The sequence below is a fragment of the Lygodium microphyllum genome, chromosome 21 (assembly GCF_053477565.2).
Source record: "Lygodium microphyllum isolate KBCC chromosome 21, Lygodium_microphyllum_v1.1.10, whole genome shotgun sequence".
NCBI lineage: Eukaryota > Viridiplantae > Streptophyta > Polypodiopsida > Schizaeales > Lygodiaceae > Lygodium > Lygodium microphyllum.
In genome coordinates this window covers 52,801,295-52,945,473 of record NC_141155.1, presented here as the reverse complement: position 1 = coordinate 52,945,473, position 144,179 = coordinate 52,801,295, and the positions used below count along the sequence as shown (strand labels likewise).

Genomic DNA, 144,179 nt, shown 5'->3' with positions numbered 1-144,179 from the left:
CAGCGCAGCACGTAACCTTGGTTAAAATTCATGAAAGGGCTATTTTTCGCACCCCACATGGCTGTTTTTTTTAATATCATAAAATGGTTGTGCACAATTGTCATACACCTTGCATCAAGCATGCCATGTGATATCTCTTGGAATGCATTGCACTTGTTTGATAAACTTTGACCAACGTTGAGAGGACAGGAAACCTAAGCTGTAGGTTAGACGGGTGCTTCCGTTGGAGAAAGTTTTGTGAGGCAAATCAAAATCTCATGGAATGCTGAATTATGAAAGAGTGGAGTTTGTGCGAATGTTATAAGTGTTAGCGATGCATCTTAGGGCTAATCCCCGAGGTGTAGGAGAGTCTCAATGGAGCCGCGGCAATCAGCCCTGAGAGGTGCGTCCCTATGTGTGTATTACGAGGCATTATGCCTATATGTTATGGGATCTCCCTCTGAGGAGATGGGAAGATGAATGTTGGACTACATATTGGATACAAACAAAAAATCATCATAAGCATTTAGTGCAAAGTGAGTTTTAGACGCTCCTGGCCTGCGAGGCCATGTGGTGGGGTTGTATGTCGTATACATGAGGTCCGGCTAGTGCCATAGCCAGTGTCAGCCCATTTTAGGTCCCATTAGTGGTGCATCTACCAAGAGCCGCCAACAAGTGGTGGTTCTCGAATCTAGGGCTTTTAGGGACCAAATAGTTGGTTTATGTCCTCTAACAAGGATCGTCAAGCTAAAATACAAAAAGCAGAACGTGCTAAGAGGGCTAGACAACAGTTGGAGATTGTAAGACGCTATTCTCATCAAAGGAGCAGCCCGTTACGCATAAGTGGCAGTGGTTCTAGTAACCTAGGTGTTACGAGTAGCTCTTTGAGTGCAAGTGGAAGTCTTGGTACTTCCCTATTTGCAGTTAATCAACCCACAACAAGTGGGGGTGTAGTGTTGCCTACACAAACTCCTGTTGTCAATTCGGTTGTAGCCATGGCACAACCTATCGCAATTCTAGTGGGTACACTAGATTTACCGGCATTAGGAGCACCGTTGCCCATTTTCCATGGGTTAGCAGAAGAAGATGGAGAACTCCACATTAAGGAGTTTCAAACGCTCATGTTCAACTGTCGAATCCAAGATGAAGGACACCTAATGATGTTCTTCAACATGAAGTTATAAGGAAGAGCGGCAGTGTGGTATCACGGTCTAGAAGCCGGAACCATAACTACCAGTGCCAAATTCTTTACGGCTTTCCATAGGGAGTTTTCCCTAGAAGGGTGGACAATATTGATTGTGTGTGTTAAATGTAACACGCCAAGAGCCAAATGAGAATGTCCAGGCATATGCCAAGAAACTAAAGCAAGTTCTTCGCAAACTTAACGCTTATATCCCCATCCCAACGGCTGGATAATTGTAATATTTTCTACATGGATTGGATTTTAATATCCAGGTGCAGTTGAGTAGTGTTGCTTTGGGCAATATTGACACTGCCATTACCCAAGCAGGAGTAGAGTCACGTTTGCAAGCAGCTTATGCAGCAATGATAAATTGGAATGGTAATAATTTGGCCTTGACCAATGGGAATCAAGGGGACCCCATGTTAAATACGAGTGGCAGAGGGAGTATCATGTCGAATTTGCCTATGTTATTAGCTCCTCCTAGCATGACTATGCCTATGGCTAGTCAAGAGGCCTCGCTAAATAGTGGTGGAAACCAATGAATGAATCCTAATGTTGTCCCAATTGGTCAGCGGCCAGTTCCTAATCAAGTGGTTAGGCCCATGGGGCGACAGACTGATGATCGTGGCTATGAGTCGAGTGCTTCTAATGTCCTTGGTGAAGATAAGGACATGATGAAGCACTACACCGATATGATTTCTGAATAGTATCGACAAATAGTTGTGGATATCACTTTTCTTAAGAAGCAACATAATTTAATAGGGAACCGACGAGTAGGAGTCATTGCCAGCATGGTATTTATCAAGTTGCTTTGTAACTATTGGTATTTTTGTTTGGCTCCTAGAATTTGGGGTGACTCCCAAACTTGGCTAGCAATGATGCCACCAAGGTTTCCCCACTTTGCTTAGCGCCGCTGGTATTGTCCAGCAATCTTTTTGTGAGTAGCTCACTTACTATAAGGTCAGCTTCCAAGGTTCTCTCCCTATCAGCATTACCTCCCATTCTGTTCCTACTCAAGATGGCTAGGATCCTATGAACCTCATTGAGCTCTCTCCCCTAATGCAACCTCTAGGCCCTTTGCTCTTGGCTATAACTTGCAATGTGTTGCAATGCTATCCTTGCATGTCTTCTTTCTTCCTCAAGATTGGCTATGACATTGGCTATTGGTCTCCCATGGTGTGTTATCCTCATCTATTGGTCGTATTGTGTGACAAGTTGTTGGATATGATCAAGGTGCTCAACCATGTTAAGGTAAAGGTCAAGGTCTAGATTGTTCTCATTTGAGCTGGTGCCTACCATAGTAGTTGCCTGCTGATCCACTATTGTTTCTCTATGAGCTCACCTAAGATAGCTAGAGATGTATCCCTAATCTTGGCAAGCCTTTTCTTCTCTCAGCAATGTGATGGTTCAATCCCCTCTATGCCTTTGTCCCTTGTTTTCTGGGTCTCTCTTGTCCAATTCTTGGGGTTGTACTCCTATTGGTGGGTTCTTTTTTAGCTTAATCCCCTTTAGTGTGTTCCTGAGTATTAACCCAACAATTTACAAATGTGCAACACTTATACACCAATAGTGCCTCTCAATGTACACTATGTAAATTTAGGTTTTCCAGCTTTCACACATGCTTAAATGCCTACATTGTTGAGTGTGACCTTTGACGGAGTCAACTACATCAAGTAGTTTCATGTTCTTGATGATTTTGGAAGGGGTTTTGATTACTCCTAATGGTTGAAGTTGAGTTCTCTCTGGGTCATGACAGATGTTCTATTGGGTGTCTAATCGAGTGATCAATTTGCATCTCTACTCAAAAAGTGGCCAATAGTCAACGGATCTTTCAATCCCCCATGGATTGCTAGGTTAAGGTTGCCCCCTTTTTTTTTTAAGTGTAAGAAATCCTATGGTTTCAATTATGGGTTGAGACTTCAACTTGGTTTTGGTCACTTGGGGATTGGCCCTGCAAGCCCCTAAAGGTCAAAAAATCAATCAAAATAGGGTTCTTGACAATTGGTCCGAGTCCTAGACTTGACCATCCCAGTTGTGGGTTCAGCTGTCTAAGTGGAATTCTTAAAGGATTTGGCCATCTAAGTGGTCAAAATCGGACTCTCGGATGAGGGGTGCCCATCCAAGCATTCGAGCGGCCGTGGTCAAGTTCGTCCGAGTCAAATGTCCAAGTGGATCGCTTAAGTGGCTCGAACGTCCAAACCAAGGTCACAACTCGGCCATTTGAGGCCTGCAATCATCGTTGTCTCTAAAGCGGCATGGACAGCTTCTCCACCATAGTCCCTCACCCTCACACACACTCCCTCACACTCCTCTGTTAAGCACAAGCACAAACAAGAGAAATAAGAAGAAGAAAAAGAAGAAGAAAAGGGCTATTTTTGGCCACACATAAGGATGAGCTTCTTCATTCACTTTTTGCCTTTTTATATATGCTCTACTCCTCCTTGGGTACTCGTCTCTTTTTTACATGACCGACCATTTTAGCCTAGGTTCTCTTTCCTTATTTCTTCATATTTCCATGGTTCCTTCACCCATCCCATCTACATTTTCAAATTTCACAGGAAAAAGCTTGGTGCTCTTTTACAAAATGAATTACAATGTGCCCAGTGCTTTCCTTGCTAGAATATTTGATGAACTTATTATTGTGTGATTCCTCTTACGTTTGAGGCTTTTCTTGCATTTTTTCTTTGCTTACTTTTCTCTTTCATTTTCTCGCTTTGGGGCTATCTTCCATTTTTTATTTTTGGGGCTTTTCCATCTTGAACTTCTGTAGGTGGTGTAATAGATAACAAGCTAGCAATAGAACTCTCCTTTGACAGTCTTGCGGTGCTCTTTAAAGAAGTCCCAATGGCAAATCAAGGTCCCCTTCCTAGTTAGATCCATCCTAGAAATATTGATTTTTGGTAGGCCAATGAATATAGTCATGTTGTCAATCTTTAAGGGAGAATACAATAAAGACCATGATCTTCATATAACAGAGTTCATGGTATCGTATGTAGCCAACAATGCCAGAAGCCCCAAGTATTGGTTGGTGATATTCCCTTCCACTTTCAAAGGCACGATGTTTCAATGGTACGAGAGACAAGCAACAGGAACTTTTGGCACATGGGATGACTTGAAGGTGACCTTCCTCACTAAATGTAGGCATGAAGGTTTTGAAGAGCAGATGCAAGAGGAGTATATAAACTTAAGTCATAGTCCTCTAGAGAACGGACGGAAGCATATGTCTTTAGAATGGAATCTGTACAGAAGGATGGACCAACCATCACTTGAATGAAGGCATCCAGAAGGGAGTTTTTCTTAGAGACCTACAACCAGAAGTTAGTAAGTTTGTGGAGCTGAGAAAAGTAGTTAGCCTACAAGCTGCAGTGGAAGGTGCAAGACTATATAATGAAGTTGAAGTAAGGCTATCAATGACCTCAGGAGAAGAGGAGTCCTACCTCCTCTAATGCCAAGAATGGTATACCCGCCAAATGCAATCCAAGGGGTTGTTTCCTACCCCTATCCTAAGATGCAAACAATGCCATAGTATAGTGCACTAAATCCACAGTGGCTGTACACATTAGTACCTCAAATGATGGTTCAACCACAATAATAGTGGCCTCAAACAGTTTCCCCAATAGCAACTCAACTACAACTGTGGAACCCTACCAACTAGAACTAATAACCACCAGTCTCAATAAAAGCTCTGAATTAGAATCAAAATAGAGAACCCTCTGGATATCAACCCAACCAATCTATGCAGTGATTACAGAGACTTCGCAAAATCCTACTGTGAGTACTCTAGGAGGAGAAAATTTTGAAGAACTATTTGTCCAATTTAGTTGCAAGCATACAGAACAAGTTGATGGATGTGATTACAGAACAACTGCAAACACTAAAGGTGAATATCGGCAACATATCCAATCCTTTAGGAGGTGGAAGAGATGTGATGCAATCGAATAAATGGTGCAAAAAGTGCCATCAAGCACAACATTTAGCCACTGAGTGTACCCGAAAACTAACTATCCTTGGAACGGATCCATGGTGGATGTGCCACATCGAGCAACCATCATTTTTTCCTCTTGGCATACAGGGCTCTCTATTTGGGCAAGGCATTCAGTCTCCCTACTTTGAGTTCAAGTTGACATCACTTGTAGGAGTTGAGACTTATGTGGAGAGGTGTGGGATTGTGACCCGTATTGCCCCTGTGGTGCCGTGGTCTAAGATGGTCGAAAGTAGATCCTTGTGAGCCCCTGAATTCTTCTGTGGCGCGATCCAACAACTCCAAGTGCCAAGTTACCCAAGTGTGAGTTAGACAAATGCATTATATGTGCTAGGTGAGCGAGTTGCAATACAAGAGGGATATCAAGGCAGCATGATGGCTTGTGATGCAACACGATGTGATGGGTGCATGTTGTGACACGATGGCATTTTCTTGGCATATCTTGCAAGTTGGCTTCTGGTACATATTTAAGATGTGACGTGGTGTTGCATGCTTGCATACCATGTTACTTTGCATGGATTTTTATGCCACAAACCCACAGGACCAAGGTGACATCATGACACTTGGTATCACGACACCAACTCAATGCAACACAAAATGCGACACCAAACTCACACAATGCTCACAAGTTTGCAAAATGGCCTATCTTGAGGGGAAAAGCTAATATTTATATCACAAAGCATGTACAAGGTAAGCCCAGAGGCACAGCAAGAGATCATGTCACAGGTGGTGGTGGAGCTATCAATATGCTACCAACTCAACTCAACATTGTGGGATGAGGGAGGCCCTTGGAATCCAACACAGGGCACTCACTTGACCCCTCCAGGCTCTAGACGAGCACTAGACTCATTGCGCGACATTGCACTTTCACCATACAAAAGATATTTGCTCTCTGAAAAGAAGATACATGAAAGAAGAAAGAAAGATGAGGAAGCAAGATTCAACTTTTTGGAATCCAAGATGACTACCCATGATATAGGATCAAAGCCTAGAGAGTTCGACCCTAATTTTGGCCCAATGAGGTTTCCCGCTCAAAGTTACAAAGGACAACAGTCTGGCTGTGTGACCAAAGATAAAAATTGGAGTGTTATAGATGTGGAGAAAAGGGACATATCTTACCAAAGTTTCCAAATCCTAGAAGGTCCATGGATTACAAACCCTTATATAGTGGATGCAAAGGACAAGGCCACACTGGAAAAAAGACTATCCCAGTCCACCAACTCCTATGAAAGCCAACACCAATGATAATACTCAACAAAAGACCCAAGTGTCAAGAATCGCATGGTGGGGGGACTTGCTTGAGATGCTATGCCAAATACACACTTTATACACAAGAGGAAGCTCACTCAAGAACACAAAAAGAGAGATGGAGGCCAAAATATTTTCTTGCTAGTTTCTTCTTCTTTTTCCACACACTATACAATGTACACAAAGTATAGATAAGATACAACATAAATGAAAGTGGCCTACTAAGTCAAATAGTGCATAACAAACTACACTAATCGACGCGAGCTATGTCTTTGCCAGCTGTAGGTAGGTGTAACAAACTAAATATAATAAGTGATAAGTCAGTGGCCATGTGAGTATCATAATGACCACCAACGTGCTAAGTGTAGATGTGCGGATCCATCTAGCCAGGCGGTCCTTTATCAATGTCCTCACGTGTTGAGCTTGCCATCTCAACACTCCCCCTCAAGCTCAACTCTATCCCTGCAACTCCAAGTAAGCTTCAGAACTTCCAAAGCTTCTCTGCATCCAATGCCTTTGTGAAAATGTTTGCTATCTGATCCTGTATACTAACATATACCAAGTCAATCTCTCCTGCAACTAACTTCTCTCTCATAAAGTGGTAGTGCACCTCAATGTATTTTGTCCTAGCATGGAACACTGGATTCCTAGCTAACTGTATGGTGCTCATGTTGTCACAATGGATGGCAACTACACCATCTCCTTGCACATCCAAATCACCTAATAACTTGCAACCATACCACCTCACATGCCGCCATAGCAACACCTCTATATTCAGCCTCTGTACTACTCGATAAAACAATTGTAGGGTTGCTTTTTGCTGCTCTATGTAACTGCTGCACTACCAAGAGAAAACATGAATCCACTTGTAGATCTTCTATCAGACATGCTACTAGCCCAACCTGCATCTGTGTATCCAAAGACCTGTACATCCTTACTTTGTAAAGTGGACTTCACATACCTCAATATACGTCTAACTACATCCAAATAACGTTTTCTAGGCATATGCATAAACTGACTAACAAGGCCAACAACATAGCTTAAGTTTGGCCTTACGATAGTCATGTAAATCAAACTCCCTACTATCATCTTGAATATAGTAGGGTATTCTATCTCATCCCCAACGTCAGCACTTAACTTCACATTTTGCTCCAATGGTTTTGAAAGAGGCTTGCATGGTGTCATACCATACTTGGATAACATATCCAAGCCATATTGCCTTTGTGATAGCCATATACCATCATCACATCTGATCATCTCAATACCAAGAAAGTATCTTAGCTCACCCAAATCTTTCATCTCAAACTTCTTCTTCAAGAAGTCCTTAACTTCAGCAATCCCATTGTCATAGTCACTTGTAATAATCAAGTCATCCACATAAATGACTATGATAACCAAACTTACATCTCCCTTTCTCACATAAAGTGAGTGATCAGCATCCAAAATACAAAATCCAATATTGACAAGATACTCTCCAATCTTGTTAGAACATGCTCTAGGTTCTTACTTTAGCCCATAGAGTATCTTCTTTAACCTGCACACATATGTGGGATGCTCTAAATCCCCATAACCTGCTAGCTCCTTCATATACACTTCTTCTTGCAATTCACCATGCATGAAGGAATTCTTAACATCCATTTGTTGCATACTCCAACCTTTGGATGCTGCCAAGGCAATCATGCACCTAACAGTTGCCATCCTAGCAATTGGACTAAATGTATCTTCATAATCTATGCCATATATTTGAGCATAGCCTTTTGCAACCAGCCTAGCCTTATACCTGCTAATGGAACCATCTGCATTATGCTGGACTTTGTAAACCCACTTACAGCCAATAGCTTTCTTACCCTTAGGCAAGGGTACCAAATCCCAAGTCTTATTGGCTTCTAATGCATCCATCTCCTCATCCATTGATGCATCCCAATGAGTATAACCAATAGTATCCTCAAAACAATTGGGTTCAACATCCTCAACTACCTTCACCATATAAGCATAATGGTGAGTTGCATAACCTTCAAAACCAAATCTTTTAACAGGGTATTTGACCCTGCTAGACCTGCGTACCACTGGATCACTCAATGGAGCCTTTACATTACTATGAGCTCTCTACACACCTGGTGTCCTGACTAAAGGAATACCAAACTCATTATCCAAACTCTTTGAACCACTAGAATCTCCATCAAATCCCAACTAGTGGATACTTCATTACCATCCAGCACTTTCTTTTTTCCTTTATCTTTGCTTGCAACACTTATAGATCCACTTGAAGATGTGGGACTACTCCTTAGTCTCCCAGACCAAGGGCTTACTGTAGGTGTAGTACCAAATGATGTTTCTAGTCCATAAGACTCTGTGATTCTTGCTTTTCTTTCTGCACATAGTTATCATAATCATTATCATCATCTAATACATCACCAGTAGGTGCATACCAACTTCCCATCTCATCAAAGATAACATCCCTGCTTACTTTGAACTCACCTGTGATAGGGTTATAATAGTGATACCCTTATGCTCTAAAGAGTATCCAATAAAAATGCATTTTTTTGCATTTGGATCAAGGTTCTTATGTAGCTCATCTGGCACATGAATATATGCAACACAACCAAATACATTCAAGTGCGATACATCGGGCTTCTTGCTATAGTAAAGCATTCTTGAGGAGTCATCCCATGAACTGCAGCTGTGGGAGTTCTATTCATAATATAGACAGTAGTATAGATAGCTTCAGACAAAAAATATTTGGACATATTTTTTTCATCCATTAATGCCCGTGTGACTTCTGCAATATGCCTATTTTTTCTTTCTGCAATCCCATTTTGCTATGGGGTATACCTAAGTAAATTGCCTCTTTATCCCATGAGTCCTTAAGAAGCCACTAAACTCATTAGAGAGGTACTCTCCCCCTCCATCTGATCTCAAGCACTTCACTTTGAAGCTTGTTTCTATTTCAACAACTGCCTTGAAATATTTAAAGTGTTCAAATACATCACTCTTTTCCTTCATGAAGTATACCCATAGCTTCCTTGAACAGTCATCAATAAATATGACAATATTTGCTGCCACCAAGAGATATATTCTGTGTAGGCCCCCAAACATTTGTATGTACTATATCAAGTATATTTTTTCTCACTTCGCTATCATGTGAGAAGGGTTGTCTTGCTCGCTTACTAAACTAGCATGCTTCATAGACTTTATGCAATTTTGCAACTCTAAAAGAAGGCAACCCTATAACCAATCCTCTAGACTGCATTAATTTCAACCTTTGCACATTTGCATGTCCAATATGTTTATGTCATATTTCAATATCTGCAACTACTCCTTTTCCTTTAACATACATGGTAGTATCCATTGCAAGAATTCCAATATCTAAAGTGAACATGCGGCCAACTCTACTTCCTTTTGTGACCAACCTACACTTATCATTAAAATCTTCTACAAAATAACCTTTTGCTTTGAACCTACAAACCTTGCTCTACCATTTGGCCACAACAAATACTAGATTCTTTGTGATTGATGGCACATATAATACATCTGTCAGACTCTTTGTCAGGCCATCATACAAGGACAAGGGAACCTTTCCAATGTGTGAAATTGGGTGGCATGAATCATCACCCATCTGCATATAACCTGGATTTTGTAAGTCCTACATTTCTCCAAACCATTCAACATGACTAGTCATATGATTAGATGCACTTGAATCGACATACCATGCATCATCATGTATCCCTTTTCAAGTAACTGCATTCATCATATGCTGCATAACAAAAAAACACTCATTTTTGTCTTCATTCTATCATGAAGACAATGCATAATTTCCTTGTTGTAATTTACCACTGCGAATATCATCCTTGTTAGCATAACAATTGACTGCAATGTGACCTATTTTTCCACAATAATGGAAAATAATAGCAAAATTTTGAGAACTTCTGTTTTGTCATCCACCTCTTCCTCTAGAGCTCCCCCTATCTCTAAAGTTTCATCGGTCTCCTGAAACCTACAGTTCACCAAATTGTTGATTGAACCTATTTTGCTAGTTATCGCCAATGTCCATACCACGACCTCTCGAAGAGGATCTACCACGATCCCTTCCTGAACTTGAGTAAAATACTTGGACTTATTCACCATTTCTTTTCGATGAGTCACCCTGCATATTGATCTCTTCGATAATCATGAGAGAGATTAGCTCATAAAAATCTAAAAATGGCTTCCGCATATATATTGAAGTAACAAATGATTTCCTTGCCTTCTCATTATTAAGGCCACTCAAAGTGGATGAAACCAAATCATCATCATCAGGCATTGCATCAATTGCTGCTAAAGCATCTGCAACGCTTCTCACCTTCAAAACGTACTCATTAACAGACATTTTTTCTTTCTTCAGGGTATTCAACTCTTGCTTGAGTTGAATCTTTCGTGCCTTTGTATTTACTAAAAATATGTTCTCAAAAATTGTCCAAGCTGTATGTGAAGTTTATGCATTCTTGATATGTCCCAACATCGTATTATCAATTATTGTAGATAACCAATACATCACCTTTTTATCTTTTGCATTCCATTCTTTCCATGCTTTTAACTCATCTGCAATCAAAGGGATGCCCAACTTTGGCTCCTTTTCTTCACGTGAAACAAACTCATAAATGCCCTTTTCAATGAGGAAGTTCGTTACACAAAACTTCCATGAAGGATAGTTGTTCTTGTCGAGCTTCTCAATAATGGGATTTCCACTATTCTCTACCATTATCACACAAAAGGATACAACACAGCAAGCCAGTCTTCTCTGTAGCCTTTCACAACAAGTGTACAACAATACACCAAGCAACCTTTTTCATTAATTGCTCAATAATACATGTAATCTGTAACATATTTGCATATAAACCTTATATTTTCTTCTTGGCAAACACCTCAAAAATTATAGATTCAAAATTTGTAACCTGTGCACCCACGTTCCGTCAATACAACCGAAATCACAGTGTACCCTGGAACTGTTATCCACAACCTTGCGGCTCTAAAACGGGGCCTGAAACAGCCTCAGATGCCCAAAAGAACTGCATGCATGCCCTAAAGGGCTAATTTGCAAAAATATATAGTGCTTTGCTCGCACACCAAATCTCACAGCAATCTGAGATTTTCACTCTACCCTGCTTCTTGTGCCTCTATCTAAGAGAGAGAGTGGAAGAATGGAAGAGCTTCTTACCCGTTGCTTGTTTGCCTAACCTTGCTTTTTGTCCTTCACTTCAACCTTCAAAATCATCCTCTCTTAGTGGCACGGCTCTAGTACCATGTCAAGAATTACGTGGTGGGGAGCTTGCTTGAGCTGCTGCGCCAAACACACACTGTATACACAAGAGGAAGTTCACTCAAGAACACAAGAAGAGAGATGGAGGTCAAAACGTTTTCTTGCTGATTTTTTATTCTTCTTCCACACACTATATAATGTACACAAAGTATAGATAAGATACAACATAAAGAAAAGTGGTCTACTAAGTCAAACAGTGCATAACAGACTACACTAATCGACTGGCACTGTGTCTCTACCAGCTGTTAGATAGGTATAACAAACTAAATATAATAAGTGATAATTCAATTGCCATGTGAATATCATAATGACCACCAACGTGCTAAGTATAGACATGCGGACCCATCTAGCCAGGTGGTCCATCATCAATGTCCACACGTATTGAGCTTGCTATCTCAACACCAAGAATCCACCACCAACTTGGTGGAAGTGAAAGTTACCACAATAATACATGCCAAGAATAGAGAATCCAAAATTCCAAAAGATAATATTTCCTCTCCCAAAAAGATGAAGTTCAATCTTTCAAAAGAGAGAGAACAATACAAAACAAAATAGTATAGTACAGAGCCATCCAATACCATAGAAGAATACAAAGACAGTTATAGAAGCAGGACTCGAGATCGAAGAGATAGAGGAGACAGAAGTACCCCTAATGATAGAAGAAGTGCAGATATTGCCACTTCTACTCCAGTTAGTTGGAGAAGCCCATGGATCCCATCAAAGAGTATGACTTAGTAAAACACCTAGATACCTTCAAACCAAACCTAACAATGAATCACATCATATGCAAAACCTCCATAAGAAATGGATTAAGCAGAATAAGCCCTCATTTATTAGTGACTCTTATTGCCCTACTTTAACCTTCTCAAGAAAGGACCATGATGATACACCTTGCCAACAAACACCAGTCTTGTAGCCCAAACAGACTTAGAAGATTCCTATTATGTGACATTCCTAGAGGCATCCTCTAAAGTCTATTCCTCGATTCAATATATAATTAACGTTTTTATAAAATATGGAATAGCTATGATACCATTTCAGTATCCCAAACAGCCAGCCGAGTTTCGATGGAAAGAAGAAGTCACTTCTAGTAGCAGAGCATCAAATGAGGAGGCCACTTCCTTGAAGGAGTTGGATCTATACCTAGAAGTAGTTATTGGACCTTTAGGCTTCATTCGTAAAGTGGAAGGTGAAAAGAAATTAACTTTTGAGGATATAGATGGCACTGAACATTACTTGAAGGTGGGTACTAGTCTTCCAGAAGAGGAGCTATCGATCCTACATGATCTACTAAAGGAAAACTTAGATGTGTTTACATGGTCATGTAAATATTTAAAGGGGATTGATCCCACCGTGTGTCAACATCACATCGACCTAGAGCCTAATGCCAAGCCAGCGAAGCAAAGGCAGAGACGCATGATTCCAAATTACTTAGTCCTAGTGAAATCCAAATTGTTGAAGCTCCTTGAAGCTAAGTTTATCTATCCAGTGGCGGCCAATAGTCAATGGGTTTCACCCATTATTATAGTACCCACAAAGAATGGAAATCTTCAAATATGTGTGGACTTCTGAAAGTAGAATTCCAAGACAAAGAAGGATCATTTTCCTATTTCTTTCACAGACCAACTATTAGACATAGTGGCGAGACATGAGCTCTATTCCTTTTACTGGATGGATTCAATGGATATAACCAAGTCCAGATAGCAGAAGAAGATCAATTCAAAACAACTTCATAATGGAATGGGAAACCTATGCTTATAGAGTGATGTGATTTAGGCTTTGTAGTATTAACACGCCTGCTAGCTTTTAAAGAGTGATGATGGCTGCATTCCAAAATCACCTACATGATTTCATTGAGGTATACATGGATGATTTTTGTGTTTACAACCTAATTCGAGAGTATTGGGAACACTTGGAGTAGTGCTTTGATCGATGCCTGAAGTATGGGATCTCCCTAAACCTTGACAAGTGTGACTTCAGAGTCTCTTCAAGAGTTCTTCTAGGCCACATTGTCTCTGCACAAGGAATAGCAATAGACCCTACAAAGATTGAGAAGATTGTGGCTCTACCAACACTAACTAAACTCAAATAGTTGAGAGGATTCCTTGGCCATATGGGCTATCACAAGAAGTTCATTGCACATTTTGCAAAAAAGACAGCCTCCTTGCTTAAGCTCGTGAGAAAAGATGCAAAGTTCACTTGGACCACTGATTGTGAAGAAGCCTTCAATGCTCTGAAGTACTGTTTGATTGAAGCACTAATCCTGCAACCCCTTGATTGGATAAATGAATTCTATGTGCACACTAATGCATCTGTAGAAGGGTTAGGTGCAGTCTTATGTCAAAAAGGCTCCTTGAAGCTAAATCAACCTATCTACTATGTAAGTTGTAAGGCAATTCGTTCAGAATAAAACTACATAGTGACAGAGTTAGAATGCCTCGCAATGGTGTTTGCATTGGAGAAATTTTAACACTACCTGCTATTGATGCACTTCAAATTTTATGTGGGCCATGAGACACTATCCTTCTTGATGAATAAAGCAAATGTGAAAGACTAAATGATGGCTCCTTCTATTCCAAGAGTTTGACTTTGAAGTGGTTACTAAGTCCAGTTGCTCCCATCATGTGTTGGATGATCATCTATCATGGATCCCTCAAAGCAACAAAGAGGAGCAGGATAATCTGGACCTCCTTGATGCTTTCTTATTTTTGGTTGAAACTATGATCCCATGGAATGCAAACATTGCCAACCTCTTGGCCACACAACAATACCCACTGGCATCTCTAGGAGAGAGAAGAAAAAGCTTATGCTGGAATCTACCCCTTACACTTTGCTAGGTAGAGCTTTGTACAAGAAAGGCAAAGATGAAGTGCTGCAGAGATGTGTTGTGGGATATGAGATCGGGATAGTGCTAAAAGCATGCCATGATGAGCTATATGGTGGACACTTTGTAGGAGAAGCAATAGCCAAAAAGGCCCTGCTCACAAGTTATTGGTTGCCTACACTGCATAAAGATACCTATGACTACTGCAAATATTGTGATGCTTGTCAGTGGTGGTAGTGGTGGATGGGAAAGCCTACTAAATCCAGTGTTATGCCATTACAGCCCATCCTTACCCTAAAGCCATCCAAGAAGTGGGGCATCAATTTCATGGGCCCAATCGACCCACCGCAACCATTCATTGCTAAGTTTCAGATGGAGACTAAGGTTTTGGACAATGGATCTTCCTATGCACAAATCCGAAGCAAGGATGCAAAGAGAGCTATCCAGTTCATGACAATTTGTGTCAATCATCAGTGAAATAAGGATTCTTTGAGAGATTCCCCTCTTCTAGCAAGAGAGCTAAATTTTTGTTAGGTACCACTGTCTTGCAAGACAATGGTAGTACAAGACAGGGAAAGCTCTTGCCTCTTGGTAGCGGTAGTTTTTCCTCAGAAGTTTATGGTGTGTCTACTGAAAGTACTTTTTGTTTTTAGCATATTACGAACATGCCTAGAGCTGCCAGGTAGTACTTGAAGAGAAAATAAAAAGAATTGAATCTTATAGGTGTATAGGATGAAGACAAAGTAGATGGTCTCTATGACGGGTTGTCATACTCAGATACTATGGAGGATCTTTTAGCATTACTAAAAATTGAAAATCAAGAGTTGTCATATCTCTTAGAGATGTCTTATAGGTCCATTCTCTGGCGATGTATTGCAAAGTTGCTGATTTTATGCTACAAGAAAATTTGGGTGCTGAGAATTCTCAGCAAAAAGTGTTATTTGCTAAAATATTTCAGCAAAAAGATTTATAGGGTGTTGTTTATACACAGCAAAATTGTGTTTACCAGGGTATTTATAGCAAGGGCTGAAATTTGGAGGTTGTAGCAAAGAAGCCAGAGTACAGACAAAATATAAGACAATTGATAAGAAGGTCAGACCAGTTGTTTGTAGGACCGCTACCTTTGGATAGTGATGAGATGATTAATAGAGCAGCTATGCAGCCTCCTTTACGAGATCTTGCATGTATTGGACATAGGTTTTCAGCCAAGACACTGAAAGAGATGAAGATTGGGACTGAAGTTTTTTTACTTCCAACATATGTGAAATATTTTGAGGAGATGTTGAGCAGACATGGGAGATCCTTTACTTTTTTCTCACATGAGATAGGATGTGTTGATCCTAGGGTTGTGACGCCTATGGTTATTTTTACCATTCCGCATGTTCCTTGGAATCTACGGCCTATTCCTGTGCCTAGGGCTCACTTGCATAAATTGGTGAAGCTTTTAAATGAGCGGATTAGGATGGGGATTCTAGAACCATATTTAGCTCTGTATTCTAATAGATGGTTCACAGTTCCCAAGAAGAATGGGACACTCAGATTCATACAGGACTTATAGGTGGTGAACATGGTCACTATATGGAATGTTGGTGTAGGACCTATTGTGGATGAGTTCCCAGATGCTTTTGCTGGACATGCTATCTATTCACTTGGCGATCTTTATTTTGGCTATGACATGTTTCAGATTGCCCTTTGAGAGCAGAGATTTGACCACGATAAAGACACCTTTAGGCCTTATCTGATGTGTACACTTCCGTAGGGAGCTACTATTTCAGTTTCCCATATGATGAATGAGATGAACAAGGTCTTATGGGATTTTATTCTAGAGCTTACCATGCTTTTCATTGATGATCTGCTTATCAAGGGTTGCTTGGAGAAGAGAAGGATGAGACTTTAGATGATCATGGATGCAAGTACTTTGTGGCCATATATATTAGAGATGTTGAGAGGATTCTTTGTAGGCTAGAGGAAGTGAATTTGACTTAGTCAGGATTGAAGTCTATTTTAGGTGTCATGGAGGTTTTGATTAATGGACATATGTGTAGTTATTATGGCAAGAGGCCTTCCCTTGTGAAGGTTGATGCCATAGAGAAGATTGCAGAGACTTGCTCTTCTAATTCGGAGGTTCGCATGTATTTTATCTTATTTGGATTTCTCATTTCACTCATATTGCAGATGATCTCTACCAGCTCTTGAGGAAAGGGCATCATTTTTCTTGGGACATGAGATACACTAGAGCTATGCAAAAGCTGAATAAATTGTTGAGAGCGGCTTCAACTCTTCGAAAAGTAGATTATGAGTGTGGGATACCAATTGTACTCACCGTTGATACTTGTTAACTCTCAAACTAATAAGGCAAAAAATATAGAAAATCTAAAGTGGAAGACAAAGCCAAGGAAAAAGCGGAATGGAGAACAAAGGCATACCAAGAAAATTTGGGAAACACAAGAAGTGTGAAAAGTTCTAAATGAGAGACAACACAAGTATCCACAAATTAAGAGGGAGCTCTTGGGAGTTGTCACAACTCTCAAGAATGATAAAGAGTACTTCATTGGTACTGCTGTAGTGGTCAAGAAGATTGATTGCTTGCCTCTTCTACGTATGATCACAAGTTGTTCTACTCCAGATATTGCCATACTTAGGTGGATTAGATACATAAAATCCATGAATCCTAAGTTTAGGCAGGTAAAGACAACCCAATAGTTAACCGATATGCTTTCACGTGCGAGGTATGATGATATGGATTTTTCTTAAATTGATGATGTTGATGATGGGGCTGATCTTTCAGCCATGCATGCTGATCATACTTTCATGTATTTACTTTGGAGAGCTTTGATGAGTCTTTGTATACATGAGAGTATTTGCATATTGGCCATTATTTGAGTACCATGTCTAGACAGGATGGATGGACTGATGTTATGATTTCTTCTGTGGACTGCTTTGGAAGCATCCACGAAAGCGAGAAGGGTAGCCATTGAGAATTGTATATGACAGAGCTTCACAAGTGCAAATCATGAGGGAGTTTCATGAAAGTCTTTGGGCAAGACATAGAGTTGTTTGGACGACTTTTGAGAAGATAAGAGAGTGCTGCTTGTGGAGAGACATGTATAGAGATATCTCATAGTTTGTTGAGACATGCATTGATTGTCAGTTGTTTTCTTTAGTGAGGCATAGAGATGAGCTTCACCCTACTTAGCCGCTATGTATTCATTACAAGTGGGTTCTTGATTTGATTATTATGCCTATTGGATTGTGGCAAATGCATTACATTGTTTTGGCACGAGAGGATCTCATGAATCACGTGGAAGGAAGAGCATTGAGGACGATGACTACTTCAGTGGTCTGTAAGTTTCTGCTGGAGGATGTTATTTGCAGGTATGGTTGCATTGGGAAAATTACAATAGATAGAGGTGAGTTGGATGATCATGAGGCTAGAGACTTTTTCTCTCACCTTGGCATTGAACTTGCTTTGACTTCAGTATATAATCTAGAAGGCAACATGAAGAGCCAAAGAGGCCATTTGTTGATTGTGAAAGCCTTGGCCAAATCATGCAGTGGATGGGTTAGGGAGTGGCCTAGATTGTTGCCTTATGCCTCATGGGTTAATCGCACTACCCACAGTGTGACTACAGGTTATATGCCAGCTGAGTTGATGTATGGACGCAAACCAATCATGCCTACAGAGACTTGCACACTCATTTGGAGTGCTTTACCATGGCAACAGGATGAGATGACTAGAGAGGATCTTTTGGCTCTTTGTATTCATCAATTGTGGAGAGGAGATATGAGGATATTGAGAGAGCTGTCCAGAAGCTCAAAGAGGACAGAATTTATAGCAAAGACTAATTTGATAATAGAGCAGACACAGATTGAGACCTAGAGAGATTAAGGAGGGATCTAGACAACCAGTACAGTGCTATCTGCAAGGTTTCGAGACGATGGTTTGGGCCTTATTTGGTGCAACATGTCCATGACAATGCTACATATTCCTTAGCAGATCTTGATGGTACAACCTTGTAGATTCCGATTGCAAGAAAGAGAGTCAAACTGTTCAAGAGGAGAGATGATACAGCCTATGCAATTGAGGTGTTGGATGATGAGTTTTATAATGGACTTGAGACAAGAGATGATGTAGATGAGGATATGGATATTGCAGATGATTTTGCAGAAGATGAGAAGATCACGTTTGACTGTCGAGCGCTTGGCGGTGATGAGAATATGTAGTTGTGGCCCATTCGGAGGATGTGCAAGTTTGGAGGGGACAGATGTCGTGACGTTGTGCATCCACTACTGCGAACCTGAGGGCGAAGTTTTTCGCCACGAATTTGAACTCATTAGTCAGCATCATTAGGAATTTATTTTTTGTTGTGTGTGTCTTTTTGTTTATCGTTTAGTTTGAGCTGTGAATGGGATGTGTTTTAGAGAACAATACTATTACTGAATCGTCTTAGATTCTGAGAATCACAAACAAAGTTTCGAGATAGATTATGTGATTATTATTATAAGGCCTACATGAATTGGTTAGTGGCAGTGTGTTGGAAGTTTGGTATGCTTCGTCAAAGTTGACATTTGATGTCATTGGGAGAACACAACTATGAGGAGAATATTATCTACAATGATATGAAAATTAGTGATTGTTTTTGCTACCCAAATGTGTATTTTCTTTGAGTCGTATGGAAACGACATGCAAGGTTCAAGCGTTTGGATGGCCTTACATCGAATGCAATATTCTCTGTGGACGATGATGTTGAGGTTCCTTGTGATACCTTGACATTTTCTTTCAATGTATGGACAAGTGCTTTTAACGTTGGTGATAATGAGGATGGTTGGAGACATAATAGGATGGCCTTTATGGATGGTATGAAAGTTTTTATCATGTGAGGCAGAGATTTGAGGAGAGAGGCATTCATTTGGATGTGTTTACAAATCTTCTAAATTGGACATGGTGGCATATTCCACTGGAGGATGGCGGCCTACTCAACATTCAAAAACATGACAAATATGATGGCATAATAATCAAAAATCTTTGTTTAAAAAATTTTTAAAAGCCTTAAGCTTTTATAGGAAAAAGCTACAGGATTTTTGGGTAACCAGGTGCTAAAGGAGGAGAGGGGAGAGACTGATCATGAGGGGGATTATTCTTGGCTTGCTTGTTTGTTCATGAGGGGCTATTATTACATGGGGGGATGGCATGAGTGCTCCAAGGGGGGAAGGGCCCCTATTGAGCCAGACCTCTCTTTCCAACGCTATCAAGGGCAGTCTCCTCCTGACCTTCGGGAAGATTGACATGGGCTCCTCTCTCACATCCTTGCAAGTGAAATATGTAAACACTGTCACCAAATTGAAATATCACTGCCGAGAATGAAGGAGAAGAGGAGGTGGGAAGAAGCTTTGATCACAAGGCATCAACTCTAATGACTACAAGGAGGAGGATTGACTCTTGCCATGAGAGGAAGTGGCCAGAGATGATACTCAATATCAACGGGACTATTATCTAACAAACCTACAGGGTGGTGTGCCAAAGCTAGTAGTTTGGCTACATAAGTATTGGCATGATTATCAGAATTGTTACATATCTATGTCACTGTAGGAGAAATCACCATCAACATCAAATTTCACCGTGCAAATTAAAGCTAAGGTAATTAGAGCTTGAATAGCGCTTGAAGGATAACTTATCGCTCATTCTATCTTCAGTTTATGTCTATCGATGGGAGTCGCCTTAGCTTAGAGATTATGAAGAGAGAGAACTCTTAAGTTGCCATCACTCTCAGTGCTTGTCACGCATCTTTCGGAAGCATCAAGAAGAAGCATCTATGATTTCAAAAGATTAAGGTGGTCATTCGTGTTTCTCATCAACCTCTAAATCAATTAGACCTAAATTCATCATGCTGACTATGAAGCTTCTCGCGAGAGGTTACAAAATAAAAATAACTATGATCTTAAGGGAGAGTAAGAAGCCCTTTTAATATTGAACTAAATATGGTTGTCCTTCAATGTATGTTCTCCCATCTCCCATTGAGATTTCAATCTTCTATTCCTTCTCATTGAGCCTCGAAGAGCTGTCAAGTGTCATGATGAAAGCTAAGCATCCCCTTTTGGATTCCATGTACGAGTCTTGAGTTAAATAAGGAGCCTTACCCTCTCTATAAAGACCTCATAAGACTAGTAGTGGAGAGCATGACAATCTAATCTTTGTATCCATATGTTTTCCCTCTTATTATTCTAGTTATCTCTAGGTCTTTCTACCCATATACAAAGGACAGATTTTATGATGAATGTAAAACTATGGCTGTGCAAACTCAATCACATGCAAAGGAATTGTATCTCAAGGTTTTAAGCTATTCTATTTGGAAGTTATAAGTCAGAGAAGCTAGAGATAAGGAGGAGGATATGTAGGTATTGGACAAAGGCAAGAGCATTGGATAGGAAAACAAGGATGTTCAAACCCCTGAGAGCAGTGTTCCCCACTTTGCCTTACCTTGACCACATATGTATTCGATTAAGTGTGAAACCTAACCCATCTTCTTACTCCATGTGAGTTGAGTTCTCTTCATCATATTTTGCTCCCATCTTCCAAAGCGTCCATGTGGTGAGCGACTTTTATGAACTCCCGCGCTTATTCTAAGTGACAAGGGCTCGATCGTTATTTATTTTTGCATATTTGTGGGTTTATTTTTACACGCTTTTTATATTACTTCCATGTGCACCTGCTCTTTTCTCGTCAAAATGGCATCCTACTTAGATAACCTCAAGTTGCTGGTCCCATCAGACATTTTTTATTTTCCCTTCTCCACATTTCGGTCTATCGAATTTTTGTTATAAATTTTTAATTGTATTTTCTTACAAATTTTTTATATTTTTCCATGTGAACACCATTTTCTTACATCATAATCACATTTTGACTTGACCGCCCTGTCAATCACCATTCCCCTGACATTATTCCTTTTTGTTGCCCCTTGTTTCGTCTAATGGATTGTCTCAAATACATTTTTGTGCTGATTTTTTTGTATGTTTTTCCATTTTTTCACGTGAACACCCCCATTTTTCCTTAGATTCATATATTGACTTCATGACCATGCCTGTCTTCTCAAACCCAAACATTTTTCCTTCTCGCTACATTCCATTCCGACTGCCCAATTTTTTGTTATTAATTTTTTATTATTTCGAATCTATTTTTTCTTATTTTTCCATGTGAACATATCCTATTATTGTGGGAACTGTGTTTTGACTTGATAGGACTGTAAGACACCTTTGCTCAAATATTTTTCCCTCTTTTTACACTTCATTTCGACCAACGTATTTTAATTTTTAATTGTGTTTTTGTATGCATTTTTTATTATTTTTCCATGAGAACACCCGGTTTTGCCTTGTGATACATACTATTGAGCCAAACGCACCAACAGTCAAGACTTTGGACGGACTTCTATTGTTTTAGAAGCTATTACTCACTTCGGCAACAATCTTTCACCTTGTCTCTCCACACTCCGCTCTAACTATCCAACCATCCTCCTCTCCAACCCAAGAAAGCAAGAACACTTCGAGTTGTAGTGAACTCACCTAACTTACCTTTCGAAGACTCAAAGATGGTTCCACGACCATGATCAACGCAATCCAATGCCGTTGCTCCTTCACATCTACCACCGAGTACACCAACGAGTCGAACAACTAGTAGAGATAACGAGAAAAGCAAGACAATGTTGAAGAGCTTCACCTTCCCTCAGTCCCTCGCTTAACACACCTCTCACTAGTAGAGATAAGGAGAAAAGTAAGACAATGTTGAAGAGCTTCACCTTCCCTCAGTCCCTCGCTTAACACACCTCTCACTCTCTCCCTCTTAGTCACTCTCAACACAATGGAAGCAAGAATAGAATGGAAAGATAGAATAGAATGCTTGAGTAGTCACATTAATAGAGCTTCTGCAGCATAGATGTACCAAAAGGGTGAATACAACTAAGACCTCCCACCCTTATATAGACCAAGAATTAGGGTTAGGGGTGTTTGCATTTTGCACTTAGGATTTGTGCCCCTTTTGTGTTTTGCATTTAGGGTTTGCACCCTCTCTTGGGCGTCCTACCCACTTAGTGGGCTCTAGGCTGGTCAATCCTTGAAGCGTGCTTCAACCTTAGCCTAAATAGACCAAGCTTATGGTAATCTAATCACAAATCCATGAGCGCAACCCATACAACACTTGCGCATGCGCCAATACAACTATGGGAGATAAATACAATATGCACGGGAGTGAGCCAGGCTCTCAAAGTATTACAACCATGATAATGTGGTGATGTCCATAATCCAAAATAGTAGCCAACACTTGCGCTTTCTGTAGCCTTCTCAAAATACCGTTTTTATCACATGCCAATACGTCCACCTTGTTGTGTCCATCCCAAACATATTTCTCTCTCCTGTCCGATCCCATCAGAACATATTTTTTTTCCCCATACCACGTTCGTGCGCAGAATAGGGGGGAGCTGTGTTTCTTTGCTTTTCTTTCTTCGAAATTCCACCCATTTAAAACTTAATGATTCAAAAAATTTAAAAAAAGAAAAAAATCAATTTAAAATTCTACCCCCCCAAACCATTCCCTCTTGCCCCCTCACCTCTCTCCTCTCTCTTCTTTCTTTCTCTCTTTCTTCTCTCTCCTTCCCCCTTCTTTCTTTCTTTCTTTCTTCTCTCTCCTTCCCCCTTACCTCTCTCTCCCCGCCATCCATGCTCTCCCTCCCTTCTTCTTTCTTTTTCCCCTCTTACCCTTCTTCTCTTCTCCCTCTCCTCTTTCACCACACCGCCGGCCGCCTCCTCCCCAATCACCAAGCCACCTCGCCTTAGTCCTCCCCTCCATGCCACCTATCGCTCCACGTGGACGACTAACGTCATGCCCACCACAAAGCTTGCCACCCTCACACATGGCATGGTTGCGTGCTTGAGCTTTCATGAATCCATGTAGGTGTGCATCATCTTGACATGCATTGGTAGGTACTTGCACACGTGGAGGCTCACGTGGCACTATTGGCTGTAGTCTAGGTTGTGATCCGGGGGCGTCGCCTCCTCGATAGCGGTGTGCAGGCTCCAAATGTACATGTGGTGGTAGTGGTGGTTTACCACAACGGGGTTGGTCTACACCTCGTCATCAAAGGGCAACGGAAGCACCCCCTCCCGGCCCATTTGACCCTACCCCCTACCCCTTTGGCCCCCTGCCACCCCTCCCATTTGCCCCTCCCTCCCCACCCCGCCCATTGGACCCACCCTCACCCTCCTTAGACACATTTCCTTTCACCCCCTCCTATGCACAACCTACCCCCTCCCTAGAGACCGTTCATTTGCGAATCTTGACGAGAACTTTCTAGTGTGTTTTATTCTTCGTGGTTGTTCGTGTGACGCGCCTTCATGTATGCATGCCACCTACACCCCATTTCCGTGCAAGGACGCATGTGTAGTCTTCTCCATGAGGTGGACTTATTGTTGTTCCCATGCAACCTACCCAATATCCACCTTTTTTTGTTTATTTATTATTATTCCAAACAAAACAAAAACAAAATTAAAAACCCAAAATACATAAAAAATTATTTTAAAAATCAAATGAAATACTTAAAATTAATAAAAATCACAAAAAATTAAAAAAATTCTACAAATTTGGGATAGGAAAATCCAAGTTGAAATTTATATTAAGTTGTTTTGAAAAATCTAATCAAAATTGGTAAATATATGAAAACTTGAAAAAAAATCTCAAAAAATAATATTAAAAAACCATAAAATTTCTTAAAATTTTCAAAGCAATCCCCTACATTATTTTCACACATTTTGTTAGTGTTTAGACATTTAAAATTACATATTCCTTATACCGACAAAACATAATTAAATAAAAACAAACCCAAACACAAACACAATACTAAAATTAATTACAAAAAAACCCAATAAAACACAACTCAACTCACATAAAATGTATATTTACAAACAAAACAAAAGAAAAACCACACCCTAAAAATCACAAATGAGAAAAAAAGAGAAAAAACATAAACACACACTCTCAAAAGAGGAAAAAAAATGACCAAATCTAACAAACAAAATCAAACACTCCTATTGTTTTTTATGTATGTATGGGTATTAGCCATCGTTTTTTTTAATTATTGTCCGTAGGAGGTCGACTCACTCCTAATCGACCTATTATCCTCGTATACGGATTTTTTAGACATTAGATTTGTGTTGTTTCTTTTTCCACCGTACCATCAAACCTTGCGGGTGTCCCACACATAGCTAGGTTCAATTTCTTTTCCCTCCTTCACATGCACCATAACACATATAGTAATGGTATATAAAATTGACCCGGCCATTACACCCACAAAACTAATAGAATGCATTTCATAAATTTTAAATTAAAATAAACCAATTATTAAGTTGTAAAAGGAACCCCTGCCGTTGCACGCGTACCTTACACAATCACCCACATAATTTTGTAAATTAAAAATAACCCCTGATGTTCATAATACATGTCCACACATAGTATAGACACCTTTAAATTGTAAATAAAAATGAAACTCCCACCATCACTCATGTATGTGCTTTGTGACAAACATCATCTAATTTGTAACAAGAAAGTATATTTGTAGAGACCATCATCGAGTCGAGTCTAGTCTATGTGGGTTTTGGGTTGCAAACTATAACTCATTGTGCATTAAGGGCATAATTTAACAATAAATATTTGCTAATACTATTTGTTAAAAGGAATCCGTGTAGTTTTCACCCATCCATATCCCTGCACTATAGGTTGACGAACTATGCTTACAGAGATAGGACTTATTTGTCATACATTGGTCTTATCAGTCCTTATCTGTTTTGGGTATTAATTAGTGGTTTTGTTATGAGTTCATTTTGATTTGTTTGGTCTATCCAAGTGTGATATACTCCAAAAACCACCATAACATGCCTAGGCACCATAACACAGCATAACACGGCGTACCTCGCCCCTTGGGACTCAACATGGCACCATAACACGACATATCACCATAACGCAACATGGTTTCCCAACATAGCACGGCACGGTTTCTCAACTCAGTACGGCGCCTCAGCGCGACACGGCACGATAACGCGACACAGTTCCACAGTCCACCATGACATCTCCCCCAACGGGCAAGGAGCTTTTCCTCAAGGCACTTGAAAGTTTCTAGTGCTTACGCAAGGGCTCATGCATGAAACCCTTCACTATGGGCCAACACCCCACTTACCTCTCGCCCCATGAAAAAGACTACCCATCCCCCTCACTCTCACTGTTTGCACTCACCATCCCCACTCACCTATTCCTGGGGGAAGCCCCGAGCTACTTAACCATGCCCAAACGACACGCACTATGGCCCCACGCTGCGACACACCCAAGGAGAGCCAAGCCTCGAGTAGGGTACCTCCCCTATACACAACAATGCACACTACAAGATACAGGTCTCATACCGACGTTCAAAGCAACACAAATGTTCATTTAAAGAATTTCCCTCGTCTCGCTAAAAGTGTCGATATAAGCGTCTCTATAAAACAGTTGCTATATGCGTCACTATTTTTCTCTCTTTTGCAACGCAAATAGCAATGCATATAGTGACGGTTTGTGATGTATATTGCGATGCGAATAGCGACACGTGTAGAGAAATTAGCAAGACAGTTACAGAAAAAAAATGTGTGACACCATGCGTTGTATAATATTCTACAAATGAATTATATGTTGGTTATGCAATGGTCGTCAAGATGAGCGCAAAATATACTTGAACCCACAAGATTGATACATAGAATAAGCACAAGACCACTAACGAAAACTCATGGAATTATTGCAAGATACAAAGGATAATAAGTACATCTAAGGAATAGTACATGGAATATGCGTGTCCAGATCACAAGACTAAAAAAGAAGATGGTATACGCTCTAAGAATCCAAGCGTGAGCTACAGATCCTTGCCATCAAAAAACTCGTCTCGATAAAATGAACTACACATCAGTTTACCATACATAATGTATTTTTAAAAAAATAGTAGCTACTGATAAGAAAGATGATTTACTTGCTGGGCCACCACGTGCGTACAGTGTATCGATCAATGTAGTGAGACCATGTCTCTCTGCATATCTAGTTTCCAAGCCATAGGATCGCAGATTATGATGGAGTGTTGCAAAGAAAACAAAATACAACTGTTAGAAACACGATTATTAGTAAAAGTGATATTGCAAATAAGAAATCGAGAAAAACAAAAGAAAAACTTACAAAATCCACCAGATAAGTCCTGTGGCCGCCACTCCCAAGATGATACACGACCCCTGCCTCCAATCGTGCCCTTGTTACCTCTCACTGTTGTTGCCAACATCCTGGAGAATTTGTAGCCTCCTCCCTAAGTCTCCGCCAATCATTTATATCTAGCCACTTGGGATTTGAGGCGTCACTCGAGTGTCTTGCATGCGCTCGATCGTCTATGTAACATGTATGCACGCATACACTCCATCATCCACCCAATGGAAAACCTCTCTACCGCGGTGGGTACCAAAAACTTCTCGTACAAGGATGCCACTATATAGTCCTTGCTCCCCTCGGGTATATTATTCCAATGGTCCAATATGTTGTGCCGAAAAACTTGTTGGCACAACTCTCTCATGTGAGACATCACCCTCCTCCCCTCATCATTCATAATCACATCACTTGTCCTGTCATCTACGAGGTATCCATACCTCTCTAGGATACGTCTAAGGCGTATCCTCTCCCACTTACGACCGCGCTCCTGAGCATAACCAAGAGGCCCTTATACATCTAGTGTATCCATGGGGGTAGTATCTCTCAGAGTAGCATCCACAGAGGTACCACATGTGAATGGCTACAGAGTCACTTGAGTAGATATTTCCACAAGTGTCACAAATCCTAGAGGTGACACACCTCCACCAAAATGACAAGACGGAGACATTGCATCGGTGCCTCCATAATACCCACCTGAGCCACCCTCTTTGGAACGTATGTACGAGAGTGAGAGAGTAGTACCCCTATCTAGAGCCAACCATGGGCTCACAGCATCCACATCTCCGTAGCACCCCCTAGAACCACTCAGTCCGGTCCAGAGCGTCGACCTCCTCTACTAGAAACCGAAGCATCAGAGCGTGCCGAAGTAGATCTCATGGAACGGCTCGATGGTGTCCGAGATAGCTCCTGGTCTACCATATCTCTAAATCGGGCCATCTGATTTGGAGACATATGTGTGAATATCTCCTACAACTCCTCGTTACTCATCCCTCTAGACTCATCCTCCTCTCCAAATATCATCAAAATGTAACTTGCACAGACAAAATGATATTAGCATAATCAATATAAAGATTTAAGTAAAGCACGGTAATATAACTCTAAAAAAATTTATGCTACTTAAAATGCATATTCTAAAGAACCATTAAAAGCCATTCATCAATGAATTGAGTAGGCGGATGTAGCAAGTATGACCTAGCCTATGGTCCTATATCAATCTTCTAGCACAACTCTACATACACTGGAAGGTCTATAAATAGATCACCATAGAAGGAGTCAACTTTATTCTCAAAAAATTCCTAGCCTCTTGTCTTTCCGTCATCATTACCCGAATCTACCTCCTCTACACGGTCCAAGTCCTCTTTGACCTCCACCCTCTACAATATCGATCCCTCCACCTGCATACTCTCCTCATCTACGCTAGGAACATTGCTTTCATTATACACTCTCGCACTCTGAGGGGCTAACGGCACAACATACTACCATCAAGGTTGTCGAGGGTTTGGATAGAAAATTACCTATTTAAAATCACATATAAAAGTGATTCAACATTTGTGATTTTTTGTGTCGTGAAAAAATTTAAAAAAATAGTTCATGCAGCTATTCACAATAGGCCATCAAGGCAAACGTGTCACGCCGATCCGTCCTTTTTTCAAAATCTCTTTTTAGAAATCCAAGTAGACCTCGTCGAATGGTTGTCCCAGCTCCTTCCAATACCACTTTGAGCCACTGTACATCGAATATGATCATGGAGAAGCTATGGTAATCCATTGAGATAAGACTTTGCAAGTTTCCAATATACTCAATCTTATCTATAACGGTATTTGGATCTGTGGCTCGCCGTCCGCTCTCTTACTCGAACTTTACCATGACACCACAATTCATTGTGGAGCGCATTTTGTCGATGCACTCAATGTGGAAATGTCGCCCGCGTGACCATGTCGCACTATAAATTTTGTATTGTACATTGAAACTGTTAGATTAGTTGTCACATATAGAATCTAGATACGATAGCTTATAAAACATGCAGTCACCTTCGGACTACATCCCCTCAAGAATTCCCACTCCTTAGTAGGGACCTCCATCTCTTCACAAGAAGCTATGATCAAAGCTCCATGTAACCATCGAAATTTCGATCACGCTTCTTCCCAATCTTTCTTAGTGTGCTCGTATCTAGCGAGTCATATCTCTATGGATGCATGATGCAACATACAAAAACGATTCACTTTCTCCTTCATTGCAGTATCCATCTTTTTTTCTACCGCATTTCCAACCACCACATCTCCGGTCAGTCTATCATCGTTCTTCAACGAGACCATAGCATACTGTTGTCTGAATCCATCGTTGGTAGCCACTGTGAAATATACACTAATATCTTTGACACCAACCAACTTTTAGCCATGCTACCTTTTGGCTGAGCTCGTTGTCGCACAAAGTATTTTCATGGTTTTCATAAAGCACTCCAAGAATAACATCCGTCACGCATGGCGTATCCCGTAATCTCCACTTCATCTACAAGATGCACCAAGAGATGGATTTGTATCATGAGTATGCTGGTGGGCAGGTGCTTCTCAAAGAGACAAATCATTTCCACCGCTCCTTACCTTGCGGATTTAATAGAGAATGTCTTGACCTCCTTCTATGAGATCCATTGCACTAAATTCAACAACCTATAAATCGCCCTGGTATTTCTGGAGTGAGGTATCCCCCGCAATCGCGATCGATAATACAAACTACCACAAATAACGAAACATTACGAACACCGACTGGACACTAAATAGCAAAATACACATGCTACTTACAATCGAGGTCAGTACAACCCTGACATATCTTATGCCAATCATGGGATTTTAGCCCTAACAATTGACTGTCTTTAGAAAAAGTAAATCTAAGACAACGCATCATATTCGTCAAGGTGTGAATAGACCTGATAATTTGCTTCACAATGCACTTTTCTTTAGTGGACAAAGCCCAAGGAGCACGAGGTAGTTGCAAGCGACCATCAGTACTTGACTGTGGCCAAAGCATCTCCATCTTACCTACCTCCTTCAAATCCATTCGCCCCTACATTGTCTCTCTTTCTTCCTATGATGTGGTCCTATAATAAGCTGTCCACATTCTTAAAAATATGCATGGGATCCAACAAGTGGTTGATCTATAAGTGGGTCCAATACAATAACTTGTAGAAAACCGAGAATCAACGTATTTCGTTTGGATGTGACTCCATATGAACCATTTTCAACTCGTACCAGCTCTTTGGGCATTCATTCGTGCTAGAGGTCGCCCCCCCAAAAAAAGCCACCCCCAACCCCTCTATGGCTTTATAACTTTATGCATATTACGATATGCTCACAAGTAGCCCCATGATAAGTGTCCCTTTTGGTATCCTTAGGCACCTTACATTAGCATAGAGTTGGTTACGAATGATACTTTATGCACTCTTCTCCCAAATGGCTTCAACTTAGACAACTTCAATTCCTCGTGTGGAAAGATCTTTACATCACAGGGGCAAAAATGGTTAGACACGACACAACTCACTTGAAAGGAGCTAACATCATGTGGAATAGGATATCAACTAGTGAGGTGGTTATTTCCACTTACATGCACCACTTCAAGGCATGGGTAACGTCTTGAGATGGACTAATAGGTAGCTATCTCATACATTTGATCATTCAAGGTAGGACTAGACCTCATCAGCTTGTAGTGGCTAGATTACTCTGTTTTTGCAACAAACATCCGTCTCCAAAAGAAGGGGTTTGGTGTGAAACTATAGCCTTTAGTTGACAATGCATTTGCCCATGGCAAGGAAAGTGAACGGTCATGCTCCTTGTTGCCCTTGACTCGCTTTACACCGAAATATATACAAAGCAAGGTAGACATGTGAAGCTTGGTAGATACATGCATGAAGCATGGCGACAAGCCTCTAATGCTGCAGTAGAACAGATTGGAGCTCCTTTCTTGGCAGGAAATTAAAGTAGCTTATAATTTTTTAATTATATAATTTAAAGCAAAACTCCAGTCTTGTGGGCTTCTCGTTTGAAGACCACCTTCATATTTCTTTGTTGTAAAATTTGTTGCTCTTTTACAGTGCATGAGGCATGCACATTATTTCTAGAAATTTTCCCATAAATAAAAGCTAATATGTTCCTTCATCACAAGGTGCAGCTGGGTTACTGCTGACCACTGAAAGAGATTTGCAGTCAATTGAGCACATACATGTACAGATATGCATGCACATAGCAGAGACAAAGTACAGTTGTAGCTAACATGTCGCATCCAGTTGCCTCTTAGGTGAAGCTTCTTCCACCCATGGAATGGTAATGCAGGCTTCACCAATTCTTTTCAGCAATGGAAACTTTTCCTGTAAAACAACACTTATCTCAGTTAAAATCAAGAATTGATCCACTTTGACAAAAATACATTCATCAGCAGATGATTATCAAAATGGATGGTCTTGCATTTAAATTAAAGAATAGAAAGCAAACTGGCCTGAAACAACACACCATTTCTAATTTAGATATTTTCATTAATGATTCATCTCAAGGAGATTCTTTCTGTTTATTGGAAGTTTGTGGGGTCAACTTCAATTGAAAGATATCCCTTTATATTACTTAGCATCTTATTGCGAAAGAGCCCTCACTCATCTCCACTATAGTCTTCTTTTTGCCCCATCGCAAGCGTGTTTCACTGGAAACTGTCCTATGATATTTAATCTTTTAGTCAAGGTATACAATTTGCTATGGTAAGAGGCATGGTACCAGAAGATTCATTCTTTACCTGGTTGGCCTTGCATATCCAACTTAGAGCACCCTTTACATCCAGCATGATGCACACAATTTTGTATATTAACAAACACTTTGTTCTTCACTATGGCAAAGTGGTAAAAAATTAGCAGCAATTTAAAAGGTGAGCTATGCAGACATTTACAGTCACTAATATTGGCTATATACACTATTATATTGGTATTCAGCTTCTACAATTGAAAGGGCATAATCATAAGAACAGAGGTTTTATCCCTCCTCACATGCAAAAGCCTTAGCTTCTTTGCAGATGCTGGATTTGGATTTAATGTCTCATTCTAATCAAGGAAGGCAATGGTGTGCTTCCTTTACATCTCTAATACATAGCCAGATAATGTATGCATTGTACAGTATCCCTACTGAGGAGATGCATAGACCAGACTCCATACATTGGTAAAGCAATGCCTTTAATTACTTGAAAGGCTGAGGTGTTGGGTATGAAGTCCCTTTGATCTCCATGTGTACAAACTCGTATGGGTGTGAACACACCCTTGTTTGTACCCTAACACATAAATACATTTTATTCTTTGTGTACCATCACTAGCTGGTACACTCATCTGGATTCTCTCACTCTCACTCTCAACAATGCTTCTACTCCATTTCTGTCTCGCACTTCATTGCGCACTCATCCCAACAAACTGGTATCAGAGCTGCGGCAAGAGTGTGTGCACTTCCCAAGGATAGTGCGAGGCGGTTCAGCGTGCGTTCACAAAGGAGTCAGGTCATTCACCTTTCAGCCAGTTGATGGGCAGCAGGTGTTCGTCTTGACCACACGACTAGTCAAGTTGGTCAATTGCATCTTTTCAGGCCAGCGTGGGCAGCGGGTCAGCTGACGATAGGTCATCTTTGACTTGGACACGTCAGGCGTGAGTAGTTGACAGTGTGAGCAGCCAACGGCGTGATTAAGCAATGACCTGGCGGAGACCATGCAAATGCGGGCAGGTCAACAGCAGCACATTTGTCATTTTTTTCGTCAGTTTTTTTTTTAAATTCCTGCAGTCTATTCCCCTTCTCACTAACGGGGGCTCGCATGCATAAGCACATCTCTCAGATTTGTGAATATTTATGCCCAAAAATTTGAGAGTTTTCCTAGATTTGATGCTATTCATGAATAACAGTGACATTGGACCCGGAAATTGCAGAAATTGTGCACATTGGTCTTGAAAATTTTGGCGCTTTTCATGTATTAGTGAAATTTTGCTCAACTAAGCCGAATTTACTGACATTTGCTAAATTTACTTGTTTTATGCTCTCAAGAACGTATATTTATGCAATTGGGGCAGATTGGTCAATGAAATTCTGAGGCTTTTGCGGAAATTTGTAAATTTTGGCAAAATTGATGTGTGAAATGCACATTGGGGACATTGCTGAAGCAATCTTGGTGCTGTAAGCAATGAAATTCGAGTTTATTACTCGCAATTGTACATAGAGTTTGCCATTGATGGACAGCCTATCCATCAGTAGGAAATCCCTAGAAAATCTGATTTTCAACTTATCACCATTACACAACTCAAGGAGGAGTACAAGAAGCGCTCAGAGATTTTTGTTTTACAGCTAAATGAAGAGGTAGAAGATCACCCCAAGAATTTAGTAGAGCATCCAACTTTAATCCTCTTCACCCACTTTAACTTGCATGTATCTTCCATAAGAAGATCTAGACAATTTACGATTTATATATAATGCACATTCACATTGCAAGATAATAGATTTAGAAACATTACCTGGCGGCACATGAAATTTTGAGATGCTATAATCTTGCCGATAACATTTGATTAAGATATTAATCAAATGTACAAGATATATAATGCACATTAAACAAATTTTACAAGATATTAATCAAATCACATTGTAAATTTACAAGATATTAATCAAATCACATGGTAAATTTTACAAGATATTAATCAATTTACAATTTATATAAAATGCACATTCACATTGCTAGATAATAGATTTAGAAACATTACCTGGCACATGAAATTTTGAGATGCTATAATCTTGCCGATAACATTTGATTAAGATATTAATCAAATAAACAAGGTTGGCCACTAATATCAATTGTGACATTAGAGACTAGACATTAATTAATTAATTAATAAAAACATTACTTGGCACATGAAATTTTGAGATGCTATAATCTTGCCGATAACATTCGATTAAGATATTAAACAAATATACAAGGTTGGCCACTAATATCAATTGTGACATTATAGATGAGGCATTAATTAATTAATTAATACCGATCTAAGGATCAATAATTGCTCACAGATACTTGAAAGACAAATTGGCCTAGCTAATTTGATTATTGGCTAGTAAAATTAAATTCTTGAGCACTAGAATAATTATTGAATTAATTTTGAAAATTGATTTTTTGAAAAAAAAAATCTAATAAGTTGGATAATGCTGAAAAATGAGATTAGAAGGCTGCTACTTAGCAAAACTTACCCATGCAAGTGAAAAAAACGTTTTTAGGGGTTGATGGAGTCTATTCCAGCCATTGTGAGAGAGGAGGCTGCTAGAGAGTAAGGAGAGTTTGTTGATGTGATTTGCAACCACCAGGGATTAGTCCTACAACAAGTGGAAGCAATTTGGAGCCCTCTAGGTGATAGCAGCCCAAGGTCCTTTTGGTACAAACGACAACATATAAGAGGGGGCAACTGTCTTTTTGGTTGTCCTAAGCTGTAGGTGACAACTTCCATAGTTTTTCGAGCAAGGCAACAACAGGTTTTCAGTGTTTCTTGCAATGAAACTCTAAAATTTCCGACCACTACTCCTATATCGAAGTTAGGGGCTCTCATCACCCGCATGTTATGCTTTCGGAAGAACCATGCTGCATAGATCGTTCTTTCACCATAGCTACCATTTCCTACCACAGGGGAGGAGAATCATTGTATATGTGGAAAGGTCCCATGGGTCATAATTTGGCCTTCCGTGGACGATAATAAACTACTCTACTTTCATCTCCCACCATCTCTCAAGTTATCTCAATATTTTTAGTTTGAGCCATTAGAGAAGAGATTTCTATCAATCTCTACTATAAACCCTAATTTACAGCAAAAATTAGGGTTTAACAACTACCTCGAGATATGTGCTCATAGTTGAGGGCCTAGGACTTAAATTCCAGCGAATGAAATCAAGGAATTTCAAAGAGGTTCAAGAGGCCAACTAGCCAATATCAGATTTGGAGCTGAATTTATCATCAAGGAGCAGGGTGAAGGACAATCCCTAAGCAAACCAAGGGGCAAATTGGTTTAGAGACTTACTGGTTAATTTTGACAGCAAGAGGCATTTGGATTAGTGAAGGAGATCAAAGGGTCTCAATTGTAGTCCTTCCATTTGCAATATAAGATAAAGAAATATTGTAAGGGGTGCCGATTTTGGGACCAACAAGGTGTCCAAATGCCCAAGATTAAAGTGGTAAGTGCACATTTTCAATATGTGTGAATTTTATGCTTGTCATTAGTATTTAATCAGGTTATTTATCACCCTATCTGAGAAGGGCTGGTTTCATGATTGCATCACCGTGATACCACTCAATCCCTTGATTTGGTGGGCCCAAGATATCTGATTAAAGGTCAAAAGCTTGGCTATAGTGCTAAAATCGTATTCAGCTGAGCATGATAGATGTCTTCAAATAGTGAGATGGGACAACATATGGGAAAATGTATTTTGATATGGCTGGTAGTATGTAAATTCCCATGCACAGTCAAATTTCAATGGTCCAAAGTATGCAAACAAGAATGTTTCCTAATGCATGCAATGCTCCTAGCATGTCGGATACACATGAGGGGGCTAGGCAACTAGATGCAATGTTGCATATTAGTTAAGTTGGAATTGCAGCAATTTGAAAGTATAAAGCATTGCAATGCTTAAGGGGAAGAAAGACTTATAACCTAGTGGAGGTTTCGAGGCAAGTAAAGTTAGAGATAAAGTTTCTATATGCTTCTTGGTGAAACTTCAACAGTGTTTCATCAATAGATGCAAAATGGATGGAAGAGGATGACTTGGCAAACCATCCTTAGTTGTTGCAGTTTTACCTACATGCCGTTCAATTAGAGTTGATTTAGGCTTAGTCAAGTTTAACAGAGTAAGGATCAGGACCATTGCCTAATGCTCAAGGGAGAGATAGCACTTCCACTCCACCAGTTGTGGATAGCTCTTATATGTAGTGGATCTCGGATGTATTCAACATATATCCAAGGTACTGGGCTGACAGTATGTCTGCCATGAGGTCACTACTCAGTGTACTAGTCATTGTGAGATGTATGCAAATGAGTATGAGTTTCATCCTAGCACTAAAACTATACATTTGTATCAATTTATGATCAGCTTGGCATGAGTTTTTGCCTCGGTTTAAGAAAAAAAGTTGATCAGTTCCAGCTCTATTTTTTATCAGTTTGAGAACCATTTATGGTCACTTTTGAGATCAGTTTTGCATTAGTTTTTGCATAAGTTACATTCATCAATTTTTGCAATCAGTTTGTGATCAGTTTGGGGTCACATTTGCAACTCGTGTACGACCTAAGAAGAGTTCCCTATCATTGGGAGAATTTAAAAAACTGAGTCCAAGGTATTACGAACCCTACAAGATCCGCAAATGCCTAGGGTCCAATGCCTACAAACTCCAACTCCCTAAGAACGTAAAAGTTCACAATGTATTTCATGTTAGTCTACTAAAGAAATATATATCCAATCCTAGCCATGTACTCAATGATCAACAAGTTGTAATACCAAGCCAAGGAGTCCTTGAGCTCTGGCCAGATAGAATCCTAGACATTTGAGAAAAGAGATTGAGGAGTAGAATCCTCAAGGAGTACCTCATCCAGTGGAAGGACCTTCCAGAAGAAGATGCCACATGGATTGAGGAGAGTACTCTCAACCAACAATACCCCCAATTCCTTTCGAGATGAGGACATCTCAATTCCTTAAGGGGGGAAGGATGTAATATTTCCCTCCCTTCCGTTTTATGACCCCCCTCTTAATTAATGAAAAAAAAATTATATAAAAAAGAAAAGAATAAACGCCCCCCACCCCCACCCCACTTTACTCACGCTGCCAGCTGGCGCATGGAGGGAAGGCTGAGGGTATGCAGCACTTGAGGGAAAATGTGCATATGCTTAATTCCAAGAACCGCAAACTAAGTTGTGGCTATTTGATACATTGATCACCCTAGCATTGTTATATGGATCCCTAATATGGAGTCCAAGTCTTTGCAAAAAGACCTAGAAGAGTATTGACGATGATTGCTCGCATGATATGAAGCAAACCATCGGTGCCCCATTAGATTATTAGAGCAAATATTGAAGAAACGTCTATGATCACTGAAGCAATATATATGATCACAAAGGCATTATTTCAATCAATGACTTGCTTGTAGAGGATATGGGAGCTCCCAAGATATAGATATCCACGATTGGCATTGACTTCCTCCAAAAAATTAGTGGAGAGTGGAGAGAGACAATGTTGGTATGCGGAGATGCAGTCATGGTTTAGGATACAAGGATTACAAATGGAAGCACTTCCACCGTTACAATATAGTTTGGATTGTCCATACTTAGATCTAACTCATACTGAGCTGAATTGAGTTATGAAGTCATAAATTGTAGATCATACATGGGTATATCCCCCAAAGCCTGTTGGCACGGAGATGGCACAGTACATACCGGTGTCATTTCTTACACATTTCGACAAAGGGATTCGTTGTCAAACCAACATATATGGATGTCCACCTCCCTCATGTGCCTAGGCCTTATTGGAGCTCCAGGCACACAAAGGGAAACTTCTACGAAATAGGACAGACAAAGATATGCCAGTTCCAAAAACAATCAGCTTTGCTATGAGTTAAAAAATTTTCTGAAAGAGTTGTCATCATATTCTTTCCAAGTAAGGTGCCTTCAGCCATTGATTTTCACATATGACTGATCAGTAACCTCAAAACTCTTCAAAAAGTGCATTATGTGGCAAAGTTTTTTAATGGACTATAATAGAGGTTGTATCTTCCCTAATACTAATGTCTTTTGCCTTAGCCAGATAAAAGTTTTAGTTTTGATCCAAGAGGGGAAAAGTTCAAACCATGTCTATATTGAATCGAGATGTGTTGCCAAGCTGAGGAATCAGAACCACATCTGCCTGCAAAGTTTTAGGTTTCAGTAACCAATTTGAGTGTTGTTTCACATTGTTTGGACCACTGCAAAGTGACAAAATAATAACATACCAGGGTAAATTCATCTCCAACACAGTACTTTCCAGCATGGTCTTGTAACAAAGCCTCCAGAGCTAAATGAATGGAAATTTCATCATTTGATCAGTCAAAACCTAAAGGATGCCAGCAGTATATAATGTACAAAATGTAACCTCTAGAGTGTCTGAACGCAATATAAAAGAGCTAAGCTTGAAATATGTGCTACCCTAACTTGCTAATGAAAGCACAACTCAGTTCTTGTCCAGCATCTAGCATCCAAGCCTGTTTCAAGGCCAACTATACAATCTAGTGCACAAAGCTGTAAGTATAGAACACATTAAAATGTTTGCAATCTTCTGATAACAAAATTTTACCATGTACTTTTTGAGCATCTAAAATGTTGCAAATCATTACAACCAGCAAAGACTAAAACTCAGCCAATATCTAAGCAAGCACAACTTTCATAACTAGACCTAGATCTGAGGTTATGATCAGCCTGGCATCGGAGGCTTGTGATAAATCTCAATACTGCAGAAAGTCAAACAACAAACTTCAAATTGTTTAAATCGACTTCAGCTAAGCATTTCAATCATTTCTAAATACTGAATTATTAGCAACACTTGAGGAGAGGATGGCTGATTTTTCTATAGAACCTTAGAGCTCAATAGGATTATGTTCCCATAGATAGATAGTAGAATTTGTCTATAAACCAACTTGGTTTGGTGTCTATGAATCTTCAAAAGGTTGAGTCTCGACCATCTCTAGTCAAGGAATGTCATAACCTAAGACAGGGAACCTATCCGAGGAGGGTTCTCCAAAGAGTACAATGGAACATGGAAGTGGGTTGCAGACATCCCTTTCAGAGAGATGGTGAGATTGAAGTATGCTCCCTTTTTTGTTTTCGCAGGCAGTTGGCTTGGCTATGGCAAGTTCCCGATTGCTCACTCTCAATGGAGAGAGCCAAACAAAAAACTAAGGTATTGCTTCTCAGACTGGCCAAGGGCATAGAAGGTATGAAGAGGGACCCTCAAGATGGCCTTTCCTGGTAGAATTAGAGACTGTGATAGTGGTGTCTGGGATAGTAGCTTTGGTCCTTGGACATTTGGGATGTGTGCACATGCAGTTGGCCATGGTCTTGGAACACTTGGTGACCAGGTGTGAACATGCCTTAGGAAAGGGCAATTATGGGATTCTATAAATGGGATACATGGCTGATTTGTGCACTTTATCATAGCAACTCTGCCCACACCCATACTAGTGTGGATTGGTAGTATGGGTTGCTAATCCTTGTGGGGGAAGCTTGGTCAGTTTGCTGCTAGCTCCCAAGCTGGAGGGTGAACCCAGATAGATCTATGGTTAGGAGGTGAGCACAACTGATTGAAGCTTATTGCCCCCAACCCCCGTTGTGAGCTGACTGCCAGCCTTCCACCTACGGCCCTCTGCCTCCCTTCACCACCTGACCTACACCATCATCATCATGCACCTTCGCCACCCCTGCAGCCTCACTGGCCCCTACATCCTCACAGTACCTACTTCACTGATCCCTCCCCACACACTACCAAGCCTGTCCTACTTGGCCCGCATTGCCTCCAACCTGCCTTGTCCACGCTGCCCTTCCTGGTCTGCTGGTTTTCCCACCATCTTACGACCTACATTGGCCTGTTTCCTCCTGCCCCCAGTCAACACCTCACTCCGATTTGGCTCACCACTCACTCCCCCCTCCCCCCCCCCCTTTTCCACTCTTGGTGGAATAACATGGCTAATTAACAGCTGCTTCCTTCCTCTGTAGCAGCATTTCCTTCAGACGTTTAGCAGCACAATCGACTCATCTTTGGAGAAAACATACAATGGAAACCTCTAGTCCAACATTGGCACACTCCAAGTCTCCATGGGTGCTCTTCACTCACATGCCTTGCGAGTTGTCTTCTCCAATGAAAAGCTTCAAACTTTTTGCGCCACTTAGAAGGAACTGGGGGAGACTCTGATCTTTGGACAGGTTGTGACAGCATACCTTCAACATTGGCCTCCATACATCTTGAGCATCGACACTTCATGGATAGCAAAGGTAGTGTTCAATGGGTCAATGCATTTTTTTGGTGCAACTCAAGTCAATGGATGCAAAGCAAGAACTTATTGCCAGTGCTATCATTGTACCTGCTAAGGGAATCATTTACACATTTTTGTGGTATAGCAGGTTCACAATTTCAAACTTTGGGCAACCCCATTGCCTCCCCAGGCATCCCATCACATGTCCCTTCCCCAATCTTGAGGTCAAGGACTGCCAGCTAGTGGACTTGCAGCAGCTCTTTGGCACAATGCTTCACACCTGGTTTGTTGATGCAATCACGGATGCAAAGGTACCAAAGTTACCAGGGCAGTAGAAGATATAAAGAAAATCCTCAAAGTCTTCGAGGTAGGCGTAGGAAGGCATCATTCCAGTCAGCAAGACATAGTCACAAGAAAGCTTGGGCAGTGCCTTACGTGCATGCTTTTGACCACCAGGCAATGCCTTACATGAGAGTCATGTTTCGAGGAGTTTCCACTTCCATTGGAGGTGGGTGGAATGGTAGGGCACATCTATTAGTCCCCACCCGATGGGCGAATTACTCCTCCCTCTAGTTCACACTCTAGCAAATGGTAAAAAGCTTAGGTGGAGGAGGTCATACAAGACCAAGTGTTTGAGCATGTTTCACAATGGTTAGGAGGGTCATGGCTAGAGTTATTCTCAAAGCAGTGGCCCCACTACAAGATGGACATTAACAAGTATACCAGTGCAAAGTTTCCACACCTCGGCATCCTCATTTGCACCACATCGCAGAGGCACCTACCTATGGATGTAATCAAGAGGCATCTAGCCCTCTTAGCAACTCAGGGATCAATCATTGCCTCCCTTCTATGCCCATGGGCCACCATGGGGTTGTGGAGCTCACCCCCTAAGCTAGTCACCAAGAACAATTTTGCACCCTTCTATTCATCTTTCATTCATAACCAGCATTCATTTCTCATCTTCTTCTTCGTTATTCATTTGTGTTCTTGTACGAGTTCATTGTGTAAGTCATGTTCAAAAACCCTTGGTGTTTTCTCTACAAAAACTTGTGCATCCTTTGTTAGAAGTATAGCATGAGAACTCTATGTAAGCAAGGGTGCATGAGGGAAGGTGATGTATGAATGGACTAGAGGACAAGGAAAACCCTAACCCTAGCCCATCCAGTGGCTATATAAACAACCCTAAGGGCCACTCTCATAGTAGAAGAGAGAGTTAACCAATTATACTTCATACGCAACTGAATAAGCAAGATCTTCTTGTACTTTGTGAGATCTCTTCTCCCTCTTGTGCACACTCTTCCATGCTGCAACTCTAATATTCCAACATGGTATCAGAGCCATCTCTGATCCATTAAGCTTCCCCTAATCCTATCTCAATTGAGTGCACAAGAAAGTTTCATTATTCATCTCATAGCTAGATATGGAACAGCAGTTAGTGGAGGACCTGGTGAGGCCAAAGGAGGGCGTTTCAGCTCATTGTCTCTTCTGGAGACTTCTTTCTCATCTCAAAGCACAGCATCCTATCATGAAAAACCCTGACATTGGCCAAGCAGGAGCTCGGCACTGTCGAAATTGCAGATCTGGTGCAATCTGGCACAGCGCTTCAATTCATGGCTGCTCACAACCTGTAGAAGGTGCAATCGTGGTGGCCACCATAGGGCTTTGGTAGCCCCCCAAGTGGGCTAGTCCCCCCTCCCTAAAAGTCTTTGCTAAAATTCCTTCTCTGCTGGGCACTGTGGGCCAAACCCTAACTGTTACCCTATCTGGCAGCCATAGCCAAAAAATGTTGAACCTTGATTTCTTCAGTTTTCTTCTTACTTAAGTCATTAACAGTGTTTCTAATCACTAATTGAGCAAGATTCAAGTCCATTGCAGATCTGGAGGCTCAAAACTCAAAGCTTCTTGCCCCAAAGGTGACTCTCAAGCCCGTCATTCAATCGGACTCCAACACAAGCATTTCACCAAGCTTGGATATTAGTGTTTTTAAACACTACTGATCAATTTATTTATCATTTCTTGCTGGTTACTCTTAGCAATTTGCAGGTTCTTAGACATTAAGCATATTCACTAAGCGTTTAACTATCATCATCTATCTCTTAACCATTGTAAGGCTATGAGATGGGATATGGCAGCTCTTAGCTGAAAGCACATAGTAGACAGTAGAGAGCAAAGACACAACACAATTCCCAATGCTATTTTCAAGTGTGTGATGAAAGTACAAAGTACAGCCCTTAGACCTTGGGGTTGTTAATGTGCATTCACACCCGAAAGGTGTAAAACGAAATGCTTCAAATTTGTCACAAGAAAGAGCTTTGGTGAAGATATCTACCACATTGTTGGCGGTAGAACAATAGACAAGGCTCATATCTCCTGCATGTAGCCTCTCTTTGACAAAGTGATAGTGGATCTCTCTGTGTTTTATGCGTGCGTGAAACACTGGGTTCTGTGCCACTACAATGGCACTCTGACTGTTAGTAGACAAAGGAGTAGGCTCCATGACAAATACATCAAGATCAGCCAATGAGCATCTCAACAATATACATTCAATTGTGGTAGTAAAAGCTACCTTATATTCAACTTCACAAGATGATGTGGCAACAATGGATTATTTCTTACTAAGCCAAGAGATGCAAGATGAGCCAAGAAAGAAACAATTTCCACTTGTAGAGTGACGTGAATCAAAATCACCAGCCCAATCAGAATCACTATAAGCATGTAATTGCAATGGTCCTCCCTTGGCATAACGCAATCCAAGAGTCCTAGTACCTCGCAAGTAACGAAAGATACACTTCATAGCTTGCCAATGTGACATGCGTAGGCTGTGCATATATCTACTCAAGGCTGAAACTGCAAACTGAATACCTGGTCTTATATTGCATAAGTAAATGAGATATCCAACTACTAGAGCATATGTATAAATGTCAAACAAATCACTGTCATCATACAGAGACAGCTTGAGTCCAATATCGATTGGTATGCTAACTGGCTTGTAATCTTGAAAGTCAAATCTCTCAAGAAGTTTACCAATATATCTGGACTCCAATACATCTAGCATCATGAATAAACTGAATGCCCAAATAGTAATGCAAAGGTCCCAAATTTGACATTTCAAAAGTTTGCTGCAAATTTTTCTTGAATGCTGAAATCTAATCAACATGTGTCCATGTGGGCAAAAGATCATCTACATAGAGACAAATGACCAACAAGGATCCCCCCTCTTTGCATACGTAAAGAGTAGACTCTGATGGACTGTTAATGAACCCTTGGCTGAGTAAAAAGGCATCAATTTTTGCATACCAAGCTTATGGAGCTTGCTTTAAACCATACAAAACCTTTTTCAGCTTGCATACCAAGTGTTCGGATCCCTCAACCGCAAAACCAATGGGCTATTGTACATACACTTCTTCTTGAAGTTCCCTATGTAAAAATGCAATTTTAATATCAAGATGATGTACAATCCAACCATAATGGACAACCATACACCAAATGGTGGCCATACGGGATGTAGGTGCAAATGTCTGCTCGTAATCAATGCGCTTCTTTTACGCATAGCCTTTTGCCACAAGCCTCGCTTTATACTTATCAATGGATCCATCTACTTTTCTTTTCAGCTTATAGAACCATTTTGTGCCAATGGCTTTCTTTCTAACAGGCAATGTCACTAAATCCCATGTTTGATTCTTTATGACAGAATCAAATTCAGCTTGCATTGCTACCATCCAATGCACACTCTGTTGTGCATCCTCAAAACAATCACGCTCCTCATCATCAAGTGTGTATGCTACCATAAGAAACTCCATTGTGTTAGCATGATCATGTAGAAGTACTTGCCTCTAGTACAACCAGCAATAGGAGCATCCAAATGACTATCTTTTATAGTCTACAAGTACCATCTAGGCATTTGTCTAGCTTCCTGATTATGTAAGTGCTCCTAATGAACCTCAAATTCAGTGTCTAGCTGAATATTCAGATCAGCCATAGGCTGAATTTCTGCATTGCTTAATGGAGCTACTAGTTGAACATTTTGTTCATTTACTGAAACTCCAGCTGTATCACCAAAAGAAATGGGCAACAGCCCTTCAAACGCATCATTTGTAGCATGATATGTGTCAAAACCAGCAAGGGATAATTTTGATTTTTCATCAAAAATCACATTCCTACCAAAAAAACTTTGTTGGAAACAAGCTCATACAATCTGTATCCTTTACTCTCACTGCTCTACCTTACAAAAATGCATTTGACAGCCTTGTCCAACTTCTTTCTTAGTACTTTGAGAATATGAGTATATACAAGACACCCAAAAGTATGAAAGTGGCCAACTGAAGGTTTCCGGCTGTTCCAAGCCTCAAAAGGCATGACAATTTTCAATGCCTTGGTAGGGCACATGTTCAAAACATGACAAGCACACATAACTGCTTCCATCCAAAAGCCATTTGGCAAATTCTTAGCTTTCAGCATACATTTGGCCATCTCCATGAATGACCAATTCTTCCTTTCTGCAACCCCATTCTGTTGTGGAGTATATGTAGTAGTATACTAATGGGCAATGCCTTTCTGCTTCAAAAAATTACTCACCAAAGAAGACATGTATTCCACCCTCAATCCAAATGGAGTCTTAATCCTGCAACCAGATTGATTTTCAGGAAGTGCAACAAAAGCCAAAAAAGTATCATACATCTCTGACACAATGAGTATACCCAACAAAAACGAGTAAAGTCATCAATCAAGGTAACAAAATAATAACATCCACCCAATGACTTTGTCTGCATAGATCCACATACATCCAAATGCACAATCTGTAATCTGGTTGTTGCATTAAAAGCAACATCACAAGGAAAAGAGGATCGATGCATTTTTCCCAGAATAGAAAATAGTTACTACCATCCAATCTAACCTCTTTGGATACATATGTGAATACATCATTCTTTCCTTGATTAGCCATGGTAAATGTCACTGTTTCAAAGAACACAAAAGCAAGAACCAAAGCTGGAACAACCTAGAAATTTGCAAATTTGCAAATTTCCAGAAATTACAGCATGCACCAGGCTGTTATTAGAAAATATGTATCACACTTGATCACAACTGTCCAATGGACACCCTGTCCAGTGCACGAATAGTGCTCAGCAGCACAACCAATGCAAAAGCCCGATAATTTTGCTGTCCAAAATGTACAATTTCAGTCTATTTCAGACTGAACCTGCAGTACATCTGCCAATGTTCTCTAAATAGCCAAAAGCCCCAAATTTTCTGACCCATATGCCAAAATCTGCAAGTTCTGTATGCCCAAAAGCACGTACAACAGTATGAATGTACTACCCAAGCAAAAGTTCCTCTTTGTGATTCAAATTTTTGAGTTAAAAAATGAATAGATGTCTATTTTACCTTTAGTGCTAACTGCCTAGTGCTGATGGTAACCTCATTAGTGAGAATGAGCTAGAGAATATCTCATAATCTACCCCGGACAAGTACTCTTTAAGCTCTCTTGATGAGTACTTCAATGCAAATGACATTGATGATGATGATGATGGTAATCTCATCAATGAGGAGGAGCTCAAGGGTCTCTCACCATCCATCTCCAAGAAGTCATCTTCAAACTCTCTTAATGAGCACTCTCATGCGGCCTATGGATGACATTGATGATACTAGTGATAGTAATAGCTCATCCTAGGCCCCTCTCTCCAGCCCAATGGCAAGTTCATATAATTCTTTTGATTTGTATGAGTCAAAACTCCTATATGTTGTCCCCTCTATTATGTAGGATCTAGAAGTAAGTTTCTTTGGAGACCGGAACTAGTATTAGTATGTCAATACAAACAAAGGAGGGTCTAAATGCAAAGAATGCATACAAATACACAGGCTACTTTGCCTTTTGTTTTCTTTGGGCATGTCATTTGGTGCTGCTCATTCACAATCCCTCCTGCGTCCCCCCCCCATCACATTTGCATTTAGGTTCTCTTCCTCGTGCTCTTAGCAAAATAGGATTGGACTCCACCCTTACATCTCCCTCTTGAGGCCGTATCCCATCTCTCTTTAGCACATCAAGTTTAGGATCTTCCGTTTCTAGTTTGGGTTCCTCTCTCTGCCAAGTCAAGTTACATGGCTCTTTTCTAATGATGGCTTTCCTTAAGACTTCAGCACTTACCCTCATGTGAATGCCACTATATCCTAGTGCTCTATTGCCAAAAACGCCACTCATGCACCATGCACCTCCCATCTACCTACAAGTGAGCAGCCTTGTCTATACTAATGAGGCTGTGTTGGGTATCCCCATAACGCCCTTTGGACCTCTACCTTTGGTCACTTAGACCCAGGGACTTTCATCCTATGCTTTTAGTGCGCCTATCCCCCTTCCTTCAGCTACTCATGCAGTGACCATGCATATGCTTAGGCAACCCATTTATACTATTGGATCCACTATGCATACTTCACCAATGCATGACGGGCATTATGAAAGAAATCTCCAAGTGTACCCCTTATCCCATCCCCACCCTCCCTATCATTCACTCAACACTAGGATAACTGCAAAATATTTCATCCCTGAAATTTTGCATTTTCAAGTGAAATGTTTCATCCATACCCATGCCATGGGTGAAACGCGAAGTGAAACGGTTGAATAACATACTTGGAATTCATGTATGTGGATGCTTTACATATATTCAAGAATCAAAATTGGTATCATAATAACCAAACTTAACTGATGTAACATATTAACATTAGATATGTTGTAAGATAGATAAATCTGTGCTCAACGTCTAACACATGCAACATGTATTTGTTGAAAGCCTAAAAATCATAGTGTTTTCTCCAAAAAGGAATTTCTAAAAGTCACAAAAGTGTTTTCATTGAAAGTTTCAAGGTCACATAATGTTTCCACTTGAAAACATGTTTTTAGTTCACTAAAATAGGCAAGTGTTCCACTAGCGATTCATCCTAGCAATCGAATGTTTCACTACAAAACCATGTTTTACATTTCACATAGGCGTGTTTCCCAATTACTTTGCTCGGCCCACACTATGTTTGCTATGGCCAATAACACCTATAGTGATGAGACTCATTTCAATGGGTAAAATTTCACAACTTGGTCTAATCTTATATAACAAGTGCTTGAATCCAAAGGTCTCTGGGACCCAATCATTGGTCTAGAGGCTGTGCTTGATCCTTGACTTGCCAACACTAAGCTTGTCCCATGAATGGAAGGCTTGTAATGCCACAACGACTGTCGAGTTAGTGCACAGGTTATTACCTAAGTTTCGCTCCAAATTACAGCACTTTACCCTAGCACCTATTCATTGGAGCCATCTTATCAACTACTACATAGTAGTGAAAGATTGAACCTGGCACACCAATCATGATCATGAGCTCGAAGATTTCTCCATTAAGGGGATGATCTGAAAGCTAAGTTGGCTGGATGTAGGCACTTACTCACCAAGTTCACCACTATTGGCTTACCTAGGTCAAATGATGATTAGGTCACACTCTTCTAAAAATAAGCTGCCACTCATTTATTCCCATTTTATACAGCAAGTTATTTCATTGCCCCAGTTTTCGACAGAATGTTACCTACTGCATTATGCTCGACTGCATGATCAAGTCCATGTGAAGACCTGCACTTCCCTGGTGTTACCTTATGAGGGGCTTTGGCTTCCACTACTACAAAGGGGGAATCCAGAGCTGGCAAGAACTCTCGAGAGCTCAAGGAAAGTCCTTACAAAGGTGACTCTCCTTCGTACAAAATAGAAAATATCAGACCAGGATGGCAGAAAAAGAAAAGATATTGCACTCAATACTAGTGCTCAGGCCATGTCAACAAGGATTGTCATTCCAAGGCCTAGGGTAATCCTCCTAGAACTTCTCCCCATCACCATCAAACTCCACCACACCCATGGCCCATGGGCAGTACTCTCCTTGTGCAGCCAAGAGGGAGCCCTGTTTCAACTCCTGCTATTCCCTCCTGCTACTCCTAGTGCCCCGTGACCCATTGGCAACATCTCGATAATGTGTCTCATGGAAAACCCCTCAGTCAGCAATTTTTACTACCCGTAGATTCACAAAAGGTGGAAAGGATACAACTTGTCTATCTCAAGTTGTTTGAGGATACTGCAACTTGATAATAGTGAAAACAACATTGCTGTGTAGATAGTATAAAACTCCACAGTACTGTCCCACAAGTCAAATGTGTAGACACCTGTCAGCTCATCCCTTGATGGAGGCTGCATACATTGAAGGTGAAATATAAACTAAGACAAAACTGGTTAAGTGATATTTTCAGCTTTCAATTGGGTGTATAAAAGTTTACATGCGCAAAACGTGCTCATCTGCACATGGAAAAATATAAGTAAGACCAGAATTAGTATAAGGCTTAGAAGAGTCGTTCACTTCATAGCTGTTCTTACCTTCGAAGCCTGTTTCAATATAATATTGAGCCCATTGGACTGTTTCCTCAGCCCCCAATTTCTCTTCTACTCTTTTCTGGGAAAAGGATAACTTGATGATTATGAGCTGTTTGAAACCAGAAAATTTTTTCAGTTTCCCTTTAGAATGTAAAGCTACGTACCAAAACCGAACGATTCTGTAAAGGTTGTATTGATGCTGCAACATGATTGACAACCTGGTACAATGCATAGTAACAGTTTGTTTAAGATCCCCCTCCCTCCGCCCCATCTGACATTTTGATCTGAATGGCACTCTTTTGTTATAATTTTGTTGCTGCTTCAAACTAACACAATAAATGTGGAACTTTTCATACATACAGCCAACTAGTCTGTCAAAGTGGTATTGAATCATAGAACATAAACATACTGGCGTCATAGGAAACTTCTTAGATATTGGGAATACAGCTTAATGGAACATAAAGAACTTGGCATCAGAGGAAATTACAATTGCTCTTGTGGCCAAGGCGTGGGGTTTTGATGTGGAGCTATAAGACCATACAGGACACTAAATTGCATGAGCTAGGTTGCGTGTGTAAGACAATTTGTTTTGAATACAGTAATTATGCAGGGTGGTGAGGCAATTTCAGGATACAAACAAAAATCAAAGATCCTTAAATGAAGTACTTCAAGAACATCTAGCCATCTGTAAGGTAATGTCAAGAAGAGGTTATGTTTGCTTAGATATTATGGGTGTAGGAGAGAGAAGATAGAGGTTGTCTGCATGTCGTATTTCAGAGTCTACATGACAGAATTAGGAATCATCATTTGCCTGCATTACCTGCAGCATGTCAAAAACTGTTCATCTCACAAACACAAAGACTCAAAGAGAGAGAGGCAAAACCCAAACCCTACACATAAAACGCAAAAGGCAAAACTTGAACACAAAGACAAAACACAAAGAGAAGAAACTCTGAAGTGAATGATTGTTGTAAATGAATGTAAGGGTGTACAAAATGCCCAAGGGCAAAGCAATGAAGTGTCAAAAAGTGACGTCAACCGGAGAAGGATCCCAAGTGCTATGACCACCACTCAGAGTGTAGAGTGCAGGAAACACCAAATGCTGATCACCAAAGTGTCGGAACATAGGTGACTGCAGAGGACGATCCCTACTGATGAGGGCAGCAGCAGAAGGCTGCAAACGCAGCACTAGAAGGGCCACCTGGAGGAAGAACACAACCAATTGTCGTTTGCACGCAGGAGGGCCAAACGCAGGGTACAGAAGGTCGCTTGGCTATTGAAATTGCGTTCAATACCTGTAACATCACTAGCCCATAAGGGGACTTCGAGATCTCCCTCTATCCACAGTATCCATCGTCCTTGTACGCAATCTTGAATACCTCTGGAGGGATGCCGTCTATGCCTGCGGCTTTATGCCGTTTAAGTTTCCCGAGCACATGTCGGACTTCGTACCACGCAATAGGAACGTCTAGGTCCTTAATGTGGGGCCTTAGACGCAAGCCTGTATCCATATGCTTCCAGTGGTCGGCATTGTTACTTGTTCCTAGGGGGTCATCGTACACCTTAGAGTAGTGGCTCTCCCATAGCTTCATGAGTTCAGGGGTTCCGCTTGCAGTGTTCCAGTTGAGTCTTTGAGGGGCTGAGCTTTTTGCCCACCACGATTTTTGACTCCCGCAATGCCTTTCTGGAGCTTCCACCATTTATAAGCCAACCTGGCTCGCTGTAACCCTTTCCCTTTGGCAATTGCACGAGAAAAGCTCTGGTTCTCGCTATAACGACGGGCTTGTTCTGCTTGTTTCCAAATCTTGGCATACTCTTCAAACGTCTCAAGGTGAGACTTGAGTCGCTTCCAAGCCTTCCTTTTCAGGTTGATAGCACGGCATGCATTGGGATTGAGTCTATAACGATTCCTGGGTGGTGGTGGGGGTCTCACTGACATGATTCTATTCTCTTGTGCAATGGCCTTCATTGTGTCAATGAAGGCCCTCGTCAATCAACCTAGGAGTGGACCCTCTCCCTCTACTTCCTCATTGAGGTCGATTAATGCTGCCCATCTATTGCTAGATAGGAACGCATTCGCCGCTGCATCTACCCTGCTCGCGTCAATGCAGGGCACACATGGAATAATGGGGTTCGAGACTTGCCATATCATCCACCGCCTGCATCCTGTAGGTGATAGGCCAGTGGTCGGATATGTCAGTTTCTCTAAAGGCATGAGCTACTGAGATTCTAGCAATCACGGCGTCATTCCCGACGTAGAAGTCAAGATCCGACTTTCCATGCCCCATCTTGGAATGGTATGTAAGCTCCAAGCCAGCGATGCACAATACAAAGAATTCGGGGTAGTGTGCCTCCAAATACCGACTTAATATCCTTTGCTTACAGTTCTAATCACCCCCGACTATGATTGGGATGCCTTTCCGATGTAGGCTCCTCATCTTCTGGCACACGTCCTTTAGGACTTCTCATTGCACACAACTGCTTCTGAGGAATATACACATTCCCATGGATCCATGGCCCTTGCTCCCTGCACCGCAAGGGAAAAATTGCACTAGTAGGCAGTTGGGAGTCGCCTAGCATAGCTCAAATGCTCAGTAACCCCGTGAGATTATGGTGACTAATCCTCTCTCACCAGGCTTATTTGAACCCATGCGCTGGAATGAGTCGTATCCATATAACCGTAGTGGCCATCCGCCTTGGAAAATTCGTGTCTCTTGTAGTCCAATCACACGTCAATGTTCTTTCTAAGCCAGCATATCCAGTTCACCTCGCTTGGAGCGAAGTGAGTTAATATTCAAACTTGCAAAGATAGGTCTCTTATCAAGGCCTTGGCTTGTTTGTGATGGGGCCGCACCATTGTGTTATCTAAAAGGTACCAATAGGCAAGTGTGCCACCGATAAAACATACGTTCTTCCTTAATACGAGTCAAAATGCTCAAGGCCACTTCACAAGAGTCGACTGTGACATCGAAACACACGAACCGATTTCGCAAGCACCTAATCCAATCGCACCTCTTAACATCCCGATAAAGATCTGATCGGAGCATACGTCTCAAGGTGCCTCACATAGACTGTTCTATGAGGCTTCTAACCCCCCATATCACAATTTTCGGATACATACATAGCCTCGTCAACCATAACGCTAGGGCCATGTCTCTGTCCCTCCCTGTAAGGATAGGGTGGTCTCATCACGAGGCATCGAGGGTCCCACCATGGCAAAGGCAATTGTATCGCCATTACTGACACCGGTTGTTCTCTGCCCTCTTGTTTGGGCACCGAGGTTCTAGGTCGCGGCCGAGGCATTATTGGCCGTTCTGATACAGGGTCCCTCCCCGTTCCTCTGACTCCCATTGTATCGAGTCACTTGGGAGTTCCTGACCCACGACGATAGAGGCATAAGTCACCATTCTTCTATTCCCACAATAGTACCCTTGATTGCAGGACAATACACCTGTCTCATATGGCAATGGGATGTAAGTGGGACCCAATGGGTCCTCATTCACTCCATTCCGATAGGTCGTTTGGGCCACGACGTTACTTGGGTACTCAAGACTACCATTCCGATCCTAGTATGCCTAGGGATTCGGGTTTCACCCTCTCCATCACCCCAGTTTAGAGTCCCGACTGACATGACTACTACAAGGGGACTAGGAACACTATCGTTCGGGGGGGACACTGTGTCAAGCAATCCCGCCCCTAGGCCATTTGCCTTCCCCGGCTCCAGGTTTTCTCTTTTTAGTTTTCGGACAGGTGAGTAGGCTATGTCCATTGAATGCATACCGCCCTCTCGACCTCGACCCCAAGTCAAGCCATAGCATCTCCGATTTCAACAAAGCCATGCCCAAGACCTTGAACTCGTTACGAGAACCACCACCCAATGTGGAATAATTCCTAATCACATGATTAACTAAATGTTGCACATATGAGATACAACTGGGGTTAAAGTAAATTTATGAGCCTGAGACCCAAAAAAATCACAGGATGTCAAAGGCAAACATCTTTAGAGGCTGGAGAGAGGCATTTTTATAAATATAGCTTGCAAGAGAGAGGGAGGAGAGGTTGTTAGTCTGATCTGCAGCCATTGGAAGACCTTCTGAGGCAATCAGGGGCAAAAGAAGACCAATCAATAGCAGGAGACAGAATCTACAAGCTATTGAGGCAGGCAACAGTAGTAAATGACTGATTTTCTTCAATTATTTGCATCTACATGCTGTTCTGGCAGGGCAGCAGCTGCACTTGACTGATTTTTAGTCATTCTTCGCGACAAAACTCTGAATTCTCCCTCTCTACAGCTTTCCCTCTTATCTCCCACCCATTTCACAGCCTTGCTCCAAAGATCTCAGCATTTGGACCCTTGGAGGCTGAGAAATTGCAAATTTCTCCGCTATAACCCTAATTTACATCAAAAATTAGGGTTTAGTAATAGCCTTGGGAAGCGTGCCAAAAATTGGAAGCTCAAAGACTTGGATTCAACAAGGCTCAACAAGGCTGAAGGTGAATTTCAGCTGAATTCAAGTGGAGGACTAGCCAGCCATTGAATTTGGGGCATTTCCATCATCTATGAAGTGGGTGAAGGCCAATTGAGTGCCCGAATCAAGGGGCAAAATAGATTGAAGACTTGTTGGTCACTTTGGACGGTAAGGGGAGTTGAAATACCGAAAGGCATTGGGAGAATCCCATTGCAAATCAACTTTTTCTTCAATAAAGCTAAAGAAATACTGAAAGAGGCAGCAATTTGGAGCCAATCGGGTGTGCAATGTCCAAGATCAATAGGTAAATTTGTATTTTCAAATTTGCATTTATTGTTTCCTGTTGTAATTAAGTTGTAACCAGGGATTTACCACCCTATCCGAGGAGGAAGGCTGGTTTCAACCCACCCCACTCGTGCATCCAAATTTGTACAGACACACTAGCAAAGTTCAGGTCTAGGCGGTGAGCAAGCAACACTCCTTTGTAGCTGCTAGAGGGTTGAGGTCAAGTCCTCTCCTGCACTTGAGCCTCGCAACTCCATGGGACCGTGTGTGCTCAATTCCATTTGCCTCTATATCCCCATTTACCACCGAAATGGACTTGTGCATAGGCAGTTTGGGTCGCCCCTTGTCGCAACCCGGTCGCCTAGGGCTACTGCTGTGATGCACCTTGAGATCTCTCGGCTTCAATCCACTCCTTCGGGATTAGCCTTGGTTTCCCTGAGATCCATCCTATTTGTCACTTGTGGTGGTTTTAGGGGCCTTGACATCAACCCTCTTCCTGAGGGTTAGCCTTGGTTTCCCGAGGTCCCTTGGGTTGCCATCATCCTTCGTGTTACTCAAAAGATTATATGTCTTTGTGTCACTTCCTTCACCTTTCAACTTGACTAGGCCCAATGGAAGCGCCTACGCTTCATCCACCCGTCTCTGCCTTATCACTCTTGAGGTCGGGAAGCGACCCTAAGGGCATCTGTGTTTGTCCTACATTGGTTGCTACATGATGGCTACGTCCCACTCTTTGAGTATCATAATCTCCTCCAAGGAGACCCAACAGAGTCATTGTGGTGTGCCACTACAGGATGTGGGCTTTTGCACGGTTGCATCTTGTTGTCCTGCCTACGACATATTTAACGGGTCCTCCCATCCGGCCATGGCTATTCTACCCTTCATGCTTCGAGGCTGCACTCCCGCGTCCCTCCCTTTTGACCGTTCACTGTATACGTTTCATCCGAATTGTGACAAGTTGCACATACTTTCCCTCAACAAGTAACATTGATATGATGGGAGCCGTGCTAGTCTCCCACTTGGCTTATCTCCATTTTCTTGTGTGTATCATTGAGAAGGTGAGAGTCGTACAATCACTTGGGCCACCCAAATTTGTTACACAACTCCTTCACTTGGCATATCTCATCACCTCTTGGCCTTTTGGTTTCCATGACGAAATGCCCCCGTAGAGGCCTTCCAAGTCACTTAGGCTTGTCTTCGAGGTGGACTTATGTCCCACTACTGGTTGTTCGAAAGTCTTAACATCTCCGGTATCAACTCTTTAAGCCCTCAACGGTCCATTCAACCCATTGTGGTGTTTGCAGTTAGCCCAAGTTTCCCTTGGAGATGGACAAAATCTTGCCAACTTTCGCATTTTGAGTGAAATATGCATGATGTTCACAATACACCCCTCTGCGGCAAATCTGTCAACATGACATAATCAAGAACATAATTCGCACCAGAAACAAACCTATCTGGCTACTTGGTATTTCAGGTCGACCTATGGACCCAATGATCAATGTTTGCTGGCTATTCAACCTGCAAATCTGCATTAACAGCTTGTTGTTCCAAAGGTTCAGCATGTTGTACTGCCTATTCCGACTATTCCAAAGGCACATTTTCATGCTGAAACTATGGTATATCATGGCAACTTCTTGTTGATCAATTTCAGCATCACTCCCTGCATTTATAGGGTCATTTACTGCAGATATTGTTGCTATATAGAAGGCACTCTTTCCTGTCCTACAAGTATTTCTTCTCAAAACACAACCCTTTTCACTTCTTCTGCCTCTTTGGGCTGTTTATGCATCCGATCTTCCCGCAAGATTACATCATTGCTGTGTACAATTTTCCTTCTTTCGGGATCCCATAACTTATACCCCATTTCTCCCTCGTCACCATATCTTAGAAAAATAACATTTACAAGATTTTGGCTCCAATTTGTTGCATTGTTCTTTGCGTATGTGCACAAATGCCTGGCAGCCAAACTCTCTTCAAGTGTGTATATGAAGGTGAAACACTCTCAAGTGTGTATATGAAGGTGGCTTGCCCAACCACACTTCTTGAGAAACTATCCTCTCCCAAATACATGTTTGGTGACCGATTTATCAAGTGTACAGCTGTCATAACAGCCTCTGCCCAAAATCTATGAGGTAATGCAACATGACATAGCATGGTATGGACCTTCTCGTAAATAATCCTATTCATATGCTCTGCAACACCATTTTGGGGTGGATTATAAGGGGCAATCAGCTCCCTTTTTATCCCTTTGTTGTCACAAATATTCTAAAAAGCTTTAGACATATTCCCCACCATTGTTAGAGCGAAGACACTTTAATGTCTTGCTGGTTATATTTTCAACTAGTGTCACAAATTTTTTTAACTTATCCAAGGCCTCATCTTTATGACGGATCGGATAAACCCGTACTTTGAATGTGGCATCATCAACAAAGGTGATAAAATATTTCTTCCCTCCTAGAGACAACCCTAGCATTGTTGAGCTAAAACATGCTTTTCAACTGATTAGCATTCTTAAACAGCCCCAAAACACACTTAATTAAATGAAAAACCCTAAAAAGGGGAACGGTCTGAGAGAGTTTCAATGGTTCCCCAAAAACCCTAATTCTTTGGGGCACCCTTCAACAACTATAAATAGACAGGCTGCCTCCATTCAACCTCATTCCAGTCTGTGCAGGTTTCACACCCTTGAGTGCACATTTCAGCCATCATTCCACATACACATGGCTGTCCAGCCCCACAAACTGCTCCTACACCTTCTGCTGTTGTGTTTGCTCCTCCAATGTGTAGGCGACACCTAGCAGCCCATCTCTGTCATCAGACGACCTTCAGCTGCTGCGTTTGGACCTACTCTACACCTGGTGACAACTAGCGACTGCATCCACGGCCTGTGTTTGGTGTCAGCTTCCCAGGCAACAGCTTCCTCCATTAGGCGACAACTCCTCCACACCAGGCGACAGCTGTCAGCCCTCTTCGTCATCTGTCCAGCTTGCGTTTGGTGCTCCAGGTCCTCTTGACACCTACGTTTGCTGCATCCTCTCCATCATACACTCCGACTAGTGGTCACAGACTTGGGATCCGTCTCCAGTGGACGTCACTCTCCGACACACTACTCTGCCCTTAAGTATCTGTACACTCTTACATTCATTTGCAGTAGTCATTCACTTTAGAGTTGTGTTTTTTTCTCCCTTCTTCTATTTGTGTTTGAGTTTTGAGTTTTTGCGTTTAGGGTTTGAGTTTTGAGTTTTGTGTTTAGGGTTTGAATTTTGCTTTCTGTGTCTGTGTCTCTCTCTTTGTGTTTCTATCGTGGTCGTACACTCTATTTCCTCAGTGCAAACCCTAGCGGTTTTCTTCACAGGCATCTCGCATACATCCTAATGTACCAACTCAAAGGGTGAAATTTAAGTGAAAGAGACTTTTTTTGTGATGATTGAGCATGCTTGCCATAAATACAATGATCACAATGATCAAAATCAACATACCTCAAACATGGCAAATAACCCAAACGAGAAAAGGCTTTCATTCCAATTTGACTCATGTGTCCCAACTAGCTATGCCACAAAGACACACTTGGCTGCTCAGTTATGGTGACAAGATGGTCGCGCACACTAGATAGATGTAATCAATACAAAGTATCACTTTTAGAGCCTCTAGCAACAATTCTAGAGCCCTTACATATTTTCCATTTGTTATCCCCAAAAGTGATGTAATAGCCTTCATCATCTAGCTGCCTTGTGCTTATCAAGCTCTTCTTGAGCTAGGAAACATGCCTCACATTATGTAAAATGAAGACTGAACAATGCTAAAATGGCAACTGCACACACCAAACGCCTGTAATGTCACATGCATAATTGTCCCCAAGTGGACAACACCATGTCTACCACCACTCACAATGTAGTGTTACATGGAATGAAGCACCTGAATCAAGAATCTGGGTGTACATGTCATCATCAAAACCTGCAATCAATGGCTAAGCACTAAAAGAAGAGGCAAAGAGAACATCGTTGCCATTGTCACTCTCATGACTGGCTACATTGACTTCCTCTATCTTCACACTATTCTTCTTTGCCTGTTGGTTGTCCCTTTTCTCATCTTTGTTATCATCAATGTTTTTGCCTTTGTCCTTTTCTTTCTTCCACTTAAAAGCAATCCCGCTTGAAATGCCATTTTTTGCCATGATGACGGCACTCCACATTTTTCCCACGAGACTTGCCGCGTGCTTTGTTGACAGAATTCCCCTTCTGTTGGAATCTACCTCTAGTATGCAACACATTGGAAGACTTATTTGCTGATATATTTTGCCTATCGAGCTCTTCTATGAGTAAAGAGCTCTCCACATTTGAATATAACAACATAGCATTTGAGTTACTCATTGCTGTCCTAAAAGTGTTCCAACTTTCAGGCAAGGTGCAGAGCAAAAATGTTGCCTTGAACTCCTCATCAATGTGAAATTCTAAGGCAATCAACTGGCTGAAAATAGAGTTAAACTCATTCAAATGTATAGACATGGCTATACCTTCCTTTATATGAAGGTCCATCAATCTTTTAAACCAATAAACCTTGTTGGCTGCACTTTTCTGAGCAGGTAACTCCTCAAGTCTTTGCCACATATCATAGGGAGATTTCAGTTTCTCAATATTGCAAAGCAAAGTGTCTAACACTGAAAGCTCTATAGTGGAGCCAGCAAGCTCATCTAAATCATCCAACTCCTCTTGATCCATGGTTGCTGGTTTTACTCCTTTTGTTTTGATGGGCTTCACTTGTTTCTTCTGCACCAAGACATTATAGCATTGCTTCTGCCATATAGCAAAGCTGTGTGCACCTTCAAGCTTCTTAATGTGCAAAAGATTGCTGCTATCACTGCTATCAGCCTTGATTTACAGCTCAAAGGTGACTCAAAGGTCAACAAATGTGAGCCCAAATGTCACACAAATGACCAAGGTACAAAGAAGTACCAACCACCGATGTAAATTCGAGTACTTGCAGAAATTTCAAGTCTGCAAATTAATTTTCAGAGGTACAAAATGTGTATTACAGCAGACCACAAGCAATTGCAGCCGTATCATGGGCTAAAACATTAGTTACATGAGAAAGCCCCAAATTTTAGCTGCCATTTCTGCTCCAAATGCATCTATGGGCACCAACTAGACTCTCACGGTCAAAAGCCCGAAAATTTCTCTACTCAAACTACTCAAATGACATCAAACATGCTCCCAAATGGATTGCACAAGCCAATTTTGCCAAACTTTCACAAATTTTGCAAAAACCCCAAATTTGTCCGGGGTCTTATGTGCTCATTTTGTTTAGAAACTGCATTGCAAGTACATACCAATGTTGAGAATAAAGGCTCACCGTGCCTTTTACTGTGTTCAGGTGTGAACACACCCTTACACTTCTTGTACTTTATATATATTATCAAAACCTAAAAAGTGGTACACTAGTCTTTGTACCGAACATCAAGTGTGTCATGCTCACTCTCCTCTCTACTGCTCTCTACTCTCTCTGTGTGTGTTATCCATCGCATTGACTCTCAGCTCAGTAAAATCTCCATCAAACTGGTATCAAAGCTCAAGGAGTGCAACCTTCTCGAAGCTAGACAGGCTAGTTAAGCAACCTCAAGTGAGAGGTGTCGGCATCAGTAGTCAACGTTCAACAGGAGCAAGTGAGAGTCAACATTCGACTACCTGACAGAGACAGTCGGACCAACAGGTGTAGTGAACAGGGGACCAATAGGCGTAGCGAGCAGGGGACCAAGGGGCGGCAGCTTTGTCAATGCCTACTAGCTGCAAGCAATCGGCGACAGGTCGATGCAAGTCACGTGGGACCTGCACGCGACCAGGACCAAGCGGCGGACAAGACGGGCTCAACAGGCGCTTCGACGAGACAAGTGGTGACCAGTTCGAAAGGTCACCCGTGACCAAACAGGCCACGGTCACTATTCAACAATCAATGCTGTCTTTTTTTTTTTCAAATTTGCTCCCCTACCACAACTGGGTGTTCATGAACACATGCACAGTATGCAAGTTTGACTTGAAAAATTGGGGCTTTTCCTGGATTTGGGGACCTTTATACAGAACTGGACAATCTGACTCAGAAATTGCAAAATCGGTGTACATTTGCCCGAGAAATTTTGGGGCTTTTCACATTTTAGTGAATTTTTTTCAATTTCACTTAAATTTATACGCACTAGACATGAGAAAATTGGGGATTTTGAAAAAATTCATCAATTTGTGAAAAAATTGTACGTTGATGCAATCTGAACCGATTACCCTCTAAACTTTTGGGCCTTTTAATCAAAATTATCAAATTTGTGCCTAAGAATGCCTTGAGAAGCTGAACTCAACATATGCAATGTGGCAAAGGCTTGAAGAATTGTATGCTCAAAAAAGTGTAACCAACAAGGTTTATTGGCGGAAAAAACTGATGGACTTTCGCATGAAAGAAAGTATAGCCATGTCTGTACATTTGAATGAGTTTAACTCAATTTTCAGTCACTTGATTGCTTTGGATTTCCATATTGATGAAGAGTTCAAAGCTACTTATGCACTTTGCCTAAAAGTTGGGATACTTTCCGGATAGCTTTGAGTAATTTGAATGCTCAGCTGTTATACTCTGATGTGGAGAGTTCTTTGCCGATGGAAGAACTCAATAGGCAGAATAACTCAACAAACAAGTATTCTAATGCATTACACACTAGAGATAGATTTCAGCACGAGCAATTCTGAAAACACAGCACGCAACAAATCTCGTGGAAAAAATGTGGAGTGCCATCATTGTGGCAAAAAAGGGCACTACAAACGGGATTGCTTTCAATTGAAAAAAGAGAAGGGCAAAAACAAAAGCACTGAAGCCAATAGGTTGAAAACAAGGACAACTAGCCTGCCAAAAAGAGCAATGTGAAAATAGAGGTTAATGTAGTCACTCATGATAATGACAGTGGTAGTGATGTACTTCTAGCTTCTTCTGAGAGTGCACATGCATTGATTGCAGATTCTGAGAATGATATATACACTTGGATACTTGATTCCAGTGCATCCTTACATGTAACACCACATTATGAGTGGTTCTTTGACTACAATGGTAGTGTACATGGTATTGTCCACTTAGGGGATAACTATGCATGTAAAATTGCAGGCATTGGCAGTGTGAAACTACAATTTCAATATGGCTCCGTGTTTGTTTTGCATAATGTGAGACATGTACCTCAGCTCAAGAAGAGCTTGATAAGCACAAGGCAACTAGATGATAAAGGCTATCACACCACCTTTGGGGATAGCAAATGGAAAATCTGTAAGGGTTCTCGCATTGTTGCCAAGGGGTCCAAAAGTGATACATTGTATCCTTTGCATGTATCTAGTATGTGTGACCATGTAGTCGCCATAACTAAGCAGCCAAGTGTTTCTTTGTGGCATAGCCAGTTGGGACACATGAGTTAATTTGGAATGAAAGTGCTCTCTCGTTTGGGTTATGTACCATCTTTGAGGTATGCTGATTTTGAACAGTGCGATCATTGTATTTATGGTAAACATGCTCGAACATCACACAAAAAATCTCTCTAAAGTCTTCACTCTTAGAGTTGGTACATTCAGATGTATGCCAAATGCCAAGATTATCTTTAGGGGAAAAGAAGTATTTCATTACCTATGTTGATAATGCCACACGCAAAGTCTGGGTTTATCCAATCCGTAGGAAATACGAGGCCTTGGATAAATTTAAAAAAATCCTAGCACTTGCTGAAAATCAGACCAGCAAAGACATTAAAATGCCTTCGCTCTAACAATGGTGGGGAATATGTATCCAAAGTCTTTCAAGACTTTTGTGACAACAAAGGAATTAAAAGGGAGCTTACTACCCCTCATAATCCGCCCAAAAATGGTATTGTAGAGCATATGAACATGACCATTCAAGACAAGGTCCGTACAATGCTGCCACATGCTGCTTTACCCCATGGATTTTGGGCAAAGGCTGTTATGACAGCCATACACTTGATTAATCAATCACCAAATAGGTCTTCTGTGGGGCGGGAGTCCCTCAAGAAGAGTGGTCGGGCAAGCCACCTTCGTATGCTCACTTGAGAGTGTTGATTTACAAGGCATTTGTGCACATTCGCTAGGAAGAACGCAGAAAACTTGAGTCAAAGTCGTGTAAATGTATTTTCCTAGGATATGGTGATGAAGGTGAGAGGGGATATCGATTATGGGATCCCGAGAAAAGAAGAAAAGTAGTACGGAGCAATGATGTCATCTTCCAGGAAGATCGCATGCACAAACAACCCGAAAGAACAGAGGAGGTCAGAAGGGTTGTATTCCAGGAGGATGTATAAACAGGACAGCAAAGAATGCCCGTTAGATAGCAACAAATATCTACTGTAAATGTCCTTGAAAATGCAAGGAATGATGCTGAAAATGATTCAGCAAGAACATGTGCCTTTGGATCAACCATAACCAACTGTACAGCATCTTGAACCTGCAAAACAGCAAGCTGTTAATGCAGATTTGCCAACTGAACAGTCAGTAAATCTTGACCACTGGGTCTGTAGGTCAACCAGAGTGCAAAAACAGCCAAATAGATTTGTTCCTAGTGTAAACTATGTGGCTGATTATGTCATGTTAACACATTGTGGTGAACCGTCATACTTCCAGGAAGCAATGGATAGACAGGATAGTAAGAAATGGCAAAAAGCAATGCTATCAGAGATGGAATCCCTTATGAAGAATGGCACTTGGGATTTAGTACATTTGCCAAAAGGACAAAAAGTGCTACCCTGCAAATGGTTTTACAAAATGAAAGTCACTTATGGTCCTTTGCCAAACTACAAGGCACGCTTGGTTGCTAAAGGGTACAAGCAAGAACATGGAATTGATTTTGATGAAATCTTTTCTATTGTAGTCAAAATGACTACTTTGCGAACCATCTTGGGATTGGTTGCATCTGAAGACATGGAACTCATATAGATGGATGTAAAAACCGCCTTCTTACATGGTGATCTGCATGAGGAGATCTATATGCAGCAGCTTGACAGTTTTGTTGCAAAGGGAAAAGAGCACATGGTATGTAAAATACACAAGAGTTTGTATGGGCTGAAACAGACACCACGAGAATGGTATCACAAATTTGATACATTCATGCAATCTCAAGGATTTCATTGTTCTCAAGTTGATCACTGATTATACACCAAGAAGGGAGCAGATGGCAGCCTTATTCCCTTGGTTTTGTATGTGGATGACATGCTAATTGCAAGCAAGGATGTTCATGCCTTCGACTCCTTGAAGCAAAGTTTACACAATAGCTTTGATATGAAAGATCTTGATGAGGCGAATCACATTCTTGGCATGTGTATACTTAGAGACAGATCAAAGGGTCTTCTTTATCTGTCAGAGCAGGAGTATGTCACGAAAGTTCTACAGCGTTTCAATATGGAGAGAGGGAAAGCCATTAGTGTACCATTGCCTCCATATGTGAAACTTAGTACAGATGACAGCCCTACTTCAGATGATGAAAAGGCTAAAATGGCCAAAATACCCTACGCTTCAACTATTATTTGGTAGCTTGATGTATGCTATGGTTGCTACACATCCTGACATTGCATTTGCGGTGGGAGTAGCTAGTAGATACATGGCATATCTTGGCAAAAAGCATTGGGAAGTAGTGAAGGGTATCATGAGATACCCTAAGGGCACAAGAAATTTGTGTATTTGTTTTGGTAAGCAGAAGTCATCTGTTGTCCGTTTCACGAATGCAGACTATGCTAGCCATCCTGACTGCAGGAAGTCTACTTCAGGATATGTGTTCATGTTCATAGGGGGAGCAGTCTCTTGGATATCTAGGCTGCAAAAGTGCCTTGCATTGTCTACTACAGAGGTAGAATATGTGGCTGCCACGGAGGCATGCAAAGAGGCTTTATGGCTTTCACGTTTAATGAGAGAGCTTGGTATTACATAGGTTCCTATCCTCCACTGTGATAGTCATAGTGCTATCATGCTAGCACGGAACCCTGTCTTTCACGCAAAGACAAAGCATATACAAGTGAAGTATCGCTTTATCAAGGATATACTTCACAGCAAGGGCATTGAGCTTGTCAAGGTACATATAGATGATAACTTTATAGACCTTTTCATGAAGGGTCTCCCAGCCGAGCCGTTTGACCATTGCCGCCACATGATGGGGGTTGGATAGTATATGTATATTTCAGCTTTGTACATACATAGACTTAGCTGATTCCTTTTTGGCTGTACCCATAAGGATCAACCTGAAATCTGGATTCCTAAAGTACTAAGGTTACCTATCAATTTATTTAGTATTGATCTTCAAGCATCTACTTGGTGCTAGATCACTCGAACCAAAGTTGACTTATATCACACTTGATTCAAGGAGAGTGGAAAACCAAGGGGAATATCATGTTATTTCCAGTCTCTGAGATTTGTTGAGTTGTGCTTGTGTACATATGAAGGCCCGCAAATTTCAAGCAAAGGATAAGCCATTGATGAAAAAACAATGATTTTCTTTTTTTTTTAAAGGAAGGGTGTGACGGGCGACAGCTAATTGCCCATCCCTGACAAATCCTACGCCCGCATTGATATGCCCTACGACGACCTATCCCACACTGGCTTGTCCATTGACGACCTGTACCGAGCTAGCCTGCCTGTCAACAACATGCTGCACTATTGTAAAGAAAAATACCCTAACACAGAAACATAAACAAAAACCATACGACAAAGCACAGACTGATTAAAAAAACATAGTTAGGGTTAGGGTTAGAGTAACTCAGAGACAATGAACACAGTGAATAAATGAAATGATATGACTACTAATAATACGATGCTCATGCAACAAACACACTATGCAGTGAATGAATACTGAACCTCGAACTCCTATATCTCTAGGATCAGGGCAGGGGTAATGAGCTGGAGAGTGTGTCGTACTCCGAACAGATCCCAAATCGCAGCAAGGCAGCCTCCAGATGTCACTAGGAACACAGATCTTGCCTTTTCGTTTAAGAAACCCATTCTCAATTGAAAAGTTCTTAAATGAACTTGCTTTATCAGAAATAACAGTAGGTAATGAAACAGAAGTATCTGGTCCATCCCTAATCAAAGAGTCTCATTCTATGGCCTGATAAATTTTTGCCATATAAGAGTCTTCTAACTATACTTCCTTTATCTCTTGAAGCAATGAGATTTCTAAAATTGTAAAGCTCATTTGATACATTATACGAGATAATGCATCAACAACAACATTATCCTTACCCTTCTTGTATAGAATTTCTATATGAAATTCTTGAATCATTTCATCCCATCGAGCTTGGCGCCCTCGAAGATCTAGTTGACTATGAAAATACTTAAGTGTATGGTGATCTGTATAAACTTTAAAATCTGCACCATATAAATAGTGCCACCAAACTTTAAGGCAATGAACAATAGCATAAAGCTCTTGTTCATGAACTAGCCAATTCTGTTGGCTTGGGGAAAGCTTCTTGCTTTCAAAAGCTACAGGCCTGCCTTCTTGGCTAAGGACTGCACCTATCACGATGCTACTTGCATCTGTTTCTAAAACAAATGGTTTCTCGGATCAACTATCTTGAGAACAGGGGCAGTAGAAACTGCTTGTTTCATAGCCTCAAAACTTTCTTGTTGCACGGATGTCCACACATAGGGCACCATATCTTGCAATAAATCTGTCATAGGAGCAACTATATACGAGTATGCGTATATAAATCTCCTATAGAATCCTGACAATCCCAAAAAGGAACGAAGAGCTGTTTCATTTTGGGGTGTCGGCCAGCTAAGTATCACAACAACCTTCTTGGGGTCCATCTTGATCCCATCGGCAGATACAATATGACCTAAATACTCTATCTCTGCTAAACATAGAATCGTCTTGTCTGGGTTAGCATAGAGTTTTGCTTCCCGCAAAGTTTTAAAAATTGTCACCAAACGTGACTCATGTTTATGGATACTCTTACTATACACAAGCACATCGTCAATAAAATCTACAACGAACTTGCCCATGTATGGTCTTAGTAAATCATTCATTAACATCATAAAAGTAGCACGAGCATTTGTTAAACCGAAAGGCATAATCAAATACTCATATTGACCAAATCTTGTTCTAAAAGCAGTTTTAGAAATATCTTCATCTCTTGCTCTAATCTGGTGATAACCACTTTTTAAATCAATCTTACTAAAGATAGAAGCACCACCTAGAGCATCCAAGAGATCGTCAATACGAGGCATAGGATATATATGCTTAACAGTTATTTTATTTAAAGCCCTGTAGTCTACACACATTCGAAAAGAACCATCTTTCTTTTTTACAAGTAAAATAGGGGCTGCAAAGGGTGAAAAGCTAGGTCTAATCAATCCTTTGCTTAAGCACTCATCCACCACCTTACGAACTTCATTCTCCTCCTATAGACTCATCCTGAACGGGGGTCTAGCAACTGGATTAGCTCCTAGGACGAGCTCAATCCTATGTTCCATGTTCCTACGAGAAGATAAACCAAGAGGTAGATCAGATTTAAATACATCAGAAAATTGGGCTCTTATTTTACTTGATAAGGCTAAAGGGATACTTGTGGAACTTTCACCTTTGTCCGTGTCATCCTTTGACACACATTTAGAAATATTTAAAATATAACAAAAGTAAAGAGACTTACAATCAATCTTGAGCGCCTTGGTCATCGAGAGAATCTTCGCTTCTTGGAGATCTGGTTCTCTGCAAATCAACAATTGTCGGCCCTCGTGCTCAAATTGATAAATATGAGAAGAGAAGTCAATGATAGGTCTCTTCTTTGCATGCCACTCCTTGCTTAACACGAGATCGAATTTTGCAAGCCGTGTAATTTCAAAATCCAATCTGTCCTCATAGGACTGGATCTGTACAAGGAGGTCAACAACTCGCTGATCCCATGTCTCTGTACCCATCTCGTCAGCTAGCTCTACCGAATAACTATATTCTGAAGGGGTAGTCTTGAGCTTCAGCTTCTTGACGAGATTAGAGCTAATAACATTATGTGAAGAGCTCGTATCAAATAAAATACGCACAGGGCATCCTACCACTATGCCTTTCATTACAATGAGCTCAGTGTCAGCAAACTGGTACCCCTTTTGTGCCTCAGGCGATAACACTGCATTTGGCACAGTTGGTACTTTCTTTGTTACTGTGACGGCTAGGATCCGTTCATGATAACCAGAGTCATGTGGAGGTGACTCATCTAGGTCATCTCTCGCCTTATCCACATCTTGCATTGGATTAAGCACCATTTGAGCACTGACTCTTGCCTTCTTGGGACAAGCCTTAAATTTATGCTTCCCCAAGCATCCGTAACAGAGTCCTTCTCTCATTGCTTTCTCCCTTTGCTGTGGAGTGAGCATGGATTTATTGTAGGCTCTCTTAGCCATAGCAGATACCTTCCTCTTGGTACCTGTCATAGTCTTGATCATATGCACTTCTCTAGTGTCCTTCGCATGAGGAGCACTAGGTGCAACTGCAAGAGTAAAGACAGGGCGTGCACCTCTAGTCCAAGGAAATCTCTGGGCCTTCCCATCTTCAAGGACTAATGCAAGCTCCACTGTCTCATTCAAGGTTTTACATCTCTCCTTCCTGACAAGTGGCCTTAAGGTTTCTTTTAAGCCCATGACAAAATTATGCACTTGCAAAAAGTCAGGAATATGTTCAGGGACCTTTAATAGTATCTCTCTATACTTGTCCGCGTATTCCTGGACAGAGTAGCTCTTCTGAGCTATGAAGAACCACGCATCTAGAGCCCTTGTCTGCTCATCTAGAGGGACAAAATTATTATAAAACAATGTCTTAAATGCAATCCAAGTAGAGGCTCTGCATGATCCTGTTCAATTTTCCGCCACCAATAGTGAGCGGCATCCATGAGATTATATGTAGCTTGCTGTATCTTTAAAGCATCCTCATGAATATGGCATAACTTAAAACACTGCTCCCATTTAGAGAACCACTGTTCCACCGCATCTGCAGTCCTTTGTGCTACAGTGCCATTGAACTTAGGTGGCTTAAGGTCTTTGAGCTGCCACTTAGCTTGTGGCAACGAAGGAATGACTACGGAGGAGTCATGTACAACTTATGTGTCAAGCATACATGCATCAAGTAAACTCTCATCTAAAGGTCTCTTGCCTTTATCCAAAGCATTTCGAGTTAGAATTTGCATTTGTTCAAGCAAAACTTGCATAGTGCCTTCCAAACTAGAAAGACGATTACGCACATCATTAGATGAAGAGGGCAACTCGTCATCATGCATAAGAGGTTCTTCCTCTACATCAATGTCATTCAAAGGCATATTTTCAGTGCCTGACATGATTGATTAATTGATGTTTTTTTTTTTAAAGATTGATAATTCAAACCAACAAAAGCAAGGCAAGCATAAATACAATGTACTTTCAGAAAACTGCTATGTTTCCGCACAAGTACTATCCACAAAAAGCATACATGTCAAAAGCAAACCTCTTTGTACATTTCGAACAAAAGTGCAAAGCTGAATAAGTCACCAAATCCTCTTTGAAACCATGCATAAACATCCAAATGCACAAAATCCACACTCTCAAGCATACATAGACGCACTCAAAGTAGTGAATTTTAAGCCCCAAAAGGTAGAGATAATGCGTATCTAGCACCACGAAGGCAATTTGAAATGTCCTCGCCAATCAAAACCAGAAGTCAAATATGCTGAAATTCGATACACATCGATGCAAGAAAACCACATGAACTGACAGCACTTGAATCGGAGTCCGTTGGAGCCCAAAAATCCCAATTTTTGCCTACCTCAAGAGGTCACTTTGGCTCGAAATTTCGGAAGTGCTCCCAAGCTCAATTGGCAATGATAATACTCCAAAAGCTTGTCTTCAAATCATTCTCGAAGTTCGTGAAATCGGTTTGCAATTTGGATGTCATACCAAGAAGTTATAGATCTCAGAGAATGTGCTCAGAAAGAGGAGGAAAACACCCTTTTTTTTCTACAAGGGGATGGAAGGCTCACAAGCTTGGTAAAAACGGGATTCTATCCCACATGCAGAGTGCCACAAGGAATTTATTAAGGATAAAAGGTGAAAGGGAGATACTCATTCTTTCAAGTAAAAGAGAGAGAGCTCTCTTGTGTGATGAAGTGTGCCTTGGCCTTGGAGGTGCTACAAGCGTGATTTTGGGCTGCCGCTGGGCCTTGTGGTAGGTGCCGCCAAAAAGAGGCGTTGCGCTGTCTTCTGTGGCGTGTTGCAGAGATGCCTTCACACTGCCCACTCCTGTGCGCTCTCGCAACTGCCGCACGATCTCACCTGTGTGTCGTAACAAAAAAAAACCCAAATCTCTTTTTTTTTGGAAACCCGCGTGCTCTGATACCAAATGTGAGAGAGAAGAAGATTTCTTGTGTGTCTTACTCACCTCCCAACCAAATATACCCTCTTCCCTGTCAGACATAATAACCTTCGACCGGGCAAGTAGCCCAAGACGGCCATTAATTAGTGTGTCCTAGACAAGGGCAAGAAGTGCCAAGGTTCGAAGGTTATTATGACTGACAGACTACTGCAAAATGAAGAAAAACCAGTCGAAAAACTACCAAAAACAACAAAAACGGCATGTACAAACAATCACCCAAGCACGGTTAGAGGCACAAAATGAAAAACACAGGCAAATGGAGCATTCAATGCAACAAACTGACGAGTGCTGAAAGCATAGACAAGTGTTGAAATAAATTGTTGAAGACAAGACAAAAAGAAAAGAAAACAGAAAAACACTACAAAGGAAGAGAACTCAGAGATATGCAAGGAAAATGGAATCCATATACCAAGCACGAGAATGACACGTACAATAGTGAGTCACTAGCTACGTTGACACCAACACTGACTCCTCTTTCTAACAAGAAGACCACCTAAAGAATGATGATAACTGAATGAGGAGAAGAAGCCATAGACTAAATAGGACAAAAATATAGGAGCAATAAATGCTGGTTGGCCAGCATTAATGCTGAATGATTGGCACCAATAAATGTCAATCTGCATGGAAAATGCCCGCAAAAAAACACATGAAATACAGACTAAAATGCCTAGCTCATCTGGCATGCACCGACTCACACATGAGCTGGCAAATACTCTGCTAACAAGGTCTTACACCTCAAACACCTTAGCATCACACTCAAGGACAGGTTGCTCATGTCGCTCCTCCTTCTCCCCCTCCTACAGAGGATTAGAGGAAATGGGAATCCAAGGAAGCTCAAACACTTTCTTTGATAGCATTGTCAGTGAAAAGGGCTATCATTCCATATATTCGGCCTTACAAGACGTCAAAATCAGCATGGGACATACTTGACCGTATATTGCTGCCTGTAATGAGGCCAGGATCTTCTATCTTCGCAGAGAGTTAGCAAATGTAAACATGGATGAGGGTGATAGCATGGCGAATCACCTTACTCATATATAGGATTTGCGTGAGCAACTGCCCAATTTTAATGAGACTAATCAGAATGTTGAATCGGTGAACGTCACCCTTAGCTCTCTTCCAAAGTCATATATTCGTTTTCACACCTCTTTCATGTTGTCATGGGGCCCCGGCGGCGGCGCAGGGGGGGGGGGGCCGGGGGCGGCCGGTTGTGGTGGTTAGGGGGTTAGCCCCTTACTTTTGTGGAGTTGGAAGGCCTCTTATTGCAAGAGGAGCACGCTCAATCAAATGTTGCATTGCATTCAAGTGATGTGGCTATGCTTTCCAAGTTTAAAGACAAGGGTAAAGCTATGCAAAATGCATAAAATCAGCAAAAGGGTGATGTTGAACAGCCATCAAAAAAGGCTATCCAAGACTCAGAATAAGCCTAAAAAGATGGAAAAATGCCATTATTGCAAGAAGCCTAGTCACTACATTGATGAGTGTCAAAAGAGATTCGCCAAGGAGAAGAAGAAAGACTCCCATTTGGTTGTTCAAGAGGCATCAACAAGCAAATCAGCACATGGTGATGCTTCAGCCAACTTGGTAGAGGAGGATTATGCATTTCTCACATGCAATTATGATTCTTTTATAGCTGATTCAGCATTTAATACTACTAAAATGTAGCAAACATGGTATTTTGACCGGTGCTTCAAAGCACATCACTTCGAAGAAGTGCTAGTTTATTTCTTTGTATTCAAGCCCTACTGGAAAGCATGTCACATGTGCGAACAGCAGCAGTACTAATGTTTCATGACAGTCACTATTACTAATGCAGATGGTTCAGACTTCATGCTTCAGGATGTATTGTTTGTGCCTGGCATTACAAAGAACTTATTGTCTATTTCTACCTTCAATAAGTTTGGCTTTTAGGTCATCTTCAAGAATATTAAATGTATTGTCAAAGATAGAGATGAGGAAGTGCTTATTTACTTCTTTGCATTCAGCCCTTGCTAGGAAGCATGTCACATGTGCGAACAACAGTAGTTATGATGTTTATGGCATTGGGACAATCACTATTACTACTACAGATGGTTCAAACTTCATGCTTCTAGATGTCTTGTTTGCACCTAGCATTACAAAAAACTTGTTGTCTATTTTTGCCTTCAATAAGTATGGCTTTCAGGTCATCTGACAAATGTATGGTCGGAGATAGAGAGATGGACTATGCACTCAAGCTGTCAAGCACCCTGTACAAGGATTTATTCTTGTTAGACACTTATAACCGACTGTCTCATGATGCTTTGGAAGTCACTATTTTACGCCCGGTATGTAGAATGTAGAGATTTGGTATGCCATTATGGACATATGATCATTGGGAGTTTGATTGCCCTTCAAAGGTGTCATATGGTAGATGCGTTGCCTCCAATGGAGACTCCACCTCCTCATACATGCGAGGGATGTATTTTGGGCAAGATGCACAAGTTTGCCTTCAAAAAGGATAGTGTTTTGTGTGCTGTCCAAATAATACAGCTTATCCACTCTGATGTTTGTGGTTCCATGAGGACACATGCACTTGTGGTAATCTTTACTTTGTTACATTTATTGATGACTACTCAATGTATGCATGGGTGTATGGGCTAAAGGCTAAATTTGATGTATTCATGTATTTTAAACATCATGTGGCAAAGCTTGAGGCTGAAACTGGTTTAAAAGTGCAGATACTTCGCACAGATAGAGGGGGGGAGTACATGTCTCGTGCATTTGAGACATTTGTTGGATCGTGGCATTATGCATCAAGCCACTGTTAGAATGACCCCTTAGCAAAATGGAGTTGCTGAAAGAAAGAATCACACTCTCACGGAAATGACTCATTGTATGTTAAAAAGCAAGGGGCTGCATCATAAATTTTGGTTGGACGGGCTTCAGTGTGTCAATCATGTGTTGAATCGCGCACCCACAAAGGCTTTGAAGATGATTACACCATTTGAAGCTTGTCATGGTGAAAAACCCAAGGTTTACTGCGTTTGGGTATTTGGTTGCATACCCCATATGCTCCCGAATAACAAGGTGTTGATGAGGGTCATGCAATGGAGGCAGCAGTTCAATATGAAAGGAGTGCTGTAAATGCAACAAAAACAGTCCCGAGATGGTTGTTACAAACTCTCCAAGAGAGTGAAATGGATATCACATTACCTCAGCGCACTAGAAGGGTCACCAAGCATGCATCACATGTAGCAAGGGGAACACATTTGGTTGATATAACAGAAGTAGATGATTGTGATGAGCATGTGATTATAAGCTCACTGTTGAATGATGATGAACCTACTTCCTTAGACAAAGCTCAGCAAGATGTACATTGGATGCAGGCCATGCAAGAGGAGTTAGACTCCATTGCCACTAACTCTACATGGTATCTTGTGGATTTACCACCTGGTAAGAAGGCTATTGGCACAAAATGGGTTTTTAAACTCAAACGCAAGGCTGATAACACTATTCATAGGTACAAAGCACGATTGGTAGCAAAAGGCTATGCACAGAAGAATGGCATAGATTATGAGAAAACCTTTGCTACTACATCTCGTATGAGTATGGTGAGATGTGTGTTGTGCTAAGAAATGCACTTAGCCACTTAAACAGCCCCAAAACATGCTTATTTTAGGCTTATTTTAGCCAAAACCCTAAAACGGGGAGTGGATCGAGAAAGTTAAGTGGGAGAGGATCTAGAACCCTAATTTTCTATAAATTGGCAACCAGCCCTCCACTCTTTTACAAATCTCGTTTTTGCAGGTTTCAGGTGTTACCAACTTGCTGCCCACACCCCGATCACAGAGGACATCTCAGCCCTTGCTGTCCATCACTGTTCCCTACAGTCTGGCGCCTATTTCCAGCCCTCCACACGTTGATTACTGTTGTTTTTGCCTAGCGACTGACTGCTGTTCATCTGCACTGTTGTCGTACAGCCTGCCACGCCAGCAAACTACTGCATTTGCAAGCTCCAGCTACCGCCCTGACAGTTTTCCCTCTCCTGTCTACAGTCGCTGCAGCCTTTCTCTCTCCTGCAAGCTGTCCTGCCTGTGTTTTCAGTCTTTCTCTCTCCTACAGGCTCCGTTTTTAGTCTTTCTCTCTCCTGTAGGCTGTCTTGCCTACGTTTTTAGTCTTTCTCTCTCCTGCAGGCTCCGTTTTTAGTCTTTCTCTCTCTTCACTGCTGTCTCATCAAATCCAGCTTCTCACTGCTGCGTTTGCTGGTGTTCGACATCCGGAGGCTGCCTTGCTGCGATTCGGAATCCGTTCGGAGTACGACACACTCTCCAGCTCATTACCCCTGCCCTAATCCTAGAGATACAGGAGTTCGAGGTTCAGTATTAATTCACTGCATAGTGTGTTTGCTGCATGAGCAGCGTATTATTAGTAATCATATCATTTCATTTATTCACTGTGTTCATTGTCTCTGAGTTACTCTAACCCTAAACCTAACTGTGTTCTTTTTATCAATTTGTGCTTTGTCGTACGGTTTCTGTTTATGTTTCTGTGTTAGGGTATTTTTCTTTACAATGTGTGATTGCTATGGTTACAAATTATGGATAGAAAGTACATCAGTTGAACATTAAGACAGCACTCTTGAATAAGGTGCATGAGGATGTTTATGTATCATAACCTCCACGATTTGTGGTTAAAGAGAAAGAGCACATGGTATGCAAGCTACATAAGGCTCTTTATGGTCTCAAACAAACTCCTCGTGCATGTACTCTAAAATTAATACTTATTTAGCCAGCAAAGGATTCAACTGACAGTATGTGGATAAGATGTTACATAGGTTTAATATGCAAGATTGCAAACCTATGTGAACTCCTATGGAGCCAGGCTGCTTAAAGCTGTCTATGCATGATGGCAAAGAGATGTCTAATGTTGCAATTTATAGCCAAGTTATTGGCTATCTTGTTTATCTTTGCAACACACACCTTGGCATTCAGTATGCAGTATCTTAGGTGAGCAAGTATATGCACAATCCACGGACTGTACATTGACAAGCTATCAAGCGAATCTTCATATATTTGCAAGATATTCAATCACATACATTATTATTTCCTAGGGGGAAAGACTTGTATCTACAGGCTTACAGTGATTCAGATTGGACTGGTGATGTAGATACTAGAAAGTCTACTAGTGGACACTGTTTCTTTTTGGGTCATTTATGCATTTCATGGCTAAGCAAGAAATAGCCTACAGTGGCTACCTTGTCTTGTGAGTCTGAATACACGACAGCCTTCACTACAACAGTGGAATGTGTATGGCTATGTAGATTGTTGGTTGATCTACAAATTTCTTGGAGGGTCCTACACCCATTCTTTCTGACAGCCATAGTGCTATAGCAATGGGGCACAGAATCTGTGTTTCATGCTCGCACAGGAGAATGTTTCTGAGAATCTGTGTTTCTAAGAGAGATGCTATATAGGAGAGATCAATTTGATGTATGTTTCTACACAGGAGAATGTTGTACTTCTACCACATTGGCACTGCAAGGGGGTATTATAATTCGCTAATTCTATGGGCAATGCCCAATGTTTTAGTCACTTGGTTTGTCATATGAACACAACTATATTGATAAGTTGTGTCACCACTTCTAGAGTTAGTTCTAGACTTAAATTAACTCTAGTAGAGTTAGAGATAGGTTTAACTAACTTAAGACCTATTGTACTTTCATTCTGTCATTCTAGCACTTGCATCTTTTGAGCATGGAACTGCTGCCTACTCTTGCTAGTCTTGTGTTCACACACACACACACACACACACACACACATACACACACACACACTCTCTCTCTCTCTCTCTCTCTCTCTCTCTCTCTCTCTCTCTCTCTCCATTTCCAATAACATCTACAGCCTACATTTTCAGTCCAACAACTATTCCTGGCTTGCCATCTCATCATTGTTACTGTATTTTGCTATTTATATCAGTCACATGAACGTTTCCATATTGCTGCCTACTGTTGAAGCGATTCCAGTCCTCTTCAGCACTCATCTAGACTCTCCAAATCTGTGTTTGCTGCTACTATACACATTCGGAGGCTACGTGCTATGCTTTGGTATACGTACAAAGTACGACGCACTCTCTAGGTCATATCACTTGCCTTGGTCCTCCAAGACACGAGGTTTCGAGGTTCAATATTTCAAAAATAAAATGTGGCTGATTATATTACTCAAAAAACTGATTACAATGGAGTGCTCATGCTCAACAGACTAGCTAGAGCTGATGAAAGTCACAAGTACATCATGTATACAAGCCTCTCAAGGCGGTCTGGGGGGGATGGGGGCAAGAAGCCATCGAGAGGGGGTGTATCGCCATATGGGGCTGCTTGCCTACATCATGAAAAACAGGTCTTGGCCACCCCAAGTGCCCATGAAATGACATCAAAGCTCCTGACAAGCCCTGGATTTGCCCTACACCTAATCCCATTGGCCGCGGAGGAAGTGGATGATGCTTGGCGACCGCTGTGGTTGGCCATAGCCACTCTCCCGAGTCCCACTCCAGCTCATCAAGCGGCCTGCCCTCCCAGATCCAGAGGCACCACTCCCTGAGCTCCTCCCAGAAGACAAAAGGGCCCAAGCGCCATTTCTTCCCCTGAAGGCCAATTACCCAGATTCTCCTCCATGAGAGGACAGCTAACCCTTTATCCTACTACCCTCTGTCAAGGGCCAGACGCCCCCCCTCCTGTACGGTGAAGAGGGTCCCAGGTAGAGCGCCGCCCACTCTACCTGCCACCTGTAGGGGGATACCTACTGGTGAAAACCTAGCGGCCCATACCTCCCCGGGCTCTATCGGCTCTCGTCTCGGGGGAGCAAGCCACTCCTGAGGTATTGCTGCGTCTATCTCCCTTCTCCTCACCTCCACTCTTCTCTGGCAGCCTGATACTTGCTGCAACACCTCCTCATCCACCATCATGTACATCTTCCGGCATATCCTAATGGTATGAGCCGAGACGGCCTCCCAGGCAGCCCATTGGATGTGGGGGCGCTCGCCAAGCTGTGCTCCTTCCCAATCTTTGACCTGGGGGTTCCAGATTATCATCTGACGATCTATCTCCTTCTTGCAACCTAGGGGGCTCTGGATTAGGGCCTTGAGCAAGCCCTGACACACGCGGATCAAGCTGCACAGGAAAGGTGATCTGCGAGGGGTGATCTAGGCTGACGTGAAGATCCATCGCAGGGACGGCCTCCACTCACCGCCAAGCCTCGGTCTACAGTCTTAAAGACCCTCCTGCAATAGGAGCTTCCATATCTGCTCTCCTAGTGTGAGGCCGCGGACAACTAGCTTGCCCAAGAGGACCATACTCTGATACTCTGGATCTATGATCCCCAGGTCTCCCTCTGACCGATGCCGTATGATGGTCGCCCACGCCACCTTGGCCCTAGAATCCCTGGAACCGTCTGACCCAGACCAAAGGAAATTCCGCACTAGGCGGCGAAGCTGCACTACACAGGATGAGGAGAAGCACCAATACGAGGCAATGTACCAGGCCATCGCTAGGAGGACCTGGTTAACCACCAGGGCTCGGTCTGCTAGTGAGAGGCGAGCCGTACTCCAGTAGGTCAGCTTCCCCTAAATAGAATCAAGGACTGGGAGAAACTGTTGGACAAAAGTGATGTCGAGTCCCACCTAGAACCCTAGGTAATGGACGGTCTATCCTTTGCTCACCCATCTAAATCCCAGGAGGAGGCCCCACTCCGTGCTAGAGTGCGGTCTGTGAGGAAACCAACCGACTTTTGCCAATTGATTTTCGCTCCCGCTGTAGAACAGAACACCTCAAGAGCCATCCTCACTCTCTCCAGTATCAACTCATCATCCTCTATGTAGAGTGTTGTATCATCTGCATACTCTGAGTCTACCAACTCAGTCTCTTCTCTCACGGGATGTCGAAGGCCGTGTAATCTGCTCACATGTGACCTGAGGAAATGAGACATTGCCGCTGCAAAGAGTAGAAACAGGTACGGGTCCAGGCTGCAAACCTACCAAACCAATCTCTCCAATCAAAACTCCACCCCTCGCCTACCACCTATGAAAACCCTGCTGGTGGCTGATCTATAAAGTGCAGAGACCCCGCGAATCCAAGCCTAGGGAAAACCCAACCTCACCATGGTGCCCTCTAGGAAATCCCAATCCACCCTGTCATAAGCTTTCTTGAAATCCAAGAGTAGTACGGCCAGTCTCTGCCCATTGTGCTATGCCCACTCTGTCGCCTCAAAGAAGGTGAATACATTGTGTAGGATACTCTTATCCTGGACAAAGCCTATCTGTGTGTCATGGATGATATCTGAAAGCACGGGGCGTAGTCGCCTACCAATCATTTTTGCCACTACCTTATAGGCCACTGACAATAAGATGATCGGTCTTCACTGGGAAAGCTCGAACCGGTCTCCCCCTTTGGGGAGAAGACTGATAAGGCCTGTCGAAAGACTCCCTGGCATCTCTCCTGAAGTGAAACTCTCCTGGAAGGCCATCAGTAGAGGGTCCTTCACCACCTCCCAGTAGGTGCTGAAGAATACCTTCGAGAGGCCATCCTCTAACGGGCATTTTTGCCGGTCCTGTGTATGGAAAGCCTCCTCTGTTAAGCCTTCAAGCTCGATCTACTATCTTTGGTATGACCATACCAGACACTTGAGTTGTCCAGCTGTACTACATGATGCGGACATTAAATAAGTTGGTGGTTAGGACTTAGTTGTTTGGTGTGAATGGTCCTAGACCTTAAGTTGTAACTATTCTCTTTAGTGATGTGTGGAATGGAAGAATAGAAGAAATGTATGAGAGCTCATTGCTCTACACTGTTGAGTCCAACCCTCTCTGTCTCTGTTTTAGACTTCTAACATGGTATCAGAGCACCCATGACTGGGCTCTGTTGAGAATAGCATTATGGAAGAAGACCTGGAGATTGAAGGAAAAAGACCTGCTGTGTAGAAGGACTGACTGTCATTGTTTCTGCAGAGGTATGTATTGAATACATCTTCATTATACTTGAAGGAGAGTGTGTCAGGACCTATTTGGAGCTTTGAGGAGGGTTGGTTGAGCACCTAGAAAAAGACCTTGGTCATCATTATGAAGAGAAGCTGTTGCTGAAGACATTCTAACAGACTGCGTGTTTGCGCCTGATTGCCTGATGGTCTGCCTTGGCTGCTCATGGACATGATAAGAATCATCTATGCCATTTGTAGCTTGTACACATGCTTGAGAAGACATCTTGATAGTCTGCATGGCAATGGTTAAGTTGGAGCTGAGATAAGAGCTGAAACAGCCAGCTACAGATCTGAAATTCAGACCAGGCCTGCCACAAACAGGGAATACACAGCAAATATACTTCTCTGACATGAGCTTGGGAGCTCTCTGACATGCCTGGAAGGACTTGATATAGCATACATATGCTCAGGAAGACATATGTATTGAATGTCATGCTTGGAAGATGTACTTTCTTGATGAAATCACTCAGATTTGTGAGCTCTTGACAGGCTGAAAACGGTCATTCATAGTTTACAGGAAGCACTTATCTATCTTGGAAGATTGCACGTTTTTTGTCGGCCTTCATGACATGTATGACATGGGATATGTTTGCTAAATTGGTTGTGGATTGGTATGAGCATTGGATGCTCTTGGAAACTGAAATTTGGATCAGAAAACAAATACTTTGACACTCTATTGGTTGGTCATGAACAGTGAATGCATTGTTTTATATTGCTCCTGAAGACAGGACACTCATCGGTGTTGACAGGTTCATGTATTGGTTCCCATGTATGGTGGCATATGTCTGTGACATTTTGAAGAGTTTGGTGGACTAAAATACACTGTCATTGACTATCTTTGCTTGGCTGAAATTTACAGCAAGTGTACCTTGCTCTTGTACTTGCAGTACATGATGTATACAGTGTCAGACTGACATGTCTGGGAACTCATATGCAGAGATAGATATCTGAACTACTGCAAGTGATATGGGACATGTATGACATGTATACTCAATGTTTTTGGCCTTAAAATTACAGCTGGTTACTCACAGTTTGCAGTTTTCAAACCATGTATGTATTTACCCTGGCAGTGAGGTTGCAAGAGTTTAAGCTGAAGCAACTACATAGCATATGTATTGATTGTTATACCTACAAGTTAGACCACTTGTTTGTGGACTGTTTTGAGCTGTCATTGGGCTGAAATACCCTGGTTTTTTTACTGCAATTAATTGCAGAAAACTGTCATAAACAGTTGAGGATTGAACTTGGTCAATCATACTTGTTGGCTTGCAGGAAGTTAGGCAGTGACTAAATATTGTCTGGTACAATATGGCTAATGCAGAGAGGACTGACAGCATAACCCAGATAGTGGGGGAAAAGCTTGACAGTAACAATTATGCCATATGGAAGTTCCGCATGGAGAACTTCTTAATAGGGAAAGGCTATTGGGAGTTGGTGACTAGAGCGGAAGCTGAACCTGAGCTCTCAGATCGACCTACGGCTGATCAAAGATGATTACACCGAGCTTGGACAGAAAGAGCTCGTAGAGTCTTGCACTGGCTCTCTTTATGTATCTCAGGTACCATGGTAATGCAAATAATGAACTGTAGCTCTCCTAAGAATGCATGGGACATTTTGGTCAAGTACTAGCAATGAATCTGCTGTAATTCCACTGTCAAAGCACAAATCGGCTCAAAATACATCACTAATGTGAAAAGCCCCAAATTTTCTGCAATAAATCTGCCCCAATTGCATTAATACATGTTCCCGAGAGCATAAAACGGGCAAATTCAGTAAAATTTCATAAAATTTTGCAAAAGCCCCAAATTTTCCGAGTCCAAGTGTGTACGAATGTCAACCAATCTGACTTAGCTGAGCAAAATTTCACCAATACAGCAAAAGGCCCAAATTTTATGGGTCCAATGTTGAGAAACTTTACTCAAACGAGCAAAATTTCACCAAATTTGGCGAAATCCCCAATTTATACGCGCACAATGTCTGCAATTTTGACGCAGATGTCTGTATTATGCATGAACAGCACTAAATCTGGAAAAGCCCCAAATTTTCTGGCTCAAATCTGCACAACTGTGAGAATTGTGCTTGCGCGTGCGAACCGGAGCCTGTTTTAATGTGACAAGTCACAAAAATTGCAAAAAATGACTGTCGTGACCTGTCGACTGATCACGCTGATCAGAAACGAACTGCCGCCTGTCCACGCTGACCACGTCAGCTGTCGCCTGACCACGCCGACCTGTTTCTGACCTGGCGACTGTCTGTCCAGCTGTCGCCTGAGTAAAACGTGACCTGAACACTGTCGCCTAACTGTCCTGAATAGAAACGTGACCAGGAAAGTTGACGACCTGACCTGTGCTGACCTGGAATGGCTGCGCCTGACCTGGCTGGTTACAGACTCTCACGAGCGAAGCGCTGGCGATGTCTCGCACAGGCTCCGGGAAGCGCGCACACCTTAGCCGAAGCTCTGATACCAGTTTGAAGGAAAGCGAAAATGCCTAAGTGGTGTGCGCAGCGAGAATGGAGTGTGTTCAGCAGTAGAGAGTGCAGAGAGAGTAGAGACTTGAGTTGGGTGTGTACCAGTGTGGCACACACAAAGAATGAAAGAATGTATTTATGTTTTAGGGTACAGTACATTTACACCCGCAAGAGTGCGGTCACATGTACAAGTAAAATATATATACGGGAAGTGTAGCGAAGGGCCTTTACACCCAACAATAGGCGTGTATGGCTCATCACCTCCTATGGGAGGAGGGGAGGTGGGTCTGGGGGGGGCCACCTGAACCGGGGGCGGATCAGTGGGCGGGACAAAGAGGGGCGGCTAGAGTCCCTGGAAGGGGGGGGGGGAGGGGTGGATGCGTGGGCCCGAGTCAGTGCAGGGGGCTTGGGAGATGGGAGGGTGGATGTGGGGGCTGTGGGATCTCAGAGAGGTAGTCTATGGCAAGGGTGGTGGATGTGGGGGGCTACGGTCCTGCCGGGTGGGATAGACAGGGGGGGGTTGCGGAGTGCTCTGCCAAGGTGGGCGTCGCTCGCCCTCCTGCTCCCTGCTGTCAAGGCTCCGTCTGAGGAGCTAGTTGCAGCCCCCCCTGCCGTCTCTCTCTCTATCGTCTCTGGACCCATGTGAAGCCGTCAGTATCCACCTGTGGGCCTGTCAACGGAGCCGCCTTGGCTCCAAAGTGCGTACAGTAGTCTGTTGCCTGATGCCCAAAGTCATGGCAGCACAGGCACTGCCAAGGTTGCCCGATCACAGTGACCTGCTGCCTAAAGGAGTAACTTCCTGCCTCTATCTCCATGAACTTAGGTATGCTCTTTGTGTCTTTCACGGCCACTCGTACCTTGGGGACTCCTACAGCTGTCACTACATCCGCAAAGGAGGCAGGAAGAACTGTGCCGAAGAGCCGACCGAAGTCCTCCACTAACTGGCGGTACTCTACCGCCAGTCCGAGGAAAAGTAAAGTGACTAGGCATTTGAGAAATCTGTTGTGGAGCTCAAATGACTCCACTGTGAAGCCGCTATACCAAGGAACCATGTGAATGACCCCCTTCGTGGAGACATAGGGCGAGCTCTCCACTAACTCACGAGCTGTGTCCGCAGAGGTAAGACGAACCATGAAGATCCCACGGCCCATGAGGACTGCCTCCATGATCTACGTTGTGTCAATGCGCAACGTAGAGTGGAGCCAATCCCGAAGCTCGGCCTTGATGGAGAGTGTCCTATTACCTAACCAAAAATCATTGTTTCTTTAAGCTTCAGCTTTGTGGCACGAACGGCCAAGAGTTGTTCCTCAGAGAGGACAACGCACAAGGTGTTTGACTAGGGGCTACTCGCAAAATGCACTGGCGTCAATGCACGAGCGTCTGACCAGAGGTTTCCATTGCACTTTCCTACTGAGAACCTACCAATCACACTGCTGTACTGCCGGAGGGGGGAGTATTGTTGCAAATGGAGGGAGCAACCGGAGGGGAGGGTGATGGCGAGGAAGGGGGAGGGGGAGGGGGGGAGGGGTGGATTCTGCTTTCTAATGCCAATAGAGACACCGGGCGCCACGGATGACGGCATGGGAGGCCTGTAGGCAGGTGGCCGCAGAGTAAAGGAGATAGGAGACAACGCAGGTGAGGTACCAAGGGGGGGGCAGTCAGCGGGGCGCAGTTTGACGGGGGTACATGTCAGAGATCATAGCCTGTTTTCAGGCAGGCAGCAGCAGGCAGCAGCTGCACAGTCCAGCTGCACAGTCGGACTGTGCAGTCGGACTGCCACGTGGCAGTCCGACTGCCTGCAGCTGATTATTATCAGGCTGCGCCCTATTTTGGCGCCCCATCCTAGGCAGGTTTTCGCCTATTTATTGCTGACGTTTTCAGCAGTCTGGCATTCATTCTCTGTCGCAGATTACAGACCGGTGCCGTGCAGATCTCTGTCTCTGTTCGCAGATTTCAGACAGCAGACAGTGCAGACTGCAGCAGACTTCGAGGTGGACAGCAGGTCGCATCGTCGGGGTGGAGACACGCAGTCCAGCGCACTGCGCCCGTGTATATCTTTGTATTCAGCATTCTTTATACAGCAGATCTTCAGTGTACACTGTCTCTTTCTCTCCCTTCTCTCTCTGCGTTCTCTCTCTCTCAGTCCTACGCTTCCGCACCGCTGCACTCTGACATGGTATCAGAGCAGTGTTTGAGGGCTGACTGAGCGCAGAATCAACCTGAAGAGGAGTTTCCATCGCGACACAAATTTGCGTTTTTTGCGTTTAAGGGCAGAAAGGAGGGCTGCGCCTTGGAACAAGGCTGAAACGAGTGTGGGCGCACAGGAAAGGAGTACAGGTGGTGGATTTGCTGCTGTTTACTGCTGTTTGTCGCGGAGAAAGTTTGAGTTTTCAACCTAAAAGTGCAAGTTTTGCTTTTTCATCGCCTCCGGCGGGTGAAGGAGCTTCGGGACGCTGAAGAGCCTTAGCAGGCTGAGTCTACTCAGTCAGAGGGGGCTGCTTTTGCGTTTGAGAAGGCATTGCAGGTGAAGATGTCTACAGAGATGGACCTGGAGTTCCAGGCGATTATGGACCGGAAGGTGCCTGTCTTACCGGCTCTTCCTACAGATCAGAAGCTCGACGGCGACAACTACCGCATTTGGCGCGTTATGATGTTGGCCATTCTGGAGTCCTATGATTTGGCGGAGTTGGTACAGGAAGATATTGACCGGCCCTCGGTAAGAGATGAGTCCAAACTCTCTTCCGATGCTCGTGCGGAGTTGGCCAGGGCCCAGTCTCATTGGGACAAACTGAATGCCAGGATTCGATCCTTTCTCTTTCTATCATGCACTACAGCCGTGATCGCTCACATCGAGCACTTGACGGTGGCTCGTGAGATATGGCTGGAGCTGGATCAAATGTACAATCGGATGACCCTGCTGAAGAGGGTTTCTTTGGAGGTACAGATGCGGACCTTGTCCGTCAATAAGTCTTCTTCGCTAAGGGAACACATTAACAAGCTAAGGCAGCTACAGATGCAGGTTCAGAATGCGGGGAAGCCGATCTCCTCCGAAGACATGGCGATTACACTCTTGTCCCAGTTGCCGCCACGATTCGGTACATTTTACTCTGCCCTTATTGCTTCAGGGCGCGAGTCTACTCTTCGGTGGGAGGAGTTAGTTCCTATGGTCTTGGACCAAGAGGAACAGTTAAAGGGACAGAATGCTTCCAAGACGGAGGCGTTGACAGGCCAAGCCTCTCAGAAGAAGGGGAAGGACCAAAAGAAGAAGAAGGGGGATAACAAGTCCAAGAAGGACAAGGAGAAGGACAAGGACAAAGACTCCACATGCCATATTTGTGGAAAGACTGGCCATTGGAAGAAGGATTGCCCTGACAAAGACTCGAAGGACACCAAGAAGAAGGAAACCAAGGATTCTGGAGCGGTGGCTGCACCCTCATCAGCTGCATTTCTACATCTAGTTGTCATTGAGGACGCTTCACCGAATGCTTCTGATGCTGCGATGGCGGCTTCCCAATCTCGAGAGTGGATTATTGATAGTGGTGCCTCACGGCACATGACTCCTTCATCAGATGGTGTTGCCCAGCTGCGCCCGTCGCGTGGGCAGGTTCTCATTGGAGACAGCTCTTCAGTTTCTATTGCAGGTCGGGGTAAGATGCAGCTTATTCCGGATGGACGAGGTGGCACCCATACTTCAGAGGTTTTGCATGTACCAGGATTGGGGTACCATCTCCCTTCAGTCCATAAGATTTGTTCCCTTGGTCTTCTGGTGGAGTTTGACAGTTCTACAGTGCGAGTCCTTGATCGTGAATCGAGGAAGGTTCTATCATCTGGATATGAGGAGAACGGCATTTACAAACTGAAGTCTTCCACTGCCCTCTCTACTCTTCTTCTTACCTCACAGTCACAGTCTGAATTATGGCATGCTAGGTTTGGTCACCTAAACTATGACTATCTTCGGAAGGCGTCACGGGGACAGCTTGTTCGAGGGTTGCCGGATATAGTGGTGAGCCAGCAGCCATGTGTCTCCTGCATACGGGGGAAGCAGCATAGAGATGCCATTCCCCATACCGCTTCGCGGCGGTCTACTTCACCGATGGAGTTAGTATCTACGGATCTATGTGGCCCTATGAGGAATGAGTCCCTGCGTGGGAGCTCGTACTTCATGCTGATCGTGGATGACTATAGCAGGATGACATGGGCCTACTTTTTGGCACTAAAATCAGAAGCTTTCTCGCACTTCAAGGATTGGCTTCTCTTTGAGGAGAACCGATCAGGCCGGAAGTTGAAGACCTTGCGATCCGACAAGGGAGGTGAATTTGTCTCTAATGAATTTGCTCGGTTTTGTGCAGATAGAGGAATTCACCAGGAGTTTGCCAATACGAATACTCCACAAGAAAATGGTATTCTCGAACGGAAGAACCGTAGTGTGATCGAGATGGCGCGCACCATGATGGAGCACCGACAGACCCCCCAGGTTCTGTGGGCCGAGGCTGTGGCTACTGCAGTCCACATCCTTAACCGATCTCCTACTTCGGCCGTGGAAGGGATGACTCCATTTGAGGCGTATTTTGGATCGAAGCCAGATGTTTCTTACTTTCGGGTCTTTGGGTGTGATGCCTATGTTCACATTCCCAAAGCTCACCGTGACAAATTCGAAGCGGCTTCCCGTAAACAGGTATTTGTTGGCTACAGCTCCCAGTCCCAAGGCTACCGACTCTATGATCCCGTCAAGCGGGATGTATATACTAGCCGTGATGTGCGGTTTGTGGAGGTTCCGGCTTCTTCAACGGGTGAGGAGCATCCCGTTCTTGGAGATCCAGGGGAGAGTTTGGCTCCTTCTACAGTTCCACTGGAGCCTGTGCCGTTTGATTATGATTCTGTTTCTGACACAGAGTCTACTGTTCCACCGGATCCTTCTGAGGAGTTACCACCGGTGGACATTCCAGAGTCTTCTACTGATGGAGAACGACGAGGGGAGGTTCGGCCTCCTCCTCGCTGGGCCCGTGACACACTCCGTGATTCAGGGATCGAGGGGGTTCCTGAGGAGTGGGGACCGCAGGATGGTCCGCGGCGGTCACGGAGGCACCAGGAGCATTCTTCGGAGCTTGTGTGCTCCAATTATTGTTTGATGTCCCGAGTTATGCAGGATCGAGAGCCCACCTCCGTGAAGGAGGCTTTACAGTCCGCCCCATGGAAGAAAGCTATGGAAGCTGAGTTGGAGGCTATTGAGAGGAATGGCACTTGGTCACTTGTGCCACGCCCCCCGAAGAAGAAGGTGATTGGAGTCAAGTGGGTCTTCAAGACCAAATATCTCAGTGATGGTACTTTGGATAAGCACAAGGCTCGCCTTGTTGCTAAGGGTTTTGCCCAGCGCCCAGGGATTGACTGTCATGACACCTTTGCCCCTACAGCTCGTATGGCAACCATTAGAGCTGTTCTTGCTTTGGCTGGCCATAGGAGATGGCCTGTTTATCAGCTGGATGTGAAGTCGGCCTTCCTGAATGGTGATTTGAAGGAGGAGATCTACGTTGAGCAGCCTCCTGGCTTTGGTTCTTCAGATGGGAAAATCTACAGGTTGAAGAAGGCCCTGTATGGTCTCAAGCAGGCCCCGCGAGCTTGGAACGAGAAGATTGATTCGTTCCTCCAGACTCAGTTGGGATATCGGCGGTCCAAGGCCGATCCGCAGCTGTATGTTCACACTTCCGAGGATGGTTGTGTGCTGTTTGTATTATATGTTGATGATTTGATTGTCACAGGTGATGATGCACAGCAGGTCCAGGAGACAAAGTCAGCTTTACATCGGACGTTCGAGATGACGGATTTGGGGCTACTCCATTTCTTTTTAGGACATGAGATTTTTCAGTCTCAGAGGGGGATCTTTCTCTCCCAACAGAGATATGTTCAGGAGCTCTTGGTGTCTTTTGAGATGGAAGATTGTCGGGCCCTCTCTACTCCTATGGATCCGAACTGGAAGGCCACTTCCCACTCAGCTTCTCCTTTGGCGGATGAGTCCCGCTATCGACAGTTGATAGGGTCTTTGATTTGGCTTCTCAACACCAGGGTTGATCTATGTTTTGCTGTTGGGCTCTTGGCAGGGTTCATGAGTGAACCTAAGACGGTGCATTGGCAGGCTGCTCAGAGGATACTTCGGTATCTGAGGGGGACGTCTGATTTGGGGATTCATTACCCCGCAGGGACAGATGGGTCAGATCTTGTACTTGCAGGTTGGAGCGACTCGGATTGGGCCGGTGACGTGGACCACAGGCGGTCTACAACAGGTTACTGCTTTACTTTGGGTGCAGGTGTTATTTCTTGGAGTAGCAAGAAGCAGCCCACGGTAGCCCTTTCGTCTACTGAGGCGGAGTATCGGGCCGCGTCTTCCACCACATGCGAGGTTGTGTGGCTTCGGAGACTGTTGGAGGAGCTTGGGTGCCCCCAGACTCGTCCTACATTGCTGCAATGTGACAATGAGAGTTGCATTGCCTTGGCGAGGAATCCTGTTTTTCATGCCCGGACGAAGCACATTGAGATCCAGTACCACTTCATCCGAGAAAAGCTTCTGGATGAGACCATCACTGTGGCGTATTGCAAGACGGAGGACAATCTTGCGGATTTGTTTACGAAGGCGCTTCCTCAGGCTCTACTTCGGCAACATTCCAGATCCCTCAGGCTTCTGCCCTGTCCAGGCTCTGAGAGGGGGTGTCAGAGATCATAGCCTGTTTTCAGGCAGGCAGCAGCTGCACAGTCCAGCTGCACAGTCGGACTGTGCAGTCGGACTGCCACGTGGCAGTCCGACTACCTGCAGCTGATTATTATCAGGCTGCGCCCTATTTTGGCGCCCCATCCTAGGCAGGTTTTCGCCTATTTATTGCTGACGTTTTCAGCAGTCTGGCATTCATTCTCTGTCGCAGATTACAGACCGGTGCCGTGCAGATCTCTGTCTCTGTTCGCAGATTTCAGACAGCAGACAGTGCAGACTGCAGCAGACTTCGAGGTGGACAGCAGGTCGCATCATCGGGGTGGAGACACGCAGTCCAGCGCACTGCGCCCGTGTATATCTTTGTATTCAGCATTCTTTATACAGCAGATCTTCAGTGTACACTGTCTCTTTCTCTCCCTTCTCTCTCTGCGTTCTCTCTCTCTCAGTCCTACGCTTCCGCACCGCTGCACTCTGACAGTACAATGGCGGGGGCAAGGGCAGCGACGCGTCGGTAGGGAGCCTTTGGAACACTCTCTTGGCTAATCCGGGCTTTAGAGGTTCAATATTTACCTTGCATATTGTGTTTGTTACATTGAGCATTGTATCTCTTCATTCACTATTCTTCATTCATCTTCAATGTTCATTGTCTCTGAGTTACCTTAACCCTATAAAGTTATTCTATCAATTTGCGCTTTGTCAGATGATTGTGTTCATATTCTATGTTCGAGTATTTCTTTGCATATAGGTAGCAATTGTGTTTCTTGCTAAACTAGTGCTTCGTCAATCTATTCCTTTCATAAGCTTAGTAATTTTAAAATTTGTACCATGTGTGCATAGCATTTGATTCATGTTCATTAACAATTTGAGCTCTAGCATTTGGTTGTTACAAGTGCATAGATGATCACATTCCGCTTTTATCCTTGTAGAAGATTCAATGTTTAAAATTCTATAATGAGTTTACCCAACAGAGTTGTCATGTTCATCATGGATGTTGTCTTAGAAGTGGTGTGTCCAAGGATTTGATTCATGTTCGTTGATTATTTGAGCTCCAACATTTTCTTATTACAAGTGCATAGACACTCAAATCCCACTTTTCTCCTTGGAAGATTTAAGTGTTGGTGATTTCTATAGTGAGTTTACTCAGGAGGAGTTGTCATGCTCATCATGGATGTCAGAAGAAGTAATAAATTCAGCATCTATAAACTCTCTACCCTTTGCAGTCAGTTATTGATGGTCTTCACTTGATGTTTTACTTTTTTGGCATAGATGAGTGCCAGGAACCAGTCACTCCACGTAAATATGATGGGGCACGAGAAGGCCAAACAAAAAGAGGAAGTCAGAGCAAAAGGGGAGTGCACTTTCTTGCATAGGGTCAATACAAAATCTCAGTTTCATGACAATCAATTTAAAACACAGTAATTCATGTGAAGGGGTACACACTAACCTGGCGCACCAATGCTTGCTTCTTAATGTCAGAAGGGAATAGAGATGGTGTGGGGTATTTTTGTTCAAGATACTGCCACAGCACACATTAATAAGTCCATCATATAAACATTCGTTGCATAGGTCATATTAAAGGCTGTAAGGTATTTCAACTAAAACAATAGTTCATTTCAGGCTATTCTAAACCACCAAGGCAACTGCTATACTTGGTTGATCAAGATCAGACATATCTTCGTCTTAGAACATTGCTCTGCAGAACTATTTTGAGGACAAACTTGCAAGATCACAATTTCATATTTGATTTAAAGATTACACTTTGAATTGAATGGAAAGTAAGCAGGAGAGAGAATCTCCCTTAGACTTGACAGTGCAAACTGACTTATTTATAAGCTAGTGTTACAAATCAGAGGCCCTCAACATAGCTTTCTGCACAGCCAGTTCACTTTCCACAGCTGTAACCATGAAGAGAAGCCATAACAGGAAGCTTATTTAATCCTCTTTAGAAACTAGGCATACACATTCACAACCAACAATTTAGGCAGGTGTATAAAGATAGTTAAGCATCCTTCACAACAAACAATCTAGGCAGGTGTTTCAAGCTGCAAAATAACACTTAAGAAATGTGATCCCCTACACACAAAGAATGTACCACACTGGTGTCTCACTAGAAAATTTTCAATCTGACTACAAACTGCTATGAACAGATTCTGTAGCTATATTGAGGCAAAATACTAGCAGCTGTGATGGGTCTTTGTCCAGACTCTAAGGTATAACCTGTCATCAGTGGTGCATACCGTAGGACTGGTAGACCTCATCCTTCAAGCCTGTCAATGCCCCTCACAATCTATTAATGATATTTTTATAAATTTCAATGGAAACTTATGTTTCTTTATGTATTCATTTTTTATACAGTCCAATGTAATGATCAAAACAATTTTTCATGTAAAAATGCTTTTTTTCTAAATATGCAATCCCCCCTCGGCCTCCCCAAATTCCCATTCCTTGGTTTTGGCCATCGCATATTCGATGCTATTGATGCAGCTGAAGAGCCTAATCTATTCAAAATTCTGTAAAGGCAAGGAGATGGAGTGAATTTGCCAAAATCCCACATTTCAAGGAATGCAACCTTACTCTAGGGTTTGCAATCTAGGGTTTCTTGATGCCCACACTGATTTACTTGATGCCTATGTAAGAGGCCCTATGCTAATGATCAATTACATGTGAGTTCTAGCTTAATTTCTCTTGTTCAATCTCTCGTTCTTCTCAGAATGAAGTATTTGCATGTAGATCCTAATTAGACCCACACATTTCATCATGTTGAGAAGCCAAGGGTAATTAGCCTCGGGATCCAATGTTCCATGTTTAACCTTAGTCTCAAGGATGGGAGCTAGACTAGATCTACTATAATCACTATGATGTTGAGCTAAAAATGCATTAGCTTGACTTAAACACCCCCAAACATGCTTAATTAATGAACCAAACCTTTTATTTTAAAAAGAAATGTGATTCTAGAAAATTATTATGTCCCGCATGCAAAACCCTAATTTGGGTGCCCCAAACTTTCTATAAATAGGCATGCAGCCCACCACTCTCCCTCAATCTTGTTTTTGCAAATTTCAGGTCTTTCAGCTTGTTGCCCACACCCCGAACACCGAGAACATTGTGGTCCAAGCTAGCCATTGCTGTCTACATCAATGTAGCACCTATTTCCAGCCTTCCACCCATTGTTCGCAGTTGATTTCAGTTTGCTAACTACTGCTACCGGTTTTCCCATCTAACGCCTTCTCCTACAGGCTGTAGCCTAGCCTTTCCTGGTTGCATTTGGCAGTTTTCTCTCTCCTGCAACTGTCGCCCAGCCTATAAACAAGCTGTGATTTGCTGTTTTCTCTCTCCTCATCTGCATTCCTCACCTGCGTTTTTTGTTTTTCTCTCTCCTGCACTGCCATCTACATCAAATCCAACCTTCCTTGGCTGCGTTTGTTGGTGTTCGACATCCAAAGGCTGTCTTGCTACGTTTCAATATCCGCTCAGAGTAGGACACACTCTTCAGCTCATTACACCAACCTTAATCCTTGAGATACATGAGTTTATGGTATAGAATTCACTCTCCGCATAGTGTGTTTGTTGCATGAGCATTGTTTATTCAGCAGTCATTCATTTCATTATTATTTGTGTTCATTGTCTCTAAGTTACCCTAACCCTAACTATGTTCTATGTTATCAGTTTGTGCTTTGTCATACGATTGGTATTGTGTTTTTGTGTTTAGAGCTCGTCACATACTAATATAGCTGAAGATTCCTAACCTATTCAATACTTTGTGAAGGAAAAGAATTGGACTGAATTTAGCCTGAATCGCACATATCTAAGAATCTAACCACAACCTTGGGTTTGTGATCTAGGGTTTCTTGATGCCCACATTCATGTACTTGATGCCTATTTAAGAGTCCTATGCTAATGACAAGTTACATGTGCATTCTAGCTTCATTTCTCTTATTCGATCTTGCATTTTCTCTCATAATGACATATTCTCAGCTCACTTCTCCTCCTAACACATCCTCTACCGCCATAGCCAAAGCTATCACAGCCATACTCCTCTCTGCAAATCAGCCCATATCTCACTCTACACATCCAAACTTCAGAATCCCATGTCACATTGCAGCACACTCCAAAACCTTCATTTCATCTACTCAGAACTTGAAGATTCTTGGTCTTTCAGGTCTTCATCTCTAGCTTCCAAGATCAGTCTCTTAAACTACCTGCCATAGACAGCAGTATCAAGATATGATAAAACTGCAAACATCTCTTTACACATGCATCCAATCTTCAAGCTTTGTAGAACAATTTAAAACCTTCACTTCATCTGTTCACATCTTCAAATTCCTTAGTCATTCAGGTCTTCATTCCTAGCTTCCAAGATCAGTCTGCAAAACGATCTGCCATAGCCAGCACTTCCAAGGTCTGATAAAATGTAAAAATCTATTTACATGCATATCCATTCTTCAAGCCCTTGGGCTCATTAGAAAGAGCAAAAATGCTTTGAAGCCACAAAATAACCTGAAGCATTGATCAACCTATTGAGCACAGTAAGACAATTCCTTTAAACAGCAGCTACACCATGCATTTGGCAGTCATACTGTCGGCAAAGGAGCAGCAAAGAAAATTTCTTCAAGCCAATTTAGGGGTGATTAAGTGCGTAGTCAGCCTTTCTTCCTCTAAGAGGGAAGCATTCCACTGCAAGGGGATACAAGCAACCATGGCTAGAGCAAAAGGAAGCTTAAGGGCTATCAAAGAGTTTACACTCTAAACTCGTTTAAAGTTATTATTTCTCTTAGTTGTTTTCTGAAGTTCTTGCAGTGTTTTGAAGATGTTTGCCACATCAAAGCAGAACCCCTCATTAGTGCTAGCCTAGAAGCTATTGGCATGCCTTGCTCAAAAAAGGAGTCCAACATTTTAAACCCAAGCAAGCGGAGCAAGAAGTTCAGTCCAAGCTGAGAAGTTTCATGCCAAGGACAACGGTTGAACCAAACAAGGCTATCCTTAAAAGAAAAAAACCTCAATCATATCATGATTACTTCATTTCTATGGCTTCTCAGAATGCAGCACTGTAGAAGCAGATAACACGAGAACTAAATACAGAGATAAGAGAGAGACAAAGACGGAGAGAACGCAAAATGCGGAGGAGTGAATAGACCAGAGCAGAAATTTACAACAGGCTGTGTGTGTATGCACTCAGCCACAAACACCTCACACTCTCTGTACAAGACAAGTGACTAACTGCAAAGAGCAGTAGCCTATAAATTTGCAGGAGGAGGAAAGAAAAAGTGCAGTCAACCAGGCTGATCTTTGTCCAACTGGTGCAGTTGGCCAGATCTGCCAAATGGCAGCCCAACTGCCCTGTCCGACTGGTCCAGGGCACAGGTCACTTGCTGCCCACGCTCCTGTTGGACCTGCATGGTCTGCCTTGCCCGTGCTGACTGGATAAAACCAGCCTTCTTCTTGGCAAGGGTGGTAAATGACCTGATTTGACACAAATTACATCAAACAATAAATTCACAAATCTGAAAAACATACACTTTACAAATCAATCTTGGACAGCTGACACCCAATTGGCCCCAACAATTTGAGCCCCTTGGAGTATTTCTTTAACTTGCATTTCTTAAGGTTGAAGTACATGGAGATATGGGCTGATCTCCTTTGATCTTCAAAGCCATCATAACTGACCAGCAACTCTTTGTCAGAGTGCAGCGAATGCAGAAGCATGTGACCGAGCTGAATGAAAATGAACACAAAGAGAAGAGGGAGAGAGAAAGAGATAATAGAACGTAGAAATCTGCAGTGATTGAACACTGGAATAAAGAAGGCAAATATGTACAAGGGCTGCAGAGTGTATCTCCATCAGATGATCTCTCTCTCCACCTGAAAAACAAGTGAAAATGACCAGCCTGGCCAGCCTATAAATAGAAAATAAAGTAATCAAGAAAATGATCATACAAAATCAAGCTACCTCATTGGAGGTGAATTTCACACCTTTATCAGCTCATATGTGTTGGGATGAGTGCAGAATGAAGTGCGAGACAGAAATGGAGTAAGAGCAGTGTTGAGAGTGAGAGTGAGAGAATCCCAAGATGAGTGTACCAGTTAGTGATGGTACACAAAGAATAAAATGTATTTATATGTTAGGGTACAAATAAGGGTGTGTTCACACCCGTAAGTTTATCTACACAGAGATTAAGGGACTTAACACCCAAAGGGACTTTACATCCGACAACCTCCCACTTAAAGGCCCGAAGTGGTATCTATAAGCTAGCCAAGTCCCACTAATCAGATACAATGCTCATGCTCAGCCTTTATAAGACTCTTAGTGAGAACATCTGCAAGGTTATCTTGGGTTTTGACCTTAGTCAATGTGACAAGACCATCATCCAGGACCTATCGAATGAAGTGATGGAACATCTATGTGTTTGATACGTACATGAAACATGGCATTCTTAGCTAGACATGGCACTTTGGCTATCACAACCAAGCACTGGAGTACGAGAAGAAAGACCAAAATCCTTGACCAAACGGCCAAGCCAAATAGCTTCCTTAGAAGCTTCTATGGCTGAAATGGTGGAGAGGATCAAAGCTCAGCTAAGAGTGCAATAGACAGTGTGGAGAGTGAAGCACGACACCCAATGTAATAGACTGAAAGTGTAAAATGAAAGTACAAGGTACAACCCTTAAACCTTAGGGTTATAAGAGGGTGTTCACACCCGAAGTGTGTGCAACACGATAAGTGCTCGTAAATGTGTAACATAGACACATAAAATAAAGAGAATAAATCTGGGGGAAAAACCCTCTCGTATAGAAAGTAAAAAGTACCCCAGTGTCCTAATCACCGATACTCCTCCGTGAGCGTAGACGTGAATGAAACCCAACAAACCCCCCTAGAGTGAAGAGTGATCAAAATACAAGGGTAGTCCTCCACCAAAGGAGATCAAATTTAAAGCATTGTGAAATGCTTCAAATTTGTCACGACGAAGAGCTTTAGTGAAGATGTCTGCCACATTACTCATGGTAGGACAATAGACAAGGCTAATAACTCTTGCATATAGCCTCTCTTTGACAAAGTGATAATGTATCTCAATGTGTTTTCTACATGCATGAAACGTTGGGTTCCATGCCACTGCAATGGCACTCTCACTGTCAGTGAACAAAGGAGTAGGCTCCGTGACAGATACATCCAAATCATGTAGCAAGTGTCTAAGCCATACACATTTAAATGTGGTAGTGAAAGCTGCCTTGTATTCAGCTTCACATAATGATGTGGCAACAGTGGATTGTTTCTTACTAAGACAAGATATGCAAGATGAGCCTAGAAAGAAATAATTGCCACTAGTAGAGTGACGTGAATCATAATCACCAGCGCAATAAGAATCACTGTAAGCATGTAAGTGCAGTGGTTCCCTCTTGGCATAAAGCAATCCAAGAGATCTAGTACCCTGCAAGTAACGAAAAACAAGCTTGACAGCTTGCCAATGTGACATGCATGGCTTATGCATATATGTGCTCAAGGCTAAAATTGCAAACTGTATGTCTAGCCTAGTGTTGCATAGGTAGATAAGGCATCCAACTGCTAGAGCATATGTGTGTATATCAAACAAATCACTGTCATCATGCAACGATAGCTTCAGTCCAAGTTTCATTGGTGTACAAACTAGCTTGCAATCATGTAAACCAAACCTCTCAAGGAGTTTACCAATGTATCTTGATTGTGATGAACCGATACCTCTAGCATCATGTATGAACTGAATGCCCAAGTAATAATGCAAAGACCCTAAGTCTGACATGTCAAAAGTTTGCTGCAAATTTTGTTTAAATGCTGAAATCTGATCAGCATGTGTCCAAGTAAGCAAAAGGTCATCAACATATAGACAAATGATCAACATGGATCCCCCCTCCTTACATATGTAAGGGTAGACTCTGATGAGCTGTTTATAAACCCATGGCTGAGTAAAAAGGCATCAATCTTTGCGTACCAAGCTCTAGGAGCTTGTTTCAAGCCATATAAAGCCTTTTTCAGCTTGCAAACAAAGTGTTCGGATCCTTCAACTGCAAAACCAATGGGCTGCTGTATATATACTTCTTCGTGAAGTTCCCCATGTAAAAATGCAATCTTAGTATCTAACGGATGTACAATCCATCCATAACGGGCAGCCAAAGCAACTATGGACTTGATGTCTCCTCATAGTCAATGCCTTTCTTCTGTGCATAGCCCTTTGCTACAAGCCTGGCTTTATATTTGTCAATGGATCCATCTGCATTCCTTTTCAGCTTGCAAACCCATTTTGTTCCAATGGCTTTCTTTCCAATAGGCAAAGACATTAAATCCCATGTTTGATTCTTAATGATGGAATCCAACTCAGCTTGCATTGCTGCCATCCAAATGCACACTATGTTGTGTGTCCTCAAAACATTCAGGCTCCTCATCATCAACTGTATTTGCTGCCATAACAAACTCCATGGTATGTACAATATCATGCATACAAGCTTGCCTTCTAGTACGACCAGCCATGGGAGCATCCAAATGACTATCTTTCATAGTCTGTAAATACCATCCAGGCACTTCTCTTGCCTCTTGACTGTCCACAAGCTCTTGCTAAATTTCAGATTCAGTACTTTGCTGAATATTCAGATCAGCCATTGGCTGATTTTCTGCATTTCCCAATGGAGCAGCTGGCTGAACATTAAGTTCGCTTAATGAAACTCCAGCTGAAGCACCAAGTAAAATGGGCAGCAGCCTTTCAAATACATCACTGGCAGCCTAATATATGTCAAAACCAGTAAGGGATAATTCTGATTTTTCATTGAAAAGTACATCCCTACTGACAAATACCTTTTTAGAGACAATATCATATAGTCTATATCCTTTTCTCTCACTGCTATACCCCACCAAAATGCATCTGACAGCATCCAACTTTTTTCTAAGTACCTTGGGAATGTGTGCATATGCAAGACACCCAAAAGTACGAAAGTCCCCAACAAAAGGTTTCCGGATGTTCCAAGCCTTAAAAGGCATGACATTCTTTAATACTTTGGTGGGGCATCTATTCAAAGCATGGCAAGCACACATAACAGCTTCCATCCAAAAACTCTGTGGCAAGCTCTTTGCTTTCAGCATACATCTGGCCATCTCCATGAGTAACCAATTCTTCCTCTCTGAAAACCCCATTTTGCTGCAGAGTATAAGCAGTAGTAAACAATGCCCTTCTGCTTCAAAAAAGAATTCAGCATAGAGGACACATATTCCCCTCCTCGGTCCGAATGGAGAGTCTTTACTTCACAACCAAATTGGTTCTCAATAAGTGCCACAAAAGCCAAAAATGTATCACACACTTTTGACTTTTTCACTAAAGCAAGTAAAGTCATCAATAAAAGTCACAAAATAGTAACATCCACCCAATGACTTTGTCTACATAGGGCCGCATACATCTGAGTGCACTAACTGCAACCTAGCTGTGGCTCTAAAAGCAACATCATAGGGAAATGAAAACCAATGTATTTTTCCCAAAATACATCCCTTGCATAAGTGCTCAGGAGGTCTCTCCAAGAGAGATAATCCATCTAGCATCTGTGTACGTTGTAAGAGCATCAAGCTATCATAGTTCACATGCCCCATGCGAGCATGCCATAACTCTGCCTGTAACATAGCAGGAGTAAGAGTGGACGCTAAATATGCCGACTGATCAACTGAAAGAGCATCCAACTCATATAACCCATGACATAGAGTGCCAGTCAAAACCAAAGTTATGTATTCCTTATGTCGCACCATGCGTCTGTCATCATCAAAGGTGACCTATAAACTAGACCTTTCCAAAGAAGAAATAGATAGCAAATTCTTCTTTATACCCAGCACAAACAAAGCATCCTGTAGGCGGAGAATAGAGCCATCAATGGCTGTGAGCACAATCTCCCCAATACCTCTAACAGGGTATGATGCATTGTTGGCACACTGTATAGACTTGCCGATTGGAGCTACGCCAACATAAGTAAATAAATCTCTGCGAGATATGATGTGTCTAGAAGCACCACTGTCAAAAAACCAAGTGTCTGCATCCTCAATAGAGCTAAATGCTCTATCAGTCCAAGAAGAGTCGTAATTGCATGTATAAAAACAATGGTCCCTTTCTACAACAAAGGACGTTGACTCAGTAGCAGTGGAAGGAGCATCAAAAACAAACATTCCTAACTCCTCCTTGGCTATCCACTTTCTATACTCAGTGATATAGTGTCCTATCTTCTTGCAATAATGGCATTTTTCCTTCTTGGCTTGCGTACCCCCTTGTTTTTTATTACCTTGTGAAGTGCCTGAAGTCCCAGAGCTCTACAGAGCATTCTTTGCTTGGCTGCCCTTGCCCTTCTGTCATGCCATAAAAGCCTGCTCAGAGGCTATAACATCCACACCACTATTTCTTCTTGTCTGCTCCTCCTCTAAGAGCAAACTAACCAACTGAAAAAAAGTACTCGACTATGCGGCAATCCTCATGGTGAGGTTCAAGGCCGTATAAAAGACCAAGTACGAGGGTAGCAATGAGTTCAATGTAGTAGATATCAGCTGTACATCATCTGAGTAATACTCATCGACATTCATAAGCTGCTCACGCAAGTCCTAAATTTTGTTTAGGTGATCCTGCATAGAATCACCCTCATCCATCTTCAGTGTCTCAAGCTCTTTCTTTAAAAAAAAGATGCGGGTCTCATTCTTACCAGCAAACATCTGCTCCAAAGTCAGCCAAGCTTCTCGTGAAGAAGCTACAGACCGAATATGAGGGATGATAGACTGCTAAACTGCCAATCAATGACAAAGCCTATGCATCCCGTATATCCCATGCCTTTTGAGTTGCTGATCGTTGGGGCAGTGATTGAAGTGGAGTAGGCTACACAGGCTGAGTTGCTCGTTGTCCATGTCCTGCTAGAGGAAGAGTAGCAGGAGCCACAACTCCGGGCCCAACTTCTTCTCCGCTTACGTAGTCCCAAAGATTCTTCGCAATCAGCACATTCTTCATCATGAAGGACCAAAGTGAATAGTTGTTACCATCCAACCTGTCCTCCTTGGATACATAGGTAAATACATCACCTCCTTGATTTGCCATGATAATCAATGCCAAAAAGAGCAAAAGAGCAATGTCCAAGCTAGACCAACCTGGAAATCTCAAAATTTCCAAAAATTACAGCAATTAGGTTGCTGCAATTAGCAAACTGAAGTTCACTTTGTCAAAACTATATGTAATGCACGCAGTCCAAGGTGCATTTGATGCTCGGCAACACTGTAGGAGCAAAAGACCCAAAATTTCTTGCCCTAAAATGCTTTAAAACAGTCTATCTCAGATTGAAATTGCTCTGCATGTACCAATGTCTTCACAAAAACCAAAAGCCCCAAAATTCTTAACTGATTTGCTACGAAATTTTTGCATCAATCATGTCCCAGACATGTATTCAGATTGTTGTGCCTGCCCGGGCATAAGCCTTTGTTCCAAAGATTAATCTGGAATAAAAAATATATTTACTTTGACAAATTGTACCTGGCGGTGGCATGAGCTAACTGGAGTCGGGAGCAGTCACAGTCATGCTGGTGGCAGGCGGTGCTGGTCTCGCTGGAGGCGTTGTAGTCATAGTGGCTGGCCACAGGCGTAGGCCGAGCTGCAATTGTGTGCAGCAGGTGCAGCGCTGGCGGACTGCACATAGACCACGGACGCCACAAGCAGGCAGTAGTCGCTGGCATTGGGGGCGGGGACTGAAGAGGGGCACCGGTACAGGGCACGAGCGGCGCAGTAGGAGCACAGACAGCTGGTGGGTAGCTGCTCAGGCTGTTGCAGTGCTGGTCTGAGGCGGCTGCTCTGGCTGACTGGGCAGCACTGTTTGCAAGGTACTGATTGGCGCAGAAGGGAGCTGACTGCTCTAATACCTAATGTGAGAAGGTGGAGAGGATCGAAGCTCAGCTGAGAGTGCAGTAGACAGTGTGAAGAGTGAAGCACGACACCCAATGCAATAGACTAAAGGTGTAAAATGAAAGTACAAGGTACAACCCTTAAACCTTAGGATTGTAAGAGGATGTTCACACCCGAACTGTGTGCAACACGATAAGTGCCCATAAATGTGTAACAAAGGCACATAAAATAAAGAGAATAAATCTAGGGGAAAAAACCTCGCATACGGAGAGTAAAAAGTACCCCAATGTCCTACTAATCATCGGCAATCCTCTGTGAGCGTAGGCGTGAGTGAAACTCAACAATGTTCAGCCTCTGTAGTACTCAGTGCCACAATTTTCTACAACCTTGAACATCAAGAAATAGCCCCACCAATCAAAGTAAAGACATACCCACTCGTAGATTTTCTAGTGTCAAGATCTCTTGCCATGCCTGAATCATAGAATCCCTACAACTTTAGTGTACCCTTTCCATAGCATATACACTTTTCCTGTGTACTTTTTAAGTATCTACAGATACATTTCACTGCTTTCCAATGTGGCTTGCCAAGGTTAGACATGAATCTACTAAAAACTCCCATTGCATGAGCAATGTTAGAACAAGTTGTAACCATGGCATATATGAAAGAACCACATGCTGATGCATAAGGTATGCCTTTCAAAGCAATAGCAGTTGCATCATCTTTTGGGCAATCAGCATTGCTAAGCTTTGTATATGGCGGTAAAGGCACACCAAGAAGCTTAGCATCAGCCATATTAAATTTGTCAAACAATTTGTTGATGTACTTGTCCTGTGAGAGAAACAACAGATGCTGCCCTCTCTCTCTTTTAATGTGAATGCCCCCAAATCTTTGATTGAGAAGGCTAAACTCAGCTGCCTTTTAAGAGCGTTTAAACTACTCTTACGCTTTCTTACAATCAGCATGTCATCCACATATAAGACCAGCATAATAAGGCTTCCATCATCGGCCTTTTTAGTGTATAAGTAGTGATCAGCATGACTACGCTTAAATCCATGGCTGAGCATAAAAGTATCAAACTTTTCATACCACTGTCTAGGGGCTTGTTTCAGCCCATATAAGCTGCGTTTTAGCTTACAAACTAAATGCTCTTTCCCTGGAATAGCAAAACCTTCGGGCTGTTTCATGTACAGCTCTTCATCTAGGTCACCATGAAGAAAAGCAGTCTTCACATCCATCTGATCCAACTCTAAATCCAAGGATGTAGTGAGAGCAAACAAGACACGAAGAGTAATCATCTTCACCATTGGTGAAAAAACCTCCTCGAAGTCTATGCCTTCCTTCTGTGTATAGCCCTTAGCAACCAAACGGGCCTTGTACTTGGGCTTCCCATCATTACATTTCACCTTGTAAACCCATTTGTTAGGGATAGCTTTCCTATCCTTGGGCAAAGATACAAGATCCCATGTGTTATTCGTATATAGAGACTTCATCTCTTCCTGCATAGCAAGCTCCCACTTTCTCTTGTTTCCACATGGCTGTGCCTCTCTAAATGTCAAAGGGTCACCTTCACCAACCAATAAAATGCAATCCAAAGATGGTTGAAACCTCTGTGGCTGCCTTCTAACACATGGCTATGCCTCTCTAAATGTCAAAGGGTCACCTTCATCAACCAATAAAACGCAATCCAAAGATGGTTGAAACCTCTATGGCTGCCTTCTAACACATGTAGACCTTCTTACCCAATCCTTAGGACATATATGTGTGTTTATAATTTATGTGAACAATAATTGTAATACTAAGGTTGATTAGGGTGTATATCATGCTAATATATTGGAATGCATAAATGATGACAATGATGATGTGTTTGATGGGTGTGATGTTTGTGGGATAGCTGTGGATGAAGTTGAAAGATTTAGTGTATGCACTCCAGTTGGAGGACTACCACGATGTAAATTGTTTATTGATGATGATAAGGGTAGACCTATCAAATGATGGTTGTGCTTGAATGAGATGCGGTTACAGCAATGTCGATGGTTGTGGAATCTATGGCATGGCATAGACTAGCAGTCAAGATAGTGATTCTTGCAATGATTGGGTGGCCATCTAATGCTGGTGATTAGAGTAGGGTGTTACAGAAGCTGAATAATGAATAGCTGATTCTCAGCATTTTCTTGCTGTTGTAACCTGTTTTCAGCATGTTCTTCTTGCTGTCCTATTCCATCCTGTGCATCTATTTGCTATCCATTATCTTTTGGCTGTAGCACAAAAGGTTGCTGCTCATTTTCGGCATCAAAAGGGACAAAATCTTCAGCTAATGGATGTTGAATGGCTGGCTGTTCATGCTGAAATTTGACATTCTTTTTGTCAAGGTCACCATGTGCAGCATTTTTCAGCAACTTTGTCTCATTAAATACTACCTCTCAGCTGCGTACTATCTTCCTGTCCTGAGGAAATCAAACTCTATAACCCATCTCTCCCTCATCTCCATATCCCATGAAGATGCCCTTGATAGATTTCTTGTCTAGTTTAGTCCTATAATTTAGAGGAACATGCACAAAGGCATCACAAACAAAGACACGCAAATGGTCATATGAACAAGGTAGCAATGGAACGGGAACGAGAACAAAGCCCCAAGGGAAACTGGAACGTAAGGGGAACGACTTGTACTATATATATGATTTATATATTTTAAACTATTCATTTATATATTTCATAAAAGCTCTTTGAAAAACACATGCACAATTTGCAAAACATGATAGTCTTTTTCATAGATAAAAGGATGGTTACATTGAAATGGCACATAACTTATAAGATCCAAAATAGATGATAATCTAGGATTATGCTACATAAAAGAGTCAAGAAGCATCAAGTAACAAGTATAGTTGCAAAAATATGGCAACTTGGAATTTGAAAGTCTCTCAAAGTAACCATTGGATCATACATGGCTGCCACTACCAACAAGACTATCCAAAAGACTATCATCCACATTGTCTAAGAAAGCCATATCATCATCAAAATCAGCATTTACAAGTTCCAAAGCATCTTGATCATCAGCCATATGTGTAGACATAGATGTCTCCCCATCCTCATCATCAGAGGACTCTTCTTCATCAAGAGCTATAAACTATTCTGCCTTGAGGAAAGCCACATCTGCAAGCGTGCGCAAGTTTGCACTGACAAATATCAAGTCATTCACTTGTTTTGTCCCAAACCTATTCCACTTTTTAGATGCAACATGCCCAAATACACTCCATAGTTGCTCAATGGGAGAGGAGCTTGCACCTTGAGACAAAATCTGCACTGCCAATGTTTGAAGCTCAGGTGTACGTGCCCCATAATCTTCCCACCACAAGGCAGCCCCAATCTTAAACCGATCTATTTGTGCATCAGCTGACCCAAACCTTCCTAGCTTGTTTCTGTAAAAACCAAGCTAATCTTTCACCAATCTTCCCTTAGTATCAATGGGAACCAACCTAGAAAGCACTATGTCCCAACCCTGCATTACCTCTTCATCCTTCTCTTGACCACACCCTTGGAACTCTGGATCTAATACATATGTTGCTGCATGCATAGGTGAGTAATAAGCATTCCATCTTGCCTCACATAAATCTCGGACTTCTTGATACTTTGCTTCATCCAAACCAAGCTGTCCTAGCTTCTCAATCATGCGATCTGCCACCTCATAGACCTTTCCAATGCATGGCTCTCGTCCATCTGCAATTCGCACCAAGCACATGATTGGCTTTATGACAATATTGATGCTTTTCAATTCATTCCAAAATGCATGATCTTGTATAATGTTCTCCACTGCTATACCAGCCCTTGATCTAGAAGTAGCCCATCCCACCCACTCATTACTTACCACCAATTGCTTCAGGGGTAAGCTTATCTTCTCAAGTCTCTTTGTCATAAAAAAGTTGTGAGAGAGGACAACACGATCGAAGCTCAACACAAAAAAACAATAGACAGTCTGAGAGTGAAGCACGACTCCCAATGCAATAGACTGAAAGAGTGTTACCTAAAAGTACAAGGTACAACCCTTAAACCTTAGGGTTGTAGGGGGTGTTCACACCCGAACACGCTAAGTGCCCGTAAGTGTGTGTCATAAACACATACGAAATAATACCATAATTTTGGGGAAAAAAACCTCTCCTAGCGAGAGTAAAAAGTGCCCCAGTGTCCTCCTGATCACCAACACTCCTATGTGAGCGTAGGCGTAAGTGAGGCGTGAGTGAAATACCCAACAAACCCCCCCTGGAGTAAAGAGTGATCAAGAGTACAAGGATCATCTCCGCCACCAAAGGAGATCAAATTTAAAGCATTGCGAAATGCTTCAAACTTTTCAGGAGGAAGAGCTTTGATGAATATGTCTGCCACATTACTGGTGGTAGGACAATAGACAAGGCTGATATCACCTGCATGTAGCCTCTCTCTGACAAAGTGATAGTGTATCTCAATGTGTTTTGTGCGTGCATGAAACACTAGGTTCCGTGCCACTGCAATGGCACTCTGACTGTCAGTGAACAAAGGAGTAGGCTCCGTAACAGATACATCTAGATCAACTAGCAAGCGTCTAATTCATACGCGTTCAACTGTGGTAGTGAAAGATGCCTTGTATTTAGCTTCACATGACGATGTGACAATAGTGGACTGTTTCTTGCTAAGCCAAGATATGCAATACGAGCCAAGAAAGAAACAATTGCCACTAGTGGAGTGACATGAATCATAATCACCAGCCCAATCAGAATCATTGTAAGCATGTAACTGCAATGGTCCCCCCTTGGCATAAAGCAATCCAAGAGATCTAGTACCCTGCAAGTAACAGAAGACAAGCTTAACAGCTTGCCAATGTGACATGCGTGGCTGATGTATATATCTGCTCAAGGCTGAATCTGCAAGCTGTATGTCCGGCCTAGTGTTGCATAAGTAAATAAGACATCCAACTGCTGGAGCATATGTGTGTATATCAAACAAATCACTGTCATCATGTAATAACAACTTAAGTCCAGGTTCCATTGGTGTACAGACTGGCTTGCAATGATGTAAGCCAAACTTCTCAAGAAGTTTACCAATGTATCTTGATTGTGATAACCCAATACCTCTAGCATCATATATGAACTGAATGTCCAAGTAATAATGCAAAGACCCCAAGTCTGACATGTCAAAATTTTGCTGCAAATTTTATTTAAATGCTGAAATCCGATCAGCATGTGTCCCTGTAAGCAAGAGATCATCAACATAAAGACAAATGATCAGCATGGATCCCCCCTCTTTACATACGTAAAGGGTAGACTCAGATGAGTTGTTTATGAATCCTTGGCTAAGCAAGAAAGCATCTATCTTTGCATACCAAGCTCTAGGAGCTTGTTTCAAACCATATAAGGCTTTTTTCAGCTTGCAAACCAAGTGTTCCAAGCCCTCAACTGCAAAACCAATGGGCTGCTGTACATATACTTCCTCATGAAGTTCCCCATGTAAAAATGCAATTTTAATATCCAACTGATACACATCCATCCACAATGAGCAGCCAAAGCAACCATAGACCTAATGGTCATCATGCGGAAAGTAGGAGCAAATGTCTCCTCATAGTTAATGCCTTTCTTTTGTGTATGGCCCTTTGCTACAAGCCTTGCCTTGTATTTGTCAATGAATCCATTTGCATTCTGTATTAGCTTGTAGACTCATTTTGTTCCAATGGCTTTCTTTCCAAATGGCAAAGACACCAAATCCCATGTTTGACTCTTAGTGATAGAATCCAATTCAGCTTGCATTGCTGCCATCCAATGCACACTCTGTTGTGTATCCTCAAAACATTCAGGATCCTCATCATCAAGGGTGCTTGCTGCCATAACAAACTCCATGGTATGTGCAGTATCATGCATACGAGCTTGCCTTCTAGTACGACCAGCCATGGATGCATCCAGATGACTATCTTTCATAGTCTGTAAATACCATCTAGGCATTTGTCTTGCCTTCTGACTATAAATAAGCTCTTGCTGAATTTCAGTTTCAGCACTTTGCTGAATATTCAGATCAGCCAATGGCTGATTTTCTGCATTTTCCAAAGGAGCAGCTGGCTGAACATTGAGTTCACTTGCTGAAACTCCAGCTGAATCACCACATGTAATGGGCAACAGCCCTTCAAATACATCACGGGCAGCCTGATATGTGTCTAAACCAGCCAAGGACAATTCTGATTTTTCATCAAATAGTACATCCCTACTGACAAACCTTTTTAGAAATAGGATCATAGAGTCCGTAGCCTTTGCTTTCACTGCTATAACCCACAAAAATGCATTTAACAACCTTGTTATCCAACTTTTTTCTGAGTACCTTTGGAATATGTGCATAAGCAAGGCACCCAAAGGTACAAAAGTGTCCAACATAAGGTTTCCGGCTGTTCCAAGCCTCAAAAGGTGTAATTTTCTTCAAAGCTTTGGTGGGGCATCTGTTCAAAACATGGCAAGCACACATGACTGCTTCCATCCAAAAACAATGAGGCAAGCTCTTTGCCTTCAGCATACATCTAGCCATCTCCATGAGTAACAGATTCTTCCTCTCTGCACCCCCATTCTGCTGTGGAGTATAAGCAATAGTGTACTGATGGACAATGCTCTTCTGCTTCAAAAAAGAATTCAGCATAGAGAACATGTATTCCCCCCTCGGTCCGAACAGAGAGTCTGGTTTTCAACAAGTGCAAGAAAAGCCAAGAATACATCATACACTTCTGACTTTTTGACCAAAGAGTAGACCCACCAAAATCAAGTAAAGTCATCAATAAAAGTCACAAAATAGTAACATCCTCCCAATGACTTTGTCTGCATAGGCCCACATACATTTGAATACACTAACTACAACCTGGCTATTGCTCTAAAAGCAACATCACGGAGAAACGAAAAATGATGCATTTTTAACAATCCACAACGTGCAAAGAATAAATAGAGAGCGAATTCTTATTTATGCCTAGCACAAATAAAGCATCCTATAGATGGAGAATAGAGCCATCAATGGCTGTGAGCACAATCTCCCCAATACCTCGAACAGGGTATGATGCATTGTTGGCACACTGTACAGACAACTGAAGCAACACTAACAGAAGCAAATAAATCTCTGCGAGATGTAATATGCCTAGAAGCACCACTGTCAAAAAACCAAGTGTCTGCATCCTCAATAGAGCTAAATGCTCGATCTGCCCAAGAAGTGTCATAACTGCATGTGTAAAAGCAATAGTCCCTGTCTGCAACAAAGGACGCGGACTCAGTAGCAGTGGAAGGAGCATCAGAAACAAACATTCCTGACTCCTCCTTCTTCTCCTTGGGAATTCGCTTCCTGTACTCAGTGATGTAGTGGCCTGGCTTCTTGCAATAATGACATTTGCTCTTTTTGGCTTTCATGCCCCCTTGTTTTTTATTTGCATGTGATGTGCCAAAAGTCCTAGAACTCTGGGGAGCATTTTTCACTTAGCTACCTTTGCCCTTCTGTCTAGCCATAAAAGCCTGCTCAGAGGCTATAGCATCCACACCACTATTTCTCCTTGTTTGCTCCTCCTCTAGAAGTAAACTAACTAACTGAAGAAAAGTGATTGGCTGCGCGGCAATCCTCATGGTGAGGTTTAAGGCCGTATGAAAAGCCAAGTACGAAGGAGGTAATGAGTTCAAAGTGATAGATATCATCTGTGCATCCAAATAGTACTCATCAACATTCATGAGTTGCTCTCGCAAGTCCTGAATTTTGTTCAAGTGATTCCGAATAGAATCACCTTTATCCATTTTCAATGTCTCTAGCTCTTTCTTTAAGAAAGAGATGCGAGTTTCATTCTTGCCTGCAAATATTTGCTCCAAAGTTAGCCAAGCTTCTCGTGAAGAGGCTACTAAACAAATGTGGAGGAAGATTGGAGTAGGCTGAGGTGCCCGTTGTGCACGTCTTCCTGGAGGAGGAGTAGCTGGAGCCACAACTCCAGGTCGAGCTTCTTCTCCACTGACATAATCCCAAAGATTTTTTGCCACAAGTACATTCTTCATCATGAAGGACCAAAGCGAATAGTTATTTCCATTCAGTCTGTCCTCTTTGGATACATAGGTGAAGACATCTCCTCCCTGATTTGCCATGATTATCAATTACCAAGAAAAAGCAAAAGAGCAATATCGAAGTAGGACCACACTGGAAATCTGAAAATTTCCAGAAATTGCAGAAATAGCTTTCCACAGTTAGTGTACAAAGGTGCACTCTGTCAAAAACTGTCCGTAATGCACGCAGTCCAATGTGCAATTAGTGTTCAGCAACACTGTACTAGCAAAATCCCCAAAATTTCTTGCCTTAAATGTATTCAAAACAATCTTTCTATGACTGTAGCTACAGTACATATGCCAATGTCCTTAGAAAACATGAAAGCCCCAAAATTTTTAAAAAATGTGTCCAAAAAATTTGCATCCAATGTGTCCCAGACATGTTTCTGAATGACGTGTCTGTTGCGTAGGAAACCCTGCTTCTAGAAATTTATGCTGGAATTAAAATTTAAAAAAAAAACGTTTACCAAAAAAAAATTACGGGTTGACTACTAGCGCAAATTCGTCGGCAGGTGTCAGGTGGGTTCAGTCAGGTACAAGCGGCGCTTTAGACGGGCGCTTAGTCGGACTGAGCTGGCGGCAGTTGACTGGCACAGCGACTGGCGACAACTGGTGGGACATGCAACTGATGACGTGAGGACTGTCGGGCAGGACGTCACAGGCGAGCTAGTGGCCAGGCGAGCGCAACATAAGTCAAAAGATGACATACCAGCGAGACAGTAGGGTTTGCGGGAAGAAACACGGAGTGAACTCGGCAAACATGGAGAGGAGAAGAGAAGAGAAAAGAAACTCTGATGGAAGGATGAAGTTCTGAATCATGGAGTGAATGTGATACAAGGGAACAAGGGTGTCGTAGCACAAGGAAGATGATGAAGACAACCACGAACCACGAACCACAATGTCCTCCTAAAGGGGTGTGAGGGTAGTGGAGAGGCTAGAGAGAAGAGGTGACGGACTGAATGAATCAGCCGTGAGGAATGAATGAGAGAGTGGCCTATAAATAGGCACAGTCAGTCTAGGATGGCACCCCTTTTTGGGACTGCAAACCCTAAATGCAAAATGCAGAAACACAAAAAACGCAAACTGCGAGTGAAGGGTGAAGGGTTTCTCAACACCCCCTCTTAGGCCCAAAAAGGGGAACAAGAAAAGAGTGAGGTGGAGATGCAATGCTACATGCTGAAGAATGCTCATGCAGCAGGTGCCACTTGGACAGTGTCCCTCATGGGAAAATTGTTCACTTGCCCAAGCGTCCTAGTACAAAGATAATGAAAATATGCAATGCATAGGAGGAATGTCGGACTTTGTGGTGTGCCGAGAACCATAAGGATATGCCCATACTCGATCTCGGGAGGTGGCTCCATGCTAACCAAGTGACCAAGGCAAGAAGAGAAGAGGACACCTAAGATCCAAGATTTCCACCACAAAGTGAACCTGTCGTAAAGAACAGTAGATAGAGTGAACTGGAGAACCCGAAACTCAACCTTGGGAGAGAAGCCACTAGCTCCGTGCATCCATGTTGGAAGGAATACGAAGGCCTCGTCACCAAGTCGCGGCTGAACCTCCGAGGTCCCGATCTAGGTGGTACCTGAAGATCCTGGGTATCAGTAGAAGAGATGACTGGTCAAAGACAGCCACCCCGAGAAAGTAGAGGATGGGTGAAGAACTTCATGTGGAGTAGGTTCCCCCTCTGAGGTGGGAGGTGGAGGGGTCCTTGCTGAAGTCAAAGAAGTAGATGCCCCCTTTGAGGGCAAAGAAATAACATCCCCCTCTGAAGTAGATAGGAAATCCAAAAACTCGTGGATCATGGACTCTGAAATGTCTGATGACGAAGGAAGTACCGCCGGTCGTGCCGAAGAAAGTATCCGGGGTGCCGAAGAGCTCCCAGAGGTAGCCTCTCGAACCTGAGTAGTCGAGGGTGGGAAAGGATGGGGCTCAGAATGAGCAAGAGGTGGGGAACAGTTGCTGTCTCTCAATGTAGCAAACTGGGTAGCCGAAGAAGAGGAAGGAGTCGAGCAGCCACTGTCTCTCAAAGGAGCGGATTGATGAGGAGACGGTATCAAACAATCACTATCTCTCGATGGAGCGGACTACAGAGCCGTAGGTCGTGGAAGCCACTGTACCTGAAAATAAGTGGGAGAAGACTTGTGACAAATGCGGGATCTAGAGTATGGCAGTGAGTTATGGTGGATGAAAGGAGAAGTGTGGACTCATGATGGAGAAGACAAAGACATTGTTTGTTACACAAGTGACTTAGGTTCCAAGATTGAGACTTGGACTCATAAACACAATCTTGTGTATGTGGACAATGACATTGACACTTCACTGAAAAGAAAAGAGTACTATCATTGCATTTTGAAAAGGAAGCAAGTACAATGCTTTATAGGAAAGTAGGAAACTGCAGTAGGCACCATTGTGCATATGGGATAGGTTAGCCTGCATATCCTTGACCCTGAAGCTCCATACAAAGAGGCTGTTTAGTGAGTGTGATTGCTGATTCTCAATAAGATTGCCGCTGGCATTACGACGATCTCCAGGAGGTCGTAGCGTCAATCGATCCTCCATGTGCTCGAAAGGACTTAGTGCGCATCGGATGCGTCTTATTGCCTTGAGCATAGTACTCTGATAGCCGATGCAAAACAATCTCTATGGCCTAGAAAGGAGAGGTAGCACAAGGAGTACCTGGTGGAAGGCGCATATACTCCGGAGGGGTGGGGAGTAAAGGTCGAAGTCGGCAAGCATCGGTGGTGTGTCCGGTGATGCCACAGTAGGAGCACCCAGTAGTCTGGTCATCTGTTGGTAAAGAAGCCATGGATACCAATGTGCCTTGCTGAAGAAGGAAGAGGTCAACCACCATGAACCACGAATCGCAATGTCCGCCTCAAGGGATGTGAGGGTAGTGTAAAGCACAAACCGCAATGTCCGCCTCAAGGGGTGGAAGGGTAGTAGAAGGGCTGGAAGTGAGCTGCCAGTGGGAGAAGGATGCAACCAACAGTAAGAGGTTGCAACCAATAGAAAAACGCAGGTGAGGAGAGAGAAAGACTAAAAACGCAGGCAAGAGAGCCTGCAGGAGAGAGAAAGACTAAAAACTTGGAAAAAAACAGCAGCAGCAGTCAATATGCTGAAATCAGCTCCAAACAGTGTGTGATAGGCTAGGAACAGGCACCAAACTGTAGATAACAGCAAGGGACAGCTAAGGCTGCGATGTCCTCTGCAAAAGGGGTGTGGGCAACAAGCTGAAAACACCTGAAATCTACAAAGACGAGATTGTTTTCTGAATGGAGAGTGATCAGCAACAGTCGTTCTGCTGTAAATAGCTGCAAACTGCAGGTGGAAGGCTGGAAACACGAACCAGACTATAGATGACAGCAAGGGACAGCTGAGACTGCGATGTCCTTTGCGAAAGGGGTGTGGACAGCAAGCTGAAAAACCTGAAATCTACAAAAAATGAGATGCCCTATTTGTTGCCTCACCATCAGCAATAAACTGGATTACATTTTCAGCCCCAACTTTTTCAACACCTTCCGCCCATTCCTCCACAAGCTGATCTGCACTTTTTCCTGTACTTGAGGCATCATGTGAGGAAATGAATTCCATCTTTCCTTGGGAATAAGCAACCATCCCATGGATGGACCGTTTTCAAGTATCACTCCACCCATCTGCTATCAAAGAGAGACCATTCTTCACCCAACTTTCTTGCACAGTTGCCAAAGCACATTCAATTGCATCCTTTTCCTTTTGCAACAAAGTGGTATGCAGTGTCTCATATGATGGAGACTTATAGGTTGGACCATACTTGGCAATCTCTTGGACCATCTCAAGGAAGTAGGGAGATCTTATAACATTGAATGCAACATGATCATGGTAGAAAAACCTTGCCACAGCTGCATCCACCTTGCCCTTTTTACGAGGATCCCAAGCTGTTCCAAAGGTTTGTTGCTTACTACATTTTTCATGATGGGATTGTAAGGATGCAAAAGTTGCTTGCTTTTTCCTTGCACATGCTTTGCCTTCTTCACTTGGGTACTTTGCCAAGAGCTGCCTTCTCATTTCGAGTGTGGTATTTGGGCAGAAAATTATTTGGGCTTTGATGTCAACATGACATAAGTATTACTTCACACGATTGGATCCTCCTGTTTTCAATTGCTCACACCTTTTGCATTTCCATTTCTTCGCACCTCCCTTTGACGCATAATGGTCCACTTTCTCAACCTCGTCCCATAACTAGGCTAAGATCGCTTATTGCCGCCCGAACGCTTTGATCCCGAGGAAGCCATGACTTCTACAAATTCAGGAATCAAAAGCATCAGTCGACCCTCCATGAGACTGTTTTAAGAGAGAGAGACTACTGTGAAAACAGAGTTGTTTTAGAGAGAGAGAGAGAGAGAGAGAGAGAGAGAGAGAGTTGTAATTAGTAAAAGAAAAGACTGATAGCTGTAAGCAGTAAAATCTGAGGCTCTAAGCTTGTTATGAGAGAGAGAGAGAGAGAGAGCTGTAAAAACAAAGCTAAGATAGAGAGAGAGAGAGAGCTGTAATTATTCTAAAATGGGAGGGAGGGAGAGAGAGAGAGAGAGCTGTAATTATTCTGAAACGGGAGGGAGAGAGAGACAGAGAGAGAGATAGGAGACTGCAGTCCAGCGGGCAGTTTTCTCTTACCTAGAGGTTGAAACGAATGCACACAAGTCGCAGCACACAGCGCCTTGCTCCCGACAGTCCGACAATTTGCATGCTAATCGCCACAATCCAAACACCTCGTGGGTCACTTTCGGCAGTCCCAACAGTACCCGTCACTTTTTCAATGTTCCCCTTTGGGAAATGTTCCCCTTCACGTTCCCCCCACGTTCCCCCTTCACAAGCGTTCCCTCAGCCGTTCCCCTTTCACACGCCCCGTCACTCGAGAGCTATGGCGGGAGAGCAAGAGCAAGAAAGAGAGAGACTAGAAATGGGAACTTCAACAGTCACAACGTGTGACCGGGCCTTCCTTTATTCAAACTGTCACTAAAAGAATAAAGAATAAAGTGACGGTGATGGGCGCCCGCCACCTGCAGTGTGCAGTGGCGGTGATTGTCAGTGTAGTAATACACGGGCGGCTAGGTGGAGGCACCTTTACCCCCAACAACCTTCCACTTAAAGGAGAATCTGCCCTAGTGAGGAGTGAAAAGTGAAAAAGAAAAAAAAAAGACAGTACAACATGTACACATGTACAACAGGATGAGGAAAGACGTCATCTCATCCCACGCCCATCAATCTCCTGAGGAAGGCAAAGCGCTCTGTAGAGAGGCTTTTCGTGAGCAGATCTGCAGGATTTTGGTCAATCGAGATCTTAATAAGGTCAACAGACTTGTCCTCAACAACCCCACGTATGAAGTGATACCTCACCTCAATGTGTTTCATCTTTGCATGGAAAACCGGATTCTTGGCTAACTGAATAGCACTCATAGAATCCGAATGCAGTGTAGGGATAGCATCAATACCAAGGCCAGCAACCAAATGACCCAACCAAATGGCCTCCTTGCAAGCCTCAGTGGCTGCAACATACTCAGCCTCTGTAGTAGAAAGAGCCGTGCATTTTTGCACCCTGGACATCCAAGAAACAGCACCTCCAGCATAGGTGAATACATGGCCGGAAGTGGACTTCCTACTATCTGCATATCCTACATAATCAGAGTCAATGTACCCCACGACTCCTGCATCCTGGCTGCCATAGCATATGCACATATATGCAGTGCCCTTCAGGTACCTCATGATACCCTTCACGACATCCCAATGCTTCTTGCCAGGTGTAGCCATATAGCGTGCCACAACACCAACTGCAAAAGCAATATCTGGACAAGTGGCTATCATGGCATACATAAGACTGCCCACTGCGGATACATAGGGAATCTTGGCCATCTCGGCCCTCTGCTCATCTGTCTGCGGACAATCATCCTATGATACCTTCACATAAGAAGGCAATGGACAGCCAATAGGCTTTCTGTCCTGCATGCGGAAGCGCTCAAGGACTTTATAAATGTACTCTCTCTGTGACAAGTAGAGGGGTCCCTAATGCCTATCGCGTGTAATGCGCATACCAAGTATGTGAGCGGCCTATCCCAGATCTTTCATCTCAAAGCTCTTCTTGAGCTGAGCCTTAAGGGCATCTAGCTCATCATGAGCTTTCCCTGCTATCAACATATCATCCACATAGAGTACCAAAATCAATAAAGAACCATGACGGGCTTTCTTCGTGTAAAAACACAGATCCATAGCACTCCGACTGTAGCCCTGTGATTGTATAAAGGCATCAAACTTCTGATACCACTCCCTAGGTGCCTGTTTCAAGCCATAAAGACTTTTCTTCAATTTGCACACTAGGTGCTCCCTGCCAGGTTCTGCAAAGCCCTTAGGCTGCTCCATATAAATCTCATCATGCAAGTCCCCATGTAAGAAAGCCGTCTTGACATCCATCTGGGTGGTCATCTTAACCACAGGAGAAAAAACCTCATCAAAATCCACACCATGCTCCTGCTTAAAACCCTTTGCTACCAATCTAGCCTTGTATGCCAGCTTGGGGTGTCCAAGGGTACTTTTTAGCTTGTACACCCACTTGCATGGCAAAGCCTTCTTGCCCGTAGGCAAGGAAACCAAATCCCAAGTCTCATTCTTATGCAAGGAGTCTATCTCAGACTGCATAGCCCTCTCCCGGGAGTGACTGTCAACCCTATGCATAGCCTCATCATAAGTGAAAGGATCTCCTGCATCTGTAACCAAGACATAATGCATCGAGGGCTGAAATCTATCTAGTGGACGTCTGTCTCTAATAGACCGTCTCAAGGCAAGCTCTGCTGCCTACCCAGCTGCCTGTCCAACGCCCTGACCATGAGCATCTACTACAGCTGTAGGCTATCCAACTGGCTGTGCGGAAGCTCTTGGCTCCTCCTGAAATATGACCCTGCGGATCTCAACAACTCTCTCAGGCTGCCTATGCATCTTGTCTTCATGGAAGACTACATCATGACTGCAGATAACTTTCCGCGCCTGCGGATCCCAGAGACAGTAACCCATCTCGCTTGCACCTCCATAACCAAGGAAAATGCATTTGACACTCTTGGGATCCAGCTTACTTCTCTTGTCCCTGGGCACATGGCAAAATGCCTCACATCCAAAGACACGGAGATGCGCATAAGAGGGAGGTTTTCCAGTCCATACCTCCTCTGCAACCTAGAAATCCAAACCACTAGAGAGTGATCTGTTTATGACATGCACAGCTATACTAACTACCTCAGTCCAAAAGCTCTGTGGTAGGCTTGCATAGCTAAGCATACTGCGTACACGTTCCTGGATGGTTCTATTCATCCGCTCAACCAAACCATTCTGGGGGGGGGGTGTAGGGGAGGGTCAACTAACGCTTAATACCCCTCTCATCACATAACTGCTCAAAGACACGTGAGACATACTCACCCCCATTATCTGTCCTTAGGCATTTTAGCCTATACCCAGACTGGTTCTCAACCAATGCAAGCCATCTCTGAAACACAGCCAAGACATCGGATTTCAACTTAATGGGATAAGCCCAAACTTTCCGTGAAAAATCATCTATGAACGTAACAAAATACTTTGCACCACCCATAGACTGACAAGGCATGGGCCCACAGACATCCGAATGTACCAATGCCAAGGGCTCACTCATGCGTGGCCTACCAAACTTCTTATGCATAGACCTAGTCTACCTGCCATAAAGACAATACTCACATGAATCAAAACATGCATAATGAAGGGACGGTAAGTACTGCAAACCAGAAAGCATTTTCATTCCCTTCAAAGACATATGGCCCAAACGGGCATGCCAAAGAGATACATGTGGGATAGAACCCACAGACAAAACATGATCAAGGGAAGAAGCTGATACAATCAAGGGATAGAGACTGCCAGCCTTGGCACCTCTCGCAATCACAAGTCTGCCACGAGTGATCTTCCATACAGAGTCTCCAAAAGATACATGATATCCTACGTCATCAAGCTGTCTAGCTGACAGGAGACTGCGTGTCAAAGCAGGTACATGACGTACATCCTACATAACAAAACTGTTGCCAGAAGGAAACTGCAGCCTAACATCACCAATGCCCACAATATCAAGAGAGCTGTCATCACCCAAGCGCACAGAACCCGAAACAGTACGGTATGAATGAAACCACTCTCGGCAAGGTATCACATGAAAGGACGCACCTGAGTCCAAGAGCCAACACTGTGCATACATAGAGTGTATCTCTATCATCTGCGAAGCGCTAGAAGAAGCTACTAGGATATAATCATCATCAACATTCTCAGGCTGCATAATATTGATCTCTTCAATTTTAACACTGGACTTTGCAGGTACTATGCTACGATCAGAAGACTTATCCTGCACTTTGTATTTCCCCTTATCTTTGCGCCTTTCATTGCGCAATTCATGGCATTGTGGCCTAATATGGCCCTTTTTTCCACAATGGTGACAAGTAACATCTGTATTCCTGCCACGGGATTTGCTACGTGACTTCCCACGAGACTTGGACCGAGATCTCTGAGAATCCAGTCCACGGCCACTACCACTGCCATGCTTTCCATATCCATCATTCCTGCCTCTAACTGTCATAACATGAGACACACAAGAGGCATCCAAATTCTTACGGTTAACCTCTTCCTGCAGAAGAGGACTCTTAACATCAGATAATTTCAAGGTAGCAATAGAAGCACATAATGCAGTGCGGAATACATCCCATGGCTCATTAAGAGTACCAAGCAAGAAAAGAGGAGTGACATCCTCTGCAAAAGTAATGTCCTGCAAAGTCAAGTTCTTGAGTATAGCATGAAACTGGCTCAAGTGAGCAGACATAGTCACATTCTCCTTCATGCGCAGATCCATAAGCTGCTTCAGCCAATACATCTGACTCGCTGGACTTTTCTTGTCATAGAGATTTTTTATCTTTTCCCGCAACTGCCAAGCACTCTGTTCTTCCTCAAAGACATTATAGTGAACCTGTTCTGTGAGAGACAATACAATGGTGGACTTGCATAACTCATCAAGCTCAAGCCATTCCTCATCTGGCATAGTTGCAGGCGGATGCCTGCTTAACCTCAAAGATTTAATCTGCGATTTCTGCACCACCACCTGCCAAATCTGGCTCTTCCAATAAGAGTAATTCGTACCATCAAGCTTAGTGATGTTGAAAATAGCATGATTAGTAGACGAACTCGCCATAATGCAGGCTCGAAGACTGTAGACAATTCAAAACCGCTTATTGTTTACTACAGAAAATGACCAAAAAATTACCAAAATCGAGGGAAAAAGGCAAAGAAAGTGGAACCAAAGCTGCTGTCCACCGAGTACTAGTGAAAGTACATCATTTTAGAGTGTTTCAGCATGAAAAATCCATGTCAATCCATACATATATGCTTGCTGTAATAAATTTCAGATTTCAGTAAAAGAGAGCTAACAGTGCCAAAATCGGATCCCAAGGCAATCAGATATTGCCAAGACCAAAGCCGGCATCATGCGGGCATAGCATAAGCATATGACGGTCGATAAGCATGAATCCAACACCCAAGTATGTCATACAAACATCTGCCAGTGAGTAGGCACACCCCCCAAGCAACGGGACAAAGTGTTCCTACCACTACCAAAACTTGACACAAGTAGGTGTCAGTTCACAAAGATACGGATCCAAAACTGAGACTTAGCTCATAAGCATATAGTGAACCAAGACATATGATGTATCATCCCAAAAGGTAAGAAGTCCCAAAGTCTCAAGTATCTATAACTGCTCAATAGAATGTAACAGCTCAATGCATAAAAGTACCACCTGCTCAATATCTGATAAGCATTCAAGAATGCTCCCACTGGCACAAAAGTCGTATGTACGAGCTCAAGAGCTCAAGCCAAGGCAAGACACAGTGCCAATGACATAAGTCCAAGACAATACATCAATAGTACATCCCGAACATGTAGGCGGTAGAGCATCCGTATGTAGCATCCGTAAGCATGTAAGACATCAAATACATCCCAATCCAAACTCTGACAAGCCAAGTAACATCCAAGACTACTCCAGATAATCCAAAATGCATCCAAGGTGGAGCTTCAATGAGCACTCAAGCTCAACGTATGCATAGGGTAATCAATCGTGACATGAGCATCAAGCCGTAGGCAACGGATATGCATAAACCCAAGAAGCATCACTGTCAAAGCATATACCAATGTCAATAAGTGCAGGCTGAAATAAGCTCAAGCTTCCAAAAACATCCGGATTCAATGGCAAGCTCAAAGTCGTCCCTCGATTATTAATATATCATAGCATAACCCAAGACATACATCCGGAACCAATAGGCATATGTCAAAGCATGAAAGATAGCTTCAGCTCGAGTATTCAGCATGCATTTATTGTTATAAACTGTGTATTTCCAACCCCAAAATCAGGCCAAAATCATAGCATTACATATAGCTTCAATCCCCCAATCAATCGGGATGCAATAAGCATCAAACCGGTTATGTAGTCATGCCCAAACAAGCATAGGCATACAAATACATGCTGTCTCAGACCTAAAATCTGTTGCAGAAGATTCTGTCATCAGAATTTGGCAAATCCGACATCACCATCGTGTCCGGAGCATGCCAAAATCCCAACTTAGACTCTTACCTTACCTAAAACGGGTTCCGAATGCCCGAGATATGACAAAAAGAGTGATTTTTGGGCCAGATTTTGAAACAGGCGCCAAAAAAACGTGAGCTGGCTGGGGGGGTCTGCTGTCCCACGTGTCAACAATGGGGCCCAAAGGGGGCACAAATGAGGACCAAAGAAGGCCTACACCAAGCCTCGGCAAGCCTTGATAGGTTGGAAGCAAGATCCAGGTGAAGGAAGCTCCAAGAGGTATGAGCTATGGCTGCCCACAACTTGTTTACAGCCTGTGAGACTTGAGAACTGAAGTAAACCCTGAAGAAAATGATCAAATACCTCTGATGTAATGCCTTGAAGGTGCCCAACAATGCTGGAAGGTGCTCGGGAAGCCGGGGAGTAACAGGAGCTCGAAGGAGTCGGATATGGCTGCCGGAAAGGAGACCTAATGCAAGTAGGGAGTCGATGGGATACTAAGAATGCCACGAACCAAGCTCAAGAGTCAGAAAGCAAAGCTCTGATACCAGTTGAAAGGGAGCGACGGATCGAAGGTTGGACTCGAGAGCTATGGCGGGAAAGCAAGAGCAAGAAAGTGAGAGACTAGAAATGGGAACTCCAACAGTCACAATGTGTGACCGGGCCTTCCTTTATTCAAACTGTCACTAAAAGAATAAAGAATAAAGTGACGGTAACAGGCGCCCGCCACCTGCAGTGTGCAGTGGCGGTGACTGTCAGTGTAGTAATATACGGGCGGCTAGGCGGAGCCGCCTTTATCCCCAACATTTGGCTTTTTTTTTGTGTGGAACATGTTCCCACGTTTCCAAGGGGATGGAATGGCATTCTCTTGCTACTATGCTGATATGAAGCAGGTTTGCTAGACTAAACCTCTTCAAGAATGCCATTTTTCAATGCACGATTGGGAGAGCAATTGCATACATGAATTGCAGTTTTAAGAGCCTCTTCCCAAAACTGTTGCATGAGATTAGCTGTGGATAGCATGACTTTCACAAAGTGTGCGGTTATATCTTTCAACCACGCCATTTGATGCAGAATTGTAAGGGGTTGTCAACTCCTTCATAATACCATGCATCTCACAAAACTTTTTTATCTCATTAGAAACATACTCACCTCCATTATCCATTCTTATAGCTTTTAACTTGAGCCCTTTCGATGTTGTGACAAAGGCATGAAACCTTTTAAAAGCATCCAACACTTCCTTTTTGCTCTTTAACACATACACCCATGACTTTCTATTGAAATCATCAATAAAAGTAACGAAGTACCATGCACCCCCATGTGAATTAACAGGCATAGTGCACACATCAAAGTGTACTAAGTCAAGAGCATTGGACTTCTTAACGACATCAGAGTAATAAGGAGACTTCACATGTTTTCCATATATGCAATCATTACAAAAGTCGAGACCAGAGCCTTTTATATCAAATCTTCCTAAAGAGGAGAGAACTTGAAGGCCTTTCTTGCTCATATGGCCAAGTCTTTTATGCCAAAGTTCCATCTCTGAATGAACTTCAACCATAGCCAAAAATGTGCCAAGTAATGCTTTACAATGCAAATAGTACAAAGTCCCCTTTTTGCTACCTTTAATGATCAGCATAGAGCCCTTGTGGCCTTTCCAAGATCCATCACCAAAGGTAGTAAAATATCCTATTGCATCAAGCTGCCCAACTGACAATAGATTTTTCTTTATGCCAAGTACATATTTGATATCCTGTAAAATCAGCTCTTGGCTATTTTCAAGGGCCAAGTGAATGGTACCTACACCCTCTATTTCACATGCATAATTGTTATCCAAGTAAACCTTGCCTACACAACCTGCATCGTATTCAAAAAATGACTCCAAAGAGAGAGTAACATGAAAAGAGGCACTGTTGTCCACTATCCATGATTGGGACAGCCCATCATGAGCTGAAAGTAAGGCATCAATCACCTCCTTTTTGGTGATGTGTTGCGTGCATATCACCTGTTATTGCCTTAACATCTACATCATTGAATGAGGCTGCGACAAGTATCTCTCTAGTATCAGAGAGCTCTTCAATGACCACACTAGATGCAGCATTTACCTTTGCAGCTTCTTTTGAGAGAGAGCTGTCATCCTTCTTTTTTTTTCCTTCCTTCTTGCTCTTTCTTGTAGTACCGACAATCGGGCTTTTTATGCCCTTTACGCCCACATTGATAGCAAGTAACATCCTATTGTTTACCCTTGCTTTTACTCCTACTTTTCCCTTTATTTCCTACATTTTCCCTCTTTCTAACCTGCCTCTAGGATGATAGGCTAAACCACTGCTTTCTCCACTGGACTTTCTTCTGATCTCCTCATTGAGAATAGAGCCCCTAACACCATCAAAGGTTCAAGCAAGGGGGTTGTAGTGAAACAACCAATGACTCCTAGCTATCAAGCAAAGTCATCAACAAGAAAATAGCCTTCAATTTATCATTGAAGGGCTCCAAACCAGAGTCCTACAACTGACTCAAAATCCCTATGAAAGCACTTAAATGCTCCGATGTTGGCTTAGACTCGTCCAACATCTTCACAAGCTTGCGCATGAGATGCACTTGATTTACTGGAGTTGTATATTCATAAGTATGCATCAACTTTTTCCAGATGGCATAAGCCGTATCAAGACACTTAATGTCTGTACGTACATCATCAGATACAGTCATTTTAATGTATGCAATGGCTTTCTTGTTGAGTCTAGCCCAATCCTCATCTATCATAGCTACAGGCTTGATTTCCAAGAGAGTATCATCACAGTCCTTGAGAAACAAAATGCCTTGCATCCTGTCCTTCCACAAGTCAAAGCCAATGCCATCAAACCTCTTGATTTCAAAAAGGGATTTAGTGTCATTGCTGCTAGAAGCATTAGTGGCCATAATTCAACAAAGTGACAAGTATCAATTCTCGATTTTATGACCATAAATATTAGGCTGAATATTCAGCTAATTTCAGCCCAAGATTTGATCCAGCCTCATGTACAGCAGTAGAAGGAATGACTTTAAACAATATAACTCAGATTTCAGAAGATCACTAAGACTGCCGCACCATGAATATTCAGCAATAGATCAACTCAATGGGAGCTACCAAACATTTGTTCTACATACATATGTGCCCAAAAGCACTTCTGATACACAGAAACACCTGCAATTTCTTCAAAATCTCACAACTAGAAATAATAAACATGAATTTCACTGCTTACAGCACCAAAATTGCTTCAACAATGTCCCCAATGTGCATTTCACACATCAATTTTGCCAATATTCACAAATTTCAGCAAAAGCCCCAAAGTTTCACTAACCAATCTGCCCCAATTGCATTAACATGTGTTTTCGAGAGCATGAAATAGGCAAATTTAGTAAAATTTTGCGAAAACCCCAAATTTCTCGGGTCCAAAAGTGCACCAATGTCAGTAAATTCAGCTCATCTGAGCAAAATTTCACTGATACACGAAAAGCCCCAAAATTTTCAAGGCCAATGTGGACATTTTCTGCAATTTTCGGATCCAATGTCACCGTTATGCATGACAGCATCAAATCTTGGAAAATCCCCGAATTTTCAGGCATAATTATGCACAAATCCAAGAGTTGTGCTTGCACGTGTGAGCCCTCGTCATTGGGAAGGAGAATAGTCTGCAGAAATTAATAAAAATTTTGACGAAAGAAAACACACGAAACGTGACAATTGACCTGTCGCCTCGCTCTTGGCCTACGCCGTCACCTGCTGGCCTGCACCTCACGCCTGGCTTGCTTGCTGTTCACGACATCACCTGACGCTCTCCGCCTGTCCTTGTTTGGTCAAAAACGACCGTCTCCAGCTGACCCGCGGCCCACACTAGCTAAACAATGTGACTGACGAAACTGACGGACTGACCAATCGCCTGATCAAGGCAATTGCAGGTAAGTTCAGCATCAAAACAAGGCAAACTCAGAACTGCAGCAGAGAAAAGCACCATAACACAGATGTTTGATACCATGTCAAAATAGGGGACAGCAATGGAAGCGAGAGAAACATCTGTAATAGACTGCACAAGCACAAAAAGAAAGAAGAACATTGCAAAGAACAAATGAACTCAAAAAGAATATGCTTGGGAAATGAAATCCATATACCAAGGTACAAGACAATACAAAGCTCAGGCTCCGAGTCACCAGCAGTAGGCATGGCCTCCCTTTCTCCACCAGGAGACAACTGAAGTGGATAAGTGAGGAGAGGAGGCTGACCATAAACAGGCAATAGGTTTACCAAAGTAGATGACCAGTCAGGCAGCTGAGAACTGGTGCCAAAATCAAGGCAGCCTCAGCCCACTCTGGCACAAAATGCGAAATGTGCACTAAAACTCAGACTCTAACCCATGACATGTACACCCTACATAAAATTGTGGGGATCTAGAACCCATGTTGACAAATCTTTCTGCCATTCCAGCTCTATCGATTGTGCTCGTGTTGATAAGCTTTCTCACATTCCAAATTTATTGATTTTGCTCAAGGATGGCAATAGGGGGAAAAGCAAACTGCAAATCGTTGCGTATGGGAGTTCCAAGTTGAGCCCAACTAAACAAAACTGTTCGACCTATAACTCAACAAAGGTCCAAGCATTATGAAAGTGACTTCAGAATTGCGACAGATTGGCCATATGCTATGCCTCAACGGAGAAACCGCTCATCCAGCAGTTTCAGGGTGTATATAAGTATGTTCATGGACATGCAAATGATGTTACAAAGGTGGTTAGTGGTTGTAATGAAAAGAGAGAAGACAACAGGGAAAACAACCAAATAAAGGAGAAAAGTGTTCTAGGGTTTGAGAGCATAAAGGGTGAATACAAGAATGTCAGGGTTTGGCCAGTCAGTGGACAGAAGTGGATCATACACTCCTTCAGTATAAAAACAAGCAATCCACGGTCGGTCAGAGTCTGGGCAAGAGGATCCTCTTTAACCTATGAATGAAATGAAACAACTCAAACAAGAGGATCAAACGGAACAATACATGTCCCATTTCTTGTAGTTCTCTCAGCTTTTGGTGTTCATTTAGTAACCTAAAGCTCTTGACTGAGCTAAACAGTCAGAAAGATTGATAAAAAGTGTGGTCTGCATGTGTAAAAGCATGACATGTTTCCAAGTTAACTTTGCGATATGTGTCTTGTGTGAAAGCTGAAACTTGATACCTCTAAGATGGCTAAGGAATCAGCAAGAACAAAGCCTTGGTCCTCCAGAACTGGGACTGTGCAAAATGGATTTAGCTTCTTGAAACCTGCAATTGATGCACATTCCAGAAACGGATTAAGACTATGATTAAGAAAACTAAACACTCAAGTGGATTTAGCTTCTTGAAATCTGCAATTGCTGCACATTCGAAATCTATGATTAAGAAAACTAAACACTTATCAGACATGGACTGTAAACAGATATTGAATGATAACCTTCATTGAACTGTTCTCCCTTTACCAAATCAACCGATTTATATTCAAAAGGTATTCCTGCCAAGAATTACACAGTTCAATGCAAGTGGTCAAGGTGCCAATCGAGACAATCGACCGGAGTATTTAGTAATCATGTAGCCAAACATGGTAAGCACAGCAATCACTAGATAAATTCTGGCAAGAGAGTCAGAAAACCTTTATAAGCAAGTGCAATCCTGACCCGCCATGAGCAGGAGCTCCGCCAGTAATTGTACAGCTTCAGCTGGTGGTCTCCCTCCTGCAAGACCTTTGCATGTAATTACATTCATCATTCACATGCAATGAAGGTTTCTTAGCTGAAAACCAGAGATTATAGCTATATTTTTGGCATATTGGCCAAAACAGAGGATCAAGCCTTTATGGGAGCTCCTGTGATTTCACCTGGACAGAAGCAGCCATTTTTCTTCCTGCTGATGTTGCTCTGAAGCTTGTAGTAATAGTAATGTATTCAATAGGCCTAAAGGTACGTTGAACGTTCTGATGAGGAATATCGTGAATAGGTCTGTCATCTATGGGAAGTTAAAGTTTCTCATAAAGGTTAAAATAGTTATCTTGCTACTATATTATTTTAGCTATAAGTTCTGAAAACCGCGAATCTCCTTAGGGCTTCACTAACCTACTCCCTTTTCCAAACTTCCTTCCTTTTTCCCTCTCCTCTTTCTCAAGTGTAATATCACATTTTCTCTTTCCCTTTCTATTTTTCATTAAAGCTTTCCTCCCCTCCCCCCTCCCTCCACCCTCTCACCTCCCTTTTTTAAATTAAAACCCTCTCTTCTCTCTCTCACTTATAATCTCTCTTTTTCTTTTTCCCTTTTATTTTTTAATTAAATTCATTTCCCCTCTCCCCTTTCTCTCTCATGTGTAGGGCCTAGGTTCTCTCTCTCTCTCTCTCTCTCTCTCTCTCTCTCTCTCTCTCTCAGAGAGAGAAATATACAAAGAGCAAAAATGAAAGAAGAGAAGAGGAAGGGAGGGAGGGAAGGAGAGAGAAGGGGAACAAAGAGAAATAGATTTATAGAGAGAGGGAAGAAGGAGAGGGGGAAGAGAGACTGAGAGAAGAAAATGAGAGAGAGAGAAAAAAAAAAGAAGAAGAGAAAGAATTTGAACACAGCGAGAGAATTATAGAGAGAGGAAAGATAATATTTAAAAGAAAGAAAGAGAATTATAGAGAGATGAAATATAAAATTTAAGAGAGAGAAAGAGAGAAAAATAAAAAAAGAAAAGAGAGGAGTGGGGAGGAGAGAGATAGAGAGAAGAAAATGAGAGAGAGAAAAAAAGAATAATAGAAAGAATTTGAACACAAAGAGAGAATTATAGAGAGAGAAAATATAAAATTTAAAAGAAAGAGAAAAAGAACAAATTTAAAGAGAAAAAAAGAAAAAGAAAAATAAGAATTTTTTTAAATTAAAATAAAGAAAGAGAGAGAGAGAGAGAAATATACAAAGAGCAAAAAAGAAAGAAGAGGAGAGGGAGGGAGAGAGAGGGGGAACAAAGAGAAAGAGAATTATAGAGAGATGAAATATAAAATTTAAGAGAGAGGGAGAGGAAAAGAAAAAAGGAAAAGAGAGGAGAGAGAGGGGAGAGAGATATAAAGAAGAAAATGAGAGAGAGAAAATAAGAAGAAGAGAGAGACTTTGAACACAGAGAGAGAATTATAGAGAGAGGAAATTTAAAAGAAAGAGAAAAGAAAAAAAATTTAAAGAGAGAAAAAAAGAAAAAAGAGGGGAGAGAAAGAAAAGAGAGGAGAGATGGAAGAGCAAGAGAGAAGAAGAAAGAGGAAGAGAGATGGGAAAAAAGAGAAAAGAGAAAAATCTTTTTAAAATTTAAATATTTTTTAAGAAAGAGAGGAAGGGAGAAAGAAGGAGAGAGGGGGGAAGAGAGAGAGAGAGAGAAGATATAATTTAAAAGAGAAATGAGAGAAGAAAAATATAAAATTTAAAAGAGAGAGGGAGAGAAGAAAAAAAGGAAAATTAAGAAAAAGGGAAGAAGAAGAAAAGGGGGCGGAGATAGAAAGAGAGGAGAAGAAAAGAGATAATATAAACATAAAGAGAGAATTATATATAGGGAAAAGATAAAATTTACATACTTTAAGAGAGATTGAGGGGGGAGGGGGGGGGGGGGGGGGAGAAAGTGAAAGAAGAAGAAAAAGAAGAACAAGAGGAAGGAGAGAGAGAGAGAGAGAGAAAAGAAAAATTTTAAAAAGAGAATAAAGAGAGAGAGAAGAAAAAGAAAAAAAATGAAAAAAGAGGAGAGGGAGAGAAGGAAAAGAGAGGAGAGAAGGGAGAGAATAAAGAGAGAGAGAGAGAGAGAGAAGAAAAGTGAGGGGAGAAAAAAAGCAGAGAGAGAGAGAGAGAACCAGGAAATGAGAACAAATAAACTAAAATAGAAGGCAGAGAAAGAGAGAGAATTAGACATAGGAAATTTGGAGGGGAGAAAGAGAAAGAGAGAGGAAAAAGAGGAAAGAGAAAGATGAGAAATGGATTGTTGAGCGAAGTTACCGTGCGATAGCACGGTTACTTCGCTTGCCGCTTTGAGGCAGCAAAGTTGCCTCGAAACTGCCTAGCGTTTCGTGTGCGAAGCGCACGCGAAATGCTAGTATATTGTGAAGGAAGGAAGATATTTCCTAGGCACTCGAAAGACTACAAAACCAACGTTGTAACTTGTCACTTGTGGAGTTGACCTAGCCAGGTTTGCCAACAAGCTTCGTGTAAAATAAACAATGCAGCTTCGAAAGTGAGCTCACATTGGCCGTTTTATTGTGGAGCTAGTGAAGCATGTAATGCCACTAGTAGCTACACCTTGCTCGCTTCACATTAACAACACACAAAGTGTGCTCACAAAATTGCATGCAAAAGTGAGCTCACATCGGTCGTTTTAGTGTGGAGCTAGCGAAGCATGTAATGCCACTAGGTAGCTACACTTTGCTCACTTCACATGTTTTGCAAATGATATATGGTCCATTGGCCACAAAACAACAAAGCAATGTGTGTCACATTACACATCACATCACTCTATCTACATTCTCCATAAATGTGAGGTAAGACAACATCTTTTGAACTATGACCTTTCCACAAAAAAGCATATATGCAAGAACAACACAAATCATTCTAATGATACAGCATAGTATCACGCCATTAGCCTCAACTTTCTCCATAAAAGTGTATAGATCCAACATTTCTCCCTACACAAAACTAATATAGCTCAAAACTAATATAGCTATGATCTCCATTTTGAGTTGTCCAATATAGTTATTAGACAACTCATGTACATCTCTTTGAAATATGACATTGTTCCTTTTAATCCATATGAATTTCAGAACAACTCCTTAGAGGTGGCTAACAAGCTTCCAAGTGCTATCATCCAAATTTAAGGGGTCAACAAATAGCACATTGGTCATTCCAAAATTGCTCTTCAGATTGGTATCCTTCAACCATCTTCTCATTGGTATCCTTCAGCCATCTTCTCATTACCTTCCACAACGGAGCTACTTGTATACACTCCCAAAACAAGTGTTTCTATGTCTCTTCAACACATCCACATAGGGGACATAGAAGGGGTACCCTTATTGTTTTTGAGAGTCTAGTGTGAAGTGGAAGCGCCTTCAGCATAATCCTCCATCTTAGCACATTGGCCCGACCATGTTGCTTTCCAGACATTTGAGACTCTTCTCTTCCAAGTGGAGAGCTTTGCCATTGGGCCAAACTTTCCTCCACTTGTGATGCAAGTTCATGATAATAGCTCAATTATAGTCTTGAATCAATTTGCAGTGTGCCAAATTTTTCTTAGCAAGGCTCAGAAGATCCTAGAGTACCAAATAATCCTTCTGCATCATAGAAGTAGGCCAATCATCCATGAGATCTTGAATTACTATTATCATCCGATTACTTTCCTAGTGAGATAGTTTGAATTTTCTCGTTATCTTCTTTTATTGGAGCCACATACTAGTTTCATGTCGTCTACGATGTCTTAAGAAGCACTCCTCATAGCTTACTCTTCCAGCATTCCTTTTTCTTATCCGCCCATGTGTTGCAGGTTAGTAATTAAAGTAAGTGTTGATCAGCAAGGCAAATGAGCTAGCTAATGTAGATACCATCATTCCTTCTTCTCCGAGAAAAGGAGTTTATGACCCGTGAGCCAAAAATAAAAGAAAAAGAAAACTCGGCCTACCATCTTATAGAGAATAAGTTTTAAGTTTCCTTATTCTCATTAAAAAGATTTATAAAACTATATTATAGGGTTTCAATGCATCCCAAATATTTGCCCACACTAGAAGGCATTTACTGAACATGGAGATTGCAAGCTTGGGATTTCTATGTACTAAAGCATATGGGGGATTAAAGGTTAGGGGGAACATCCAAATATTTTTGCTCAAAGAGGTATCACCTCTTTTTTAACCCTTCGAGTCCCAATTTGCATTGGTCAATATCTTCTGCCATTACTTCACAAATAGACATCCTTTGAGCATGATATCTTGATTTTGAAGGCATCCTGCCATCCAATGCCATTCCATACTGTTCCTTTTAGTTTAGATGTTGCATTCCAATGTCTCATCAACACCATCCACAACTACAATCTGTCCATCCTCCTAAGGAGGGCCATAGTAAGACTTTGTGCTTTGCTGGCCAAGGATTCTAAGCCAGCAACCCTCCCCCCCCCTTCTTGTCTTCTGTTAGGGTGTGCATTCCATCCGTGCCTTGCTTGTACCTAAGAATATGTCTTAGGCTTTTTTCCAACTTACTTCATGCAACCTAGGAGAAAGGCATCGTAGAGGCAACATTTATAGTTTAGAAGCTAGGATGCTCTTCATCCCAGCGAATGAGAAAGGGACTCCCAACTTGCCTTTGATTTTCTCTTGAAACTTGGTAAACCAGTCAAACCTTTGATTAAGAGTGACTTCCACTCCAATGGGCACACCTATGTATCTAACTAGCTACCCAAGCCTTATGAACTTGAAGCCCATTTGCATAATCGACTGCTCCGGCTCCTTCCAAGACAAATAGAAGAGTTTAGTCTTGCTTTAATTGACCTTAGAAGTTGTGAGCTACAATAATTATTTGTACATGTCCAATAGATTATTCATAGAAATTTTTTCAATCTCCATTATAGAGACTGAAACTATATAGAAGCACTACATGTAAATTTTATATCAGACCTCCATATACACATAAAAAAGTGTGGAAAGGCACTCAATTACAAGTGGAAAGACTCATGCATTTTATCATATGGAGGAATGGAGCAAAGCTCATTCTACAACATTAGCTAAGGTAAGGAAACATGGTGATAACCATACTTTATAGTAATCATCTCACAAAAAGTGAGATGTTTCTAAAGGAGATGTCAAAAATAAAGCTTTAAAATGAGAGAATAATATGGAATAAACACATGATAGTGTTCTTTTTACAATTTCCCTTTAAAATACTAGTGTTTCTTTGCATGCTTCATGCGCAGAGTATGCTATGTTGCTTCATATTATTGTGTGAAGCAGCTTTGCTTCCATGGCTTCTTCCTCGCACATTATATTTCACTTTTCTTATCTTTTCAGTGAAAAAATGCCAGGTTGTTTTATGGTGGCTTATGACATGAAGCTATCACAAATAACATTGTGAAAGGAACAAACTTGCCATTCATACGCAAGGAACACTAGGCAACTTCATAGTAAAGCAACTTACTAAGGAAAGTGAAATTGTTATGCTACCATTGGGCAACTTTGCTTTCCTTAATTCTTCCCCACACATTGTGTTTTGTTTTCCTCATCTTTCCCCCTCTCTCTCTCAACTTTATTCTTTCTCACCCCATCTCTCTCCAAAATTTACTCTTCCTTTTTTCCCTCTCTCTTCCACTAAATTTTTTCCTATCGCTCTCATTATTTTTCTCCTCTTTCCATGTTTCTTGCCTCTCTCTATATCTCTCTTCTTACCTCTCGCTGTCTCAAATTTTTCCTCTCTCAATTTATTTTCTTTATTTTCTCTCTCTTCTCACCTCTCTTCAAATTTTTATTTCTTTTCTCTCTTCTCACATTTCTCTCTCTCAAAATTTTCTCTCTCTTTCCTCCCTATTCCTTCAAATTCTTTTTCTTTCTTTTCTCTCTCTCTCTCTCAATCATTTCTCCCCCTCCCCTCTTTCTCCCCCTAAATGATTTTCTCTCTCCAAAATTCTCTCTCTCCCTCTAAATTTTTTACCTCTCCCCAAAATTTTTTCATTCTTCTCACCTCTCTTCCTCAAATTTTCCTCTCATTTCTCTCTCTCCTTTGAATGTTTTTTATTTCTTTTCTCTCTCTCTCTCTCATTTTTTTCTCACTCTTCCCCTCTCCCTCTTGATTTTTTCATCTCACTTCTCACCTTTCTCTCTAATTATTTTATTCTCCCTCAAATTTTTTAATTTTCTCTCTCTTCTCACCTCTCTTTCCTTCTCTCAAATGTATCTCTCTTTTTCCTCTCTCTCCCTTCAAATTATTTTCGTTTCTTTTCTCTCTTCTCACATTTTTTCCCTCCCTTATTTTCTTTCTGATCTCACTTCTTTCCCCCCCTCTCTCTCTCTCTCTCTCTCTCTCTCTCTCTCTCTCTCTCTCCTGCGCTTCTCTTGCATGTCGCCCCATCCTTGCTGCAACTATTGGCACGAAGAATTGGCACTTCACTTCTTCGTGCCCTACTCCTAGCACCCTGTTGCCGACACCCTACTGCCCCGCTGTCAGCGCCCGCGGCTTCTCTGTACCTTATTGCTCGTACCCTATTACCCTAGCGCTGGTGGTTTACTTCTCTACTGCCTTGCTGGCGTCTCGCTACCTTGGTGCTAGCAGCTCGCTTCTTTGCTGCCTTGGTGCTGGCGGCCTCACGCTACAAGCTTGCCCCACCTCGCCCACCTCCCTCCTCGCTGCGTACCACCTCTCATCACACATAGCCTGCATGCCCGCCTCGCCTGCATCTCATCACGTGTTGGCTCTTACCTCGCCTTGCTTGCCTCTTCCTAGATGCTCTAGAGGCGTTGCACTGCATAGAGAGAGAAAGTGAGTGAGAGCAGTAAATGTGCACTGAACGGCTCCCTAACTCACTCCATTCTTTTGCGCTGTCGAGAGAGAGAGAGAGAGAGAGAGGACCATAGAGGAAGAATACTTACGATTTCGTTGCCAACATGAATGTCTAACTATTATACCGATTCGTCAAGAATTTCTAACTATTACGTGGGGACTATTATACCGGTTCGTCAAGAATTCCTAACTATTATGTGGGGACATGCTTGTTTTTGTAGGTCCATCCCCTACCATATTTTTCAGCCAGAACTTCTCATATTCCTTTTATTGAGCATAATGATATTAATGGGTCCACCATGCAACAACAAGTAGTTTCACTTTTTAGGTCTAAAAGGTGCATTTTAGGTACTAGGTCAAAAGGTCAAGTAGATTTAGAAGTATGTGTGTGTTCTACAGGTAGAGAGGTTGACATGTCTATACTCTTCCTTGTTTCTCACTTTCCTTGAACCAAGTGCAACACAAGTCGGCTTTAGTTCAAGTAATCTAGCATAATCTTTCGCTTAAATATGAATGTTAGGTCACACTACAAGGATATGAGGGTATAGTGACGGCCATTTACGACGAGAAATAGCGGCGTCGCTATTAGCATCGCATTTAGTGTCGCTATTAGCGTCGCAAATAGCGACGTTAATAGCGACACAACTAGCGACGATACCTAGATGAAAAAAATGCGGGCCGAAACCCGAGCACGTCATTTTACGCGCATTCACGAAAGAGAAAGCAAAAGGGAGAGCGAACATCTTGCATTTGAGAGAGAGATAAAGAGAGAAAGAGGGAGAAAGAAGGCTTCTCGCCGCCACCGCCGTTCGCGAAGAAGAAAAGGAGGTGTACGGAGGGCGAAGAGGAGCTGCCAAACCCTTCTTCAAGCCTTTATGGTGAGTGCATTGTCCATTCTTGCTTTGCTTTTGTGTTTTCTCTCTCTCTTTTACTTGTTATTTGTATAATTTGTGTGTATTGAGAGAGGGAGAGGAAATGAGAGAGAAAGAGAGGGAGAGGGAGAGGGAACGAGAGGAAATGATAGAGGGAGAGGGAGAGGGAGGAAATGGGAAAGGGAGGGAGAGGAAATGAGAGAAGGAGAGAGAGGGAGAGGGAAACATTAAACATAATAGGGAAAGAGAAAAAGAGAGAGAGAGAGAGAGAGGGGGAGAGAGAGGATTTGAGAGAGGGAGAGAAAGAGAGAAAAAACATTAAACATAATAGGGAAAGGAAGAAAGAGAGGGAAACATTCAACATAATAGGGAAAGAGAGAGGAAGAGGAAGATAGAAAAAACATTAAACATAATAGGGAAAGAGAGAAAGGGAGGGAGAGGAAGGAAAAAACATTAAACATACTAGGGAAAGAGTGAAAGAGAGGGAGAGGGAGAGGGAGAGGGAAGGAGAGGAAATGAGAGAGGGAAAGGAGAGAGAAAAAACATCAAACATAATAGGGAAAGAGAAAAAGAGAGGATGAGGGTGAGGGAGGGAGAAGAAATGAGGGAGGGAGAGTAGAGAGAAAAAGAAATGAGAGAGGGGGAGGAGAGAGAAAAAACATTAAACATAATAGGGAAAGAGAGAAAGAGAGGGAGAGGAAATGAGAGAGAGAGAAGAAGAGAGCAAAAGGAAATGAGAGAGAGAGGAAAGAGAAAAAACATTAAACATAATAGGGAAAGAGAGGGAGAGGAAATGAGAGAGAGAGAGAGAGAGAGGAAGAGAGCAAAAGAAAATGAGAGAGGGAGAGGAGAGAGAAAAAATGAGAGAAGGAGAGGAGAGAGAAAAAGAGAGAAAAAACATTAAACATAATAGGGAAAGAGAGAAAGAGAGGGAGAGGGTGAGGGAGGGAGAAGAAACGAGAAAGGGAGAGAAAGAGAGAAAAGGAAATGAGAGAGGGGAAAGAGAGAGAAAAAAATGAGAGAGGGAGAGGAGAGAGAAAAAGAGAGAAAAATATTAAACCTAATAGGGAAAGAGAGAAAGAGAGGGAGAGGGTGAGGCAGGGAGAGGAAGAGAGAAAAGGAAATGAGAGAGGGAGAGGAGAGAGAAAAAACATTAAACATAATAGGGAAAGAGAGAAAGAGAGGGAGAGGGTGAGGGAGAGAAAGGAAATGAGAGAGGGAGAGGAGAGAGAAAAAAAGAGAGGGAGAGGAGAGAGAAAAAATATTAAACCTGATAGGGAAAGAGAGAAAGAGAGGGAGAGGGTGAGGGAGGGAGAGGTAATGAGAGAGGGAGAGGAAGAGAGAAAAGGAAATTAATTGTTGTTGTTTGTTGTAGTAGTAGTAGTAGTAGTTTTTTTTTTCTTTTATTGTTTATTGTAGTTTAGTTTTCTTGTTTTTTGTTGTTGTAGTAGTAGTAATAGTAGTAGTTTTTTCTTCTTTTCTTGTTTATTATTGTAGTAGTAGTAGTAGTAGTAGTTGTTGTTGTTGTTTCTTTTTCTTCTTTTCTTGTTTATTATAGTGGTCGTAGTCGTGGCCGTGGTAGTGGTAGTGGTAGTGGTAGTGGTGGTGGTGGTGGTGGTGGTCTTCGTCGTAGTCGTGGTTGTGATCATTAAAGAAAATGAGAGAGGGGGAGGAAGAGAAAAAATAAGAAGGAACGAGAGAGAGGGAATAAACATACATCATAATAAAGAAAGAGAAAACGAGAGAGAGATGGAAGGAGAGGAGATAATGAATGGATAAAAAACAAAGAGAGAGTGGTGGCGAGGTCCGGTGCTACACCACGATACAGGAAACACTCCGACATATATATGTTAATCTGTGGGTGGGTGGGTGGGTGGGTGGAGACTTTACATACATTAATTTTTGCTAAGTTACAAGAGAAGAAATCCCTTCTCAAACAATTTAAGAAAGGAAAAAAGAATGATAACAAAAACAATTGTTTGTCGTAACGTAGACAAAATGGAAAACGATGAAGGTCTTGTTGTTCAAGATCATGAGGCGTATCTTAATTAGCATGTCCCATGTCCTTGCTCTCAATGCAAGCTGGCAATTAGACGAAAACGTCGATTGTCTATAGAACACGTACAACGCTTCGGCGAGTTTCAATCTGAGATCATTGATCAGGTGATCTTGGATTTTCAACAAACGGTAAGGAAAGTTAACATCAATCATGCATTGTACTTGCAAGCTAATTGAATACCATATACAAGAAGATTGGGTGTGGCTGGCAAATTTTCTATCCAGGGAGGTGACGTCTTGTCCCAAGGAGGAGTGCATCCTTTGCGGTCAATTAGAAGAGTTCGTGGGTGTGCGATGGATGGAGTGCCTGAGCCAATCCACCACTTGGAAGGTACTACCCAATCTATACCGTCAATACTAGAGGAGACATGCAGCGTTCTAGAACTACCTACAAACTTGGAGCTTGCGATGGAGGCAATGATCGATGTATTGATTCCCATGGATATCGAGACTTCTGATCCACTTAGAGAGAAAGCATCCATATCATTATATGATGGATGCCGAGTATCTCGCCTAAAGACACTACTTGCACTCCTAAGTGTGCAAGCAAAATACGGGTGGAGCGATGCAAGTGTGATCGAGTTGTTCATGTACCTTGTATGTACGCTTCGTTAATTTCTTTCCGGCACTATCATAAAAAACATTTGTGTTTTTTCAAGGTGTGTTATGATTTTTTTTCAGGTTACTGAAATATCATATATTACCACTTATAAATACCATGCATGAGTCTCATGATGATGCACGACATGTTTTACGAAAGCTTGGCATGGACTACAATAGCATCCATGCATGTATCAACGATTGCATACTATTTCGAGGAGAATACGAGACTATGGAGACATGTCCAAAGTGTGGTGCTCACAGGTATCGACATGACTTGCAAGGGCAAACCATCCCTCAAAAAAGTTCTTAGATACTTTTTGCTTATCCTCCGCATAAACCACATGTTTCGTACGTCCAGCATGGCAAGCTTGACAATGTGGCATGCGCAGAATAGGCCTACAGATGGAGTTCAACGAATATTAGCGGATTCAAGCGTACGGAGCCACATTGACTCTACCTTCCCAGGCTTTGCTCGAGAGCTAAGGAATCTTCGGCTCGGTCTTGCAATGGATGGCGTGAACCCATTCGGTCTGCGCTCAACTTCTTACAATGTGTGGCCTATAGTCCTTGTCAACTATAATATCCCTCCATGGCTTTCTACGAAGAAATGACATCTCATCCCTAGCTTACTCGTCCCCGGCCGCTAAAAGTAAAAAATATGGACGTGTATCTTCGTCCATTAGTCGATGAGCTTACGATTTTGTGGGAGGAGGGGGTCGCCGTGCAAGATATGAGCAAGCGCGATGGTCGACGGTCCGCCAATATTCGAGCCATTCTCATGTGGACGATGTATGACTTTTCGGGATTCGGAGAGTGCTCAGGTAAATAGGCTTCCGTTCTCATTGGTAATATCTATATTTTATCTCGTTCAAGTTTGTATTCACTGGATAGAGGTGTTGGAACAGGTCTAGTTACCTCAGGTTATCATGCATGTCCATTGTGCGGGCCACAATTAGACTCCCGAAGGTCGTGAACCATGAAGAAGATGGTATATCAAGGACACGTCGCTTTCTTGCTAGAGGATCATGAACTTAGGGAAGGTTTTCTTGGATGACCTCCAACACGTATGAATACCGCAAGCTGGTACGAGTTGAAAATGGTCCACGTGGAGTCACATTCAAATGGAATGCGACGGTTCTCAGTTTTCTACGAGTTGCCATATTGGACCCACTTACAGATCAACCACTTGTTGGATCCCATGCGTATTTTTAAGAATGTGGGCAGCTTGCTATGGAACCACATCACAGGAAAGAGAGCCACTATAGGGGCATGAATGGATTTGAAGGAGGTAGGCAAGATGGAGGCGCTTTGGCCGCAGTCGAGTGCTGATAGTCGCGTGCAGCTACCTTGTGCTCCTTGGGTTTTGTCCACTAAAGAAGAGTGCATTGTGAAGCAAATAGTCAAGTCTATCTGCACTCCGATGGGTATGATGCGTTCTCTCAGGTCTGCATTTTCTAAAGACGACCAATTATCAGGGCTAAAATCCCATGACTGGCATAAGATATGTTAGGTTTGTACTACAAATGGATTGTAATTGGCGTACGTATTTTGCCATTTATTGGAGTGTAGCCATTGTTCATAATGCTTTCTTATTTGTGGCAATTTGTACTACCGATCGCAATCGCAGGATGCCTTGCTCCAGAAATACGCGGGGCCATTTATAGGTTGTCGACTTTAGTGCAATGGATCTCACAGAAGGAGATTAAGACGCCCTCTATTGAATCCATGAGGCGGGGAGCAGTGGAGACGATCTGTCTCTTTGAGAAATACCTGCCTGCCAGCATGCTCACTATACAAATCCACCTTCTTGTGCATCTTGTAGATGAAGTGAAGATTGCTGGACCTGTCCATACACGATGGATGTTCTTCTTGGAGCGCTTCATGAAAACCTTGAAAGGCTTTGTGTAACAACAAGCATGATGGATGTTCTTCTTGGAGCGCTTCATGAAAACCCTGAAAGGCTTTGTGCAACAACAAGCTTAGCCAGAAGGTAGCATGGCTGAAGGTTGGTTGGTGTCTGAGGCGCTAGTGCATATTTCACAATGGCTACCAACGGTGGATCCAGACAACAAAATGCTATGGTCGCTGAAGGACGATGATAGACTGACCGGAGATGTGGTGGTTGGAAATGGGGTAGAAAAAAGAATGGATGCTGCAATGGAGGAGAATGTGAATCGCTTTTATATGTTGCACCATGCCTTTATGGAGACGTGGCTCACCAGGTACCAGATCGCTAGGCAAGATCGAGAGGAAGCGCGATCTGAATTTTCGACGGTAGTATGCGCCATCGACCGATTCGATATCTCGAGGGCATGGAGGAGATGCCGTGGTTCATGTCAACGCGATGGTTGCATGGAGCTTTGACCGCAGCGTTTTGCGAAGGGGCGGAGGTCTCAATTGAAGAGTGGGAATTCTCGAGGGGATGTAGTCCAAAGGTGATGACGTGTTTAGGATTTGTCATATCTATATTTTATATGCGACAACTAATTTGAGTGTTTCAATGTACGGTACAAAATATATAGTGTAGTGCGGTCGCGCAGATGGCATTTTCGCGTGGAGCGTATTGACAAAATGCACTCCACAATGGACTGTGGTATCACAGCAAGGTTCCAGCAGGAGAGCCGACGATGAGCAACAGATCCAAACACGGTTATCGATGAGATGGAGTATTTTGGGAACTTGCAAAGTATTGTTACAGTGGATTACCGTAGCTTCTCCATGATACTATTCAATGTGCAGTGGTTCAAAGTGGTACTTGAAGGAGTTAGAGCAACAGTTCGACGAGGTCTATCTGGATTTCTCGAAATAGATTCAAAAAAAAAAAAGATGGATTTGCAAGACACTTTTATGTTGCCGGCCCATTGTGAACATGTGCATGAACTCATTTGTTTGTTAATTGTATTATGACATGGTATATGTCACAATAGTTTAATCTCTCTTATACGTGTTTGTGAACAGGTAATCTTCTATCCAAACCCTCGACAACCTCGATGGTGGTATATTATATCTTCAGCTCCCCGAAGTGCGAGAGTATATGATCAAAGCGATGTTTCGAGTATAGATGAGGACAATATGCAAATAGAGGGGTCGATATTGCAAGGGGTGGAGGCCACCGAAAGCTTGGAGCATGTAGAGGAGACAGCATCGGCTAACAATGATGAAAATACAGGAGTCTAAGAATTCTTTGAGAACAAGGTGGACTCATCCTTTTGTAGTGACATGTCTATCGACCTTCCAGTGTATGCAGAGTTGTGTCAGGAGATTGACATGGGACCATAGGATACTTCATACTTGGAGCATCCACTTACTCAATTCATTGACTAATCGCTTATAAGGGTACATAAGATATGCATTTTAAGTGAAATCATTTTTTTAGGATTTATATTACCGTGCTTTGTATGATTTAAATTGATTATGCTAACATCATTTTTTGTCTGTGCAGGTGACCTTTTTGGATACTTAGATCATCAGGATGAGTCGAGGGATGAGCAATGAGGAGTTGTAGGATATCTTCACGCGCATGTCTCTAGATCAGATGGCAAGATTCAGAGACATGGCAGACCAGGAGCTGTCTCGGACATCGTCAGGCCACTCTATTAGATCTACTTCAGTGCAATCAAATGCTTCAGCTTTGAGTAGATAAGGTCGACACTCCAAACTTGGGCCAGAGGGAGGGAGTGCTTCAGGGTTAGGGGGATGCTATAGAGATACGAAGGCAGTGAGCATGTGGTCGGCACAGGATACAGGTGCTACTCCTCGCTCTCATAGCAGTTCCAAGGAGCGTGGCTCAGGTGGTTGCTGTGGAGGTATAGACGCGGTGTCTCCGTCTCGTCGTTTTGCTGGAGTTGCGTCACCTCCAGGATTTGTCACACCTGTGGGGACGTCTACTTCAGTTACTCCGGCTTTTGCTCCCGGCTTTTGCTCAACCGTCTACAGGTGGCACCCCTATGGGTGCTACACCGATAGATACTACCCCGGTCGGTACACCGGATGTACAGGGGTCTCCTGGATATGCCCAGGAGCATAGTCGCAGGTGGGAGAGAACCCATCGTAGACCTGCTCAAACTACCCTATAAAGCTATATGGATCGTCGTGAGGCTAGTACTTATCAAGCTGCTTATCAACTAGTTTCTCAAGCCATATACATTTTGAGGTCAAAGCAAAAAAACTCATGTATGTGAGTGAATGAAGAAGTCTAATTTTTATAACCTGGAATACCACACTTTTTGATTAGTTTAATATGTTTCTTTGGAGGCTAGTTATGTTGATTTTTCGATAGCTATTGTAGTCTTAGTAAGTTGATGAATCTTTTACACATTGCCCTTTGTGCCTAGTTGAAAAAGAGAATTCAGGTCTTGGCTGAAGGAAGTGACATGGAGACTTTGTTCAAGATTGATACGGCATCTATTCCCTCTTGGTATGCTGCTATAACGCACTATCTTTCTATGGGAGAGACTGAAGCTACTTTATCAAAATCGAAGAAGAGGAAAATTAAACAGCAGGTATTAAAATTTTCCTTAATTGCAGGCACATTATATCGAAAGGGTGTTGATGATATCTATCGCCGATGTTTGATGCATGACGAGGTTCCCTTTATTTTGGAAGAGTGCCATGAATTCGCTTATGGAGGGTACTTTGCTGGGCGGCTAACAGCACAGAAAGTTTTAAGAGCTGGATATTGGTGGCCGTCCATTTTTCAAGATTCCTTTGAGTACGTTAAGAGATATGATACCTGTCAAAGGCGTGACAGCAGAGAGAATAGGAAACACTCACTTACACTTATCATGGCTATCCTTCCATTTGAGAAGTGGGACATTGACTTTGTGGGTCCTATCACCCCGTTGTCTACTACTCAGAAAAGATACATTATAGTAGCAACTGATTACTTTACAAAGTGGTCAGAAGCACGGGCGACGAGGCAGACAATGCATAAGAGATTGCCAGTTTCCTACTTGAGCAAATCATTTGCCGATTTGGTCCTCCAAAGGAAATAGTATCGGACCGTGGAACTCACTTTTTAAATAAAGTGATTAAAAGTTTGATTGAAGCTTGGAAAATCAAGCATAACAAGATGACCCCCTATAATCTGCAAGCAAATGGACAAGTCAAAAGTACCAATAAGCAACTTGTGGGTATTCTATCCAAGATAGTCTCCGCCGATGAAAAGAAGCGGGATTGGGATACAAAATTATATGTGGCAGTTTGGGCGTATAATACGACGTTTAAACGAGCCATTGGCCACACCCCATTCAAATTAGTTTATGGGGAGGAGTGTGTCTTGCCCTTAGAAATTGAGTTTCCGACCATTAGATTCACAATAAATCATTCTCTAGGTGATGAAGATGCCCTATTTGAGTGGTTTACGACTATAGCCCACTTAGACGAGCTCAAATTACAGAGTTTGTTGCACCAGGAGGTGGCTAAATGTCGGATGAAATGGTTGCATGATTTGAAAGAGAAGAAATATACTTCTAAAAATGGCAGTTAGTTTTATATTATGATGCACGTAGGGAGCTATTTCCAGGAAAGCTAGAACCTTGATGGGATGGCCCTTACAAGATAGTTCGGATAGGTAAAAATAAGTCCACAGTTTTATTAGCTGATCTACAAGGGATGGAATTTAAGAATAAGGTTAATCTTAATAAAATTAAACCTTATTATTTCTAAGTATACTAACGTGGAAAAATGCATTGCAGGTCCATGCTAGGGTTGATTGGAGACCTGCATGAGAGCTTAAATTGGTTGATGGGGCGGTTAATCCCTTATTTGGAGCATCCATATCTCGAGCAAAGATATCATCAGGGGAGGCTTATCTGGTGAAGCAAGGGATATAAAGTAATTGAGCAAGAAGATGGTACCTTTGTGTGGGAAATTAAAGTTTTCTGTCATCACTGCTTACAAATCTTGACAAGCATCCCTGCTGAGTTTAATGAAGAAGGTGTGATGGAGCCGTCAGTTCATCCTCTAAATATGTTGAACTTTGACTATCATAATTACGAATAGGAGAGTTCTTGATGGCTGGCTATGTAAACCCATTATGAACGTATACATTATATTTTGATGGAGCATCCAGGGGCCCTAATAGAAAAGGAAGTGTTGGAGTCATTATCCGAGATCCCCGACGTAGAGTTACAATGAAATTAGCTACTTATCTCGGGGTAGGATTCACTAACAACATGGCCGAATATAAAGCCCTGATTATGGGATTGAATATTGCCAAGGAAGGTGGCATTGGGCGGTTGTTAATAAAAGGGGATTGCTAGTTGATCTTAAATCAACTCAATGGGACGTATACAGTCCGGAATCCTCTCCTTCGTATGTATCATCGAACTGCTATAACCCTACTTGATGAATTTGAGAGCATATCTCTTCAGCTAATTCCACGTTATTGGAATCAGTTTGCAAATTCCTTAGCTAATTTTTCTTATGAAGAGGACATCTTTTTCAACTCTGGTCCTAGTCTGGATGTTGTTATTGATAATGAGATAGGACCTGGTCGCTTGTGGGGAATATTATCAGACCACACGTTATATGGTAGGCGATTGTTGATATGGGTGATGCAAAGAGTAGTCGAGAACCATCTACCACTATTATCTTGGACCCATAGGTTGATCCGAAGACATGTTATGCGTACGCCTCTTGCTACATATGCAGGAGGTATGGGCCATAATTTGATGCATTTAGTTTAGGGCTGAGAGCCCTAATTTTCCCCTTGGAATGGAGCATATTTGCACATATTTGCCTTCTTCCAAGAAGAAATTTCTATGAGCTATTTTATTTGATTCCGTTAGGCTGAGAGGGCCAGTTGCTTTAAGTTGTTAATGTCTGATTTCTTTAGGCCAAGAGGGCCAATTGTTTTTGGGTTTTAATAATCTATCTCTTTAGGCCAAGAGGGCTAGTTAGTTTGTAGTGAAATGTGCTATTTCTTTAGACAAAGAGGGCCCTATCTCTATTTGGTACAGGTATGTTTAATGCTTTGTTGTTTTAGTGATTGCACCATACAGGTTGACGAAGTCGCTTGAGGGAGCCTTTGCTGCGAAGAAGCTTCTTGTGGCCATTCCAAGTGGTTTCGTCTCCTTTTCTAGTTTTTCCCTTAAGCAATTAATGCTATATGTGTGGGTGAGGGTTTTCTTTCTTGTTGGGGACTGGCACTTGAGGCATGAAGTCCTCGGTTTAGGTTCGGTATGTTTGAGAGAGGTCTGAGTAATCCTTGCCTCCTGCAAGGCATTGTCAGGCATTGAAAGAACTGTTTTAGATGGAAGTTCTACTGATCTGCTCTACTGACCTGCTAGGCAGTCATTCTGGGAGTTCCTGTTAGTTGTGAGGCAGTTAGAGAAGCCTACTAAAATAATGATGGAAAGAGACAAAACCCTAAAGATTTGAAAGACAATATATGAATATACGGAGGTATGTAAAAAGGGGTTTTAACCCCCTATAAAAATAGGACAGGAAAAACAAGAAAAATCCTTGAGCAGTTGTTTATCGCCTTGCGAAGGCCTGGTAGGTTCCTGGGGATGAGACAAGACTCGAGACTGATGCCTTGCCTTCCTTGGGGTGACATCTTGCCATAAAAAAGAATATAAGAAGGTTGGAGTGAAAATAAAAGTGAGCGTTAGAAAAGGATTAAGCGTCGCCTTGCGGGCTTGGTAGGTTCTTGGGTACCAAGATAGGACCTAAGACCGATGCCCTATTCTCCTTGGGTCACTACGCTCAGCTCCCTCCTTTTTACATGCCCGAGTATGGAAAATAAAAACCTAAAAGAAGAAAAATGAGGCTATAGGAGTCCTCGCCTAGGAGGAGCTCCTGGTTGGGTTGTCCTTAGTTAGGTAGGTAGTTCAGACCACCACTTAGGATGACCTCTTTGATAGTTCTTTTTAGCTTGGCTGTGTTGCAGCAGTTGGTTAGTGCATGCTTTGGGCCTTCTATCAGATTATGCTAGGCCTACTCCTCGTGGATTTCATGCCTTGGTTTTGTCAGGGGGTAGGATATGAGCTGTGATGTATTGTGTTGTGTATTTTATGTATCAACTTGATGCTTGTTTTTGTTGTTTATGTGTAGATCTATTCGTGGGATTCGACGGGCTGAGTCGCCCTATCCCATGGTCGCCAATGACAGATGATTTTTTGATGCTGAGAAGTGCTTAAAAATAGCCAAAATTTACGAATATCTGGGGAAAAATAGACTTCGTCGAAGGTGGCGGTGGCAATTAGTACGATTTTAAGTGACAAGTCCCTAAAGCGCTAGTGCTAATTTCCATGGAAATCAAACGGTGGCAGATGGCCGAACTAGAGATTTGCAAAATGGCGTTAGGAATCCAACGCAAGTCTCGAATCTCCATTCCGAGGTCGTTTGATCCCCCATTTAATCCCCACCAGGTTCGGGGTTATGAAGCAGCTACTAGATTTGGAAACTGAGAAGAGTGTGATGGGGCCCTACTTTGTAGATTTCGATGCCACGGAGCCATCCGTCAGGACGGATCTCGAATCCGATGTCGTTTGCCCCCTCAAATCTGAAAAACCCACTTGTTGGAAGTGTGAATGCAAGATGCATGAACCAGATAAGTTGATTAGAGTTTTAAAGCCCTAATTAAAAGAGCTTAAGAGCTACAAATCCCACGAAATGAAACGATGGGGGGGAGGTCAGTTTTTTGCGCCCCCTTTTTTCTCCCCTCATGATGATTTTCAGATTTGGAGAATGGAGAGGAATGCTCGTGGGCCTGGAATGCTTCTAACTTCACCCTCTGTTGCCAAATACAGATCAAGAAATGATGCATTGAATCAAGAAATAAAAAACCAGTATTTCTCTCTCCTCCCTCTCTCTTCTGCATAGAGGCTATTCATGTGCAAGAAATCAAGAAGAAGAGGGGCTGAAGAATGCTTGTCTGGCTGTGATCAGATTGCTTCAAGATGAAGAGGCTGCTGAGGAAAGAGGTTCAACACTGAAGAATGGTTGCTGGTTGGTCCGTGGGCTGCTCAGAATAATTATTAAAAAACCCGCAACACACAAGACATGCGGTATGCTTCAATTTTACAAAGAAATTTGATTTTTTTGTTGTTTCATGGTCCAAATGTTGTTCATATGCAATGAATTTTTGTTTGAGCCTTGTTTGAATCATGATTGAGGACTGTAACTATAGAAATACAGAACCCATAATGATTTAGAGCGGTTATTAATTCTTTAAAACCCGTAAAATGTCATTTTTAATGAAAATTAGTGGTTTTTTTCGATGTTGAGTTGGAAAAAAGGAGCAAAAATGGGATAAAATCAGAGAAAATGTTAAGTTTCAGTCAAAATAATAAGCCAATACAAATAAATCAGAAAATAACTACTTTTCATGAATAATAAATAGAAAAAAATAGCAAAAAATAGAGAAAATTGGGATTTTCGCGCTCAAAAAGTACGAAAAAATAAGATTTATGTGCATGAATGTTTGGCAAGGTCAAAGCATGAGGTCAAGCCTCAGTTTGGCCTTGTCCTTTGTGTTATAGTCCATGTTTATCGCTTTTTACATACAAAAATGATACAAAACAACCATTTAAACCTATGCACTGCAGCAACACCTAAAGGGTGAGGGGGGATGAAGTTTGTGCGACGATCTAATTGCTGAAAAGATACAAATTTTGATTTTCCTCTTTATGCATAGCATTTAGGGATCGTGTTATAATTAAATATAGGTGACTAGTAGCACGGAAGTTCCGGTGCTAGTCCCTAAAGCAGCGCAACACGTAACGCTTGGTTAAAATTCATGAAAGGGCTGTTTTCCACACCCCACATGGCTGTTTTTATATATATTATAAAATGGTTGTGCACAATTATCATACACCTTGTATCAAGCATGCCATGTGGTATCTCCTGGAATGCATTGCACTTGTTTGATAAACTTTTACCAATGCTGAGAGGACAAGAAACCTAAGTTGTAGGTTAGACGGGTGCTTCCATTGGGGAAAGTTTTGTGAGGCAAATCAAAATATCCTAGAACGCTGAATTATGAAAGAGTGGAGTTTGTGTGAATGTTATAAGTATTAGCAACGTATCTTGGGGCTAATTCCCAAGGTCAAGAGACAATGCCAAGGATAGGCTTTGGACTTACAAATATCGTAGAAGACAACAAAAGAAGCCTAAGCCTTATAGATGAAGGTATCGATGGAGAGCCAGCACAATGCCGCGAAGGATATCCAAAGCGTTGCTACGTGCTCAATGGTATTGCACAGGTAACCAATGGATTTGGGTGCCAAAACCCCCGGCTAAACCACCACTATCCACCTGAAGGCCAGATTGTATCAAAAGCAAAGAAGCACATGAGGAAATCTAGACAAAAATCCAAGTCTTCACTCAACAAGGTTGGTGTGACTGAGCCCCTCACGAAAATCAAGAAACCAAACAAGACTATTCGAAGGGTAGATCCTTAGCCTAGCGTGCTTAACAAGTGGATATCAGATGTAACCGTTCAAAGTGCACAAAATTAATTAGTGCCTAAGGATCCTTTGATTTTCCAAGAGGATGACGAGCATCATGAGCGCAACATTGCTCATGGTAAGGTTGATTGCTCAACAAAGCCAATGGCAAGATTAGCTAACAGCCATGAGCAAATCTTCCTGTGAGTGCCAAGTCCACCCAAGAGTCCCAAATCTCCTACACCCTCTTGCCCTAAATGGACATAGGAAGCACAACAGTAGTCATCAAGTGTAGCTGCTCCATCTTGATCTCTATCTCCATCTAAGCTTCCAAATGTCCAAGAGGTGGGAAATGAGACCACCCTTAGCTCTCAGCCTAAGGATAGGCCTATGCAATCCATTGCGACTAGCTCATCTGCATAAGTGAATGTGCAAAGGGCAACAAAAGACATGGCCACTTCTAATCTGCTTAAGGACTTGACACTATAGTCTACCAATAGTGGCGAGTCCGCTGAACTAGCCATTACTACTTCCAATCAGAAATCACGATAGTCACAACCTTTGGCCATGACAATACCCCTTGCAAAACGTGTCCCTAGCAATTCACATGTGGAAGAGGTGTCGCAACCAATATCCTCGACTAATCCAACACTATCGAAGCACCTAAAGCCTAGGTTTGAGGATAAATATCTCAAAGATTTGGCCAAGGAGATAGCGCATCTAACC

At 42.4% G+C, this 144,179-nt stretch overlaps 1 protein-coding gene across 2 annotated transcripts; it reads right to left on the bottom strand.

Annotated features, from left to right (window-relative positions):
• Positions 1-30,762: 30,762 nt before the first annotated feature.
• LOC148018006 (glutathione S-transferase 2-like) lies at positions 30,763-123,041 on the bottom strand. Of its 2 annotated transcripts, none has more exons than XM_087661608.1 (10): positions 122,886-123,041; positions 122,661-122,742; positions 122,466-122,522; positions 122,211-122,296; positions 87,923-87,994; positions 48,340-48,393; positions 48,179-48,254; positions 37,773-37,834; positions 37,631-37,687; positions 30,763-31,122 (listed from the first exon to the last, which is right to left on the bottom strand). In XM_087661608.1, exons 1-10 carry the CDS (start codon positions 122,901-122,903, stop codon positions 31,024-31,026), a joined length of 663 nt encoding a protein of 220 aa, XP_087517734.1. In that variant the 5' UTR covers positions 122,904-123,041; the 3' UTR covers positions 30,763-31,023. The 2 variants fall into 2 exon arrangements, with proteins under 2 accessions (XP_087517734.1, XP_087517733.1); XM_087661607.1 differs by having other exon boundaries at positions 122,661-122,751; positions 122,886-123,038.
• Positions 123,042-144,179: the final 21,138 nt, after the last annotated feature.

What these genes read in the sequence shown, in the direction of transcription:
- LOC148018006 (XM_087661607.1), bottom strand. An exon ending in AGCAAGCATTGGTGCGCCAG is followed by an intron (nt 48,394 to 87,922) that starts GTTAGTGTGTAC and finishes GCATTGTACCAG; the next exon opens with GTTGTCAATCATGTTGCAGC. An exon ending in TTGGAGATGAATTTACCCTG is followed by an intron (nt 37,688 to 37,772) that starts GTATGTTATTAT and finishes AAAACTTTGCAG; the next exon opens with GCAGATGTGGTTCTGATTCC.